We start from the raw sequence: 144179 nt of genomic DNA on the forward strand, positions 1-144179 counted from the left end.
TAGCACTGCTGCCTCACAGCGCCAGGACCTGGGTTCGATTCCACCCTCAGGTAACTGTCTGTGTGGAGTTTGCACATTCTCTCTTTATAAGTGTGGGTTTCCTTTGGGTGCTCTGGTTTCCTCCCACATCTAAAGATCTGCAGCCTAGGTGGATTGGCCGTGCTAAATTGTTCATAATGTGCAGGCTGGGGAGAGGGGTGGGATGCTCTTCAGAGAGTTGGTGTAGACTTGATGGGCTGAATGGCCTGCTTCCACACTGCAGGGATTCTATTCTATGCATAACCCATTCTGGACAGAGTAAGTCTGTGCCACCAATCCTCCCTTGTGTGTACTAAGTCTAAAGTCTATTTAATTATCAGTGACAGACCACTGATGAGTCTAAACTTGAAGAGCCTCTTGTCTTACATAAATAGATAGTTTATAGAATGACGACAATAGATATAGTTTACATTAACTTATTAAGCAGAGTTACTTAGAATTCTCGGGAGCTGTACAAAATACATCAGCTCCCTTTGGGAACTCATGCAGAACCCAGCTATCTCCACCCAAAACCTGTGTGCCATCTTCAGAATGTGTGGAGCTCAATGTGACATGAACTTTAACTCCTTCAGAACCATTAACCAATACAATAGTTGTGCTGAACTATAGACTAATATCTGTATCTGCCGACATTATGTCAGCAGCTCTTTTGAAACCCAGCATGACCTGCTGGAAATAATGTAGAGATGAGTCTTGAAAAGCTCAAGTGATGAAGCTGTGGTTATTTCCATTGGGCACTTGTTCTATTCGGAGATTGTTCTTGGGTTGAGAAAAGATTATTAATACAGTATTTTGGAAACAATTAGTCTTTGTAGTTTATAAGAATGACTACTTCATGTTTGTCATTGCCAGAGGGCATGCAGTACATGTTTCTGTTAATTCCCACAGCCCATATTTTCTGAAATGTGGATAGTCTATTTATTCTCCCAACTGTGCTATAGCAATTTCCATTCCAAATCTAGATCAAGGATGTGGCATTCCTCACACTGATTTGTGTGGAATTGTCTTTGGATCATTTCAATTTTAAGTCTCTCACTGTATAAGGGTCCCATGTACAATTTGCATAGACCAGGGTTGGACAAACAAATGTTTGGGATGATGTAACGTGGGCATTTTTGTTGATTCCTCAACAGAAATGGAAGAATCCTGTATGACAATTAATCATACTCAGTCACACTTAATCAATGCCAAACTTGCTTAAATTAATGCAAGCTCACTGGATAACTACATGTGGCCACACCTGATTGCTAAGTGACTGGGTCCCTGTTAGCCCACACTCAGAAGATGTAGCAGACACTGCTACCCAGCACTGCTGCCTCACAGCGCCAGGGTCCTGGATTTGATTCTAGCCTCGGGTGACTGTCAGTGTGGAGTTTGCACATTCTCCTCGTGTCTGTGTGGGTTCCCTCAGAGTGCTCCAGTTTCCTCCCATAGTTCAAAGATGTGCAGGTTAGCTGAATTGTCCGTGCTAAATTGCCCATAGCGTTCAGGGAAGTGTAGTTAGGTGTAGTTAGGGGTAAATATAGAGTAATAAAGTAGGGGAATGGGTCTGGGTGGGATACTCTTCGGAGGGTCGGTGTGGACCTGTTTCCACGCTGTAGGGATTCTATGATTCAGATGAGCAAGAGGGAAGTTAGTGAAATCAAATGAAAAACAATTCAACCTGCTCCAAGACTTTGCCTCCATTATCCAATCCAGCCGGAATTCCGTTCCGTGTGTTGATTGCTCTTTGTTGTGAAGAGCTTCCTGGCATCAATTGTAAATGAGCCTTTCACTGGCTTGAACCCGTGTCTAGAAAGCCGGAACTCCTTGGCTGAGTATTTCAGCAGGATGCTGATGAAACGAAACATACCCTGTCTATTTCCCAGTTGTTCACTGTGCAGCATAGCCACAGGGGGACACTTTCACATTAATTACCATTACAGCTGTTGCAGTTTGTTATAATGACTTTGTACCTCATTATAGATGGTAGTGTTTGAGCTTTCAATCTGTTTGTTGCATCTTCTCTCTGTAATTGTGGTTCTGTAATATATTAAAAAACAGAACTCTGATTCTGACCTGCTTAAGAACATTCAAGCCCTATAGTGCAAACATCATGTTCTATGCTCTAAAGCAGTTACGCATACACAAGGTGGAATTGAATACCTGGCACACTGTTCTCAATAGCAGAACTGGAAGAGTTGCCACATCCACTTTAGTGTCGTACCTGGTATCCTTTAGAGTCACAAAGTGGGGAGTGGTGGGCATGCGAAACGCATGCAATAAAGTGATGGTGTGTGGCATCTCATTGGAGGAGTCTAAGGAATCTGCGAGTTCCATTAAGATAAACAAGTCATGAGAGCTCCCTGAGATATGAGTAGACGGAGCAGGTTCAATTCCTGGTCTTTGCTGATCTGTTCAACCAGGATGGCCTTACAGTTGGTCACAGTACTCCTTATGCAAGGAAGGAGCAAAAAGCTCAGCCAGATCTCCCACTGCTAGGTGCTTGTAATTGTTAGAATCAGTTATTATCATAGAACCCCGTCAGTGTGGGAGCAGGGCATTCGGCCCATCGAGTTCACACTGACTTTCTGATGAGCAGCATCGCTGTGCACCTTCCCTCTGTAACCCTTGAATCTTCTCTCATAACTCTGGATGCTTACATTGTAAATAGACATACCAACTCTCCCACCAAGCACACTGTAATTATTGCTCTGATCCAAATCCCTTCACATTTCATCCCTTAGTGTCTTTCCTGTGACCCTATCACCAAAAGAATCGGGGAACAGGCTGTTCTCCCTGATTCCTGATGAAGGGCTTATGTCCAAAACGTCAACTCTCCTGCACCTCGGATGCTGCCTGACCTGCTGTGCTTTTCCAGCGCCACACTGTTTGACTCTGTTCTCCCTTTAAGTCTGATATCCCACTCAATAAGACCATGGTTGACTTGATTGTGATCAAAGCTCCACTTTCCTGCCCGGCTTCTATAGTCCTCAGATGGGAATTAAAACTATCTACGATTAACCACAATTTATCTTTGCACTTGAGTATTCTTCATGGTTCAAGAAAAGAGACAAGGTGGCTGCAACCATTGACAGAACAGTGACACCCTGGAATGAGCAAGAGTTTAATATCAAGACTAACTCATCATACAGGTCTTCCCTCCACCACATGCACTGAGCTGTCAGAGCACTCGATAAAGTAATAATAGAGTATTGATTATGCACTGGCAATGTAAGTAAAGAAGATTTGCTGAAGTTCTTGTCATCAATACCTTATTTTCTAACCAAACTCACAACAGAAAGAATCTATTATTTTCTTTGTCCTCTATTTTTAACAAAAACACTACCTTTGATTGATCCTTTTTTGGTCATTTTGACAGAGTGTCTTCTCAAAAAGGATTTTCGATCTTGAAGACACAATCTCTCCTCCTGCAATCACCTACTTGGTGATGCAGCTCAATTCCGCTCCTTTGGAAATTGGTCACCTGGGAATTCTGTTTGTTCACGGGTAGCACCAGCGTAAGGTCAATGTGGTCTGCAAGGGAAAGCTGTGATGAGTTGAAATTTCATGTCAGTCTGCGGTTTGGCCTGCAGGGTTTCTATCATCAGACCAGATCAAGGTGTGATGTTTTCTGTCAAAGTGAATCCTGGAGGTGTCATTGTGCATAAATGCAGCAAGACATATGCAGGGAGCACAGGTGAAGAAATAGGTAATGGACCTGCATGCCCAAATCTGTCTGTCTATTAATGTTCCTAAGGATTCTGCCATTGACTGGTTGATTTTATTTTTGTTATCGTGCTCACCAGGGGCTGCCTAACCTGATTAAAGTTTGGTTTTAGAAAGAGTAGAGGGGAGGCTTGCCATGTTGGAGCTGAAGTGTGTCATCACCCTGATAACAATATTTTGATCTGTTATTAATAAGTTTTCACCGACCTTTTGACTTTTTGTTACAGTGTCCTGCCAGTGACTGTCTAAACTGGTCTTGATCATTTAATACAGAAGAAAAGAGGAATGGTGGCAAATTACCCCAACTACAAACTACCAGTGGCTGGTAACCAGAGCTCAACAAACCAAATTCCCAATCTCATGTCCAGGCAGCTGAAGGCATTGTTACCAATACCAAAGCGATGAAACTTGGGAAATGAAAGGGGCTGGAATTGGAATCAGAATAAGGAGTATTATAGGCTACAGAGATACGGAGAGCTTAAGGCCATGGAGGCATCTGAAAACAAGGAACTCTGTGGAGCATCGGAGGCTGAGGAGTGACTTTATAGATGTTTATAAAATCATGACGGGCATGGAGAGGATAAATAGACAAGGTCTTTTCCCTGGGGTGGGAGAGTCCAGAACTAGAAGGCATAGGTTTAGGGTGAGAGGAGAAAGATATAGAAGAAACCTAAGGGCAACTTCTTCACACAGAGGGTGGTCCGTGGATGGAATGAACTGCCAGAGGAAGTGGTGGAGACTGGTACAAATGCAACATTTAAAAAGCATCTGGATGGGTATATGAATAGGAAGGGTTTGGAGGGATATGGGCCAAGTGCTGGTAAATGGGATTAGATTAGGTTAGAATATCTGGTTGGCATGGACGAGTTAGACCAAAGGGTCTGTTTCCGTGCTGTACTTCTCTAATGACTATGGCTCTATAACTGAAATTGTAACTGTAATGAAAGCGGTCAGTTATATATAGGGACAGTCTGTCCTGTCTGCATGAGCCATTAATTTCAGCCTTTATTTCTCTCACTGTTTTTTTACTGCCCAAGTGATTACTTTCCATTTTAAGTCCGGATGCCACAATTGAAAAGATCAAAATCTTTTTGGGTGTACCTTACCAATCAGAACAGATATTCAGTCTGGTCCCTTAAAGACCCAAACCTGAGCTTATTTTTAGTTTTGTTTTCTTTCCAATAAAATACTGCAGGAAGTTTTGCAAACCGCAAACAATTTTGTGAAACAGCGAATCGCATGATAAAAATTTAAGATCCAGAATTAGAATCTAAAATAATCTGGTTTGCAACTCCAAAAAATCACACTGAAAACAAAAAACGCTGGAAATCACAGTGGGTCAGGCAGCATCCATGGAGAGACAGCAAGCTAAAGTTTTGAGTCTGATGGCTCTTCATCACAGCATCTTCTCCATGAATGCTGCCTGACCTGTGATTTCCAGGATTTTTGTTTTCAGTACAGATTCCAGCATCTGCAGAAATTTGCTCCTCCAAAGAATCGCTGATTGGGGGTGACCATCTCAGGATGAAGGATTGATTCTTTTGGACTAAGGTGAAATTCCTTCACTTAAAGGATTGTGGATTTCTGAGCTTCTTTACCCCCCAGGGGGTTGGATGTTATTTTTAAGAGATTGAGTTACCTTTGGCTACTAAAGGATTCTGGGGAGATTGAAACTGACTGGCAGATCAGCCATGACCACAATGAGTGGCAGAATAGGTTAAATGGGCACTGCCCTCATAGCTTGCTCCTTTCTCTTCTGTTCTGAAATCATTTCACTCTTACTGTGACTGAATATGCAACTTAGACACTGGTATAGCGGGGAACATTCACTGGACATGTTCTGGCAGAACAGATTATGTGTTATCTCCTCTTGCAATGTCTGATCATGTGATATCTGATCACATGGATCCATGCAATTTTACAATTAACACTATGAAGATTGCATGGCTGTGCTACGGTTGTGTCTTCGCTCATCATTTGATGTCAATGTGAGATATTCTCAGAACTAGATGTCTGTCCACATTACATGCAAAAGTAACCAAAGGAAAACTCCAAGTGTGCAGGCTTTGAGCAACGAGGTCCTGCAAAAGAATTATGTCAAATATAAAACATGGAAACAAGGCTTCAAGCAGGAAGAAGAGTATATAGATCTATTTGGAATTCATAAAGACCATGACAGCATCAAAGCAGACACATGACAGGATGGAAATTAGGAGAACAGAGGTAAAATGGAAATCTTTACTCAGATCCAATCCAGGAATGTTAGACATATTAGCATTAGCAGCTGAAGGGAAGAGAATTGTAGAATCATAGCATTTTGTAGGTTTGTAAGGAGAGGGCCAGTGTTATTAATGGAGAAGTGATATTGATGTGCAGGTGATAGTTAATGATTTTTGCGTTATTTGAAGCTTATGCCGTGAGCAAGGGGGTGACAATAGAGATAGGGATATTAAATTATCGGCTGCCAATAGTGCAAAACAGGCCTGAGAAAATAAGGTTCACCTCTGTGTAAAACCAATTCCCATCAATGACATTCCTTTATCCTCAGTAGTTTTGACTATGTTTCAAACCACATCCATGAACACCCCATCACTGTGGCTAACGATTATCAAAATCAATGAGGCTGCAATGGTGGTGTCACATACCCACAATACCCTGGGTTGCTGAAACTGGTCTACTGTGTGAACGGAATGAACATGCTGTGGGAATGGCTGCACCAACTGATCAAGAACTATATGAAGGCTCTTGTGGCACAATGATACCATTCCTCCCTTTAATCCAGGAGGCTTGGGTTCAAGTCTCATCTATTCCAATGCCTCTGAGCTGGTTGATTTGAAAACATAGAGAACTATTTTGGGTGGCACAGTGGTTAGCATTGCTGCCTTACAGCGCCAGAGACCTGGGTTCAGTTCCTGCCTCAGGCGACTCTCTGTGTGGAGCTTGCACATTCTCCCTGTGTCTGCGTGGGTTTCCTCTGGGTGCTCCGGTTTCCTCCCACAATCCAAAAATGTGCAGGTTAGGTGAATTGGCCATGCTAAATTGCCCATAGTGTTAAGTGAAGGGGCAAATGTAGGGGAATGGGTCTTGGTGGGTTGCACTTCGACGGGTCGGTGTGGACTTGTTGGGCCAAAGGGCCTGTTTCCACACTGTAAGTAATCTAATCTAATCTATCTATGCTGTTTCCCACTAATCAGTGACCATCATCACATTAGTTTGTAAGTCCTCTCCTGAGAACAGCTCGAGGAGATTAATTCTCAGTTCCAGAAATCCCTTGAATAATTAAATGGCAGAGTAGTTAGCACTCCTGCCTCACAGTGCCTGAGATCTAGGTTCGATTCCAGCCTCGGGTGACTGTCTGTGTGGAGTTTGCACATTCGCCCCGTGTCCGTATGGGTTTCCTCCTGGTGCCCCAGTATCTTCCAACAGTCGAAAGATGTGCAGGTTAGGTGGCCATGGAAAATTGCCCTGCAGTGTCTATTGATGTGCAGGCTAGGTGGATTAGCCATGGTGAAGGTGGGAGTGGGTGGGATACTCTTTGGAGGCTTGATGGGCCAAATGGCCTCTTTCTGCACTGTAGAGATTTCATGATTCTAATCAGGAAGGGCTGGAAACACAACAGTCAACTTCAAATTAAGTGAAAAGAAAAGGAAACCCAATAATAGCAAGGGAATAAAGAAAGCAGATTTGCATTTATGTAGTCCTGATGAAGGGCTTTTGCCCGAAATGTCAATTTTCCTGCTCCTCGGATGCTGCCTGACCTGCTGTGCTTTTCCAGCACCACTGTAATCTGATCTCCAGCATCTGCAGTACCCCCTTCTGCCATGCATTTATGTAATGCCTTCCATAACTCCAGGATGTTCCATACCATATGACAGGAGGTACAGGGGAAACCCCTATATCTGCGGGTCCGGTTTCCACGGTTTCAGTTACCTTAGGTTTACCACGGCCCGAACATGTTATAGGGAACGTTCCAGAACCAGGGACCAGGAGGCTGCTGGGAAGGTATGTTTCCCATTTAAATGAATGGGTTCACTCCTATCCGCGGTTTCGGGCTTCCGTGATAGATTTTGGAACGTATCCACCACGGGTACGAGGGGGACTACAGTAAAGCTTGGGAAAACACATTGGTCAGAATTTCTTTATGGAGCACTTGAAGTAACAGCAAGTTTTCAATACCCTGACTGTGTATTTTGGACTAGTACCAGCCGTTTTGAAAGCAAGAAAATATGAAACAAAAAATTCTGGGTGTTGACAGGCAAGTAAAGTTGAAGCCACAAACAGATCAGCCATGACCATACCAAATAGCAGAGCAGGCTTGAGGGGCTGAATGGCCTGAATGGGGTGGAGCACAGGGTCTAATGGAGACTCGAAGGGCTCTAATTTGTATGTTTGCAAGACACAGTCAGTGATAACACAATTCTAGCTATCTTTCTGTTCAAAACACAAAAAGGATTCAGAAAAACGGAGGAAATCAGGTACCTGGCTCCCAATCTAAGCAGAGAGTGACTCAGACTAGGGCGCAGCAGTGAGTTATTACAGCTCTTGGAATCCAACCAGGAACAGAAATAGCTTTAACGCAAGCACTTCGTACCTGCAGTAAACACAATATCAGTTACAACTGGAGAGCTTTATTGTAACTATATATAAGTTACTGGGAGAGTGACAGGGAACTGGGTTCCCTCCAGACGTGCAGTTGTAACTCTGCATATATTCGCCACATATTTGGAACAGGACTTTGCCTGTCTTTGTTTAAACAGCCACCCACCGAACAGCTGATAGTTTCACAATAGGTTGCTGTGCATGGATAATCACAATGTATTTTCCTCCACTCTTCTCTCTTCTTTGCTTTATATTGTGTTCAGAGCTCATACTGTCACTTGCACATTGAGATAACCATCTGAAGTATCTCAGGCTGTGGGGGTTTGCACATGCATTGTCCCTGAGGCTGCTTGTTCCCTATCTCTAAGTAAGGCACTTCAACTTCTATGTACCGTAACGCTGCTTTACATCTATACATAGTAGGTTATCAAGTACTGCTCTCCTGTTAGTGTTTGACCCCCCTGTCTTCACATGCCCATTCTAGACTGGTGTCTTTGTCTTACTAACATCAGGATCACATAGTCATTTACTTTATCATGATTTATATGAATCACATTATAGCACACCTGCACCCCCCGCATCCTAATTTCTCTCTGCTTAATCTACATTAACCTAATAATTTACATTTAATTACTTCTACTGTTTTTGTAAGAATTGTTGTAATAATTAACATCAATGTTCCCACTATCGCTGTTTTCAGCATTATTCCTACCTCACTGTCACCTCATGGGCTGAATCTCACAGGTTGAGATGGTTTAATCTGGATGTTCTAATCTGGTTCATTCAATGCTATGGCGATGGTGTCTCTGAAGTAGTTATATATACACACAAATTGTGATAATCACACTTGGTCTCATTTCTTGGTTCATGTCAAATCAAAGTCTATCTCTTCTTCCTGAATGCTCCTTCAGGCATTCTGACAATATCTCTGTTGATCTGTTTCTCTGATGACTGTAGCTTCAAACATACTTTCCCTTAATCAGAACTTTAAGATTGACAGAGGTTTTTATTCTGTGTCTAGAGTTGTATCATCTCTGTTGCTTTTTGCTGTGGCTTTTCTCTAATTGCCTTGCAGTTTAATGATCCAGGGAGGTTTGACTTGATATTATGTTTTAAACCTGGTACAACTGTTTCTATCCTCCTCCTCATGAACAGTGGCGAGTACTCATTTTTCAACGGTGTTGCTCTGTACCTGAGTACAGCTCATTCCCAGTCTGAACTCTTTGCATTTGTGACTTTACAGTTTTGATTGCTCTTTCTGCCTCTCCATTTGATTGACAATGGAGTAGGCAATCTGTCATCTGGTTTATGCCTGCCTCTAAAGTGATATTCCTGAAATCTGTGTTCACAAATTGCGGTTTATTGCCCAATATTGTTACTTGCAGGAAACTTTGTATTGAAAAGATCCTTCTCAGTGCATTGATCACTGACTCTGCTGGGGTTGAACAAAGTCATTTTACTTCAACCCATCTTGAATAGTAGTCAGCTAAGACTAACTATATTTTCCATTTAAAATTGAGCAAATCCATTGGTAGTCTTTCCAATGGAAATCCTGCTAAGATCATTGGCTCTGTAAGCTCTCAGATATGTTGCACAACAACATGTGATCTTGTTTGACTCTTAAAATGCCTGACCACCACACTGACTCTTGTTCCCTTCCTCTGCAGTCTGAGATACCAAGATAGTGTGCCAGGAGCTTCTGTCGAATCTTTCTTCGCATTGACTTTGACATAACCGTTCTACGGTGGTACATCAATAAATATTCCACTATCGACTAGTGTTGCTTTTGCTTGACGTATCTTTTCAGTAGTTACTCTGCTAGATTATATTTCAGCCACCCTTGCAGACAGAGTTCTCTGACCTTTGTGCACTCCTTGTCAGATTTTTGAGCTGCATGAATTTGTCTGCATTGCCAGTAAAATTACTCCAGAATAAAACTTTAATTCCTCTACAAAACTAAGATCCTGTTTTTTTCTGTTCAATCTAATGCTTCTGTTGAGAATGTATCTGGTATAACTTGCGCCCTTCCTGCAATGCAGACTATACTATGATCAGATCTCATCAGCCTAAACCTGAATCTCTGAATGTGTAGAGATCTATCAAAGAATTCCTATGATCCAAATAATTTACCAAAGGCCTGCGGTCCATCTCAACCTGCAATGTCCATCCCATGATGTCGTCTGTGAACCTTTCATACCCCCTAGAAACCACAAAAGTTTCCTTCTCCATGATTAAATACCTCTGTTCAGTTTCTGTCAAAGCTCCCAATACTGAACAGACTGGATTGCATGTTCCGTCAGTTTTCAGTTGAATAAGGCCTGTTATTCATTCTGTGGGTGATGCATCTGTAGTTACAATAGTGAATAAGCCTGAATTGTAATGATCCAAAGCATCAGTAGAAGGTAGCTTTAATCCTTCCACAAACTGCAGTCTGCAATGCCATGGTGGCCATTATGGAGGGGCTCTTATGAATTGAGTAGGACTGGCTATGTTGGGGATAAACTTTGCCAAATGATTCATCATACCAAAGAAGCACTGGACATTATTTGTGCATTTCAGTGCCAGAAATTCTCTGATGGCTCTTGTGTTCCTTAGATCCACTGTAACACCTTGTTGTCAGATAACATGTCCTAGGAATGTAATTCAATTTGTAGATTTGGTGTTCTTTATTCAGTGTAACTCCTGCATCAAGAGTGCTTTTGACATATCCTTGACTCTCTGATCATGTTCCTCCTTTGTGTACCATGCATTAGGATGTCCTTCAGGTGTCAAATGGCTTCCAAGATGCTGGACATTACCCTTTGGAAAATCTTTGGTGCAGAGGTGATCACACATGGGCTAAATTGTTGAAGCAATATTGCCAGGTTGTAGGAATAAATGTAGTCAGCAACTTTGACTCTTGTCTAAGGCTATCTGTCAGAACCAACTGCTTGCATCTATCTTTGTGAGGAAGCTGTTGGCCAATTTTGCTCAATTATCATCGACAGACAAAATGGCGGTGAAATTCTATCTGTTCTTTACTTTACTGAGTGAACTTCACACAGTATCTTGGTTGTCCATTAGGCTTGGGAGTAGTTACTAGCTCTGAGTGCCATTGCATTGGTTCTCTCACTGGTGTTATGACCCCACTTTGAATCGTGTTCTTTTTATTCATTTGTGGGACTTGGGCTGATCTCTGATTGAGCCAGCATTTATTGCTCATCCCTAGTTGCTCTTGGAAAGGTAGAGGGGAGTTGCCATCTTGAACCACTGCAGTCCATATGCTGCAGGTAGACCCACAAGGGTCTTTTGAGATAGAATTCCAGGATTTTGACTTAGCGACAGTGAAGGAATGGCAAGTCAGCTTGGAGAGATTTTTTTTTATTCACTCAAAGGGTGTGGGTGTCACTGACTGGCATGCATCTTGATGGGAAGCTTGCTTGCTGTTGAGCTGAGATTCTGCTTCACCCATCAGATAATTTTTAAAAATCCATCCAGTTCCCTTTCAGGGAATAAAAAAAATTTGCCCACATATGACACCAGACCATTTGCCCTCAGAAATAGCCTCTAAAATCGCTTAATTGTATCTAACTTCTGCAAAGATCACTTAAAGATGGCTAAGAAGTGCTGACTCAGCAAGTAATGCCCCGATCCTGTAAATGAATTAAAGAAGAAAGGCCAAAGTCTGATCCATCATCTTAGTGAATGGTGGAATGGTCTTGAGGGGCCAAATAGCTTACTCCTGCTCCAACATCTCATGATGTTATGAATAGGTTTGGGGAGGAACATCTAGCGCTTAGATCCTTGGGAGCTGAAGGTGGAGTGATTAAAATAGGGATGATCAGAGGTCAGAAATAGGTGTCATATACAGAAGAGAAACAGAATATTTTATGCACCAAAGCTGTCATCTTTTTTCCACTTGAGCTCACTTCTTTATTCCTTCTGCTAGCTCATTCAGCAGAACCCCCTGTTCCTTTTCTCCCTCCTATTCTCAGCCAGATCTCCCTTCAATTCATTTCTACAGTCACCTCACCTACTCCCTGCAGTCACTAGATTATTGGGGTAAATCTGAGCTCATAAAAGAGGAACAGCATTTAGTGAAAAAATATTTTAATAAGATACAAAATGAAGAACAAACTATATTTGATCATGTGTACACAATCTCAATCGTCAGCACCCATCCTTTCCGTTTCACTCGTTTACTAAGCTGACCTGAATATCCAGAATTTTCTGTTTTAATTTCAGAAAAGTAATCAAATCAGTGGGCAATGTTCTCAAGATGTCTTCATAAGTCCTGACAAGAGCAAATAGTATTTGGAAAAGGGAAAAGTCATGAGTATCCAATTAATCCCCCGACGAGGGCATCTACCCCATCTTCCTGTCATAACCAGTCCCTTCTCTCTCTCCAGAAACACATCCCATTCCTCCAAAAATATATTTTATTCATAAAAATCCATGAAAGTAATAACCTAAGTTGACATTTCATACGGCACAACAAAATCAGTTTCTTCCAATACTATACATGAATCATCACAGTTACAATTACAGTTAGAATTTATCATAGTTATTAAAAGTTGAACATACTCAGAGGGTTTTTTTCTCACAATCTTCACTATGGGTACACTTTAGCTGAAGGGCATTAGACAATGGCATGTTTTCCCATTCTGCCTTTACATCACAATCACCTTATGAAGGAGCGGTGCTCTGAAAGCTAGTGTGCTTCCAATTAAACCTGTTGGACTATAACCTGGTGTTGTGTGATTTTTTAACCTTCACAGAGGCTGTCTCAAGTTTTTGTGTGTGCTTCAGCATGTGGTCCTGGACCTTGGGATATTTGTCAGGCCATAACACTGGGTTTTAAAGCAACCAAAGCAAGAGTGATCTTTGAAAAATCTTCTTCACACAGCGGGTAGTCAGGGTATGGAAGGCACTGCCTGGAAATGTGATGGAGGCAAGTTGAATTGAGACATTCCGGAGGGTGTTGGATGGCTACTTGAATAGAAATCGTGTGCTGGAGTATGGGGAAATGGCAGGGGGTCAGCTCCAGTGCAGGCTCGATGGGCCGAACGATGCCCTTCTCTATTGTAACGGTTCTGTGATTTTGTGGACGACTCTTTGTACTGGAACATGAGCATGTTTCAGGCTTGCTGAAGTGTTACACCAAGTTAATGGTCTCGCCGTAGTTGGCATGTGTGCCATGCTTTGTTGAGTAAAGACATATTCAGGAAAGATTATGCAGTACAAATGCACAGAAGAATTTGCAAATAGTTAAAACTCCACAATGATATTTAATTGTTCCTTAAGTCCAGTTACACAGCCTGCTTCCCAGTCCTGAGCAATTTGCCTTAATCGACCTTCTGACTCCTGTCTGCAACCCTATGGAATTGTGCTGCTTGACATTAGTCAAATGTAAGTCTTTCCATCTGCTATGGCATTAAAGGGGTTAACCAGTTCCAAAACTGGTTTTTCAATGTATCTCTTATTGTTATCACACAGTGTGATTTCACCCTTCCTGTTTAAAGAAATACAAAACAAATTTTTTTTGAGAGATTGGATCATAAATAAGGTGCTTGACTTCTATTGAAAGATCTGTTTCCTGGACTGCTGCTGATTGAATTCTTGATTTGACAGGGTGACTTTTACTCTATGTGTACTGCTAAACAGAAATTCTTTTAACGAAACACCCATTACAACCCTAAGTTCGATCTTTATAAAGTTGCCAAATGCAAGAGTTTCATAGAAGGCAATGTTTAGATAAGAATCTCTCCACTGTGAGATGTCAGGACCTGATTAATGAGTAAGCTGATGATTTATGAGATATATCTGAGATTTGTGCTGTAGGTGATAACAGACGATGTGTACATTTGCTTTTCTTGTCAGCTGATCTTATTACAATCCCAGTCCTCTGGATTAATGTTGTGGAGTCACCAATTTTTCTTGTCACGTGTCTTTAAAATGGTTATCAGGTTTTAATGAAGTACGTTTTGTATGCCTTAGCATCAGTGCAGTCATTGTCCTAATGTATAAAAAAATCCTTTACAAAATATTTTAAAACAGAATCTAAGTTGAGAGGGATCTTTATACCGACACCATTATTTGCCTTGGTGACATGTTTCTAATTTCTCTCACATTGTAAACACAAAATTCACTTGAACGATGAAATAAGCATTTTCACCAAACATGATTATCATCAACAACCTCATTCTCTAGGATAAATTGCATCCCCAACATAAAAATCTAAAAGTTACAAGATCTGGTGTGCACTTACATCAGGAATGGTGATTTGAACATTAAATAAGAGGTAACAGTGGCTTGTAAAGATTGTATTAATTTGTTTTTTATTTTATGTCTATTACATTGATTTTCACAGAACAATGCTAAGAAAGTTGCAGTATTAGTTAAGGTATATTGTTAGTATTATTTGCAGTTCTGATCACCTAATCATTGTACCTCCTGAGACTGGACAAAACTGAAAGACAGAAGAGTAAGAATTTCAAATCGTAAGGTCTCTGGGTCGGTCTTCTTTATCTCCAAGGTAATGTAATTGGTGTTTTCACCACTGAAAATAAAATAGAAAAAGTGAACTAGGCAAATTGCACATAATTATCAGAAGCTAAAATCCCAGGAGATGCATTAAAAATGAGAAGAAGAGCAGTAGGAATGGAAGCCGTGGGAGGTTTTCAATTAAAAGAGAGTGAAATTATGAATGAGCTACCAAACAAAGTCATTGAAGCAGACAGCACAAATGGGATCAAGAGACTATTCAACACATTTTCTGGAAACAGAAAGGATTATTGTGAGAAATGAAGTGGAGGTGAGTTTGATCCATCAAAATGTGTCAGGTTCATTGCGTCTGTTGGCTTTTTTCCTATTCCTATAAGGTTTATTTTTTTAACAATGTAGATGGCTCATGTGGTAAAACAGTGAGTAACTGAGGCCTGCAGTCCTGAGGGGACTTAGTCTGTGGCTGGTTCTGTGCTAGCTGATCTTAACTGGGGCGCCAACAGACATACTACAAAGCTTCACAATAGGCTAAAAAGCTAGTTTGACCATTAGCTGAACGTGACAGGATCAGTCTATTATTTGATATTCCTATGAGATGAATAGCTTGCCTACACTCACTGTTAGATGTAATGAATGGACGCTTTAAAATGAAGTTAGTGAATTGTGCTTGTTTTAAACCAAGTTTCAAGAGAGGTGAAAAGGGACTGGAGATTTAAAAAGCTGGCGGATGGAGGAGGCTGGAAATAAATAGAAAGAATCTAAACCGCCAGCAAATGAAACAATACCAGTCAAGGCAAAGAAACAGATTAATGGAGGCATAAGAATAGTTGAGACACCCGACTGAGTCAAAGAAACTTACTTACAGCAAACCTGAACAGGGAAATTGATTAATCACCAAAATGAGCTAAGCAAGCTGTTTGAGAACAGAATGAACTGTATGAAGAACACCCAGCTGAGACACTGAATCCAACACCATTAGAATGATATCAAGCAAATATCAAACGCCACATTAAATAACCAGATTGTATGATGTGAGCTTGATAATACAAATGCTTCACAACTTGCATAAATTGGAAATATATGACTATTATTCTTAAACATTCTTAACTTTCTCCAAATGACATTCTAAAATGATACAATGACGTTGCGAACTCCTCTGGAATGGGGGAACCTTGTGCCACGTCTGTGGGCATATGGCACTCATTAAAGGATGTTCAACTTCTCTCCACTCCTCTTCTGAGGAGTCAGCTACATCAGAACATGTTGCCCTGGGTACTAACTGCGTTCTAGTAACTTTGCCTGTGGATATATTTTTTGCATGCCTTCCAATGGGGGCTATTACGGTCGAGCATGCCCCTGTCCCCACCTGACACATGCTTTGCACTTAATAACACTCAGAAATGGGGGTGATTCTCCTCTCAACTCCTCCTCAACTGTCGTATCCTCATCTCCTGCTTTGATTGAGATGTGTAAGCTCAGTCTAAATTGAGACTCAAAACTGGGTTCTTGTCATGGTCTGCTGCTCTGAGTTGAGATAATGCTGCACCTTTATTTTGCTTGTCAGTGAGAGAATCAGGAAATATGACCTTGAGTAATTGTGCTGCATGCATTGTTAACTTGAGCTTATCCAGAGCTCTGATTCCTGTGATCCCAGTCACTCCTTGTTATGTTCACAATGCCTCAATTTTAAAATTCTTATCCTTGCTTTCAAATCCCTCCATTGATTCACTCCTCCCTATCTTGATAAACTCTTCCTGTCCTATCACCCTCTGAATTTTCTGTGTCCCTTTTATTCTTGCTTCTTGGTTCATCTCTGAGATTTATTGGGGCACCACTGGCGCCACGCTTTCAGCTGCTAAGGTGCTAGGTTCTGTAGTTCCCTCATTGAATCAATTCACTTTACTTTCTCCCCTGCCAGAGTTTCCTTAAAACTTATTTCATTGACCATGTCTTTGGATGCTTGTTCTAATCATTCATGTATGTTTGTTTCAGATTTTAGGGTTCTTACATAGGGACTTTCCAGGTAAAGGCACTGTGTAAATGCAATTTAAAAAAAAAAATTCATTCATGGGATCTGGGTGTCATTTACAAGTGCAGCATTTGTCGCCCAACCCTAATTACCCTGAATTGAGCAGTTTGCTGGGCCATTTCAGAGGACAGTTAAGAATCAACCACACTGACATACATCTGGAGTCACGCGTAGGCCAAAGCAGATTGGAGTCAAGAGTGTGGTGCTGGAAAAGCACAGCAGGTCAGTCAGCATTCGTGGAGCAGGAAAATCGACATTTCAGGCAAAAGCCCTTCATCAGGAGGGGCTAATCCCGGAATGTTGATTCTCCTGCTCCTTGGATGCTGCCTGACCTGCTGTGTTTTTCCAGCACCTTACTCTTGACTCTGATCTCTAGCATCTGCAGTCCTCACTTTCTCCAAAGCAGGTTGGGGCAGCAGATTTCCTTCCCAATTGAATTTTTACAACAATAACACTTTCGAGGCCACCATTACTGGCATGAATGCTCAATTCCAGATGTTATTAATTGAATGCAAATTCCACCAAGGCAGAAGGATAAAAAAACAATAAAACTTGCAAATGACACATAATGTGTCCAACTCATCTTGCATAATTCAAAGCAGAGTTCCAGTGTGCACAGTGCATTCATTTCCAACTCCTTTACATTTTTGATTACCTCCCCGACCCGTCCCCACCCACACCCTGTCTGGGGTGGTGGGATCTCAGCCTACATCCCAGAGTATTTTAACCAGTCTAGTGACATTACTAAGCCATCTTTTCCCCTAAGTGTGCAACATGCTATAGCCCAGTTTACATCTTCCCTAACATTTACTTTCACTGTCACTGGGAGAGCTGTGAAACAGAGCTGCACAAAGTCATGGTGTAAACCTTTCTTTGGTGAAGTGAGTACGCACTAGATGGATACAATTTACTGCAGCTGACCAAAGGGCTGTAATATGTAAATCCGACGTTGTAAGGCATATATGGTTTCCTGCCCAGCTGCCAGACTATTCAGACCCTATTTGCAGATCAAAACAAAGCTTGTGGCTGAATTATACATTGAGCTGGCCCCAATTATGGACAATGGTATTGCAGAAATTTATTCAATCATCCCTCAAGGCATCTCTGTGTGACATGCATTGATCTGTTTTGATATCAACACACTTTATTAGTGTAAATCTAATTTATTATCTCCTGAATTTTAATTTCAGAATTTGAGAGCAAACTTGTTTTAAGGAACATCAAATACAAGGTTTATCTTGGGATAGAAATCATTTGCAGTTCTTTACATAGCAGAGCATTCCCAGCCTATCAACGATTTGTAGCTGGGAAAAAGTTGAAAGTCATTCTTTCAAAGTGTCTCACAGCCATTCTGTTTAATCAACATATCTCTACTACATCACTTAGCAACGACAGCTCGATGTTTAGAATTGTTCTGAAAGGCCACTTTTCTTAAAAAGAGACAAAAATATCCTCCAAAAAAAAATCGCTTTAGTTCAGTTCTCCCCTCATGCCTAGTATTCAGATAAAGTTCCTCTGAACACTTTGCACAAGAAAAGCCTCAGGAGTGCACCTGCATCAGGGCAGGCTCACAATGTGAGGCCAGTGAACAAAGAGCCACTAAACACTCCATTGAGTCAAGACTGTCAGCTGAGGCAGGGAGGATACAATGGAGCGGAGGGAACAATTTCCTTACACAGTTCAAAGTAACAGTGCCAACCAAACAACATAAAAAGCTCTTCTATAAGCAAGGAGCTTTCTTGTCTCTAGTTCCCATGCTACTTGTCTACAAACCTCGATCCAATGGTCTATTCAATTCAAAAGGATCTTGGAAAACAATTTTGCTGTAAACTTTCTTCTTGTCAATTATCTGAAAGCCCGACACACTGAAAGAATCTACATCCATTAAAATAATTTGTTTCTATTCCAATTATAATAAAAGTGACAGTAAGAATGTTTGTCCTGAGGCGTCTGTTTAAACCGTCAGCTTCATTTTTTCCAATTGTTTCTTGAATGGCAATATTCCCCACTTTCCTCTCAGCATGCCATTTAATCCCTTCCTGCTCATGTATTTTATAAACTAACGAGACCTTGTTAATGCACACACATGAAAAAAAAGTATATGGCCACATTTCATTGCAGAAAGAAAGATCTTTTATTATTATCACAAATGATTTTAACTTGGCTCATTGCTCACAACATGCATTGTGATTGACTTATACATGCATAGGAAGCTCAATTCACAGGAGATCATTCAGCCCATCATTTCAATGATGATGCTTGGTCTGCATCAAACCAACTGAATGTGATCCCTCTGTCCTGGTCTTTCTATGTACATAGGTCTATCTGCAAGTATCTACTTCTATCAGGGGATCTGCTGTCACAACATGTCATGCTCACTGTCTTGCCATCCACTGAAGCTCATCTGCAACTGCTCTGTGACAGCCATCTCCCACCAGGACTAGATTGACTACTCATTCACTCTTTGCCCTCTGACTTCTGTAAGTGGGATTTTCAGCATATATCTTAGCAACCACCTTTCAAACTTCATTATTTTCTCCTGCAGATCTTTATTTGTTGTTCATTTAAGATGTTTCTTCTTTAAAATGGCCACGTTAATTCACCTGGAGGTTTTCACAGCAGATTCAACACAGTTGCTTTGGTGGTGGCTGAAGTGAGAACCAGAGTAATGTGTGACCCCCACTGGATCTTACCTGGCGTTTAGATAGTAGACTGGTCTCACTGCAGTTTCAGTGAAATGATGGTTCAAAAATGGTGAGTTCTAAAGCCATCTTTATCGACCCATCAGGAGCACTTTCAAGCTTCTGAATGTAAGTCAGGGCTTCTCCAGTTCTGGGGCTCCCATCCCTTCGCACCTCCTGGGCCCCCTCTGTGTCTTAACCTGAGTATTGGGAGGTGCTTCCATGTACCATGAACAGAGATGAACCACACCAGTGCACCACCTGACACTATCAGTGTTATCCACTTGCTCTTCTCGCCTCGTGGGACCTCTAGATGCACTCTTCCTGTTGTGTTTATGTTTCAGCACAGCTCATCCTCAGAGAACATTGTCTTGCATTTATATAACACCTTTGCCAATGTCACAACTTCCCTTACAGCAAATGCAAATCTAGAAAATCTGGCAGGCAATTGGTGCAGAGCAAGCTCCCTAAAAAACAGCAAAGAGATAATTGGAGGTGTAGTGGACAGCGAAGAAGGTTACCTCAGATTACAACAGGATCTTGGTCTGATGGGCTGAGAAGTGGCAAATGGAGTTTAATTTAGATAAATGTGAGGTGCTGCGTTTTGGGAAATCAAATCTTAGCAGGACTTATACACTTATTGATTAGATTAGATTACTTACAATGTGGAAACAGGCCCTTCGGCCCAACAAGTCCACACCGACCTGCCAAAGCGGACCCATCCAGACCCATTCCCCTACATTTACCCCTGCACCTAACACTACAGGCAATTTAGCGTGGCCAATTCACCTAACCTGCACATTTTTTGGAGTGTGGGAGGAAACAGGAGCACCCGGAGGAAACCCACGCAGACACGGGGAGAATGTGCAAACTCCACACAGTCGGTCACCTGAGGCGGGAATTGAACCCGGGTCTCTGGCGCTGTGAGGCAGCAGTGCTAACCACTGTGCCACCGTGCCGCCCACCTGATAAGATCCTAGGGAGTGCTGCTGAACAAGGAGACTTTGGAGTGCAGGTTAATAGCTCCTTGAAAGTGGAGTCGCAGGTAGATAGGATAGTGAAGAAGACGTTTGGTATGCTTTCTTTTATTGGTCAGAGTATTGTGTACAGGAGTTGGGAAGTCATGTTTGGACTGTTCAGGACATTGGCTAGGCCACTGTTGGAATATTGCATGCAATTCTGGTCTCCTTCCTATCGGAAAGATGTTGTGAAACTTGAAAGGGTTCAGAAAAGATTTACAAGGATGTTGCCAGTGTTGGAGGATTTGAGCTGTAGGGAGAGGCTGAACAGGCTGGGGCTGTTTTCCCTGGAGTATCGGATGTTGAGGGGTGACCTTGTAGGGGTTTACAAAATCATGAGGGGCATGGATAAGGTAAATAGACAAAGTCTTTTCGCTGTGGTCGGGGAGCCCAGAACTAGAGGGCATAGGTTTAGGGTGAGAGGGGAAAGATATAAAAGAGACCTAAGGGGCAACGTTTTCACGCAGATGGTGGTACGTGTATGGAATGAGCTGCCAGAGGATGTGGTGGAGGCTGGTACAATTGGAACATTTAAAAGGCATTTGGATGGGTATATGAATAGAAAAGGTTTTGGATGGATATGGGCCGGGTGCTGGCAGGTGGGATTAGATTGGGTCGGGATATCTGGTCGGCATTGACGGGTTGAACCGAAGGGTCTGTTTCCATACTGTACATCTCTATGACTCTATGTGCATGCAATCTGTTTTTCTGATGTTGATTGAGAGATAAATAACAGCCCGGACATTTCACAGAACTCCCTGGTTTTCTTTGAAAAGATTCCTATGGGAATGTTTACATCCACTGAGAGGGCAGACTGGGCCATCCGCCTTCATTTACTGGTTGCCAGCTGGTTGCTGTTTTATGTGTGTTTTGGGCTGAGAGTCTGGCTGGTGGCGTGTGACTGAGATCCATGAGTTAATGTCACACTGATACTTCATGGAGACTACCCAGCTCAGATGTGGCAGTTAACCATCACCACAGGCAATTGGCTTACGATCAATAAGCACTTGCAGCAATGCATTCTTCACTCTAATAATCTTTATCACTATTAATTTCCTTCTATCTTATTTCTTTAAGCTTCTTGTGTTAATCCTAAATTACAATCTCTTGGTTAGGAGTCCATTGAGACATATAAATAGTCTTTCATGAATTATCGCTTTAGTTTGCTCAAATATCTGGGACGTTTCTCTCTCTCAACACTTCACGGAAGATGGCTCAACGCCCCCCCCTCCCTTCTCCAGGGGGCAATTTGGAAATTGCAACTAGGGGCAATCTCCAGTTTGCGAATGGGTTCCATTCCTGAGTCTACTTGCAAGTTGATTTATCCACAAATCAGAAAACAGGGAATACAAGACAATCTAAAGGAGCTGTTCATATATTCAGGCAACTTCAGTATGTTAGGACTTTATTGGATTGTGTTTATAATTATGAGCATTTGTTAAGTCAGATATTTGCAAATTAGGGGAACCGCCTGTATTGCTGGTCTTGCCAGTGACGTTGATATCCTGTGAATGAATATGAAAAGATATCAAATCACCTCCAATCATCAAGGGCTGATAAAATTATTCAAAAGGTAGTTTACTCGTACATTGAGAGATTAAACCGATATTTACAATCTTGGTTTCTGATGTGCAGGTCACCAAACTGTTCCAACTACTGGCTTTAGCAATGATGGCAAGTTTCCACTGGAGTTACCGTCGTGTACACAGAGGTTTGCCAGGATTTATCTGGGCTCCTCAAACTTTGAAGATTAACATGCAAGACACTGCAGCAAGCTGGAATAAGTAGCTTGAGGCAAGACATTATAACATGTTTAAAACATTTTCTTTGGCCCTTTTTGTTCGCTAGTGAGGACAGAAATCAGACAGGGAGAAGAAGGTAGGCTCATGACTGAAAATTAAAAAGCAACCAATAGGACAATACAATCTGCTCACTCTCTGCTTAGTGGGAATTATGTGAATGGGCATATCGAGCAAGTAATTATAAGAGAGGGATACTGGAGTCATTGTCATGTGATGAAACCTCCAAGAACCACTTCTAACAACTTCTGAGGGCAATATGAATGTATGTTAGTATAGCCACTGTGAGATATTGATTATGAACTGAGGCTCTCACTGAGAGACCTGGTATGATACTGCAGGCAGCAGCTTAGATCAGTTTTCTTTTAAACAAGGCCACGAGGAAGTGTGACAGTGAGTCTGAAATATCAGTGTCAGCGTTAATGGGGATCAAATCACTCCATGCACCTGCTTTGAGGGCAGGAACACAGATATCTCAACAAGAATTCAGAATCTGAGAACATTTCCCCAGTTTGAAAGAATTTTTTTCAGTTTTCCAAAGCTTCCATTATTCCTTAAATGAATAATTGGACCTGATGAGATATATCTCTATCAGGTGTCGATTGTTACAAAAAGATGCTGTCACTCCAATTCAGAAACTGGGAGTGTCTGGAAAGCAGTCAAATGTCTGGCAACAGCTGCTAACTCTACCTTTGCAACAAATCTCCTTCTCTCTCCATCTCTTCATCTTCCTATCAGCATGTCCTGCTTTTTCTACCCTCTACAAAACTCACTGTTTGTTCCTCATTTGTAATTTTTTTTCCTGCATTTTGCACCTGGCACTTTCAGGTAACAATGCTTGTGGGCACCCTCCTATCATTTATCTTTCACATTCGCAGAGTGCAGCAACCAAAAATGATCATCTTCTATCTGATCGTTAGTGTCAACTACTTCCTAGTTAATCATTGTTTTAATAGTGAAACATTGTCACATATGGTATGTGTTATAGTTGTGTTCACTGGAAACACCTGAGACCACGAGGGTAGATTTGCTACCAGTAATCACTCTTATTGATATTTATTACTGACATCAAGTGGGGGATGATGCCTTCACAAGTCTTCAGCAGAAACTAACCTCAATCTTAATGAACAGAGTTGTTTTCTGGTGAGACTATCAGACTCAACCAAATAGGCTTTTCCAACAATGGATTCATGGTCAATGATAGACTCTTAATTCCAGATTTAGTTGTAGTGAATTCAAATTCCACCATCTGCCATGGTGAGATTCAGACATTACCTGGGTCTCTGGATTAACAGTCCAGTGATAATGCCACTCGGCCTCCTCCTAGAACTTGCAATTTAGAACAACTGGCACACATACCTAACCTTGTTAGCTCCAATGAGGGTTAAACTTTTATATCCCAATTACCAGTAGTTTCCAGAATTATGGGAATGTGGTGAGTAAAAGTCATTGAAGTGTTTGATCAGTCACAATTGTATTGAATGGAAGAACAGCCTCAATAGGCTGAATGGCCCACCCCCTGTTCGAATAGGTGGAGCTCCTCTCTTCAAGTGACTACTGGACAAGTCAGATCCAAGAATTAGATCTGTCTTGATAGATCAAAGTTATCTTTATTTAATATGGTGGTCATCCATTGAAACATAGGCATACAAAGCTGCAGATTTTCTTTAACAATAAAACAGAAGTTTACCACATTAAAGGAAAAGAATTAAACAAAATAAGTTATATAAATTTGAACACAATTTGAAAGAACTTAAAATACTCAATAAAACTAGTGTCTCATCTATTCCTCAACATGATCACTTCACAGTGTTTCAAATCCAGAGACATTATCCTTCTATATCAATTTTTTGGGTTTGACTTAACTGCTTCTCCCCAGGTCTTTCCTGTGAAATGTGAAGTTTCCTTCCAGGCATACTCACAAAATTCAAGGCAATTACTTCTTAATTCCCTGATAACCTGCATCTTAGTGGACAGTGAAGAAGATGATCTGAGTACAATGGGACCTTGATCAGATGAGCCAATGGGCTGAGGAGTGGCAGATGGAAGTTAATTTAGATAAACGTGAGGTGTTGCATTCTGGTAAGGCAAATCAGAGCCGGAGACTTATACAGTTAATGGTAGGGACGATAGTGAGAACCATGGACGGTGCCAAACAATTAGACTTAGAGGTGCAGGAACATACTTTTTTGAAAGTGGAGCCTTAGGTTGACAGGTTGGTGAAGAAGGCATTTGGCATATTTGCATCATTGATGGAAATGTGTTGCTGGAAAAGCGCAGCAGGTCAGGCAGCATCTAGGGAACAGGAGAATCGACGTTTCGGGCATTAGCCCTTCTTCAGGAAATCCTGAAGAAGGGCTAATGCCCGAAACGTCGATTCTCCTGTTCCCTAGATGCTGCCTGACCTGCTGCGCTTTTCCAGCAACACATTTCCATCTCTGATCTCCAGCATCTGCAGACCTCACTTTCTCCTCATATTTGCATCATTGGTCAGTGCAGGATTTGAGAGGTCATGTTGTGGCTGTACAGGCCATTAGTGAGACTACTTTTGGAAGACTGTACAATTCTGGTCATCCTTCTATAGAAAGGATATTGTTAAACTTGATAAGGTGCAGAAAAGATTTACAAGGATATTACTGGGACTGGAGCTGTAGGGGGAGCTATAGGGGGAGGCTGAATTGGCAGGGGCTATTTTCCCTGGAGTGTCAGAGACTGAGGGGTAACCTTATAAAGGTTTATAAAATCATGAGGGGGTATGGATAGGGTATATAGCTGAGGTCGGTTTCTGGGGAGAGGGAGTCCAAAACTTAGAGTGCATAGGTTTAAGTGAGAGGCGAAAGATTTAAAAGGGACTTGAGAGACAATCTTTTTATATAGCCGGTGGTGCATGTATGGAACAAGCTGCCAAAGGAAGTCATAGAGTCATAGAGAGGTACAACATGGGAACAGACCCATCGGTTCAACTCGTCCATTCCGACCAGATATCCTAACCTAATCTAGTCCAATTTGTCAGCTCTTGGCCCAGATCCCTCTGAACCCTACCTATTCATATACCCATCCAGATGCCTTTTAAATGCTGTAATTGTACCAGTCTCCACCACTTCCTCTGGCAGTTTATTCTATACACGCACCGAAAAAGTTGCCCCTTGGGTCCCCTTTATTCTCCCCTCACCCTAAACCTATGGACTTTCACAGTCCAGGGAAAACACCTTGTCTATTTATCTTATCCATGCCCCTCATGATTTTATAAACCTCGAGAAGGTCACCCCTCAGCCTCTGACACTCCAGGGAAAACAGCCCCAGCCTATTCAGCCTCTCCCTATAGCAGGTGGGTAAAATTACAACATTTAAAGGTATCTGGGTGTGTGTATATGGACAGGAAGGATTTAGTGGGAAATGGGCCAAATGCTGGCAAATGGGACTAGGTCAGTCTGAGATGTCTGGTCAGCATGAATGAGTTAGAGTGAAGGGTCTGTTTCCATGCTTGTATGACTTTATCACTATGACTCTAAGCACTTCTGGTGTGGAAGTTTTACAAGTTAAAGTAACAGTTCCTTCCTTGAACTGTCTTAGATTACTCTGTCAGAGAGAAACTATATTTGTTTCTGACCAGAGTCAGATTTCCTCCAGAGCTGTGCTAAAAGCTTTCCAAACTCTGGATGTTTCAGAGCTAAAAACAACCCTTGCTTATTCTAAACCAAAAAGCAAGCTAATACTTTTACGATTTACACTCCCTGTTGTAAAACTCAGCAAGCTTCCATTAACACACCAGAGGTTTGCAGTCACCTGCTCTCTGAGAAATAGTGGGTTAGGTCATGGCTTTGCAAAAGAACCTCTGATCTGGATATTTTAAACCCTTCATAGAAATAATCAGAATCCACATGAAATCCAAATTCTGAAAGTTGTGTAAATATCATGTAAAGTGCACATCTTTCATCACAATATCAGTTAACCCTTTCAAGTGGAGTGGCACTGTAGCTCAGTGGGCAGCACTCCTGCCTCTTGGTGCTTGAGACCGGGATTTGATTCCCACTTCGGGCGACTGTCTGTGTGGAGTTTGCACGTTCTCCTCGTGTTTGTATGGGTTCCCTCAGGATGCTCTGATTTCCTCCCACAGATTTGCAGGTTAGGTAGATTTGGCCATGCTAGATTGTCCACAGTGTCTTGGGATGTGTAGGTTGGGTGGATTAGCCGTGGGAAATGCAGGGTTACAGGGATGGGCTGGATCTGGGCGGGATAGTCTTTGGAGGGTTGGTGTGGACTTGATGGGCCAAATGGCCTGCTTCCACACTGTAGGAATTCTATAAGTGATAGCTATTTATGTGACTTTTTCTTTAACTGCCACCTCTGCTACCAAACAGTAGCCCTTTGAGTGCAGGAAAAATTCTTTTGAATAACAGCACCACATCCAAGCGTAAAAATATAATCCAAATACATACCTTCTGGCAGAGTCTCTGTTCATGCATTTTCTTCACTGGAGGCTGAAAGGCTGGTATTTGAAATCTCATTTTGCTCACTACGTGTTAAAGCACTATGTGCTGAAATGGAAGGTCCTAAATCCTCACAGCTAGATTCTACGATCTCATCAGTACTCACACCAATGTTTGGGTTGTATTGCAGTTGTAATTGAGATGAAATATTTTAATTCAGTTGACTAAGGACCTGGCACCATACACGCCCACAATCTCTGAACGTCAAGACACAGTTCTGACATCTTGTGATCATATTTCTGGGAATTTAAGAGATTGCACTATGTCGGTAGAATTTTAGTGTAGGAAGCAGAGAGAGGGCGATAAAAGTGTGACAGAAAGAAGCTCACGTATAGCATAAATGCCAGCATTGACTAGCTGTGCTGAATAGCTTGTTCTTGTACTATAAATTCCATGTAATTTTACATAATTGGTGTGATTATGTGTAGTTTAAATGGAGATAAACAAAAGTCTCTTAATAATGTTTAGCAACACTAACAGCACAGACTCAGTGTGGGGCTGACAATTGACAGCTTCCAAGTTGCCACCCACTCAATTAGTCAATTAATTCATTCTTACCTATAATTTTAGTCAATTAATTATACAATTCATGAAGATGAGTTTTGAGGCCATGCCAATCTTTCAGTAGAAGTATTTTTGAATGGTTGCCAGCAGTTGTTGTCCAGATTATGCCTATAAGTGAGACTGCGGCTTTTATCTCCCTCAACTGACATGGTATTTATTTGGGAAAGTGCCCCAGGCTTTCCCACTCAGGTCCCTCATGATTCAGTGCTGAGAATCCATTTAGCTTATCTGCCAGTACCATCTTTGGTTACCAGATCCAAAGTATCATTGGGGAGGATTTCTATGCATTTTCGTTTCGGAGCAGGAAGTGAGCTGAATGGTTGGCGTGAACAGAAGAACATAAGAAGTAGGAGCAGGAGTAGGCCATCTGGCCTGTTGAGACTGCTATGCCATTCAATAAGATCATGGCTGATCTTTTCATGACCTCAGCTCCACTGACCAATCGGCTCACCGTCAACCCTTAATTCCTTTACTGTTAAAAACCTATCTATCTTTGCCTTAAAAACATTCAGTGTTGTAGCCTCAACTGTTCCACTGGGCAGAGAATTCCACAGATTCACAACCTTTCGGGTGAAGACGTTCCTCCTCAACTCAGTCCTACATCTGTTCCTCCTTATTTTGACGCTATGTCCCTAGTTCTAGTTTCATCTGCTAGTGGAAATAACCTCCCTGCTTCTAATTATGAAGGAGGCCAAATTGCAGCTTCCTGATTGTCAGATGAAGCTGTGATATGAAGTGTTTGGGTGTTTGACAGTGGTTTGAGCTTCCTGACAAGAAGCTCATGTGTCTACATTTGCATTTCTTGTACGCTCCTTCAAAAGCCATCTCACCAGGATTAACTGCCCCTCTCCCATCACGTTACCTATGAATAAGAGATTCATGTCATCAAATTTGCAATTGCTTGTACATGGTAATGCAGCAGCCATGGTAGCATGTTTGTTGGGGTTGGAGTGATTATGGACTGCTTTTCCCTCATTGGAGTGCCTTGTTCAACAAGTAGAGGAAATGTATAGCTGGTCAGGCAGTATTCTAGGAGCAGAAGAATTGATGTTTCGGGTATATAGCTGAGGTCGCTGGGAGGCGAGACCCAGACTGGAGGCCATCACGGGGATGCAAGTCCTGGACCAGAGTCAGAGTGGATAAAGAGTGGAGCTGGAAAAAAAGCACAGCATGTCAGGCAGCACCAGAGGAGCAGGGGAGTTGCCTTTTCAGTTTGGAACCTTCCATTAGGTCCTGATGAAAGGTTCCGACCTGAAACGTTGACTTCTCTTCTCCTCTGATGCTGCTTAACCTGTGTTTTTTCTAGCTCCACTCTTTATCCACTCTGACTCTTCAGCATCTGCAGTTCTGACTCCCTCCAGACTGGAGCCAATTGCAGATAGGAAGGCCCTATGTGGACTGGAGGCCTTGGGTTTTGAAGCCTGCTGTAGTCTGGAGACTTGGCCTGGTGCAGTCTGGAATCTAGGTGCTGCCACATATTCGAGTGGATGGACAATAAATTGAGTCCTTTTTAAAATTTTTCCTTTATATTTATCATTTATTTTCTATTTTATACAAAATACGTAAGTATCTCGATATCTTGTACCTAAGATGGCACTGTAAGTGGTGACATTGCAAACTTTTCACTGCACTCAGTTGGGTGCACGTGACAACAAAGCTAAAGCTAATTCAATTCAAACTCCCTTATCTCAGGGAGCAATTTAGTGAATGTTTGCTGCTTCCAGTGCAAGAATATCCTCCTGTAATGTTGGAGACCAGACTACACGCAGTACTCCAGATGTGGTCTCACCAAAACTCTGTGCCTTTCATACCACTGGGTATAAAATGTCTTTGAGATGCCAATAAGCTTACTCACACTTGAAATAAAAGATTTGCTGTTTGCACACAAGACAGAAACTATCGAGTTGTTTCACTTAGTAGCATGTGAATGTATGATCCGGCCATTTAGGTTCTTCCTAATATTGTAGTTAACTGATATTCTCTTCAATGAATAGTGGTTAATCCAAGAAACATCTGTGATTATAGTACAGTGCTGAATCTCAACTGAAATGTACTGCAATACCTCACTTGTAGCAGGTTCAGGTTCAATTACAATCAGGATGAGTTTTATTGAATCCTATAAAGCCAGCATCTTTCAGTAGCTTTGCCCCAGACAGTTGCATTCACCAGATGGGATGAAATTACAGTCTGACACATGCTCCCAGGTGTACTGGCCAGCATAGAGCTTAGTTATATTCTAATTTTATTTATACTGAAGGAATATGAATGTCTCCTGTTCAGGTCTCTCCACTGACAAACGATAGCAATGTTCCAGGAATGGCAACGTGGAGCAATAAGTGGCAGAAAATCAAGAATATGCCGAGTGAAATTATTTCCCAGCCTCCACCCTTATTTCACCTGAAGACTATTCTTGGTCTTTAATACTGAGGTAAAATAGCATGGATAACAAACCAGGATATAAAACAGATGGTGCCTATTGTTCACATTGTTTCCAGTGATTTTCCTGCACTTTGCATCAGCTGGCCATTGTACTTACTGAAGGAATGGAGACTTAGAAGGGAGTAGGGGATGATGTGCTTAATATTAAAGCTTAGACATCACAAAGAGAAGGTGAAGAGACAGATTTTCATTGTTAATGCATGAATGGTAATTTGACTGAGTCAATCACCATCCCTTTGCCAATAACAACTGATGCAAAAAATATCTAGTGCATCTTATGAAGGGCTGCTGATCCACTCTGCCTTGTAACCACCCAGGACGTGAATATAAAGAATGACCTGAGAATCAGATGTGATAAAATAGTGAAGAGAACTAGGGTTCATCGATACAATCTGATGAAGTGGGTGCAGTTAGGACTGGATGTCCAAAAATCACACTTTTCTTCGAGTGATTAACATGTGGAAGATTTTTATGAAATTTGAAAGGGTTCAGAAAAGATTTACAAGGATGTTGCCAGGGTTGGAGGATTTGAGCTATAGGGAGAGGCTGAACAAGCTGGGGCTGTTTTCCCTGGAGTGTCAGAGGCTGAGGGGTGACCTTTATAGAGGTTTATAAAATCATGAGGGACATGATTGTCCGTTGTCCAATCAACAAAGTCTTCCCCCCGGTGTGGGGAGTCCAGAACTAGAGGGCATAGGTTAGGGTGAGAGGGGAAAGATATAAAAAAGACCTAAGGGGCAACTTTTTCACTCAGAGGGTGGTACGTGTATGGAATGAGCTGCCAGAAGAGGAACATTTAAAAGGCATCTGGATGGGTATATGAATAGGAAGAGTTTGGAGGGATATGGGCTGGGTGCTGGCAAGTGGGACTGGATTAGCTTGGGATATCTGATTGGCATGTAAGAGTTGGACCGAAGGATCAGTTTCCGTGCTGAACATCTCTATGACTCTAGAATGGGGAGGGTGCAGATTTATTAGTCAATCAAGAAAACATTCTTGAGAAACAGGGTCATCACATACATCCATATTATCACAGGATAAAGGTTCACAGGGCTATTCTAGTTGTCTTTCAGAGATATCAGAGGAATATTTCTACAGAGACTTCTCAATTGATTATAAGTCTTCTTTCTTTTGTTGCATATACTATGAAGTATTAGAGTACAGTTACCTGTACAGGGGGGCTGCACATCCCAGCATTGGATGTCAAGGTATTTGTTAAAGTATTTACAAAGGACAGTGCCAGCCCTCACTACCTCCCCCCTCACCATCAACCTCTGTGGGGAATTGTAGATTGGAGGGATATGGGCCAGGAGTGGGTCTAGTTTAGTTTGAGATTATGTTTGGCATGGACTGGTTGGACCGAAGGGTCTGTTTCCATGCTGTATGATTCTATGACTCCATTATTGCATACCTGAACAGGGAATTGTTCTCATCACGAGAAATTCTATTTTGTGATGATGTTCAATATACAAACCTCATTTAACAGCATTGGAAATAAATGAAAAGAAGAAATATTTGTAAATTATTATTTGCAATTATTGTTCAAGAGTACGACACTGTTTTAAAGGGAGAGTGCAATTTCTCTCAGAGAACATGATGTCCTTTGTGTGTGGGAGAGCTGCTACATCCCTTTCCCCCTTCTCCCATGTTAATCCCTCGTTTGGGCTGAGCTGAGGTCTCCAGGGGTACAGGGAGTGGTTCGGATTACCATACAGGGTGAAGAAAACTCCATGAAACTGCCTCCTATTAGCAAAGCTAATTGGGCAGAGAGTCAAAAATAATTAGTGCCAAAGCGGTGTTGCCATGGTGACTGTTCCAGAAAACAGCCGTGCTGATTAGATTGGCCGTCGGTGTTGATTTGATCTTGCGAAGGTTTCATAGCTGTGCAGAAAGGGAGCTGTGACCTCACTATCCATGCCTTCCACACATCCCACTGCTGTCACCTGAGGATTTTGATTGACAGCAATTTGCAGCAGCTGCCATTTGACCCAAAGGCCCTCTGACACTTGAGGGAAGAGGACATTCCTCGGTGGATGATATCACTAATATTATGGTATGATTGTTGACCTGAGGCACAGATGGGGTCTCTTGTCTGATGTGTGGAACTACTGTAAATACCTTAAGCTGTTCTGGGGAAGCAAATACAGAACCACAGTACAATACTGCAAACACAAAAGTGATAATTGGACTGTGGCTAGACACTTAGCCTTTTCTCCAAGGCAAACAACTCCTTCCAATTAAATCCAAAACTGGACGTTGTTGAGAATGTTTTTCCAGTTTTGGATGGATTCATTGTCTCTTTTCTTCTTGAAGACAATGTCTCACACTAACATCCAGTGCGACAAGTTCTGGCCTTGAATTGCCAAAGGCCCTTGTTACATGTTAAGGTTATGCTGAATGCAGCCATTAAACTAAAATAATGAGTGTTCAGGGAGTTTGTGATGGTTTGAGACAACAATAACTATGCTTTAAAGATGCTTCATTGATTGAAATGTGTTTTGAAACATTCAGTGTTTGTGAAAAGCGTGGAATAAATGCAAAAGTTTTCATGTTTTAACTAGATTGCCTCTCCTGCCATTTTGTATTCACTTTCCAAAGGGCTGGAGTCTTCAGCATAAAATCTGGCAAGATTTTCTTGCTCTTAAGTGGGACTAAATTTGTAATGTCTCACTGCCTCTTAGTGTTGCACAGTGACCTGTCTGATCCAATTTGCATGATGCCTTTACTCCCTGAGACACTGTTGTGGGTCCATCAAGGAGAAGGTTAAAACTTCCATTGATTATGCATTGTGCTGCACCTATAATGTCCATTTTGCTTCACATTGAATCCACAGAAATAACACAAATATGGTATAAATCTGAATCAGGTCAAGAGAGCACCTACAGACTCCATCGAACTTGAAAGGCAAATTGGGCCTAAACTCTCAATTTTTTTTAGGACCATATTGGGAGGATGAACTGATTCCTTTCCTTGTCTTACTCCTCCATGGGTCAAAACAAAGAATTTATAAGGAGAGGTGAGATTGCCAGTGATCAGACTGAACGTAACTCTCTATCAGAAATAAGTCTGCCAGGTTCCTTTGATAACACATATAGAACTAGATTACTCCAAACAAAACTTTTTCAAATCAAGATGTCAAAATCATTAGCTAGGTTTAATGGCGTTGAGTTTTTCAGAAGTCTGGAAAACCCATAAAATCTTGTTGCTGTGTTATTTTCCAAGTATTTTGGTCAAGTAACAGTTAATTTCAGAAAACAAAATTGTTCATTGATAGTCCAAATATTGGTGTATGGCTGGAGTCACATTGTAGTCGAGAGTGTGTTGCTGGAAAAGCACAGCAGGTCAGGCATAAGTCCTTCATCAGAAACGTCGATTCTCCTGCTCCTCGGGTGCTGCCTGACTGGCTGTGCTTTTCCAGCACCACAATCTCGACTCTGATCTCCAGCATCGGCAGACCTCACTTTCTCCTGGAGTCACAATATACACAAACTTTAGGCATGGGGTGTATTCCTGGGTGAAGTTGATTTTTTGGAGACAGTGGTATTGATTTTGAATTCTCCTTTTGACCTTTCATTTGTGGTGATGAGATCTTTCAGTTGGTTTTCAACATTCACATTTTCAGGGATTCAGGATCAAGCCAGAGGGAAAAAGATATTGCCTCAGGCATGTTATTGCTCTGAACATAGTATTGAAAGTCAATAGCTTTACTGCACTTACAAACTGGGTCATATTATCTCTCTCTGAAAGTATTCTAAATTCAGCTACTCCAGTGAGTTTTGAGAGGATTTGTAGCCCAGGTTGTGGTTCTGGATGTAGGTTTGCTCGCTGAGCTGGAAGGTTCATTTTCAGACGTTTTGTCACCATACTAAGTAACATCTTCAGTGAGTCTCCGGACGAAGAATTGTTGATGATTCCTGCTTTCTATTTATATGTTTGGGTTTTTTGGGGTTGGTTGTACCATTTTGTATGGTGACGTCATTTCCTATGGTGATGTCATTTCCTGTTCTTTTTTCTCAGCGGATGATCCAAGTCAATGTATTTGCTGATAGAGTTCCTGTTGGAATGTTATGCTTCTCGGAATTCTCGTGCATGTCTGTTTGGCTTGTCCTAGGATGGATGAGTTGTCCCAGGTGATGTGGTGTCCTTCCTCATCTATATGTAAGGATACCAGTGAGAGAGGGTCATGTCGTTTTGTGGCTAGTTGATGTTCATGTATCCTGGTGGCTAGTTTTCTGCCTGTTTGTCCAATGTAGTGTTTGTTACAGTCCTTGCATGGTATTTTGTAAATGGCATTAGTTTTGCTTGTTGTCTGTATAGGGTCTTTCAAGTTCATTAGCTGCTGTTTTAGTGTGTTGGTGTGTTTGTGGGCTACCATGATGCCAAGAGGTCTGAGTAGTCTGGCAGTCATTTCTGAGATGTCTTTGATGTAGGGGAGAGGGACTAGGGTTTCTGGATGTGTTTTGTCTGCTTATTTGGGTTTGTTGCTGAGAAATGTGCGGACTGTGTTCATTGGGTACTCGTTCTTTTTGAATACACTATAGCTGATTTTCCTCTGCTCTGCATAGTTCCTCTGTGCTGCAGTGTGTGGTGGCTTGTTGGAATAATGCTCTGATGCAGCTTTGTTTGTGGATGTTGGGATGATTGCTTCTGTAGTTCAATATTTGGTCCGCATGTGTTGTTTTCCTGTAGACGCTAGTTTGAAGTTGCCCATTGGCTGTTCGCTCTACTGTGACATCTAGGAATGGCAGATTGTTGTTGTTTTCCTTCTCTTTCATGAATTTTATGTCAATAAGGGTATTATTGATGGCCTTGAAGGTTTCCTCTAATTTATTTCATTTTGTGATGACAAAGGTGTCATTCACGTAGCGGACCCAGAGTTTGGGTTAGATGGTTGGAAAAGCTATTTGTTCGAGTCTCTGCATTACTGTCTCTGCTAAGACCCCTGATATTGGAGATCCCATGGGTGTTCCATTGGTTTGTCTGTAGGTTTTGTTGTTGAAGGTGAAGTTGGTGGTAAAGCATAGGTCCACTAACTTGACGATACTGTCCTTGCTAACGAAATTGGTGGTGTTTGGTGTATGTGTCTTTGGGTTTTCTAATAGTGTAATCAGTGTTTCCTTGGCCAGGTTGGTGTTGATTGACGTGTACAGGACTGTTCTATCTTAGTGTCATTGATGGTCTTCAGGAATTCTTCGGTGGAGTGGATGGAGTGGTGTGAGCCTTCTACACTAAGTGTTTTAGTCTTTGGTGTAGCTCCTTGGCCAGTCTGTAAATTGGTGTTCCAGGTAGCGAGACTATGGGTCTGAGGGGGGCTCCTGGTTTGTGAATTTAGGGTTATCCATAGGAGCATAGTGTGTTGGATCTATCTGGTTTCATTTTTTGGAAGTCGGTCTTATTTATTTCTCCAGATTTCTGAAGTTTATTGAGTAGGGCTGTGATTCAGTTCTCTAGTTGTGGGGTCAGATCTATTGCCAATTGTTGGTAAGTGTTGGTATCTGTTAGGAGTGCGTTCACTTTTTCAATGTAGTCGCTTTGGTTTAAAATGACTGTCATCAGATCTTCAGGTAGGATAACAATGTTTTTATCTTTTCTTTCTTGTGTATTGAGTGTGATTCCTTCCTTTTTTCTGCTTATTGTTGGTGCGACTACCTGGCTGATAATTTACTGGGTTTCTTCTGTGAGCTGGTTGCCTTTCAATGTTGTTTCTAATGCTGCTCAGAAATCTTTCTTGTCTGCATCCTGGAAGTTGTAATTTAATCCTCTTACTAAGATGGCTTTTTTATCCATGCTTCTGTGTTGTCAGTGTTGTTACTTTGTGTAAGTTTGTCCAGTTTTTTTTGCAGGTCTAGTTTTTTTCGTTTTCTGTGTTTGTCGCTGTCTAATATTTATGGCTTGTTGTACTGTGTCTGTCCATTCTTAGTCTGTTGCATGAGTGAGTAAAGATTTTTGGTGCAAAATTTCAACTACTCCAGTTGAACTATTGCAAATTCAATACTTGTTCCTGCTGCAGCTGGTCACCTTTGCATTGCAAAATGCTCTTTCCAAGAAGTCAAAGATATAGATGTGGGTCCAGTCAATGGTGTTCTAAGCTAACATTTCTGATAACACATCTTCATCACAACTTACATAACTTAGCATCAGTACAGACTAGGAGCCACACTATACCAAATTTAAACTTGCAGTGGAACAGCATTATGAATGATGTTTGGTGGGTTAGGAAGAACATTGTCTTGAGTGTGGTGCTGGAAAAGCACAGTGGGTCAGGCAGCATCCGAGGAGCAGGAGAATCAACATTTTGGGCATAAGCCCTACATCAGGAATCCTTCTGCTCCTCAGATGCTGCCTGACCTGATGTGCTTTCCCAGCAACACACTCTTGACTCTGATCTCCAGCATCTGCACTCCACGCTTTCTCCTAGGAAGAACATTCTGTTGATAATAGCATTCTAGTTACAGAATAGAATTTGGTCGGAGTCTTCCAGTTCCAACTTGCCAACATTTCTTTGCTTGTTCATTCAAATAGTGAGAAAACTGGGAGTAAGCAAAGCAGAAATGGAAGATCCAGTGTCCTGTGTATGGCAAAGCTGTAGTACATCTTTGTGGTATCAATCTCAGTAACCCATTCCTGCTTTCTCTCCAGACCCCTTGATCCCTTTAGCGGCAAAGGCCATTTCCAGCTCCCTCTTGAATATATCTAACAGAAAGGCCCCAACAGCTTCCTGTGGGAGAGAATTCCACAGGTTCACAGCTCTCTGAGTGAAGACATTCTTCCTCATCTCAGTCCCTCACTCTTAGTCTGTGACCCCTAGTTCTGGACTTACCCAATATTTTTCCCCACCACCACCCCCTAACTTATTTCTCAACCTCTTCCCCCTCCCCCACATTCCTGATGAATGGCTTATGCTCGAAACGTCGACTCTCCTGTTCCTTAGATGCCGTCTGACCTGCTGTGCTTTTCCAGCGCCACACTTTTCGACACCCATGTCTAGCCTGTCCAGGCCCATCAGGATTTTATATGTTTTTATGAGAACCCCCTGAATTCCTCAAAATTCCAGTAAATACAAGCCCAGTTGATCCAGACATAATTAATTATGGGGCAGTGATGCTTAGCCTTCTGAATACTAAGTCTTAATGCTTTTCATAGTAACATGGAGCCACGGGGCTAGACATCTAACTTTTCAATTAACCAATTCCAGTTGAATCCATGAATTTTGCCATTTGTTACTTGCTAACAATGGCATTTTTGGGAAATGGATCATTCAAAAAAGATATATATATATATCCGCCACTATTCACTTGGATGTCTTATGAAACATTGGGCAGTGTCGCTGCCTCTAAACCAGAAGTTCCATGTTCAAAACTCGATGAGGCAGATGTGTTCATAACTTGGCCAAACAGGTTTAATATCAAGGAGAGACTCCTGGTCAGCCACATGGTGGAAAGAACATTGGAGCCTCGGCCATCATTGTGCATAGCTCCAGCTGCAACATGTGGGTTAAAGGTATGGGTTACCCAGCATCTCAGAGCCCCTGAGTGAACTGTACTATGTGATAAGTGCTCTTCATCCTCTGGGTTCTTATGCACCCTTGTGTTCTGTATGACCAGCAGGCCATTCAGAGACATGATCCTTGATATGATGTTGTACAGCATTTGGTGGTGAGTAGTATTATTTTCCTCCCACTGATCTCCTCACACCTCTGTTCACCACAAAAGGAACATCTAAAATCCCCTTGACTGTCCCTCGAAGTGGCGTGACTGTAGCCAGCAACTCATTTTAATAGCAAGCATAGTTGTGTATGGGGAGGGCTTGATGGAAAGGGTAATTGAAATTAGGGGATATCTGAACATACTACACGCCTATCAGTTTGCTCAACATCAACCTAATCAGAGGTTAATTTTGAAGCCATTGTGTACATTCCTGCATGAAAGACAAATTGATTCGTCTATGCTCCCACATGCACTGACTTTGTGCTGGAGTACAAGTGCCAAGGTTCTTCAATAGCTCATCCAATCTTTACATGCGAGTGATGACAGCTAAGATTCTTTGATATAAATTTAGTCAGTCAAGATCTGAAGCAATGGAAGGGATGGGTTTAAGACAGAAGCAGAGCTGGCAAAGAGATTCTCCTTTGAAAGAATCATTTGTTGTTGTTGAATTGTAATTTTTTAAATATATCCCAATGTTAAACTTTGGCATTGAAAGAAAACATGACCGAGGAAAATACGTATAGGAAAGATAAATTTAGTTAGGTTGAAATCATGGTGGATCATACTGAGAGAGATTAATGAGATAATCAGGATAAAGTTTTTGGTTCGGTGCTATCACACCATTTAAACAGTTTTTTTGGGGAGTCATTTTATTCAAGATTGGTACAAAAATATAGTTGACATCAGTAAAACTGACTGTTAAGCTGTTGGATTGTTAAGACTCTGGAATTCTTGACCCCGAGAGTGTTACAAACACACAAACAAGAAGCAGGAGAAGGCCACTCAGCCCTTTGAGCCTGCTCCACCTTTTCTGAAGATCATGGCTGATTTTACTTGACTTTCCTGCATATCGTGATAATCTTGTAGTTGTGGATACTCACTGTTGCTTATATTAAAGAGTGAAATCAATGGATTTTTGTTACCTCAAAGAGTAACGAAATGGAGGGAGTGGGAAGGAAAGTGGAATTAAGGCAAACAGTTAGCCATGATAATATTGAACACTGAGCATATTCAAGATGTTATATGTTTCCTTCTGTTTCTATTTCATAGGTTGTAGAAGATCAGTTGGTTTGTTGAGGTCCTTGAGGGAAGGAATTACTTACGTTTACACAGTCTGGTCTTTGTGAGATTCAGCTTCCATTATCAATGTGGTTGAGACTCCCCGCCCTGTGAAATGGCCAGCAAAACCACCAAGCCATCCACTTCCACATTCACTTGGCCATTTGGGATGAACAATAGCTTTGGCAGCAACACCCACAAGCTGTGTATAAATATAAAAAAAATGCTTTAGCTCTGACTCCAAAATAAAGTCCTACACTAAGCAACAGATGTTCTCTGTCACCCGGATGCAGCCTAAGTGAGAGAGGGAAATCCATTTGCAAGACCTGGGTCAACACTGTGACCAATAGAAGCTATAGCAGAGGGATAGTTATATGGCTAATTTTGCTTTTCCTTTGAGGTTGACCTGCTATTTGGTGATGCGGAAACCAATGAAGTGAACTGTCTATCATGATTGTAAACCTGATCTGTGAAAGAAACAGTGCTTTAAAAATTCCTTCATGGGATGTGACCTTCACTAGCAGAGCCAGCATTTGTTCCCCATCCCTAGTGGGCCTTGAGAAGGTGGATTTGAGTCATCCTTCTGAACCACTGCAGCCCATGTGGTACAATGCAGTAGACATACAGTGCTCTTGGGAAGGGAATGCCAGGATTTTGCCCTGTGACAGGGAAAGTATAATGATAACCCCAAGACAAGACAGCATGTGGCTTATTACACACTTCTGCTATTTCTCAATTTCCTGCACTGTCTCATTTCCTCCCTTTCTCTCTTGAGAGTTCTGACTCTTCCATTCTGAATCCATCAGTCACAGCCACTATCTGTCAGCCACAGATGCACAGTGACATTAGGCAAAAAGAGGAGGCTATTCAGTCCCTCGAACCTATTTCACGATTTAACCAGATCACAGCTCATCTTAACTCCATTTTCCTGCCTTTGCCTAATATCTCTCAATGTCCATATTTAAAAATCTATCTATCTCTGTCTTGGATAATGCAATTGCATATTCCTTTCACGTCTTGCAGGGAAGAACGTTCCAGATTTTTACGAGCCTGGATATGAAAACCTGCTTCCTGATTTTCCACCTGAGAGGTCCAGCAAATTTTAAAGATTAATTACCCTTGTTTGATTCCCCTACCTGAGGGTAGAATTACTCTGGCAGGATTGTCCATTTTTTTTCTAAGGTTGGTGGTGGACTTCAAAGCATGTGGGCCACACCACCTGCACCTCCCCAACAGCCTGATTGGGAATGCCCATTGCATCCAACTAGTCCCCTAGAACATAGAACATTACAGCACAGTACAGGCCCTTCGACCCTCGATATTGCACCGACCTGTGGAACCAATCTAACCTACATGATTCCATTCTCGTCCATATGCCTATCCAATGACCATTTAATGTTCTGAAAGTTGGGAAGTCTACTACTGATGCAAGCAGGGCATTCCATGCCCCTACTACTGTCTGAGTAAAGAAACTACCTCTGACGTCTGTCCTATATCTAACACCCCACAATTTAAAGCTATTTCCCCTCATGCTAGCCATTGCCATCCAAAAACACTCTCACTACGCAACCTATCTAACCCTCTGATTATTTTACATGTCTCTATTAAGTCACCTCTCAACATTCTTCTCTCTAATGAAAACAACCTCAGTTCCCTCAGCCTTTCCTCATAAGGCCTTCCCTCCATACCAGGCAATATCCTCTAAAACTCTCCTGTGAACTCTTTCCAAAGCTTCCACATCCTTCCTATAATGCAGTGACCAAAACTGTTTGCAATACTCCAATTGCGACCGCACCAGAGTTTTGTACAGCTGCAGCATCATTTTATAATTCCAAAACTCAATGCTTCTACCAATAAAAGTTAAAACACTGTATGCCTTCTTAACAACCCTATCAACCTGGGTGGCAACTTTCAGGGATCAATGTACCTGGACACCGAGATCTCTCTGCTCATCTACACTACCAAGAATCTTACCATTAGCCCAGTACTCTGCATTCCTGTTACTCCTTCCAAAGTGAATCACCTCACACTTTTCCGCATTAATCTCCATTTGCCACCTCAGCCCAGCTCTGCAGCTTATCTGTGTCCCTTTGTAATCTACAACAGCCTTCAGTACTGTCCATAACCCTACCAATCTCAGTGTAATCCGCAAATTTTCTAACCCATCCTTCTGTGCCCTCATCCAGGTCATTTATAAAAGTGACAAACAGCAGTGGACTCAAAACAGATCCTGGCAGCACCCCACTAGTAACTGAACTCCAGGATGAATATTTCCCATCAACTACCACTCTGATGAGCTGTCCTGAGACAGTGTTATCCATTTGATGCTGCTGGCCAGCAAGAAGCTAAGGCTGCTGGTGGCCCAGGCATTGCCCAAGTGAAGGAGCAGCAAGCAAGGGAAGCTACTTATAGTTATAGAGTCATAGAGATGTACAGCACGGAATCAGACCCTTCAGTCCAACCCGTCCATGCTGACCAGATATCCCAACCCAATCTAGTCCCACCTGCCGCACCTGGCCCACATCCCTCCAAACCCTTCCTATCCATATGCCCATCCAGATGCCTTTTAAATGTTGCAATTGTACTAGCCTCCACCACTTCCTCTGGCAGCTCATTCTATACACGTACCACCCTTTTTGTGAAAAAGTTGCCCCTTAAGTCTCTTTCATATCTTTCCCCTCTCACCCTAAACCTACGCCCTCTGGCTCTGGACTCCCCCACCCCAGGGGAAAAGATCTTGTCTATTTACCCTATCCATGCCCCTCATGATTTTATAAACCTCTATAAGGTCATCCCTCAGCCCCAAAGCTCCAGGGATCTTGAAGAGTATGTAATCAGGGGTACGGGTAGAGAGATGGGAGGGTGTGTTGTGGGGAGAGAGTGGGGGAGGGGTCAGAGGTGCAAAAGCAAGGATTGTCTCTCAGTGGACACCACACTCCCACCCATCCTTGACTCCCGATCATTCCCGGATTGGAGCATTTCATTGCCCATCTCCAGCCACCCCAAACCCAGCGGTATGCCACCCTGCTTTTTCAGTTGGGTATAGTGTCAGTGTCTCACATGCCAGGGACAGAGTAAGTGTCAATCACGGTGGTTGCATGAAGATGCTCTTGGGGGTCATTACTTGACTGCCTCAGGGTCTCATGGGACAGGAAGGCTATCTGCCCAGATCTTAAATCTTGTGATGGTGTCACGCCAACTTGTCCCATTCCACCAGCTTCTCCACCACCCTCTGGAGGGGGGAGTTCTGCCCTCTGTATCTATCCTATCAAATCCATTTAACATTTTAAATACTTCAATGTGACCATCTTGCGATCTCTTTGCTGAAGTCATGTCTTATACTCAAGAAGACCACTGTTTATATACTAAGTTAGATCCTGAATGTCATGTTATCACATCAAGAATGATTTCCCTTTAAAAAACTCAACGTGTCAATGAGTAAAGTTACCCCAATGTTGTCAAATGACCACAGGCTCCCCACAGTGCGTTACTCAAGGTTTAGGGTTAGGATTAGGATTAGGAGATTAATCTACACTCTGTACGTTAGTTTAGCTGGAAACAAATCCACCAAAAGAGGAATCCTTGTATGTCATTTGTGTTATGATCTGTGTTCTATATGCACTTAGATATGGTTGGCGGAGTTGGTTGGACAGCTGGCTTGTGGTTAAATAAGAAACCAATAGGGTGGGTTCAATTCCTGCCCTGGCTGAGGTCACTATGAAAGACCTTCTTCCTTGCCTGAGGTGTGAACTATTGCAAATTCAATACTTGTTCCTGCTGCAGCTGGTCACCTTTGCATTGCAAAATGCTCTTTCCAAGAAGTCAAAGATATCGATGTGGGTTCAGTCAATGGTGTTCTAAACTGGCATTTCTGATAACACATCTTCATCACAATTTATATAACTTAGCATCAGTACAGACCAGGAGCCACACTATACCAAATTTAAACTTGCAGTGGAACAGCATTATGAATGATGTTTGGTGGGTTAGGAAGAACATTGTCTTGAGTGTGGAGCTAGAAAAGCACAGTGGGTCAGGCAACATCTGAGGAGCAGGAAAATCAACAGTTTGGGCATAAGCCCTTTATCAGGATTCCTCTAACTCTGACACCTTTACCTGTTCAGGTCTAAAGGCACTGACGCCAGCCACAAAATCTGAATTGCTGCATTGGATTAATTTAGTCAACTCAACACAATCCTGATTTGGAACCAGGGACCTTCAGTTTCAATTGCGCACTGGTCATTTTAAATTGTTCTGAGAACCTAATGCTAAAAAAGGTCCCAGTCTAAGACAAGGTTTGGGAACTGGAACAAATCAGCTGCAGTCTTGAATCACAGCTACTGCCAATAACAAAGAAACATTTCCTGCTTCACATTGTCTCAGCAGGTTTCTGTGAAGCCTTTCCCCCCGCTCAGTCAGTTTTACTACCTTCAGTACTTTGTCACTGAACCACAGGAGACCTTTTTTTTAAACATGTGTACATCATACTGACGTTCTGTAATCACCAGCCCAATTTGCCAAGTTAATTGATGACCCTGCACAGATTTACACCACTACCTGAATGGCAGAGACAAAGAAATGTGAATGGGAAATCTCCACGCAGAGAATGACATCAGGTGAGGGAGGTTAGTGGTTTAGTGAGCACTGACAAGTGCCAAATGGAAATTGAAAAGGACAAAACAAGCAGAAATATTAGGGGCGTACATGTGACTAAGTTGATGATGAGACATATTGGACTGATTGTCACTGGAGTAGGAATGGGAAAAAAACAACCAATATTTCTGCTCCCCACTGGCATCCAGGGATCACTGGAAAATACCTTCATGTATTAAATTGGGAAGAGTCAGCTGGATTAACATAGAGACAGAAAGTGCAAGTAGCACTATAGACATTTCTTACTCCAGCTTGACCATTGTGCCTGCACTCAATATTACCCATTGGTGTGAGGTTTACAGGTAAAGGCAATGTCCCCATAGTCTTACCAGTCTACATACCTGTTCTACCACTTGAGAGAAGGGACAGAACTAGCAGCATTTTACCTGAGGATCTCCATGCTTCCAGTGAGGAGAAATCATCATAGAATCCCTACAGAGTGGAAACAGGCCATTTGGCCCAATAAGTACACACTGAACCTCCAAAGAGTAACCCACCCAAACCCATTCCCCTAGGCTATTACTCTACAGTTACCCCTGACTAATACACCCAACCTTCATTGGCTGAACTCTATGGGCAATTCAGCATGGCCAATTCACCTAACCTGCACATCTTTGGATTATGGGAGGAAACTGGAGCACGCAGAGGAAACCCATGTAGACACGGGGAAAATGTGCAAACTCCACACAGACAGTCGCCCGAGACTGGAATCAAACCCGGATCCCTGATGCTGTGATGCTGCTAACCAAAAAAGACACATTCAACTATTGTTACGATTATATAAATTATAGTGACAGAACAATAAATTTTAAATCAAATTACATCATTTTTTAAACAATAAAGGACTTTCCAAATACTTTTCCTGCAATATTTTTTTAAAAAGCTTCTGCAGCTCTGGATGTAGAATCATAAAATTCCTGCAGTGTGGAAGCAGGCTATTCAGCCCATCATGTCCACACCAACCCTGCAAGGAGCAACCCACCTCCCTACTGTGTCCCTGCATTTCCTAAAGCTAACACACTTATCCTGCTCATTTTTGGACTGTGAGAGGAAACCCACACAGACACAGGGAAGAATGTGCAAACTCCACACAGACCATTGCTAGAGGGTGGAATTGAACCTGGGTCCCTGGCGCTGTGTGGCAGCAGTGCTAACCACTGAGTCACTATGCCACCCTCATACACACAGTACCCCCTACAAGGAGGGGCATACTGAAAGACAACTTGATCATTACAACCATAGTATATGTGTGTTTAAAACATACACTCAATGTACCATGATCCATGCCACTTCTCACCCGAGAAAATATATATTCAAATCAATCTGGTGTGACTGGGTACTGTTACTGTTTATGCAACAGTGTCTTTGGGTGGTCCAAAATCTGTCCTTAGTGATGGTTTGTTTGACACTTACCTTGGCTGGTACAGTGAGAGGGAATATACATTTGTTTTGAGAGAACACTTCACATTGGTCAACATCATCAACTGGATTTGGGGAAGGGGCTGTCAATTTGCTCTTGGTTTATTGTAAGCGGATCAAACATTGTGCTAGGAATTGAGGCTTCCATACTGTAATTGCCTAAAAAAGATGCAACTTTGTGTTTTAGTTGATCTTTAAAATGCTTACAAAATAAAAGTTTTTATTGCAAAGATCCACTGTTAACTTTCAGATTAAACAGGTTGGGATTCACTGGAGTTTAGCAGAATGAGAGGTGATCTCATTGAACATAAAGGATACTTCAGGGACTTGACAAGGTAAATGTGGAGGATGTTTCCTTCAGGGAGAGTCTAGGACTGGGAGTATGGTCTCAGAATAAAGGGATGCCAATTTAAGACTGAGATGAGGAGGAATTTCTTCTCTCTGAGAGCCTTTGGAACTCCTTGCCACAATGAGCTGTAGGGACAGTATCCTTGTGTATTTTTAAGGCTGAGAGTGATAGATTCTTGAGCAGTCAGTGAACCAAGGGTCATGGGGAAAGGGCAGGAAAGTGCATGTGAGGAATGTCAGATCAGGATGATCCTATTGGAGTGACAAATGGCCTACTCCTGTTCCTATTTCTTATGGTAACTTCTCCTTCTCAATTCAAAATAAAAACATGCAAGTGCTTTCTTATTGACTCATTCTGCAAAATGTTCCATCAGCAGGCTTTTTCAAAAGGAGGTGATGCCAGGCTCTCATTGGCTTGCCAGTCCAATGGGTGACACCCACCTTGCCTGGATTAATTTCAGTTTTCCAGCATTCTCAGTCTATTATGTGCCAGGTTGAACCTTGTTTGTCTCTATTGACAGATTTACTGCTCTTCCACCCCCACCACCCCACCTTTCTCTCTCTCTGATACAACAGCAATTTAACCCATGTCAATGTGTAACTGGGCAGAGTGTGTTCCAGCTGTGTCCAATGGAAGAACAATCAATTGTGGCCTGCTATGATACCAAATGGGGAAGGATGCCCACATTTGGAAAAAGATAGGTTAGTCTTGTTGAACAGAATAGTACTTAATACTAGTTATATTTCATCTGAGTTACATGAAGGTCTCTTGTGAGACCTCAGATTAAATGTAAAAGTAAACATATATTACTGTTGAGCATCAAGGAACTTAGCATTTAGATAACCAACAAGTGAGCCAATAACTAGTTCACTCCTCCCAGGAGCAGTTCTTTATATCCTGATGTATTGAGCTTATCTTGTGATGTCTGCTAACTCTTTCAGATTTTCAACAGCCTTTTATACAACAAACTGAGGATGTTATGGAAACTTATCCCAACATTAATGGGAGCACAGCAGGTCAGGCAGCATCTGAGGAGCAAGAAAATCGACGTTTCGGGCAAAACGTTGATTTTCCTGCTACTCAGATGCTGCCTGACCTGTTGTGTTTTTCCAGCACCACTCTAGTCAATAAATGTAGGTTTACCAGCACCAACCAATTAGAGTTGTGGAGTGATGTAGCACAGGAGGAGATCATTCAGTCAGTGCCTTATGTCAGCATCCATGGGACAAAGGAAAATAAAGTATGTACTGCATTATAGGCTTTTGTGTAGGCTTCTCAATACACGTTGATATTTCTTTCACATTTGCACATATACAGCAATGACTAGAATCTGTTTTTCCTGTACACTGCCTTCTTTGACGGAATGTAACTGGTTGTGGATTAACAAAAACCTTATTAGCATTTTAATTTGCTACATCAGGTAGCAACACAGCTGGAGGCCAGAATAACAATGCAGTCTTTCACATCCACTGGTTTGTCAATGATTCAGCTCAGATCTGTGATTGACCTAATAATGCTTCACAATATTAGTCACAAAGACATTATCATTTCCTAAATTGGATTAGAAAAACTGGAAAACTTTAGCCTCAAAGGAAGAAAAATGTGATGGAAATATGCAAAGATGTTCTGGATTGAAAACTGTGCGGAAAAGATCAAACTAAAGTAAGACTTCAAGTTAAACCAGAATGGTGCCATCTCAAAGGACAAGGGCAGCAGGTAGATAGGAATACCACCACTCTCTAAACCACACAACATCCTGACTGAGAAATGGTTCAGGATTTTGGTACTTCCTTATTAATATTGCTGTGGGGTGTCCCTACAGCAAAAGGAGTGCTGCTGTTTTAGAAGGGAGCTCAGTACCGACTTCTCTTGAGTAATTAGATTGGGGTAATAAATACTGGCCCAGCCAGTGATACCTACATTCCTGGAATTTATAAAAGCATAGGTTCAAGATGGTGAAAGTAAAAATATCACTGAATAGGTGAAGAGATCAGAAATCGGAAAGTCCAAATGCTTCAACAGGACGTGAAATTATTTTAATGAGAAAAGGAATACATCTCCCAGTTCCCCTCAACCAAAATCGCAAAAATGTTTTATCTGATCATTTACTTCACTGCCATTTTCTGAAAACTTGCTGTGTCCAAAGTGACCATTGCAGTTCCTTACGTGGCAACAGTGATTACACTTCTAAGTACTTTTTTTGCTGTGATATACTTTGGATTATCTTAACTGAAAGATCTTAGAATTTCTACAATGTGGAAGCAGGCCATTCAGCCCATTGAGTCCACACTGACCCTCCGAAGAGCATCCCACCCAGACCCACTCTTCCCTGTAGTCCTGCGTTTCCCATGGCTAACCCACCTGCGAATCTCTGGACACTATGGGCACAGCCAATCCACTTAATCTGCACAGCTTTGGACTGTGGGAGAAAACCAGAGCTCCTGGAAGAAAGCCAGGCAGTCACAGGGAGAACGTGCAATCTCCATACAGTCAACTGATGGTAGAATTGAACTCAGGTCCCTGTGAGGCAGCACCGCTGAGCCACTATGCTGCCAGCCATTTGTTCATCTTTTCCATATTGTCTTATCGTGTTACAAGATAAAACCAGACCCACTTGAGTATTATGATCCAGTGTTAGATGCACTATGAAATGTGTGTTAGCTCAACAGATTAACCATATCCCAGATTCAGGGCCTGATTTGAGTGTTGAGTTAGCTAATCTCAGCTGGCAGAGCCTTGGTAATGATCCAACAATTGGCCTCAGTATCTTCTAGTGAGAAAGAAAAAATATGGCGAGCAAAAATATGGCCACAGGCTGTTTGATGGTCTGTATAGTTAGCTGCAATTGACTCTAGTTCCTGCTTGACTGTGATCTGGTGAGGCCCACCCATGCTGTCAACTGGGCGAGGAATGGGATCGCACTGTGGCAGGAGCTTGTTGTTTCACCAGAGGAGGAGAGAAAGCTGAATAAATAGATATGTTTGACAGTCATTCTCCTCCCTGCCCTCATGTTGTGCCATAATTTTCAAAGGCTGCTCAGCAGCAGTTCATGAACTCTGTTGAGCATTGAACTCACTTGCAAGGAGTTGAAAGACAACATCACTCATTGGTTTCAAGTTCTCATCCTGTTACAAAATATTGTTTCTGTTTGCGCAGGTGATGGGGAATTCAGTCTTCAGAAGAATGTCTGTGCTACCGTGCTTTCACCAGAGGGTGTTTGCATATATCACAGCACAAAGAGCTGTCAATCCAACAACTATATCGTCATTTCACCTGAGATCATAGGGACAGAGACAAATAGAATTCTACTCCATCACTTCAGCACTCCAGGACAACAGGCACTACTCTTGAGTGGATATGTGAAGAGTATAATCACCTGGACAAAGTATAAATATTCAAGTGGTGACTCAGGGTTGACCTCACGGTAAGGTGAGCCCATATGGAATTTGTGTGCTGTATGGTGCAATGTTCACCTATACTTATAAGCTGCCTTTATGTTTTACTTCCCATCTCTCTGTTTTTCCAAATTTCAGCCTCTTTATTTGTTCCTGTCCAATTCTCATAATTGATGGCTGTGCCTTCAGCTATCGCAGTTCTAAACTCTGGAATTCTCTCTCAAACATTCTCTGCTTCTCTAACCCCTGGCCTGTTTAACTGAGCTTTCAGTCAGCTGTCTTTTTGGGATTTGATGGCAGCTATTAGTTTCATGACTCTCCTATGAGAAGGTTTTACTCCATTAAAGACACTACCTAAATGCAGATCAATGTCGGAAACCGACTAACTGCAGGACCAGAGTTTTGGAGCAATGGCTGAAACCAATCATGAAGTCCAATTGGGAATTTCCAGCAGGATATAGCTTTTTAGCTCCTTTCATGTAAGGATTGGAGCTTGTATGGTGCAACAGGCTTGTTTATACCAATAAAGGTTTGGACCCTTCAATCACTAGGATCAAAGAACCCCTAGAGCATGGAAGCAGGCCATTCAGCCTATCGAGTCCACATTGACCTTCTGAACTGCATCCCACCCTATCCCAGTGCATTTCCCATGACTGATCCACGTAACTTGCAAGTCTTTGGACCAGGGGGGGAAACCGGAGCACCTGGAGGAAACCCAGGCAAACACGGAGAGAATGTCCAAACTCCACACAGACAGTTGCCCGAGGGTGGAATCGAACCCGGGTCCCTGATGCTGTGAGGCAGCAGTGCTAACCACTTAAGAGTCAACTACCTAATTATCCGGGAAATAAATTGTGTTCATTTCTTTGAGATTTGACTTGGAAAATTTAGCAAGTCAGAGATCTGATTCCAATCTGGCCAGTGCTTGAGACTCATTTGAATTATAGGTGACACAATTCGGACCTCAGCACATTACATGGGCTGGATGGAGGAATATCTTTCTGAAGTACATACTACAGCGGGAATTCGGAGAACTAGGAAGAAGGCTGAAAAGCAGGACGTCCAGGGTGGTTATCTCCAGTTTGCTTCCAGTTCCTCGGGCTGGTGAGGCCAGAAACAGGGAGATAATGGACTTGAACATGTGGCTGAGGAACTGGTGCAGGAATCAAGGATTTAAATTCTTGGATCACTGGGGTATGTTTTGTGGTAAGCATAAATTATGCACCTTAATAGGTTGGGGACCAGCATTCTGGCAGGCAGGTTTGCTACTGCAACACAGCTACGTTTAAACTAAGTAGCGGGGGGGAGGGGACAAACTGGGTGTTTAAGAAGGAAATTGAAGGGAAAGTTAGAACAAGGGAAGTCAAGAAAGACAACTGTATCAATGAAACAGAAAACTCAAAAAGGGATAATGCTGTAAGGTTGACTGAAATAGGAGTTGATGGGAAGGGTGAGGGCAGTAACAAATTAAAAATACTATATATGAATGCACAAAGCATTAGAAATAAGATGGATGAGCTTGAGGCTCTTTTGGAAATTGGCAGACACGATATTGTGGGGATAACTGAGACGTGGCTTCAAGTGGACCGAGTCTGGGAAATGAATATTCAAGGCTACACGTGCTATCGTAAGGACAGACTGACGGGCAGAGGGGGTGGGGTGGCCATGTTGGTAAGGGATGATATTCAGTCCCTTGCGCGGGAGTACCTAGAATCAGGGGATGTAGAGTCAGTATGGATAGAGCTGAGAAATTCTAAGGGTAAAAAGACCCTCTTGGGAGTTATCTACAGGCCCCCAAACAGTAGTCTGGATGTGGGATTTAAGTGGAATCAGGAGCTGAAATTGGCCTGTCGCAAAGGTGTTACTACAGTTGTTATGGGGGATTTCAACATGCAGGTAGACTGGGAGAATCAGGATGATATTGGACCTCAAGAAAGAGACTGTGGAGTGCCTCCGAGATGGATTCTTAGAACAGCTGGTGCTGGAGCCTACCAGGGAGAAGGCAATTCTGGATCTGGTATTGTGCAACGAACCAAAATTGATCAGGGACCTCGAAGTGAAGGAGCCATTGGGAATTAGTGACCATAATACAATAAGCTTCAATCTGCAATTTGAGAGGAAGAGGGTACAATCGGAAGTGACAATATTTCAGTTGAATAAAGGGAACTATGGAGCTATGAGGGAGGAGTTGACCAAAGTTCAATGGTGCAATACCTTAGCAGGGATGACAGTGGAGGAACAATGGCAGATATTTCTGTGTATAATGCAGAAGATGCAGGATCAGTTCATTCCAAAAAGGAAGAAAGATCCTAGGAGGAGGCATGGGTGGCCGTGGCTGATGAGGGAAGTTAAGAAACATGTAAAGTTAAAAGAGAAAAAGTATAAATAGCAAAGATAAGTGGGAAAATGGAGGACTGGGAAGCTTTTAAAGAACAACAGAGGATTACTAAGAAGGAAATACGCAGAGGAAAAATGAGGTACAAAGGTAAACTGGCCAAAAGGAGGATAGTAAAAGCTTTTTTAGGTATGTGAAAGGCAAAAAAATAGTTAAGACTAAAATTGGGCCCTTGAAGACAGAAACAGGGGAATATATTACGGGGAACAAAGAAATGGCAGAAGAATTGAATTGGTACTTCAGATCTGTGTTCACTGGGGAAGACACAAGCTATCTCCCTGAGGTAACAGTGGCTAAAGGACCTGAACTGAAGGGAATTTATATTTGCCAGGATTTGGTGTTGGAGGGACTCTTCGGTCTGAAGGTTGATAAGTCCCCAGGGCCTGATGGTCTACATCCCAGGGTACTGAAGGAGGTGGCTCGAGAAATCGTGGATGCGTTGGTGATTATTTTCCAGAGTTCGATAGATTTGGGATCAGTTCCTGCGGATTGGAGGGTGGCTAATGTTGTACCACTTTTTAAGAAAGGTGGGAGAGAGAAAGCAGGAAATTATAGACCAGTTAGTTTGACTTCAGTGGTGGGAAAGATGCTGGAGTCTATTATAAAGGATGAAATTACGACACATGTGGATAGTAGTAACAGGATAGGTCAGAGTCAGCATGGATTTATGAAGGGGAAATCATGCTTGACTAATCTTCTGGAATTTTTTGAGGATGTAACTCTGAAGATGGACGAGAGAGCTCCAGTAGATGTAGTGTACCTGGACTTTCAGAAAGCTTTTGTTAAAGTCCCACATAGGAGGTTAGTGAGCAAAATTAGGGCGCATGGTATTGGGGGCAAAGTATTAACTTGGATTGAAAGTTGGTTGGCTAACAGGAAACAAAGAGTAGTGATAAACGGCTCCATTTCGGAATGGCAGGCAGTGACCAGTGGGGTACCGCAGGGATCAGTGCTGGGACTGCAGCTTTTTACAATATATATTAATGATATAGAAGATGGTATTAGTAATAACATTAGCAAATTTGCTGATGATACTACGCTGGGTGGCAGGGTGAAATGTGAGGAGGATGTTAGGAGATTACAGGGTGACCTGGACAGGTTAGGTGAGTGGGCAGATGCATGGCAGATGCAGTTTAATGTGGATAAATGTATGGTTATCCACTTTGGTGGCATGAACAGCAAGGCAGATTACTACCTAAATGGAATCAATTTAGGTAAAGGGGCAGTACAAAGAGATCTGGGTGTTCTTGTACACCAGTCAATGAAGGTAAGCATGCAGATACAGCAGGTAGTGAAGAAGGCTAATAGCATGCTGGCCTTCATAACAAGAGGGATTGAGTATAGAAGCAAAGAGGTTATTCTGCAGCTGTACAGGGCCCTGGTGAGACCACACCTGGAGTATTGTGTGCAGTTCTGGTCTCCAAATTTGAGGAAAGACATTCTGGCTATTGAGGGAGTGCAGCGTAGGTTCACGAGGTCAATTCCTGGAATGGCAGGACTACCTTACACTGAAAGACTGGAGCGACTGGGCTTGTATACCCTTGGGTTTAGAAGACTGAGAGGGGATCTGATTGAGACATATAAGATTATTAAAGGATTGGACACTCTGGAGGCAGGAAACATGTTTCCGCTGATGGGTGAGTGCCGAACCAGAGGACACAGCTTAAAAATACAGGGTAGACCATTTAGGACAGAGATGAGGAGAAACTTCTTCACCCAGAGAGTGGTGGCTGTGTGGAATGCTCTGCCCCAGAGGGCAGTGGAGGCCCAGTCTCTGGATTCATTTAAGAAAGAGTTGGATAGAGTTCTCAAGGATAGTGGAATCAAGGGTTATGGAGATAAGGCAGGAACAGGATACTGATTAAGGATGATCAACCATGATCATATTGAATGGTGGTGCAGGCTTGAAGGGCAGAATGGCCTACTCCTGCACCTATTGTCTATTGTGAATTGATGCTCCCTATTAAAAGGGGCATGTGGCTTAGTGGTTAGCACTACTGCTTCACAATGCCAGGCACCCAGGTATGATGCAAGCCTTGGGTGACTGTGTGGAGTTTGCACATTCGCTGTGTGTCTGTGTGGATTTTCTCCCACAATCCAAAGATGTGCAGGTTAGGTGAATTGGCCATGCTAAATTGTCCATACTGTCCAGGTATGTGAGTCAGGGAAAATGTAGAGTAATAGGGTGGGGGTTATTGGTCTGGATAGGATACTCTTCAAAGGGTCAGAGTGGACTTGTTGGACTAAATGGCCTGTTTCCACACTGTAGGGATTCTATGATTGTACAACCTCTAAGATCCTCTCACTGTTGAACTGAGTGTGACTTGCACTTGAATTACTAGTCTCCTCTTCCACTATCTAATCAGGAATAAAATGGATATTCACTAAGAACCACTAGAGAGCACTGAGCTAGCTTGGTATGTGAGACACATAATTTAGATTTGGCATGGGACAGAAAACACAATGTATTTTTCCAATTCTCTACAGTCCTAAGTTCAAATGTGGATTCGCACATTTCTCTCTCCCAGAATTAGAGCAACTGAATCTTGCTTCAAGCCTGATCATAACCTCTGACTCTATGGATTTCCAATTGTAGAGTGCACCACATCAGGGTGGAATAGGGTGGTTACTGATCATGGGATCCTTCTCATAATCTGGGTTCAAAGAATTTCCAAGGTGACATTATTCATGGATCTATCAGGGTTTACCAATTATAAAATCCATAGTTGCCTGCAGTGCAATACCCTGCATTCAATGTAAAAACTGATGTCCCAGTGCTAAAGGGATCCAGAATAAAAAAGACCAGCAACTTGCATCTAACAATAATTATGACATTCTGCAACTTGACAAATATTGTGTTACGCAGAAAAGCCTCATACACATTGGACATCCAGAATTTCTCATGCTCTTTGCATCTTAACAAGTTATAGTCCCATAATAATTTATTTATTGTCTCCTGCTCCTCCCCAAATTTCCCCACTGTGCCCTGGTCTTCTTTTCCCAACTCTATCCAAGTGGACATCTGATTTTGGTGATCAGTGGACATGAGGTGGTGGCATGGGGTTGGATGTGACATTAACCATTCTGTTCTCATAGTAAAACTGACAGCTTCTCCTGTGCAAAGCACAAGTGACAGCTATAACAAAACCCAAGTACTACAGATGCTGGAAATCTGAAACAAACACAGAGGATGCTGGAGAAACTCAGCAGGGTTTGGTTGCATCTGTGGAGAGAGTCCAGTACATCTCTTCTTCAGTTCTTCCACAGATGCTGCCAGACTCATTGAGTTCTCCAGCATTCTCTGTGTTGGTTGCAGCTCTAACAAAGTCTGAGGGACCTTGTTATTCCAGTGACTGAGACACTTGACCCACACTGCAAGTGTGCCACTGAGGGCAGTGCTGTACCATTGAGGATTGGGACTTTTCAATGAGATTTTGAACCAAGCATTCACTGGGCCTCACACGGGTACGTCAATAGCATGATTCAAAGGAGAGCAGGTCAATATTCATTCCTCAACTAATTACAGAGCACTGATGACATACCCAGCAAGACTCAGTGCCTTTGGATAGAAATGTATTAACCACTCTTTGTCACTCAGAGAAGGTATGGAATTTCTCCTTGAGCTATTGCAGCCCTTCTATTGATGCTACTCCCAGAATGGTGTCAGCTAGGGGATTTTGAGATGTTTCCATAGTGACAGAGCTCAATGAGGGTCCAAGTTATAATGGCATATGATTTGGCGGGCAACTTAGAAGTGGAAGTGTTCATCTGACATTACTGCACTCTTTCTCCTTAGCTGTCAAAGTGCAGGTCAGGAAGCTTATAACTGTGTGATCAGACAATGTAGAGAGATGGACTGGACAGTGCATTAGGAAAGAGCTGTCATTTAGGGCAGCATGTGGTTAGCACTTCTGCCTCACAGTGTCAGGGCCCTGGATTTGATTCCAGCCTCGGTTGACTGTCTGTGTGGAGTTGACATACTATCACCGTGTCTACTTGGGTTTGCTCTGGGTGTTCTGGTTTCCAGTCCAAAGATCTGCAGTTCAGGTGAATTGGCCATGCTAAGTTGCCCATAGTGCTAGGTTCTTTAGCCAGGGGTAAATATAAGGTAGGAGAATGGGTCTGGGTGGGTTACTCTTTGGAGGGTTGGTGTGGACTTGTTGGGCCAAAGGGCATGTTTCCATACTGTAGGGAATCTAATCATTGACTGCAGGGCTCTTCTATCAGGATTTGCAGCTGAATATAGCGGAACATAGATCCTCTTGTGAACAGAAGAACCTAAATGTGATTGACTTGGCAGGAGGGCTGGTAAAAATTCCAGTCCAAAGCAATGTCAGCTTTACTGCTGTGGAACAGGTGGCCTGAATTTCATCAGCTCTCACTGCAGTTAAACAGATGTAGACAGACTTTGCTGTGTAGGCGGGGTTTGACCTCCTCTGCGGCAGCCTGTGTTCAAACAACTCGTCTTAAAACAGAACAGACTTTGCGTAGTTACAACACAATCCAACTTCACAATCATCTATCAAACTTAGCCAGAGACATAGGAAGGACAAATGCTGTTTTTCGATGCAATGTCTTTTGCTTTAGTATTACAGAGAGGCCCTAGTGCATGGCCAAGTGCTTGGGTTGTGAAATAGAGGTACAAAGAGTAGGAGTGATAAGACAAATCTGGATGTTCAGGGAAAGCAGAGGGAGGAGGCTGGTGGTGACGTCAACTTTGGGTTTATAAAACCTTGTAGTTTGCTGAGATTATTAATAAACTAAGGGAGGTCACGAGGTTATTTTTTCATGAGGGACCAAAACTGAGTCCAATCCTCCCTGTCTGGCATTCACATACGTGCAATTGCCAACTGTGGTCAAGAAAAGGGAGCTTCCCTTATCAGGTTTCCTCCAGCCAACCTGCCTAGGATCACCCAAACATGCTTACAGAGTCACTCTGGCATGGCATCAACTTTAGCGACGCTTACTCTTGCGTTCCTCTTCACCAAGGGATATATCAGGAGCTTGTTCACGCAACATCCTGCTAATTGTGATATAAGTAACAAAAGCAACCTTGCAACGAAAACTGGTTCAACTATAGTTAACAAGAGAAATTAAAATATAATGTTAGATTAAGGGATGAGGTGTATAATCTTCCCAGAAGGGGCACTAAGCATGAGGATTTAGAATTTAGTTGATCAAATTGATAATTGAAGGAAGACAAGAACTTGATGGTAAAGTAGCAAGGGACATAAGAACACACTGTGAAAGCTTCCAAAGTTATGTAACGATGAACAGATGAGCAAAAGTAACCATGGAGCCCTTACAGGCAGAGCCATGGGAAATTATAACTGGAAAGAGGAAATAACAGGGACCTTGAACTAATGCTTTGTATCCATCTTTATAAGATACAAAAATCTGGAAATAGGAGGGAGCCAGGAGTCTGATGAGAATGAGCAACTTGAAATAAATCATTGGCAAAGAAAAAGAAGCAGAGGAATTAGTTTGACCAAAAGCAGACAAATTCCCTCAACCTGATCGTTTATATCCGAGATAAATGAGACAGCAACAAGGATGGTGGACTTTTTTTTAATTATTCATTTGTGGGATGTAGGTGTCACTGGCTGGGCCAGCATTTATTGCCCAATCCTGGTTGAGAAGGTGGTGGTGAGCTGCCTTCCTGAACCACTGCAGTCCACCTCCTGTGGGTTGACCCACAATGCCATGAGGGAGGGGATTCCAAGATTTTGATTCAGCGACAGTAAAGGAATGGTGATGTATTTCCAAGTCGGGGTGATGAGAGGCCTGGAGGGGAACATGAAGGTGGTGGTATTCCCACATAATCTGCTGCCCTTATCCTCCTAGGTGGAAGTGATTGTGGGTTTGGAAGATGTTGTCTGAGGATCTTTGGTGAATTGTTGCAGTGCACCTTGTAGGTTTTGACCCTCCAGAGTTATCTAGAATCGAGAATGGTCTCTGCAGATTGGAAAATGTAATTTAAGAAATTGAAGAATAAAAGAATGAATACAGACCTGGTATCAACATTCAGGAAAATACTACATAGCAATTTATCATTTTGTATATGTTCTTGAGTCACTTATAAAATCAAACTACAATTGAATTTAAGAAAAGAAAATCATGTTTGTCAAATCTTTTAGAGTTTTTTTTGTTGTAACTAACAGGGTAGATAAGGGGAAGTCAGTGGATGTAATGTATTTTGATTTCAAACATTTATTTGAAGTGTTGTACTAGCTACCTGATGAAGGAGCAGCACTCCGAAAGCTTATACTTCCAAATAAACCTGTTGGCCCATAACTTGATGTTGTGTGATTTCTAACTTTGTCCACCCCAGTCCAACACTGGCACCTCCACATCAAGATTTTATTATGAAATATTTGGAGTCTTAGGATTGAGCTATTATATCAGCTTTGATCAAGGAATATTAATTGATTTCCTTGACTTTGTAGGCTAGAACAAATGGTCACAATTTCACAGTACAGACACCAACCATTTAAAACTAAAATGAAGAGGAATTTCTTCCTTCAAAGGATTGTGAATTTTTGGTATTTTCTGAAACAGACTGCTTTGGATGTCCAGCCGTTGAATGCATTCAAGTAGAAATGCAGGAACCATAGATTGTGGGGTAAACTGGTCAAGTGAAATTTAAGTAAAATTATAGCCATGATCGTCTGGAGTAGCAGGGATGGCTGAAAGAACAGCAAATGCAATAAGGGGGGAGAAAATGACATAAAAGGGTAAGCAAGAGGGTAGTAATATAAAAGAAGATTACAAGAATGTTTTTAATTATAAAGAAGGTAAGAGAGAGGCAAAAATAGACATTGGGCCACTGAAAAATGAGGCTGGAGGAGTAGAAACTGGGTGCAAAGAAATGGCAGAGGAACTGACTAGGTACTTTGCATCAGTCTTCACTGGTGGAAGATACTGGAACTTCAAAAGAGTCAGGAGGCAAAGTTGAGTTGTTATGGCTATCAGAAGGTTCTGGGAAGCTGAAAGGTCTGAAGGTGAATAAAACATCCTGACTAGATGGACTAAACCAGCTTTCTGAAGGAGGCAGCTAAGGGGATGGTGGAGGCATTTGTGATGATGTTTCAGTAATCACTGGAGTCAGGGAGTGTGCCAGAGGAATGGAAAATGGTTAATGGAACACCCCTGTTTAAGAAAGCAGGGAGGCAGAAGACAGGAAACCAAAGGATGGTGAGTCTATAGGATTGTCGTTTTTAAGATCTTAGAGTTCATTATTAAGGATGGGATTGCAGAGTACTCGGAAGTGCATGGTAAAATAGGCCTGAGTCGGCATGGCCTTGTCAAGGGGAAGTCATGTCAGACAAATCTGTTAGCATATTTGAGGAGATAATAAGCAAGTTAGACAGTGGATGTAGTCTACTTGGATTTCCAGAAGGTCTTTGACAAGATAGTGCCTGGGAGGCTGCTAAATAAGATAAGAGCCCATGGTATTAGGGGCAAGGTACTGGCATGGATAGAAGATTGGCTGACTGGCGAAAGGCAGAGAGTGGGGATAAAGGGATACTTTTCAGGATGGCTGTTGATGACTCAGTGGAGTTCTGCAGGATCCGTATTGGAACCACAACTATTCACATTATACATTAACAAACTGGACAAAGGAACTGAGGGCATTGTTGCTAAGTTTTCGGAAGTCATAAAGATAGGTGGAGGGGGCAGATAGTGTTGAGGAGGGAGAGAGGCTGCAGAAGGACTTGGATAGGCTAGAAGAGTGAGCAAAGAAGTGGCAGATGGCATACAATGTGGGCAAGCGTGAAATTATTCACTTTGGTAGGAAGAATAGAGACCTTTTCTAAATGGAGAAAGGCTTTGGAAATCTGAAAGGGACTGAGCAGATGCAATATTAGCATTCATTTCAAATAGTCTAGAATACAAGAGCTGGGATGTACTGCTGAGTCTGTATAAAGCTCTAGTCAGACCACATTTAGAATATTGTGAGCAGTTTTGGGTTCCGTATCTTAGGAAGGATGTGTGGCATTGGAGGTGGTCCAGATGAGGTTCATAAGAATGATCCTGGGGATGAAAGGCTTGTCATATGAGGAGCAGTTGAGGACACTGGGTTTGTACTTGATGAAGTTTAGAAGGATGCAGGGGAATCAGATTGAACATTACAGAAGACTGAGAAGCCTCGATAGAGTAGACATGAGAAGATGTTTCCACTAGTAGGAGAGACTAGGACCCGAGGGCACAGCCTCAGTGTGAAGGGATGACCCTTTAGAACTGAGATGAAAAGGAGTTTCTTCAGCCAGAGGGTGGTGAATCCATGGAACTTAGGGCTGTGGAGGCCAAGTCATTGATTGTGTTCAAGACAGACTTGGATTGTTTTGTTGCAGAGGGCTGTGGAGGCCAAGTCATTGATTGTGTTCAAGACAGACTTGGATTGTTTTGTAATCAGTAAGGAGATCAAGGGTTAATGGGAAGAAGAAAGGAGAATGGGGTGGAGAAACACATTGAATGGTGGAGCAGACTGGATGGGTTGAATGACCTAATCCTGTTCCTAAATCTTATTGCCTTATGGTCTGATAGCCTACTTTTGCTCCCGCCTCTAATGCTCCTCACAACAGGCTGGGTGACAAATAGTTAAGTATCTTTTTCATTCATGAGGCAGGGTTTATTGAGGTAAGCAAAGACCTGTAAGCTCGAGACCATTCCAAACTTGCTTCGTTTAGTTTCTTCACAGCCAGCAGAGAAAGGAAATCGATCTACAACCTGTCTGGGCTGGATTCTGTTGACCCCAAATCACTATCACAACTGAATTCTTTCACGTAAACCCTGCAGAAAATCTTCTCAGTAAACTCACACTGCAAACCTAACAGAGAATGTCAGCTCAATGGATTCACTTTAAAAAAATGTGTGGCTTTGCCAAACTCCTGTCACCTTCATCTGTGATAAATAAAAGTTTGAGGACTGAGTCAACCTGAGGTACTGTGTTGGGAGACAGTGCCAATAAAGTCCACGCAGATTGATTGGAGTTGCGCTATTCTGCTTTGTAAACAGGATTCAATTACTGTACAAACTTTATGGACACAGGTGTGATGGTTTTACTTTAGGTAAACCAAATTCTATTCAGTAATACAAAATTCCAAAACTAACAGTGTTGGGACAAGTCCCGTTGCCCTGAATCGCTGATTTTGGTGGATTTTAAAAAAAAGGGCAAGACACACCCAAGTTACAGTTGTGCTCTAACACGTGATTAACAGCTTGGGCCAAAAACATCTCAGATTTTAATGGCATGCTGTTTATCATGGAGCGGTGTGACCTGTTTCCCTTCAAATTGTCTACATTAGCTTTTCTAAAACAGGGCATATTTCAGATTATAACGCAAACACAGACCTTCTCAGTAAGACAAATGGCAGACACCGTGCAGTAGCTGTCAGGTGCTATACCCAGTTCAATGTGCAGTGCTACCTTTTGAGGCGGGGGGGGGGGTAGTTTAGTTGGAGGAGTATTGAACTGTGACAATAATACTGTATATTCATGTGAAATAGCCCCCTCCCTCAAAGCAGCACTGTATGAACTTTGAGCTGGTGTCTCAGTACACATTTAGTCACACAGTACTGTACCACTGCAATTCAGGTCACTTAGGCTCAGGAAGAGGCCATTCAACCCCTTGACCCTGTCAAACTAGATAATGATTGATCTTTATCTTAATTCCACCTACTTATTCTGTAACCCTTAAAACCCTTAGATAATGGAAATATAGTAATATCAATTATTGACTTTCTCAATTGACCTTCAGATGTAGCAGTGCATTGGAAGAGAAATGCTTTGGTTTTTACAATCCCCCTTGTATGGAGAAATGCTTTCTGACAATACCCTGAAATGTCTTGTTCTCATTCTGAGCCGATTTCTTGTGATTCTAGACTGTCCCACCATAAGAAATAGATTCTTTCCATCTGCCCTATCCACTCCTATAACCACCTTGAACATCTCAATTGGATTATCCTGTAATTTACTAAATTCATGGGAATTCATGCCTAGGCAACTCAACCTGGCCTCACTTGTAGGCTTTTTAGCTTTGGTATTATTCTGTGCTTTGCACTCTTCTGAAGATCTTACATCTTTCCTGAAATGTGATATCGTGAGCTGAATATTGTGTTACAACCTCCAACACGCTGTCAAAGAGTCATAGAGATGTACAGCATGAAAACAAACCGTTTGGTCCAACCCGTCCATGCCGACCAGATATCCCAACCCAATCTAGTCCCAACTGCTAGCACCCAGCCCATATCCCTCCAAACCCTTCCTATTCATATACCCATCCAAATGCCTCTTCAATGGTGCAATTGTACCAGCCTCCACCACATCCTCTGGCAGCTCATTCCATACACGTACCACCCTCTGCATGAAAAAGTTGCCCCTTAGGTCTCTCTTATATGTTTCCCCTCTCACCCTAAACCTATGTCCTCTAGTTCTGGACTCTCCGACCACAGGGAAAAATCTTTGCCTATTTACCCTATCCATGCCCCTCATAATTTTGTAAACCTCTATAAGGTCACCCCTCAGCCTCCAACGCTCCAGGGAAAACAGCCTCAGCCTGTTCAGCCTCTCCCTATAGCTCAAAACCTCCAACCCTGGCAACATCCTTGTAAATCTTTTCTGAACCCTTTCAAGTCCTGTATAGCTGCAACATGAGTTCCCAACTCCTGCACTCAATATTCTGATCAATAAAGGAAAGCATACCAAACGCCTTATTCACTATCCTATCTACCCGTGACTCCACTTTCAAGGAGCTATCCACCTGCACTCCAAGGTCTCTTTGTTCAGCAACACACCCTAGGACCTTACCATTAAGTGTATAAGTCCTGCTAAGATTTGCTTTCCAAAAATGCAGCACTTCACATTTATCTGAATTAAACTCCATCTGCCACTTCTCAGCCCATTGGCCCATCTGGTCCAGATCCTGTTGTAATCTGAAGTAACCCTCTTCGCTGTCCACTACACCTCCAATTTTGGTGTCATCTGCAAACTTACTAACTGTACCTCTTATGCTCGCATCCAAATCATTTATGTAAATGACAAAAAGTAGAGGGCCCAGCACCAATTGTTGTGGCACTCCACTGGTCACAGGCCTCCATTCTGAAAAACAACACTCCACCATCACCCTCTGTCTTCTACCTTTGAGCCAGTTCTGTATCCAAATGACTAGTTCTCCCTGTATTCCATGAGATCTAACCTTGCTAATCAGTCTTCCATGGGTAACCTTGTCGAACGCCTTACTGAAGTCCGTATAGATCACATCTACTGCTCTGCCCTCATCAATCCACTTTGTTACTTCTTCAAAAAACTCGATCAAGTTTGTGAGACATGATTTCCCATGCACAAAGCCATGTTGACTATCCCTAATCAGTCCTTGCCTTTCCAAATATATATACATCCTGTCCCTCAGGATTCCCTCCAACAACTTGCCCACCACTGACGTCAGGCTCACTGGTCTACAGTTCCCTGGCTTGTCCTTACCACCTTTCTTAAACAGTGGCACCACGTTTGCCAACCTCCAGTCTTCTGGCACCTCACCTGTGACTATCGATGATACAAATATCTCAGCAAGAGGCCCAGCAATCACTTCTCTTGCTTCCCAGAGTTCTAGGATACACCTGATCAGGTCCTGGGGATTTATCCATCTTTACCCGTTTCAAGACATCCAGCACTTCCTCCTCTGTAATATGGACATTTTGCAAGGTGTCACCATTTATTTCCCTACAGTCTATATATCTTCCATATCCTTTTCCACAGTAAATACTGATGCAAAATACTCATTTAGTATCTCCCCCATTTTCAGCAGCTCCACACAAAGGCCACCTTGCTGATCTTTGAGGGGTTCTATTCTCTCCCTAGTTACCTGTTTATCCTTAATATATTTGTAAAAACCCTTTGGATTCTCCTTAATTCTATTTGCCAAAGCTATCTCATGTCCCCTTTTTGCACTCCTGATTTCCCTCTTAAGTATACTCCTACTTCCTTTCTAAGGATTTACTCGATCTATCCTGTCTGTACCTGACATATGCTTCCTTCTTTTTCTTAACCAAACCCTCAATTTCTTTAGTCATCCAGCATTCCCTGTACCTACCAGCCTTTCCTTTCACCCTGACAGGAATATAGTTTCTCTGGATTCTTGTTATCTAATTTCTGAAGGCTTCCTATTTTCCAGCCATCCCTTTACCTGCGATCTGCCTCCAATCAGCTTTCGAAAGTTCTTGCCTAATACCACCAAAAGTCTTTCAGAACATTTGAGATAGAGGCCCACTGTCCAAAGGTTTTTGAAAATTAACTTTGTACCTCTCCGCTGGATTATATTGGTTTCTGTACTCAGACATCTATATCTCTCTGCTCAGTCATAGATCTGGGATTCTCACTGATTGGCATCTGGAGCCAAATCTCATAGGTCCATGCCCCTACATATAATTTAATCGGTTACTGTTTTACATTGGGCTATAGCCACCACAGTGTGCATCACTTGGTATTGGAGGAGTTCTGCTCCCCATGGAAACAAGCCACAATATCACTCAGCATTATCTGGAGATGAAAGAACAAGAGGGAAGAAGGTTGGTTTAAACTGTGCATTGTGCACATTACTGGATGTGTATATGGGAGGGTGGTCATTAAAATGAAGTATGCTGGTGTTGAAACAATTTCCATCTTAGGCAAAAGCATTCAGCATTAGCTATGTTAGCAAACGTTTTGTTCTTTTGGAAGTTACATGGGCCTAGCGCTGGATTTTGATGTTAGTCAATAGACAAAGCAGATGACATAGAGTCCGCTGTCTGCTTTCATCTCTCCCAATGACTTTAATGGAAGCAAAATCAGAGAGATGAGCTGTTGTCAAGTGTTGCAGCGTCTTAATGTCAGGGGCCTAATAATCCAGCGATCCAGGAAAATGCTTTCTGGGCATGGGTTCAAATCTTACCATGTACAGCTGGTGGAATTCAATTCAATTTAAAAAAAATTCGAGTTTAAAACTAGTCCGTGACTATGAAAGTATCATCAACTGGTGTATTGTAGGGCAGGAATTACACTGTTGTTATTGGATCTGACTGACATGTAATCTGACTGACATGACTGACAGGTAATATAGTTGATTCTGAAATGGCCATGCAAACTGTTCAGGTAAATGGACAATTAAGGATGGGTAACAAATGCTGACTGAGCCAGTAAAACCTAGACCCCATGAAATGGGAAAAGAATGCATGTTGTTCTGCACCATCATAACTTGTCAAGACCTACCCCACTAAATGTTTGCTGCTTAGTCAACCACACACAGCAGAAGCAAGCATTTGAGATAAAATCATTAAACTGAGAACGCAAAGGGACGAAGCTGGGAGTGTCCTGTTCTTTTCAGATCATTGGGCAGTAAACTTTACTGACTAATCCCTGAGGGGAAACAGCAACCAGTTTGACATTGAACTGAAAATGTTAGTAACTGGCTTAAAGATAAATCATAACAAATTGACCTAACCTCGTTGGACAAATAAACTGCCCTGTCCCACAACAAAATACAATCCACAGGAAATTGCCTTCAAAGGATGAGAATTATTCAACAGTACAGGTGCTTAAACAATGAACTTTCGTCAGTTTTATGCATTTATACAGTGTAGTCTCTCACCAAAGAAATTTATTTTAACCACTTTTCTCCCAGCTACAGGGGACATTGGGTTCCTGAGAAAAAGAAATTTAAAGATACAAAGAAATATGTTTATTTTCAGTTTTCAATCTTGTTTTCAATCAAGTTCAGGAGAGAGCCCTTTATCGACGTGTAAAGCATTTCACAATAGACCATTCTTGAAAATAATGTCGTGATGTCAGGAGGTTGAACTATACACGACTACAAGACCATAATAAAGAGGAAAGTAGACTTATCTAGCCCTCAAGCCTGCTTCTCCATTCATGGCTGATCCGAAATTCCTCACATTCACTTTCCTGCCCTTTCCCCATAACCCTTGATTTCCTCACTGATCAAGAATCTATCTCAGCCCTAAATATACACAAGAACTCTGTCCCACAGCAAAGCGTTCCAAAGACAAAGTTCAAGTACTCGCTTAAGGTATCAATAATGCACTAAATAAAATGTCCAACATCTACATTTTCCATGGACATGTCAAAATCCTGAGGAAATACATCTGACTGGGATTGGAGTGAAGAAACTGAGGTCTATGCAATATCAGTAAAGGAATGTCAAGTGCACCTACAATCCAGTCCCACTGCACTTCCATTGCCGTTACTTGCTATCATTTAATGGTCTTAAATTCAGCTGTGTTTCAGTTACTGGATTTGGGAAGCTGTTAGACAGCGTTTTGTGACCTTCCCGCTTACATTGAAGGATTCCACCATTACTTTTGATTTGGAGATGCCGGTGTTGGACTGAAATGTACAAAGTGAAAAATCACACAACACCAGCTTATAGTCCAACAGGTTTAATTGGAAGAACTAGCTTTCAGAGCATGACTCCTACATCAGGTAGTTGTGCAGCCACCTGATGAAGGAGCAGTTCTCCGAAAGCTAGTGCTTCCAATTAAACCTGTTGGACTATAGCCTTGTGTTGTGTGATTTTTAACCATTACTTTTGACTCCTTGTTAGCTGACTGCCTGGTTTGCTCCTTTCAAAGTGTCCTTCACTTTAAGCTCTCTCCCCAATGCTGAATGCATCTATTTTCAATGTACCCTCAGATTTGGTATCAGTTGCTTCTGCTCCTCAATGGAAAATGTAAAAGATGTGCCTTCCCATCTACCATGGGGTGTTATACCACGTTAAAGGTGCTACGTAATTTCAAGTTGTTTTTTGTTGTTATTACACACCTGAAAGAGTTGTGGAAATGTAAGATGCTGTTGACAGGTTCAAGATTCCCTTCTTCGACACAGAGAAACTCTAACATTCAGGGAATTGAAACAAGTGCTCCTGCTGTATATGTGGAGATGTGAAGGCATCATTTCATTACCTTTACACAATCATAGAATCCCTATAGTTGGGAAGCAGGCCATTTGGCCTATCGAGTACAAACCAACCATCAGAAGAATATCCCACCCAGACTCATCACCCCCATTCTATCCCTGTAACCCGGCCTTTCCTATGGCTAATCCACTTAGCCTACACATCCCTGGACACTATGGGCAATTTAGCATGGCCAATCCATCTTTTCTACACATCTTTGGACTGTCAGTGGAAAACAGGGCACCCGAAGGAAGCCCACATGGACATGGGGAGAATGTGTAATTTCCACACAGGCAGTCATCTGAGGGTGGAATCAAACCCAGGTCCCCAGTGCTGAGAGTCAGCAGTGCTAACCACTGAGTCACCGTGTAACATAAACAATGCACAGTGGCAATTTAAAACTAACCTAGTCATAGAGTCACAGAGTTGCACAGCACAGAAACAGACCTTTCAGTCCAATTCCTCCAAGCTGACTCCATATTCTAAATTAATTTTGCCCCATTTGCCAACATTTGGCCCATTTCCATCGAAACATTTCCTATTCATATATCCATCCAGATGCCTTTTAAATGTTGTCGTACCAGCCTCCACCACTTTCTCTGGCAGCTCGTTCCATACAGTCACCCCCCTCTGCATGAAAAAGTCGCCCCTGAGGTCCATTTTAAAACTTTCTCCTCTCACCATAACCCTAAGCCCTCAAGTTTTTGACTCCCCTACCCCTGGGAAAAGACTTTGATTATTCAGCTTATCCATGCCCCTCATGATTTTATAAATCTCTATGAGGTCACCCCTCAGCCTCTGACACTTCAGGGGTATAGCCCCAGTGTACTCAGCCTCTCCCCTCTAGCTAGTCTTTGAGATATTGCTAGGGTCAGGTACAGGTTTAGTTCTATCTTACCCCCTCACTGCACTCTTCCCACCCAAAGGCACTCCCGCTCCCAAATCTCATTCTACGCTGAATTGGATGAATTTTAATATTGGTTGATCTGTAGGATCAACATATCATCTTCTCTTGGAGGATGCTGTGCAAATTAATTTTTACAAATGAGTCTCTATCAATATATTGTCCAGTGACTGAGGAGTGTGAGGGAAAGGGAAATACATTGATCTTGCCCAACAGACACTGGAAAAAGGTAAAATGACTCAGCGTAAGAGTTGGTGCATTGGAGTCTTTGATTTCAAGCAGTATCATGGCTTTTGTGGGGTAAGTCCTTTCCTGACTGTCCATACTCCTGACATCTGTGTCAGTTATTCTTATATCCAGAAGTGCTCTTACACACAACCTTACCCCATCACCAAACCACCTGTGGTATCTTTTCATTTATTAACCACCACTGTCAATAAACCACCTGTGTTTTCCAATTGATTAATTTGTATGCAAATATGCAGGACCTCAGAAGTAAGGGAGAGATGGGGAGAGGGCAAATGTCTGTGTTAGTATCTAATTCAGTTCATTCCATGCCAAATATCTCAGAGTTAAAAGAAATAAGTTCCACAGCTGCTGTGAACTAATTAGCTAATTGCATTGAGATGCATATGGTGCCGGGTTAGTGTCTCTAGTCCTGGTCTGAGAGATCCATGTTCAAGACCCACCTGCTCCAGAGGAGCGCAACAACATTGCTGAACAAATTGATTGGAAAAATAAGTACTAGTTCTTCATTATTTGGGTCAAATTTAAGACTTTTGCTTAGGGACCATATAAAACGAGCCAACTGTGTATGACTTAGCACTCGAGTGCAGCTTACAATAGGAATAGGTGTTTTAAGGAGTTAGGGAGTACAACTCACAATGAAGTTCTGGAGTCCTCACTCGGGCACTCTGCAGCCTTCTAGAATCAATATTGAGTTAGAGCCTGAGCACCTTCTCCCAAGTCCTTATTCCAAATCCCACACACCTGACCTTGACATCACATGGACTGCTGCCACAAACAGCCCATTGTCAGCCAAGAAATGGTTCCTACTCTGCTGCATATTTGGACAATATTTGGTAAGTGACTAGGATTTACTCTATTCCTAAGGTTCAACACAGTATTGCAATTAGTGGTAAAACTAATAAATTATATTAAGATGCATGGAGGGCTTTTGTGGTTGTGTCCCTACCTCTGGACCAAGAGACCTGGATCAAGTCTCACCTGCTCCAGAGTTGTGCAATAACATCACTGAGCATGCTGATTAGAAAAATAGATTATTAAGATGCATATAGAGATCTTATGGTGCAGTGGTAATGTCCCTACCTCTGAACCAAGAGGCCTGCATTCAAGTTCCAAATGCTCCAGAGCGTGTTATAACATTGAACAGGTTGATTGATGTAGCTAAAGAGGAAGAGTCAGCCAGAAGGCTGGGGGGCTTGTGTTGTATAGTTAGGTGAAATAAAACTCTCACGAGAAAATGTATGCCAGTACTGTCAGAAAGCAGCTCACTTTGAGTGAACAACAATCTGAAGCCTGAGGCAACATTGAATGTCACTTGGACCACACAGATACTGTGAAACCAGCCCTTCTTCAACACATTTACCTTTCCTGTTGTCATCAGCCTTACAAAGGCGCAAGGACCGAGACTGTAATTTGGAGCAGCTTTGACAGAACAACTTGCACTTATCTAGCACCTTTCACAAGTTCAGGGCATCCCAATGTATATTGTAGTGACTTACATCTGAAAGGTGGTCACTGTGGTGATGTAGGAAAGGTGGGAGCAGCTGGTTGATACACAGTAAGACGCATGTGATAAATGACCAGATTGCCACTTCTGATGGTGCTGATTGTGGAATTATTATTGACCAGCGCACCAGGGATAGCTCCTTCCATTCTTCAAAATACTGCCACAGGATCTTTTACACCCACCTGAAAGTCTCGGTTTAACATCGCAATAGCACCTCTGACTGTGCGGAGAAACAAGGGAGGCCATTCAGCCCCCCTTGAGCCTGCTCTGCCATTCAATGAGACGGTGGTTGGTACGTCTGCTTTTTTTGCACAAAATCACTTGTTAACTTTGTTTCCGAATGATTTATCAATCTTGCACCTAAAATTTTAAAAAGTACAAAGTTAGCCAAGCATTGTTTGTCATTGATGATAGAGATTAAAATTTCTACAACTCTTTTTGTGTGGAAATGTTTCCCAACTTCATCCCCTCAGTCATATCCCACACTGGGAGTATTAGCCTAGACTTTGTGATGAAGATTTTGGCAAAGGATTATAAACCCACAACTTTGCCACACACCCTCCCCCCCACCCCCAACCTCTGACCCACAATGGACACCTACAGGTGAGAGGAGATGCAGATTTCTGTGAAATTGGACACATTATGCTGAAGCATGACGGTGAGCATAAAGCTTCATTCTAATTTGTGATCTTAGCATGGGAAAATTATTCATGAGGAGCTGGCGCTCAATGAGCATTTGTTTTTAAACTGGTGCTGTTTTATTTTTTTTTCTGGGAAAAGAAAACGTCAGAGGCCTGGGGTGCCTGGGAAGCAAATGTATTGCATCTGGTCCTCATTGAGAGGGCACTCAGTGTACGAGTTCACTTTCTCACCGATACTCATAGAATCAGCTCAATGAAAGGGCGAAGTGTGAAAGCATTTCTGCACAAAAAGCTTTAAAAGGCTTGGCTGCTTTTTTTTCCCCCTCCCTCTCTATTCAAGTTTGTTCGTGTATCCCTGCCTCCCCCAACACCCCCCCTCACTCTCCACTCCCCCCACCACCCCCCCTCCACTCCCACCTTCCCACCACTCCTTTCCAAACACTCCAGTCAGGCAAAGGCTACAACAGTTGCTTGAGGCTGAAAGAGCTTCCTGATGGGAAGAGGATGGCCTTTTGACCTGCAGGACCCAACTAATTTTCTTCCCCCTCTGCTTGCGTTGAGAAATGGCTTCCAAGAAATAAGTCACTCACCTTCTCTTCTTTTGTTTTTGTGAACAGAGAGGACTCTGAGATCCACTGAACTTACAGAGTCTGAAAGACAGAGAGAGAGAGAGAGAGAGAGACAGAAGTGAAAGAAGACCAGGCACAGAGTGCTGAGGCTTTCAGGACCTGCTGCCAGAATGCTAATTTGCCAGCACCTGTCAATAAGAGGTGGCTGTGACACACACACAAGAGGAAATGAGCACTCCCTAAGGCAAGGACAGTGTGGGCTGGGGGAGGTGAGCATTTGAAGGTGTGGAGGATATTCTTCCTGCCTGCTTCCAAGGTGTTGACAGTCCTTCGAGAGGCCACACATACCTGCAGCATGCATTAGCTCTCAGCCAACAAAAAAAACAAGCAACATACACGCAGGAAGGTCAGCACAAATCCTGCCCGGCCTCTTAGATGTGGAGGTGCTGGTGTTGGACTGGGGTGGACGACGTTAAAAATCACACAACACCAGGCTATATAGTCCAACTGGACTGTAACCTGGCGTAGTGTGATTTTTAACTTTGTCGGCCTCTTAGAGGCATTTTCCCCCTGTCTCATCTCAAACTGCAGTCCGTGGATTACTTTTTGAAAGGTTAAAAATCACATTACACTAGGTTACAGTCCAATGGGTTTATTTGGAAGCACTAGCTTTCAGAGCACTGCTCCTTCGTCAGGTAACTAATGGGACAGGATCATAAGACTCAGAATTTATCGCAAAAGATGCAATTAAAGTGATATGTTGAACAAACCTAGATTGCTGTTAAGTCTTTCATCTTTTAGAATGGGTTGCAGGTTTCGGTTCATTAATATGTAAATCCCAGAACTTCTTTTAAGTCACATTCTCAAGACAACATAATGTTTTATGAAAGGCGGTCACTGTTGCAGGGTAATGCACCAATTTGTGTTCAGCAAGCTTCCGCAAGAAGCAAAGCGAGATTGACAGGACAGTCCATTTTGTCAGTTTGGTTGTGGGAAAATCAAGCCATTAGAATCAGAATTGGTCATACAGCACAGAATCAGACCCTTTGGTCCAACCAGCCTATGCCCAACGTAATGCCAAATTAAACTAGTCTCACTGCCTACACTTGACTCATTTTCTTCCAAACCTTTCCTATTCATGAATTTATCTAAATGTCTTTTAAACATTGTATCCACATCCGACCAATTCCTCTGAAAGCTCATTCCACACATGAACAATTCTGTGTAAAAGTATTGTCCCTTGTCTTTAAACCTTTCTCCCCTCAGCTTAAAAATAATGCCCCTACTCTTGAAATTTCCCCATCCTAGGGAAAAGACACCTGCCATTCACCTTATCTACTCTCGATCATCAGCAAAGTGATGGGCAGAGGTCATCAACACTGCTATCAATCAGCATCTGCTCAGCAGTAATCTGTTCAGTGGCGCCCAGTTTGGGTTCTGCCAGGGCCACTCAGCTCCTGGCCTCATTACAGCCTTGGTCGGACTAAAAAGGTTACAGTGCAGGAAAGGGCCATTCAGCCCATTGTGTCTGCACAGGCCTATTTGAATTCTATTTTCCAGCATCTGGTCCATAGCCTTGCAGGTTTTCAGGTGCAGATCAGGTCTGTGTGTGGAATGAACCACCAGGGATGTGGTGGATGCAGGTGCAGTTACAACATTTAAAAGGCAAGTGGATAAGTACATGGATAGGAAGTATTTAGAGGGATATGGACCAAGCGCAGGCAGGTAAGACTAGTTTAGCTTTGGATTAAGGACAGCATGGACTGGTTAGACTGAATGGTCTGTTTCCACACTGTATGAGTCTATGACTCCACATCAGATTAATCTCTCTGTCTCCTAATGGGTGAACGCAGAATCTTTTGGCCCTGAGTGGGCAGCTGTGTTTAACCTTTCATCTGATGGACTGCATTCCCTTGGGACTGCACTGGGGAGTGTGAGCTCAGATCTAGAGGCTCTAGAAAGGGACCTGAGAACAGTAAGTGCTGACTCAGCAACATCATAGCCTGGTTGAGCATGGGATTAGATTAGATTACTTACAGTGTGGAAACAAGCCCTTCGGCCCAACAAGTCCACCCCACCCAGACCCATTCCCCTACACTTACCTCTTCACCTAACACTATGGGCAATTTAGCATGGCCAATTCACCTGACCTGCACATTTTTGGATTGTGGGAGGAAACCGGAGCACCCGGAGGAAACCCATGCAGACAAAGTTAAAAATCACACTACGCCAGATTACAGTCCAGTTGGACTATATAGCCTGAGATCCACTGAACTTACAGAGTCTGAGAGACAGACAGACAGAGAGAGAGAGAGAGACAGAAGTGGGTTCAAGGTTCTTCATCCACATAATCATTCCTCATGTGACTGTCAGCATGGAAATTATGGATGGACCATCACAATATTGCCCGTGCAAGAGAGGAGGAGCTGTCTCCAGCAGCTTTGTCTTTGATTATATCCTCCCTAGTCCTGTGGACATTATGGTCATCTGTCTTCACCTGCACGTCCTCCCACCCCATATTGTTACCCTGACTCACAATTAGTCAGGCATAAAACCTTTGAATTTCCTGCTGTGTATCACAGTGGACAGTTCAAGCCATATGATTGCTAATTCTGAACACAGTCTATGTTCCTGTGTTGCCGGGAAGTGAGTGTCTATCAATAGTTGTGAACATGTACATGGACATAAAGGGACGAGAGTGGCAGACTTAGTGGTGATGCCTCACGCAGTGGAGTTGCCTGTTACTTGAAGCTGTACTCTATGGGAGCAGGTTCCTTTAGGAATGATTGTAATGAGGTCAGCCAAATGGACCTCATAGAATGTGAGGTCCCTGATTGAGGCTGTTAGTCTGGTCCAATCAGGGATCCCTGGCTGATAGATAAAAAGGGTAACATTCTGGTACCTGACTCTGTATGAGTCAGTGCTATAGTCAAGGACTGTTCATGTGTAAGTAAAGGGGGACTTGGTGACGGGATACTGACCTCTGGGGAGTTACTTCAACATTGTCATCGTATTTTAAATTGTTGGGGTAAAATTAAAATAAATTTAAAGGGTTACATTGGGATTGAGCTGTAGTCTACATAGGCATCAGTCTTCATGGTGGAGTTGGTAATGTAAAACTGGAGGGTGAAAACTCAACAAACACAGGCTACAATGAACTACCTTAGCCAGTATGGGAATTGAACCCATGCTGTTAGGTTTATTCGACAGCATTCTGTAGTGAACTGGACCCACATAAAATAACAGGGTAGGATCAGGGAAATAGGACTAATTGGAAAGGATCAACCAAAGAACTAACACAGGTAAGATCAATAGCATGGCCTCCTTCTGTGGTGGCATATTCTGTTACTATGAAATGTTTTGGTGAACCTATTTCCTTTTCTCAAATATTGTGTTGGCATGGTGGCTCAGTGGTTAACACCAGGGAACCGGGTTTGATTCCAGTCTTCGGCGACTGTCAGTACACAGTTTGCATGTTCTCCCCATGTCTTTGTGGGTTTCCTCCCACAGTCCTAAGATGTGCAGGTTAGGTGAATTGATCATGCCATATTGCCCATAGTCTCCAGGGATTTGCACTTCAGATGGGTTAGCCATGGAAAATGCAGCGTCACAGGGATGGTGTAAGTCTGGGTGGGATGCTATTCGGAGGGTCAGTGTGGACTCAATGGGCCGAGTAGACTGCTTCCACACTGTAAGGATTCAATGATCGTGTTAAAGAAAATAAACACCCAATGTAATCTCTGAGCCACCTTGATTATGTAAGGTATGGGTTAGGTGCAGAGTCAACCTTTCTCTCCAATGTCCCATTTAATACTCAGAGCAGATAGGGGCAGGAGTAGATCAAGATTAGAGTGGTGCTGGAAAAGCATAGCAGGTCAGGCAACATCCGAGGAGCAGGAAAATCAATGTTTTGGGCAAAAGCCCCAGAAACGTTGATTTGCCTGCTCCTCGGATGCTGCCTGACCTGCTGTGCTTTTCCAGCACCAATCTAATCTTGACTCTATTCTCAAGTGCAGTACCCACTTCCGCAGGAGTAAATCAGTCAATCATTCTCAGCCTGTTCTACCATTCAGAAAGATCATGGCTCAACTTTATCTTAACTCAATCACCCAACTTGGTTTTGTAGTTCTGAATACTCTTGCCCTATTCCTGGTGAAGGGCTTTTGCCCGAAATGTCGATTTTCCTGCTTCTCGGATGCTGCCTCACCTGCTGTGCTTTTCCAGCTCACCACTCTGATCTAAACTCTGGTTTCCAGCATCTGCAGTCCTCACTTTTGCCTAATGGAAGCCTGTCAGTCTTGAATAAAAGTTTTAATTAACCTAGTCTCAACAGCCTGTTGGAGTGTAGATTCTATATTAGGTATATTTCTCTGTGAAGAAGTATTTTCTGACATTGCTTCTGAATGGTTTAGCTTCAGTTTCAAGGTTATTTCTCTATGTGCTGGTCTCCCTGGTTAATTACAGCATAACTCCCTTTGCTTCACATTTTAAAAGAACACAGGAGGAAGAATTCTCACTTTGACCCACAAAACAAGCTCAGGAAAGATATGGCAGGGGTAGACAAAGAGTACAGCTCCCTCTAAACTGGCCCGTCAAAAATCAGATGGATAGAAAATTCACACACAAAGGAAGTTTAAAAAGACTTATTCTAATTGATCTTCGCTGAATTAACATGATACTTTGTAGTGCTCCACAAGAATATTGTGAAGCCTGTTCAAAAATCGATATATGAACTTTATATCATTAGTCATAAAAATGTCTAAGGATATCTATAATTTACTGTGTTTGTGTTATGCTCACAGAGAATACTATATTAGGAGCTCAGGCTTTAATCCAACCATTTAATCATTCAGCAATGTTTTATAAACACTCTGAACTATGTTTAGCACATGGTTGATTCTTCTCGGGCAGGTCTGAGTATAGGTGTCACTTGTTATTCACAGCAGTGCCTGCAGCCCAAGACAAAAACAAGTACATTATGGAACGAATGAAGGACAGCTGGAGTCCATCAGTCAATGCTGCATCACCCAGCCTTCTGCTCTTTGTAAAGAGCACAAAGCTGACTTGTAGTTGGAGTCCAGCAGATGTTCGCTGGACCAGGGAGAAGAAACCTTGCTCTGGCTTGCACTCTTGATCATTATTCAATGAAACCTGTTTGGAAAATCCATTTGTACGGTTTTGGAAAAAAAACATTATGGGCTTTGCTGTTATGGTTAGAAGCAATCACGAGAGAGTTCCTTTAGGTACTCTGGACAATATTCCGGTATCATGCTCTCCAAATGAGGACCTCCCCCCACTCCTCCCAGTCTGTCATCCAGTATCACCAGAGCTGTGTGAGCTTACCTCAGTCAGAATAAGACCAGGACACTGCAACAAGGCCTGGTGCCCCATAGTGGGGAGGAAAAAAATTGTCAGCCAGGCTCGAGCTCCTGATTACTGTGCACAGATGGGACAGGATAGGTGTGAGCTAGCAGTAAGATTTAGTTTAGTTCAACGGAAACATCCCCGAGAGTTGAATTCATCCTCCCCACCATCACCGCACAGGCAGACACATGAAAGTTGGTGTAATAGTAGACTTGCCAGAACATTAATCACATGGAATCACATCTTAGAGATAGAATTAGGGAAGGGGTCAGAATCCCTGCAGTGCAGCAGCAGGCCATTTGACCCTGTAACACTACATTTCCCATGGCTAATCCCCCAAGCCTGAACATCCCTGGAGGATGTGGGCAGCTTAGCCTGTCCAATCCACAATCAGCAGATCTCTTGGCTATGGGAGGAAATCGGAGCACCCAGAGGAAACCCGCACAGACGTGAGGAAAATCCACACAGTCACCCAGGGCTGGAATTGAACCCAGGCCCCTGGCACTGTGAGGCAGCAGTGCTGACCACTAAGCCACCACCCCACACTTATGGAAAGGAGGAGAAATGGCTCCTCATTTTTCTGTGCATTGGGTGTTTGTAATTCACTGCCATTATAATGTGAGGTTTGTGGAGCAGTCTTTGGAAGCTGTCAAGTCCAGACTGATCAACGATGCATAGACAACATGTAAACAGGCTGGAAAATACATTTATCCCATTCTGCCACCTGCTGAAACTAAAGGCACCTTGAAAATCATTAATTACCAACTTTGTCTAAATAAGGAGCAATGAAGACAGACAGAACAGCAATCTAAAATCTTTGCTTCCTCTCCCCATCAGATTCACTTGTCTGTCTTTGGCTGCTACTCTCTTTTTCTCCCATCACCACCAACAACTTGGATTTATATAGCTCCTTTTACACAATAGAAGGCAGAGCATAATGAAGCAAATCTTTGACCAGTCCTGTCCTGCGTATAACTACTCCTGCCAGGAGATCTGCTGTCGTGCTCATCTGTCTTGCATCTAGATACTCATCATAGCTTATTTTCAGCCGTCTACAATAGCCCTCATCCGCCTATTGCTGGGCTGGCCACTCTCTTTACTGCCCTTGACTTTGCCCCTTATAGATGTCTATAGCTTCTCAGCTTTGATTGAGAGGCAAAAATACCGACAATTTATTTTATGAATGCCATTGATGGGAGTTCTTTTTGCTCTCAAACATGTTCTCTTCTTGTCCTTAAAAACCTCCTCATTTGTCTTCTGAGCTGTAACTAGAATTATGAACATAAGTCTTAGCATCCACAATTCAAAACCTCGATTTTTTTTCCACAGGTGTTTGCTTATTGTTTACAAAATGTGATATTAGGGCAGCATACCAAAAGCTGAATGAAACAGTAGCCTTTCAGAAGCTCAAAAAGGGATCAAGGTAAAGAGGTAAAATGGCTTAGCATGGAAACAGACCCTTCGGTCCAACTAGTCCATGCCGACCAGATATCCTAACCTAATCTTGTCCCATTTGCCAGCACTTGGCCCATATCCCTCTAAACTCTTCCTATTCATATACCCATCCTGATGCCTTTTAAATTTTGTAACTGTACCAACTTTCATCACTTCCTCTGGAAGCTCATTCCATACACACACCACCTCTGCATGAAAAAGTTGCCCCTTAGATCACTTTTAAATCTTTCCCCTCTTACCCTAAACCCTCTAGTTCTGGACTCCCCAACCACGGGGAAAAAACCTTGCCTATTTACCATATCCATACCTCGCATGATGTTATAAACCTCTATAAGGTCACCCCTCAGCCTCCAACGCTCTAAGGAAAGCAGCCCCAGTCTGTTCAGCCCCTCCCTAGAGCTCAAATCCTCCAATGCTGACAACATCCTTGTAAATCTTTTCTGAACCCTTTCAAATTTCACTGCATCCTGCCTATAGGAGGGAGACCAAACTTGCACACAATATTCCAAAAGTGGCCTAAACAAAGTCCTGTACAGCCACAACATGAGCTCTCAACTCCTATATTTGATACTCTGACCAATAAAGAAAAGCATGCCAAATGCCACCTTCACTATCCTATCTTCCTGCAACTCCACTTTCAAGGAACTATGTATCTGCACTTCAAGGTCTCTTAGTTCTGCAACACTCCCCAGGTCCTTGCCATTAAGTGTATAAGTCCTGCTCTGATTTGCTTTCCCAAAATGCAGCACCTCACATATATCCAAATTAAACTCCATCTGCCAATCCTCGGCCCATTGGCCTATGGCAAAGTCTACACAGAAAACTTAGATTCTTTGAATGCTGTTTGACAACTGCGGATCAGATTGGTGCCAACAGCATTAGGTTTGATATCCATTCTGGCTGGGAGTGTATTCAAGACTTACTCCTTTGCCTAGTCATGGTTGAGACTGTGCTACTGTGGGTCAGATCTGTCTTCAGGAAGAGAATTGAGGAAGTTGTACATGAATTTATTTCCTAAATCTTGGCACTCATGCTGCAGTATCCTACCCTGAGATTGTGTGGCATGGTGATCTTCTAATTAATGGTGGAGCTTAATGGCTGCTTGTATCTATGGCGACAGCTGATACTGACATTCCCAGCTGTTTGCAACGAGCTGTGAGCCTTCACAATTGCCAGGCTGCTTCTGGCAATCCCACATATGGAGCAATTAGCACATTTGCCTGATCGAACAGTGAGGTGGGCTCATTTAGAAACACATATACATTTCTACTTCCAGAGCCAGCTGTTTTCTAGCTTTCAGAAGGTGGTTACGAGGGAAGCCGGTGAACGTTAATGACAAAATGTTAGAAAAACAGAAAAACAAAAATTCTTAGCTAGCAAAGTGATCGCACTCTTGCGATTAGCAGAAGTACTTTCTAGCCTCCCCTGACCCTGTCCACTTCCATTCCCCTTCGCATTTCTCTCACTTCACCAAGTTTGCAGAGCATGCAACTAAATCCCAAACCTGAGATTTCCGACCTAAATCCCTTCATCTTGCAAAATCCATCCTGTCGTCTGTGCTCTCTATAACATCCATTAATTCTCCATGCACCTTTAGGCATTACATATAGCAGAATGAAATTCTTGAGGAAGTGGTGGATGCAGGTACAGTTACAACATTTAAAAGATCATACATACATGAATAAGAAATGTTTGGAGGGATATGGGCCAAGTGCAGGCAGATGGGACTAGTTTACTTGGGGATTATGGTCGGCATGGACAGATTGGATTGAAGGGTCTGTTTCAATGCTGTATGACTCTGACTGTACATACAACCAATTTATGGTGGACATGTTTTGACTCCCCAAAGCTTGACCATCATCTGAAAGGGACACGTCAGGTCTCTGGTGGAATGCTTGCTCTCTGTCCCCCTGGATGCATGTGGCTTCAACAACCTTCAAGAAGCAGGATGCCATTCATGACAAGGCAGATCTTTCAAATGGCACCCCATCCACCAGTTTACCATCCACCTCCTCCTGTGGTAACTATGCACACAATCTGTAGGATACTTGGCAGCAACTTGACAATCCTCCATCTACAGCACCTTCCAACTCCACTTCAAAAATAGTTAATTGGTTGTAATGTGCTCTGAGAGATAAATGATCATGAATACAGATCTCTTTCTTTTCCATATTCAGTGTTTCTTTTTGTGCTTTCTCTTATTACTCTTTACTTTCCCTATTGTGAGTTGACATTTCCATTAGGCTCTTTATTCTGAGCTATTTTCTCCTAATTTTGACTGTCAAAATAGCAAACTCTGCATTTTCCAACACTCCGCCACAGTCATCCTATCACCTTCACCAATTGTTGTCATTGAAATCAAAAGAAAAACATTATTGCATTTATTTCTGCCTTTCAAGAATCCTAACCCTAAACCCAAACTATTGTCGACAGAGAATCTAGTCACTCCCAACATTTTTAATCCTCTGTGAAACCTTGTTTAAAGTTTACTACAGTGAAAGAGCTATATAAATTGCTGTTGTTGTTGTGACAAAAGCTTACCAACCAGTACCTGATTCTATGATTATTAATTAGTCAACAAGTTTTCTGTTGCACTGGAGAATTGGATCAAAGGTGGAACTATTGAATGCTGCTTAATGTTGTTTCCAAACTGAACACGTATCTTTTATTTTAATCTTGAATTACTAAAAACCCTAAAAGAGGATCAAAAAAAGAATTGTAATCACCCCTTTGCTCAGTCGTGGGCACTCTGACATGGCATTATGAAGTCACAAATTCTGATTGAATGTTTTCTCACAGGATTACCTGCCTCTAACCATTCTTCCCCCATCCACAGCTGGTCAGCTATCCAGCCTTTCAGAACAACATCATCCCTGACATTGAGAAAGCAAACGGGTCCTTATTTATCCAATGCGATGTCAGCCAAACTACCTCGCTAGCTTCCAAACGTTTTATTACTACTTGAAACAAAACATTAAAAGAAAAATTATAAGCTTTTAAAAAATGTCCCTTTCATGTTTCTCTGGGTTATTTGTTGCAGTGTGCTGAAGAGTAATCTTTACTAACTAGAGACACTATCAGAATCAGAAGTAACCTTCCTCTGGCAGTGAGAAGACCAGAGCTGGGCTTCTGGTCTGTGCTGTGTTAGCCAGTCTCCGCTAGTTTGGTAATAGTCACAATACATTTGTTGTTGCAGTTGTAATTACCACACATGTTCACTTTGGTCACTTTTTTTTATTATCTAATGTATTCTCGCCTCAAGTGATGTTGTTTTAGCCTTATTATTACTCATCATCTTGGCTTTGAAACATATCTCCATGCTTTCAGTGTTGATGGATCAAAATCTTGGAATTCCCTCACTTACAACATTGTGGGTCTACCTACAGCACATGGATTGTAGCAGTTCAAGGAGGCAGTTCATTACTAATTTCTCAAATGCAGCTAGCAATGAGCAATAAAATGCTGGCCCATGTGAGTGACACCCATGGCCCACAAGTGAATTAAAAAAATGTAAAAGACACCATCAAGCTGGTATTTTTGTTCTTGCAGAATCCATGAGCTAGGGGGAGTAGAAATCAGATAATGATCCCCCATTCTACCTCCAATGATCACTATCCAATGGAGTTGGTTGGAAGCAAATGTGAATGTGTGTAGACAAATATGCTCAACTGTGATTCCTCCACAGAGGAATAGTCCCTACTCACTATTTCAGATTGACAGCAATAATCACACAACTAACTAGCAGTGGGGTAGTATTTTTAAAACATCTCAAGGAACATCGCAGGTGCACCATCTATGAGAACTGGGCAATAAGCCCAACAAGGAGATTGAGTTCTAAAGATGACGCACACCAGATTCAAAACGTTAGCTCTGTTTCCTTGCTACAGATGCAGCCAGACTGGCTGAGTTTGTCCACGACTTTCTGTTTTTGTGAGCAGATATTAGGACTGGTGACCAAGGAGATGGAACATAGAATGTATCGAACGAAACAGCACAGGAACAGACCCTTCGGCCTGGATGTTGTGCCGAAATGACGCCAAGGCAAACTGATCCCTTCTGCCTGCCCATGGTCTATATTCATACTCATTCACATGCTTACTGAAAATGTCCTGATAGTTTTTGCCTCCATCACCATACCTGACAAAGCACTCAAGGCACCTATCACTCCCTGTGTAAAACACTTGTCCCTGATATTTCCCTTGAACTTTCCCCTCTAGCATGCCCCCTGATTAGACATTTCAACTCTGGGGAAAAGATGCTGACTGCCAACCCTATTCATGCATCTCATAATTTTATCGACTTCCATCGGGTCTCTCCTCAGCCTCTGCCGCTTCAGAGAAAACTACCTGAGTTTGTCCAGCCTCTCCTTATAGTTCATACCCTCTAATCCAGGCAGCATCCCGGTAAACTTCTTCCGCACCCTCTCCAAAGCCTCCACATCCATCCTGTAATGTGGCGACCAGAATGGGCTGGAAGAGGTCTGTTAAAGGAAGGGAGGGAGAGGTAGAGAGAAGGAGAAGTTGAGGGAGGGAACTCCGGCACTCACAAGCTAAGCAGCTGAAAGCACAGGTGCCAACAGCAGGGTGATTAAAATCAGGGTCTGCATAAGAGACCAGAATTAGAGGATCAAAGAGTTCTCAGAGAGTTGAAAGGATACAGTAAGCTACAAAATTAAGGTGGGAATGCCAGGAAATAAATAAGACAGAGAAATAATTAAAATGAGAAAAATGCGTGCAGCTATTGATGATAGTTTCATGCTATTAGCCTTCTGCAAGAAGAATTTTAATTATCTAAGTTTTAATTATGAAAAGAGATTGAATTGCGCTATATGAATTACTCACTGAATGAGTAACTCTAGGCTGATAGTCAGCTCAAGGGAAACTGATTCACAATAATATTGCAAACTAGCAATTACAGTTTCAGCAACATTAGGTGGTAACATTTTCATAAAACCATATGCCAATTTTGAATCTTCTCCTTTAGCAGAGGTGTTGATTTAGTTAATGGGTAAGGTCAATACTTGATACTATAGTAGAGGACAAAGGTATCTGAACAATCTGAACATGTAAAGTATCTGCTCACTGGTATCACTCACAGTAATTTCAAAGCTCACTGTGTGCTGAAAGGGCAATCTCTCTTTCATCTCTGACCTCCAACATCTTTCTCTGTATTCTATTTGTGCATATTTCTCAATAGTTGAGTGATGCAGGCTTTTTTTTTAATTCACTGATGTGATGTGGAGTCACTGGCTGAGCCAGCATTTATTTCCCATCCCTAGTTGCCCTTGAGAGGGTTGTGGTGAGCTTGAAGCTCTGTTTCGCCAATGCTATAAGGGACACAGTTCCAGGATTTTGATCCAGCAACACTGTACCTTTGATCGCTTAACTCAAACGATCCATCAATCCTAATTGAATTGTGTTAAAAATACTGACCATGTTGTTTTATTTAACTTGATTAATTTGATGTATCATTTTTTAGATCATTCAAATTTTTATTCTGAAATGAGAGGATCAGGAGAGTTGTGCCCAACGTCCGAGTAAACATTTATCTCACAATCAACATCACTAAACCCAATGATCTGGTTATTATCAAATTGCTGTTTTTGGAAGTTTGTAGTGTGCAAATTGTCTGCAGTATTTCCTGTATTACCACAATAAAGTGTATTTCATTGGCTGTCAGACTCTATAGGGCACGCCAACGTTGTGAAAGGTGCTACTGAAATGCAAGTGTCTTCTCCTTGCAGTCCTTTTTTCATCATGTGTCTTCAATCTTCACCTGGTCTTTTCATTCCTATAAGCTACACCGAGCATGCTGAAGTGGAGGAGATCAGTCCCTATACAGCTCTTTGCTGTTTAAAGCGGATTTGAGTCCCTGTGAATTGCTGGGAGAGCTGGAGGGTGTGATTGAAATGTAGGTTCGGAGATTAGCTATATTATTGCTTGTTTCTGAGTCTGTATTGTTCACACTGAGATCTCATTTGTGTTCAGTGTGTTATTGATCGTTGAATGAGTTGCAGAGTGGAGTACTGGGACAGCTCATGGGAAATAAAAATCAATTGGGAAGTCACGCCATGTGCAACTAATAAAGCTTGTGCTGAGGTGTTACCTGACCAGTTGTGTAGTAGCTATTTTAAACCCGAATAAGTGCAGACAGACAATGAAAATCAGACAGCTAGAATGATAGAGATAAATAAATGATATAGGTAAATACAGGAAAACACAGAGAGAAATCAAACCAATGAGAGTGAGACTAGGGATTAGAAAGCTAATTCTCCACCTCGTGTACAGCAATGTGTCAAATGCTTTTAACTGTTTAAATATTCAGATTATGTTCCTTTGCTCTGAACCTTTCTCATTATAGGGGAGCAGCATTTCACACTATCCCCAACAAAGTCCTTCATTATTTTAAATATCTCTTCACACCTCTTTTTTATATAAGGTAGAGTTGTAAACAGATTCTGATCACAGTAAATAAGACCAAGTGATGCGGAGCACAATTAGGATTCACTAAAGAATGCGCTATGCAGAAACTGGGAGATGTAGCTAAGCCTCTGGGACAGATGGAATACATCTGAAAATCCTCGTGGAATTAAACGTGGAAACGATATTCTTGCTTTGGCTGATATTTTTCAAAGCAGTATAAGCAGCAGGATGGAGGTAGGCAAATAGAGCTCCAGCAAATCGAAAGGCATCATCTTGGCACTCACAGGCCTTTTAGGCTGGTCTCTATCCAGGGATAAATGCTTGAGGGTTTCCATGGGAAATGAGCCTTTAAAGAGCACAGGAATCGTGTGGATTTAGCAGTAAGAGGCACACTTGGATTCAATGGAAAACTATTTGCCAGTGGACGAAAATAATCTACCAGATCGGGTTAACTTGGATTTTCAAACAGATGTTTCCCATGAGGCTAGTGAAGAGAATTAAGGCTTGAGGGATTGACAAATTGTTCTGTTGGGTTGAGAACTAGATTGGAAAGGGAAAGCAGACGATATTAGTAAGTGGCTCATGTTCTGCCTGAGGAGAAACAGCAGGCAGTGAGAGTTCCCTAAGGAACACTGATGTCCCACACATGGAGGAGGTACACATCAGCTTTGGTAGGGGCAAAAATGGACAGTAGTGAATCATTTGTAGGAAAGAGGTTGGGCAGGGGTGATTGCTGCTCCTGCTGAACTGAAACTTAACCGTGATGGATACCACACTATGGCTAAATATTCTGATGGCACAAAGCTCCCAGGCTTGACGATGATTGGAGAGACATCGGACACTTAGACTAATGAGGTAGAAGACTGCGGTTGTGTCAGGGGATTTTTTAAACCTGCGTTAATGTTGGCTGATCCACGTAAGTGTAATGAAAGAAAGCGACATCTGCTAATTTCATTGGCAGAAATAAAGGAAGAAAATTTGTGTGTGATCGGTCATCATAGCCCCAAACCTCTGGTCACTGTAAAACAGTCATCAGTAAATCAGTAAAGTCACCGTGGTCTTCAAGTGAAAGGAGAAGGAAAATCCTTCATGGTAACCTTAGCCAGTGCAGAACTGAACCTACACTATTGGCATCACCATGTGTTGAAAACTAGCCATCTATCCATCTGTGCTAATCAATACCCTCAAGAATGCGTAGAGGAATTGGGCTATAATTAGAACAAGCTACACGAACATTCACCAATTAATGGTGAAATCTATACTAGAGAATGGTCACCATACCTTAAAAAGGAGTTGATTCACTCTCAGGCATCTTCCGAATGAGAGCGTGCAAACTTATACATAAGGAGCAGGATAAGATCACTTTGCTCCTGTAGCCTCCTCTGCTATTCTATAAGATCATGGTGGTTTTGTTTACTCCACATTCCCAGCCACACCGATCATTATTCAACTCCTTGCTGATCAAGAATCAATCCACCTTGATATTAAAAATATTCAAAGACTCCTTCTCCACCACCTTTTGAGAAAGAGAGTTCTAAATACTCATGAGAGAACAATTTCTCCTTATTTCTGTCTTAAGTAGGGGCATCCACCTATTTTAAACAGTAACCCTCAGTTTCTGGGTTCTCTCAGAAAAGAAAACATCCTTTCCATATCCATCCTGTCAAGAGCCCTCAATATCTTATGCTTCAATGAAATTATCTCTTACACGTCTATACTTCAGCGGATACAAGTCCAACCTGTTCAATTGTTCCACATTAGACCAGCCGCCCATTAGTCTGGTAAACCTGCTCTTGACTGTTCCAACCTGTTTACATCCTTCCGTAGGTAAGGAGACCAGTACCATACACAGAACTCCAGATGTGGTCCCACCAGGGGTGATGGGAGCATGGGACTTGGTACAAGTAAGACATATGCAACAAATTTTGTAAGTGACTGCTCTGCATTTAACATCAACTCGTGTGAGCTATTTAAATTCTGTCAAAGCCTTCCTGAAATCTGATAATATCTTTATTATTATTTCCCACTCTTTCAAGTTCATTTATGCCATATATTCCCAAGTGCAGCACTTTAATACACATTGGAAACAGCAGTGAACAGAAAGGAACAGTAGCACCAACTACAAGTGATCACCACCAGCTACATAGCTAGGTACTTCCAGCATGTCTGAAAGATCACAATTTGCTGGTACTTTGCTGGTTTTTCTGCTTTTTCAAAAAATGTGCATACACAGATAAGTTATTGTTGTCTATAACTTGCACACTGGTCATTCAGCTATGATATGTTAGGCTCATGCAGGAGACGGAGATCGAGGTAAAACGATTGGTCTGCAAAGGAAAACAGATCATATTCCTGGACTTAATTCAACAAACTGCTCAAACCTCAATGATAGAACAATTAGCTTATATATCTGAGCATTTTTCATACTCTCATACCTAAAGAAAAATGACTTTTGTCCAATCATGCAAACATTTGGCAAAATAAATACTAAGAGCTTGAGTTGGTGTTTGGGAATTATGTGATGGATTTATCAGATCCGTCTATAATTTTATGTCTTGTCATACAGAGTTAGAATCTGAACAAAGATGCTAGAACAGTCCGATAGATGGTTAATGGTATGTTAATTATATAATTGAGGAATACAGGAGATGGTCATTGTTAACCTCAGCACTTAGAGCACTTGTAAAGAGAGACTGCTGGAACACTGGATTGGTGGTTGGGAAGTAGACATTTGGAATCATAGAGTCATAGAGATGTACAGCATGGAAACAGACCCTTCGGACTAACTCATCTATGCTAATCTAGTCCCACTTGCCAGCAACTAGCCCATATCCCTTGAAACTCTTCCTATTCATATACCCATCCAGATGCCTTTTAAATGCTGTAATTGTACCAGTCTCCACCACTTCCTGTGGCAGCTCATTTCATACACGCACCACACTCTGCATGAAAAAGTTGCCCCTTAGGTCCCTTTTAAATTTTTCCCCTCTCACCTTAACCCTATGCTCTTATGAGTGGATTCCACCACTCCAGGGAAAAGACTTTGTCTATTTACCCTATCGACACCGTCATGATTTTATAAACCTCTATAAGGTCACCCCTCAGCATCCAATGCTCCAGGGAAGAGAGCTCCAGCCTATTCAGCCTCTCCCTATAGCTCAAATCCTCCAACCCTGGCAACATCCTTGTAAATCTTTTCTGAACCCTTTCAAGTTTCACAACATCCTTCCAATAGGAGGGAGACCAGAATTGCACGCAATATTCCAAAAGTGGCCAAAACAATGTCCTGTACAGCCGCAATATGACCTCCCAACTCCTATACTCAATGCGCTGACAAATAAAGGAAAACATACCAAACACCTTCTTCACTATCCTATCTACCTGCGATGCTACTATCAAGGAACTATGAACCTGAACTCCAAGGTCTCTTTCTTCAGCAACCCTCTCCAGGACCTTACCGTTAAGTGTATAAGTCCTGTTCTGATTTGCTTTCCCAAAATGTAGCAGCTTACATTTCTTTAAATTAAATTCCATCTGCCACTCCTCAGCCCATCTATTGTAACCTGAGGTAACCTTCTTCGCTGTCCACTAAACCTCCAATTCTGGTGTCATCTGCAAACTTACTAACTACACCTCTTATGTTCACATCCAAATCATTTATATAAATGACGAAAAGTACTGGATCCAGCATGGATCCTTGTGGCACACTGCTAGTCACAGGTCTTCCGTCTGAAAAGCAACCCTCCACTACCACCTTCTGTCTTCTACCTTTGAGCCAGATTTGTATCCAAATGGCTAGTTCTCCTTGTATTGCATGAGACCTAACCTTGCTAAGCAGTCTCCCACGAGGAACCTTGTTGAACGCCTTACTTGTGATGCTGCTTTTTTTAATAACCTATTTTCCAGAAAAAAGGATTTTTGTCTCATTTCATATTTCACCATCTGGATTATAGAAAACAATGAAGCTCGCAAGAGTCAAACTTACTGCTCTTAACGCACATTCCAGCTACATCCCCCTCCAGCATGAATTAAAAGTGAATTGAAGAATGGAGGAAACACAAACTTGGCTGAGTCAAGGGGGACAAGGCAAGAGAGTTGGGGATATTGAAGTTGTAATCATTCTCTGATATTATAATTTGCTAATGTCTCACTTAATATTTTATCTAAATATGTTAAGATGTTCATTACTCATACGATAAGGCAGAATTTCAACCTCCTTATTATCACTCTGGAATTTAATGAAAGACTCATATATGGCTAATAAAGTGAAATATGGATTCATCTTGGTTTATGTCTTGGGAAATGATTTATGGGACTACAAATCCTCTTCCCTACAATGAACAATAACTGCCAGGTTGAAATAGAATTGGACAGTAAGTGGAAAAATGACTTTATTATTTCTAATGCTGGGAAAGCCAAACCAATAAATGTCACAAAATATTGACTGGATCATTGTTTATTTATCCCTACTATATCAGGGTTCAAATCCCTTCTGTTCCAAAAATGAACTGCTTTCTCCGGTAATCACAATTGATTTACAATGAAACATATGAAGACAGTGGAAAGAATTGGTGTAAGACCCAGCATTCTCAACAAAGCTAGCACAACATGTCACCACCAGGATCAAATTCAACAACAATAGCAGTCATGATTTGGAGATGCCGGTGTTGGACTGGGGTGTACAAAGTTAAAAATCACACAACACCAGGTTATAGTCCAACAGGTTTAATTGGAAGCACTAGCTTTCGGAGCACTGCTCCTTCTTCACAACCACCTGATGAAGGAGCAACGCTCCGAAAGCTAGTGCTTCCAATTAAACCTGTTGGACTATAACCTGGTGTTGTGTGATTTTTAACAATAACAGTGACAGCCTGCAGTTATATTGCATCTTTAACATGGTAAAACATTTCCACCGCATTACCAGTTATCAAACAAAATTTGACCCTGAGTCACATGAGGATTGGCCAATGAGGTCGCTTTGAAGGTGTACCTTAAAGGAAGAGAAAGAGTGCGAGATGGTGAAGAGTTTTAGGTTGGGAACTCCTGAGCTGAAATCCTTTAAAAGTGAAGGCACAGTCACCAAGGGAGGTGGGATTAAAATCAGCGGCACAAAAAGGCTAGAATTGATAGAGTACAGGTGACTTCAGAGAGTTGAAGGGCTGTGGGAGACTTCAGATGTAGGAAGGGCTGAGGGCATGGAGATATTTGGAAACAAGGGTACATATTTTTAAAGCAAGGCGTTGCTGCACTGGGAGTCAATGCAGTAAAATGTATGAGATGAAACATACATGCAGACAAGTTGTAGCCCAAATTGTCAACTGCATAAGAAAACCTTTAGGGTAGAACTTTGATCTTTACTATGGCCATTCTATTTTCAGTTATATTGTTCTCCACATTGACACAACTTGCTGACAAAAGCCTTGTTGCTTGGTACTAACTAGTGATACCGTCAGCTGGGAGGTGGATATTGGATGAGAACAGAACCCAAGCTTGGGCAGTTATTGCTAAATGCTTGCTACAACTATACACTGGTCAGACCACACCAAGAATACTGTGAACACGTTTCATCCCTTTATCTAAAGACATACTGGTATCAGAGGCAGTCCAGAGAAGCCTCACTAGGTTGATCGTAGGTAAGGATGGATTTTCATATGAGGAGAGGTTGAGTAGTTTGTGCCTATAATCGTTGGAGTTCAGGAGGATGAGAAGTGACCTTATTGAAACATATAAGATTCTTACAGGACTTAGCAGGATAGATGCAGAGATGTTGTTTCCCTTTGTGGCAGTGTCAAGGACCAAAGGGCGTGACCTCAGAGTAAAGGGTTGACCAGTGAGGATAGAAATGAGGATTTTCTTTTGTCTGACGTAGGTTGTCTGTGGAATTCTTTGTCACAGAGGGTTGTCGAGGCTGGACTACGAAGGCTCAGATAGACAGAGTTTTAATCAATAAGGGAATGAAGCATTATGTGGAAAAGGCAGTAAAGTGCAGTTGAGGAATGTCAGATCAGCCATGATCTTATTGAATGGCGGAATAGGCTTGATAGGCTGGATGAACTGCTCCTGCATCCTGTGGGTTTACTGTTTTAATTCATTTCTAGTCAACCTATTAAGCAGTGTTACCACGCACCACTAGAGCAGGTGGGATTTGAGCTCTGGCCTCCCAGTTAAGAGTAGGGGCATTACCACTGCACCACAAGTGCCTGCCATGCAGTCCGACAACCTGCACTTGCTGCCCCCAGGAGAGTTACCGTTCAGTGAGGAATGTTGTCTGTGTCAGCAAAATCGCAGAGATGCGCCGGCTTCAGGACAGGGCTGGAGTAGAAATAAAGTGTAAGAGGAGAGAATGTGTGAGGAAAAAGATGTGTGAAGAAAAAAGCTATCACCTTTAACCCGAGTTCAGTGCAAACTGGAACAAAGAGCTGCTCAGTAAATGGGACTTCAGTGCTGCATAATACTGGCTGATTTTAATGAGCTCTCTGGCAGTATGGTGCCCTGATCATGACGAACATGTCTGAGAAAGACAATTCTGTAGGGTCCGAGCTTCCTGGAGAAGAAAATAAAAGGACAAAGCATTGAAATGAAAGGCAAAAGGTAGCAGGCAGATGGGGAGAGTAAACGGGCTTCATTTCCTCCATGGATGTGTAATGGCACCAATTATTTCAGCAGTAGAAGTTTTTTTAAAACTAACAATTGCTTCGTAGGAGCTTCCTCAGAAAGCTGAACAAATGTGGCCGTCTTTTAAAAAAAAATCACACACAAGGAAAAGCAATTTCCAAGACACAAAAGCGCATGAATATGTATTTTTTTCTTCTATAAATGAGGCCCCTGTCAGTCCATTGCTTTTCCTCTGCTTTCAATTATGAGCGGGCTAATTGCACTACTGAGATGCCATTCACTACTAAAGGAAGACCACCCCTCAGGTTATTGTCAGGGAATAGGACTGCAGCATTCAGGAGCTCCAAAGATGCTCTTTGTGAGGTAAAAGAACATTGAAAGATGTAGCTTTCCATCTCAGAAGTGGACAATTTTGAGTCAACAAACCAAATCGTTCACATTCTTCCAAATGTGTTTCATGGCTCCCACTTGATTTAATGCAAAAGAATGCCACTGATTGATTTTCCCTTGTCTACACTTGAAAACTTCCCTTGTCTACATTTACACAATAATTCATACATTTACAAGGGAGGCAATGGCCTTGTGATACTATCGGTGGACTGTTCTGGAAACCCGGGTTCGAATCCTGCCATGGCAGATGGAAGAATTTGGATTCAATAAATACCTGGAATTAAAGAGTCTAATGATGGTCATGAATCCATTGTTGGGGATAAAACCCCATCTGGTTCACCAATGTTCCTTAGGGAAAGAAACTGCCATCCTTGTCTGATCGACATGTGACTCCAGGCCCATAGCAATGTGGTTGACTCATAACTGCCCTCTGGGCAATTAGGGATAAGCGATAAATGCTGCATAGCCAGTAACCCCCTCATCATGTGAATGAATAAATTAAAAATTAAGATTTGGAAAGGATCTTACACAGGGTGAGTTTTAACTGATCACAGGAAACCCACAGGATTGGGTGGATTGCTGAATCTGCAACACAGTCCCATTTTATTTTCCTTGACTTCAACAGAGAATTGAATGGGGTGGACATGTTATACCATTACTGAATCCAATCTCTTCTGTTTGATGCCAGTTGGGTTGGGCTAAATTGTCTTCTGAGCCTGAGATCTCACTTCTTTTAGCCCTACACTGGATCCTTCCAAGGTCTGAAGGAGTAAGCAGTCTCATTTTATAGTCTTCTCACCCTTCACAAAAGGGAAACTTGATAACTAATCAAGATATTTCCACAAACATCTTTGACTCTGGCGAAATGGCTTGGATATTCTCCTCTCAATGCCCTACCATGATACATACTATCAAGAAATCCATAGGCAAAGTAAGCTTAGGCAGAAGGTTAACTATGTTGAAAGGTTCAAATTGCAGATCTGGAAGTTTACAACTGAGGACATTTGGAAGACCCAAAGGGTGTCAGTGGAGATTTACCACTTAATGGCTGTCAATAGGTTACCAACAAAGACCAATGAAGTGGTCGCTATCAACGGTTGAGGAGAGAATTGCATGTGTTTTTGGAGTGAGAAAGGGTTGAAAGAGATGCAGCGGTTAGCACTGCTGCCTCACAGGGACCGGGGTTCGATTCCACCCTTGTGCAACTGTCTGTGTGGAGTTTGCACATTCTCCCCATGTCTGCGTGGGTTTCCTCCGGGTGCTCCGGTTTCCTCCCACAATCCAAAGATGAGCACGTTAGGTGGATTAGCTATGGGAGATGAAGGATTATGGGGATAGAGTGAGGAGGTGGGGGTGGAGGAGGCTCTTCAGTGGGTATGTGCAGGATCGATGGGCTGAACGGCCAATACTGCACTGTAGTGATTCTATGATTGTTTTCTATGATTTTATATGGTGTTAAAAGAGATAGAAGGAATTGAAATCCAGATGGCATTTCACGACAGAGTCCTTTTTTCTAAAAAATCTTATTTGTAGATCAAGTGCCTGAGGTGCTCCAGGTGTTTTGATGAACTGAGCTATTGCTGCACAGACAGCATTACATCTAAAACACAGGGCAGCAATATTACGCTGGTACCATACATCATTCAACAAAAGATGTCATGCCAAAAGATTCACAAAATGAAAAGAATCCTTTCACACCAGATGTAAAATGCCTCCGCTCGGTAACCTCTGGGCAGAAGCAGAGTCTCACATAATTCATATTCCAACCACATGAACGATGATGTAAGTCATCATCTTTGCCCATGATCTCATTCATCATATAGTGACTGTTTCATCCTGTGTTATACTTTGTGACCCAATTATCCAAAACTTTGGTATTGCACGCTAAGAAATCATGAAAAGGGGACAATAGGAAGTTTCAGGATTAAGATGGGTCTTTGTATGCAATGAGACGAAGGGATAGGGTAGGTGAATGTGTTTGAGATGCAGGTTGACTATGATTGAATTAAATTAGTTTGGATTCTGAATGGCCTCCCACACTCTGACTTCATTTGTTTCAATTGTTATCAATTTTTGCTCCCTGTTGAAGTACATTCAGGGCGGCACAGTGGCACAGTGGTTAGCACTGCTGTCTCACAGCACCAGAGTCCCAGGTTCGATTCCAGTCTTGGACGACTGTCTCTGTGGAGTTTGCACAATCTCGCAGTGTCTGCATGGGTTTCCTCCGGGTGCTCTGGTTTCCTCCCACAGTCCAAAGATGTGCAGGCCAGGTGAATTGGCCATTCTAAATTGTCCATAGTGTTGAGTGCATTAGTCAGAGGGAAATGGGTCTGGGTGGTTTACTCTTCAGAGGGTCGGTGTGGACTTGTTGGGCCGAAGGGCCTGTTTCCACACTGTAGGGAATCTAATCTAATCTAATCTAATAAACTGCTGGCAGCACCCTTCAATACCTTGCCCAACTAGTTGTTGTTCTGAGAATCTAGGATGTGAGTGACTGCAAGCAAAATGTAACGTGAGATAGAGGATAAGGAATGGGAATCCTTGTTAGATTTCCCTGAGACCTGTAGACCAGCAGCTACATACAGAGATTGGGAGCAGGGACCCTGAGGGTTGGAGGGACTGAGGATCACAGCAGACAATGTACTTATCCACTGAACCATCAAAAACCAACTAAAGTACTTCGTAAACTTTGAAAGACCAAATCTCTTTAACTTAACAGAGAAAAAAAATGCATCTCTCGGCCTGGCTACCGTATTTGAATGTGACTGGCTGTGATTTTCTTTAAATCATAAAGTGCTTTACAAACCATTAAAATAAATTGGCCGTGAGCTCCATGTAGCTGTGTAAAGTTTGCCGTCGTTGTTTACCTTTGGAACTGTTACTGAGCATAAAAGATCTAACTGGCTTCAGCACTGACAGCCATCTGGAGGCCTAGTCACACCCATAGCATCACCTTGACAACTGCAAGAGTAAACAAATACCTTCATGTTAGCCTAGCTAGGCTGCTAGACAAAGTTAAACAGTGTTTCAGTTCCTTTCGGCCAAAACAGGATAGTTAAGGGAACAATGCTTTCAGTGTAAAGTATGATGTGATATACCGCTATATAAACACAAGTATTTCCATATACAATGTTCAACTAACTCTGGCAGTCCTAAGTATTTTGAGTCTCTCCTCCTTGCACAAAACAGTATTGCAATGGCATAAAATAAGAGCATCAGACAGAAGCAGGTCATTCAGCCCATCAACTCTCCTCTGCCCTTCAATGAGATTATAGCTGATTATAGATCATTCTCAACTTCACTTTCCTGCTTTTCTCCCATAACCCTTAATTACTTTACTAATTAAAAATCTTATCTATCTCAGCCTTGGAAACACTGAACGACCCAGTCCTGATTGCTCTCTGCGGTAAAGAATTCCATGGATTTACAATCCTCTGAGAGAAGAAATTATTCCTCACCTGTGTCTCAAATGGACGACCCCTTATTCTGAGATTCAAGCATATGTCTCCAAAGCACTCATCCTGTAACAGAAATATTGCCAGGTTCACAATGTTGGAACTTCCATCAAAATGAACGAAGCTCTGCTGGAAGTGATGTTTGGGGTCAAATGTGATGCTTTCACCTTTGGCTGGGAAGCTCAGCAGGTTTGGGAAAGGAATGGAGAAGGGAGGGAGATCAAGAATAAACTGTAATAATCACAAAATCATCCACATATCAGTTTCCTAAGGCATCTTGGAGGAGGAGGAGGAGAGTCACAGCTTTAGGTGGTATTGAGATACACTTTAAGTTAATTTGCAATAAGTTTTACTGTGTTTAAATCTGAAGCCATCCAAAAGACTGAATCATCCAAAGTTTCTTTTTGAAATTGACATTGTTCCCATCTCTGCGCTACCGGGGCCTTGTCACATACTTTCACATATAGAAGGCAAGAACCTGGAAACAAAGTGATTGACAATTTATATTGAAGAAGGCAGTGCAAATCCATCCAAACAAAGAGATTGTGGTTGTTCTCAATGTCAGGCTCTTGTCCTCGGATGCTGCCTGAACTGCTGTGCTTTTCCAGCACCACTCTAATCGAGACTCTTGTTTTCTATGGAACACCCTGCCTCAGCTACCTAATTTTCTCACTCCCCTCCTGAGGTATTCAATCTTGCCTAGGTCACTGTCAGACTATTTGGCATCACTTTCCCCACCAATCCACCCCAATTCAATTAAAACACACTTATTAGAATATGGAGAAACTGTTTCCCCATGAGTATGCTATGGGCAACATAATTCTCTTTGCATTCAAACTGACTCAAAATTCCACTTAGTTCCTTAGTGGTCTCACATGAGGGTGGCATAGTGGCTCAGCAGTTAGCACTGCTGCCTCACAGTGCCAGGGACCTGGGCAGTTTGAGCTATAGAGGGAGGCTCTTAGGCTGGTGTTATTTTCACTGGAATGTTGGAGGCCACGGGTGACCTTATAGAAGTTTATAAGATCATGAGGGTCAAGGTCTTTCTCCCAAGGTGAGGGAGTCCAAAACTAGAGGGCATAGGTTTAAGGTGAGAGTGGAAAGATCTAAAAAGGGATCCAAGGGGCAACATTCCACGCAGAGAATGGTACATGCACTGAATGAGCTGCCAGAGGAAGTGGTGGAGGCTGGTACAATGACAACATTTAAAAGGCATTTGGATGAGTATATGAATTGCAAGGGTTTAGAGGGATATGGGCCAAATTCTGTCATATTGAATTAGATTTATCTGGGGTATCTGGTTGGTGTGGACAAGTTAGACCAAAGGGTCTGTTTCCATGTGCTATGAGTCTGAAACAATATAATCATCTCCCTTGTAATTCAATGAATGCCCCACTATCGACATTCTGGGGGTTATCATTGACCAGAAACTCAACTGGACTCATCACATAAACATAGTGGCTACAAGAGCAGGTTAGAAGCTGGGAATACTGTGGTGAGTAACTCACCTCCTGACTGTCCAAAGTTGTCCACCATCTACAAGGCCCAAGTCAGGAGTATGATGCAATACTGCCCACTTGCCTGGATGAGTGCAGTCCCAACAACACTCAAGAAGCTTGATACCATCCAGGACAAAGCAGCCCACTTGATTGGCACCTCATCCACAAACACACACTCTCTCCACCCCCAATGCACAGTAGCAGCACTGTGTATTATCAACAAGACACACTGCAGAAATTCCCCAAAGATCCTCAGACAGCACCTTCCATATGCATGACCACTTCTAGGGGGAGCAGGTAGATGGGAACACCACCACTTTCAAGTTCCTCTCCAATCCACTCACCATCCCGACTTGGAAATATATTGTCATTCCTTCACTGTCGTTGGGTCAAAATCCTGGACTTCCCTCCCTAAAGGCATTGTGGGTCAACTTACAGCAGGTGGACTGCAGCAGTTCAAGAAGGCAGCTCACCCCTCCCTTCTCAAGGGGAACTGGGGAATGAGCGATAAATGCTGGCCCAGCCAGCAACACCCACACCTCACAATGAATACATTATAAAAAACGGTTTCTTACTAGAAAAGCAAAATGTTGCAGTTTGAAAAATTTCATTCATGGGAGGTAGGCATCACTAGCTGGGCCAACATTTGTTGACCTTGAGGAGGTGGCGGTGAGCTATATTCTTGAACTACTAGAGCCCATTTTTTGTAGCTAAACCCACAATGCCATTGGGGAGGGAATTCCAGCATTTTGATTGAGGAACACTGAAGGAATGGCGATATATTTCTAAGTCAAGATGGTGAGTGACCTGCAAGGGAAATTGAGGTGGTGGTGTTTCGATGTATCTGCTGCCGTCGTCCTTCTTGATGGTAGTGGTTCTGGGTTTGGAAGGTGCTATCTGACAATGTTTGATGAATTTCTACAACGCATCTTGTAAAAGGTATACACTGTTGCTACTAAGTGCTGGAAATCTGAAATAAAAAAGCAGAAAATGCTCAAGATTCTCAACAGGTCAAGCAAAATTTAATGTTTCAGGCTGGTGACCTGTTATATAATTGGGACGGTGAGAGATATGACAGGTTTCGAATAAGGGTTGAGTGGAAAAGTGCAATAGAGGAAAGACAGAAGACGTAGGAGTTATCCTTCAGGATCAAAGGGATTGGTGATGGGACAAGAGACAAAGCAGAAATACAAAATATGTGCCGAGAGCAGCTGTACAACTGTCTGAAAGCAACAGTAAGAGAAAAACTAAAACATACAAAGGAAAGGAAATAAAATTATGTCTAAGTATTGAAGTTGTTGAGCCCAAAAGGTAGTTGCAGTTTACACTGTTTATCTAGGTTGTTGAACAATTAAAGGGTAGGGTGTGAAAATCAGTGACACTTTAAGGTGCTAAAAGGTTAGAACACCAACTATACGTCCATTGCCATCAATTACCAATGATGGATGCCTCATAAATCGTCATTGGCTCTTTGCACTCAATGATCATTTACTGGTAGTAAAAAGTGACAATAAAATGGGCTTGTCATCATTCCTGGTTGAGCAGTTTTGGTATCTCTGGAGCTCCACAGCTGTCCCTTTATAGCTTTACACAGCAGCCTTATGACGGTCAGCTTAAACTAGATAGTTCAGGTCAAATGTTTCTATAATCCTTCCTTGCAACTATCAAATGCATCATTTAGTACAAGTCCTTATGCACCTGTCAGCAAAAGTAGCAAAGCAAGTATGCAATTATAATGAGATATTAATTAATGTTAGCAATGCCATAAAATTCACATTTGATATCGCATTTAATATGTGATCCTCCACTCATTGCTATCCTTATGCTTTATCATCACAACCGTTCCTTTTTTGCTCAATTTATTAGATAACTGTATTTGATTCTGCTCTTAAAATGGCATCCCTTGCTTCTTCTGTTCTTCCTTCTACCCATACCTTCACTGTATTAAACACAAAACTCACCATCATTGTCTCACACCTTTTCCCAGGATTCAAAACGTTTAATACTGTCTTCTTTGACATTCTTTATACTTACTTGAGAACTTACGCTTACTGCTAACTCCTCACTATGGCTGATTAAATACCATTGCTTTGTTTGGCATTGGGGTCCCTGGTCCCTCATTGATTGAATGAGATTAAACCCAAGAAAACCCACAGTGAAGTACTTTAGAGCTGTCACATTCCAGGCATTTTATTGTTGAAGATTTTGTTTAAATGCTTTAATTCATAATTTTCACCCAATTTCTTCTTTGTAGTATAGAGGAGGCCTATCGTTTGGTGGAGGCTTTGTTGAAATTTCAGACTATCTGGGATTCCCAGACTGGGCCTCAGGCTACATGAACAGGCCTGTAGTCTATATAGACTATGCCAGGTCTAAGCTGTATGGAAGGCTTAGGCCAAGTTTCTGGCTAAGTGGGAGACTCACACCAAGTTTTGGGCATATTGAACTAAGATTCTAATTTATATACTCAGGGTGGCAAATAAATCCTTCTAAGAAGTGCCTTAGTCATCCAATTATTGCACTTTACATGAAAGTAGTCTTTAATGAGTGAAAATATCTTCAAATACATTCATGAATATTGGTACTTCGACAGTTAAGTTATGGTATGGACATCAGGTTCCAATCAATATTACAAAAGATTAACAAAATTAACATAACCCGGTCCTGATAGATGAATGGAAGACAAAAATCATGAAATTGCTACCATTCATGTCAATGCCAAGGATAAGAATTTCTTGAGGTGCCCAGTACTAAGGACAGGCAATGAAGAAGTACAAATCTCTTCCAATTGGACTCCAGGAAATGCTGAAGAAATTTCTTCCACAGCCTTTCAATCTGATGTTATCAAATGAGAATTAATTAATAATCAAAGAGAAAAAAATGCAACAGGAGAGGACAGAATAAGATACAGAGAGAGAAAGAAAGAGAGAGAGAATGAGACAAAATGTGCATTTATATAACATCTTTTGATTACCTCAGTTGACCCAAAGCACTTCGCAGCCAAGGTAATATGTATGAACTGGATTTATGTTACTCTTTATGAAATACAGCAGTCAATTAGTGCACAGACAGATTTTACTTCCCCAATTCAGTCTAAAGATGGTGAATGATTGGATTTGATATGTGTTTTTTGTTGGAAGAATCCATAGTTTGAATTGTGAAAAGGAGTCCTCAGACTTTTTTATGTCCACCTAAGTAGGTAGATGGGTGAACTTACTGCATAGAGGCTAGTATCCTGTCACCAAGTCACCTTTGTTTACATATGCACAGCACACTGGCTGTGACTAATTAGCTCAGAGCCAGTCCCTAGTGTGTCAGCCAGGGCTCCGTGATTGGCCCAGGTTAACAATGAGATCAGCTGGCCCGAGTTCCAATCACTACAGTGGGCCTTGAGTTTGGTGCCTTTTGTAGGAAAGAGCATTATAAACAGCCATTATTAAGCTATGTATACCTCCGACCAGAGGGGGTGCTAGAGGGCAGTATAACAAAATGTTCAGACCTGGTAATATACTATTGTGCTTGGTGTGGAACCAAACACTAGCAGCTCATTGTTCGGACTGAGTGCTGCTGCCAGTCATCCTTCCTGGTCTTTATACAATAGACAATAACAGTTTAGGAATGGCTGGTGGGGCAATTACAGAAAAAGATCAGAAGGTCAATGGGAACCAACAAAGGAAATCTTCTTTTCTACACTTTAGAAAAAAAACTTTAAAAAGCTTAAACCACCCTTGGTCGACCATTGTAATTAAAAAAAATGAAAAGATCAATAGAAACTAATCAAAATTAAACTATAGTGTCGTTACCAGGAGAGATGCTGCACCCCAGTATAAAGTTTCTGTAAAATGTCAAAACGGGGATCTTTCTCTTATGAAGCTTTCAGCAAAAAGTTTGCTTTTCAAAGTATTTTTAATGAATCTATTCAGATGTGTTACAATGCAACTCTGGACCTTCTGGCCAACAATGGACTCTACCACTGCATCACAAGAACACTCCACCTTTCAATACTGAGTTTGTGTCTATTTGGACAGCATTGGTCACAGATGAAACATTGGTGAGTCTTAACAGGAAGTGGCAAGCTGTTGTTAACTGCATGATAACAATAGTGTAAGTTTACGTGAGTTAGTTCACTGGAACTGTCAGAAAACACTAATGACACATTTTCAATGGCAAATATCTCTTTTTCTCAGCAAAGGTTGTATGATACCTTTGGATTCAATGGAGGGCCATGGTTTCTCCAAGATTCATTCTACAACAAAATGCTGCCATAATCCAGTTCTACCATCCAACCCACTCATCCACCTTGCACTCTAACCTCCTCACCCACCAGCAATCTTCAACCTTCCTGCCTACCACACTCTAATCTAGACTCTGGTTTACAGCATCAGCAGTCCTTGTTTTTACCCTTCCCTCCTACCCATCCACATGTCACCCTATTCCTTCACACTTAGCTTACTTACACACCTTTCCTCAGTAGCTGTGAGAGTGGCTACAGCAGATTGAAACTATAGAAATGGCACACTTAACGCTGAGTGATGTTTGCACGCAGATGCCCTCCGCTTCTGGCTGTGAGCATTCCCGCATTGACCTCCACTGTAACAGGAGGCTCCCAGAGAGCAGATTTGAGGGTGCGATGGATCAAAATGTAAGTTTTTTGATCGATCAGAGCTAAAAGTCCTGTCTCTGATTGGAAAGTCTGTGCCTAATACATTCACAATGAAATGCGAAGGAGACAGTCCTAACTTCAATTCATTAAGGGCTAGTGTACAATGGTCAGAAAGTATTGCAAGGCCTTGGGTGGTAATGAGACAGGGCAGGAGAGCAAAGTTGACGTAGAAATTCAACCCTGAGTTTAGTGGATATTGGAACCACCTCAAAGTACCTTATAGCTGAATCATATTATTTGATTTCATTTACTCTATCATGCAGACATCACCATCTAGCACAGATTTAATGCCCACATGCAAGTGCGTAATAACCAAGGTTCCTTAATACCTTCTAGCAGTGATGGCTCCAACTGAATGTACTTCCCCACCTAGTGTAAAGAGCACGAGGGCAATTGGAGTGCCTTCGTACAAAAGTAACATACTGAGGATTAAGGGCTTTTGCCCGAAACGTCGGCTCTCCTGCTCCTTGGATGCTGCCTGACCTGCTGTGCTTTTCCAGCACCACACTCTTGACTCTAACCTCCAGCATCTGCATTACTTACTGCTGCCATAGTGAGGATGCAGATAACCTAAAATAAAAACATCAAGTGGAATCTTGAGTCATAGAGATGTACAGCACAGAAACAGACCTTTTTGTCCAACTCATCCATGCCGACCAGATATCTTAAACTGATCTAGTTCCATTTGCCAGCATTTGGCCCAAAATCCTCTAAACCTTTCCTATTCATATACCCTTCTATACCTTTAAATGTTGTAATTGTACCAGCTTCCACCTTTTCCTCTGGCAGCTCATTCCATACACACATCACATTCTGTGTGAAAAGGTTACCCCTTAGGTCCCTTTTAATTTTTTCCCCTCTCACCTTAAACCTATGCTATTTGGTTTTGGACTCCCTTACCTTGAGAAAAAGACCTTGACTATTCAGCCTTGTGATGATACTGTCACTTTAACAAGATTGTTTTGTCCTTTTTTTCTTGAAGACAGATTGTAAATTCAGAGGTGCCAAAGTTTCCAGGGAGTAACAGTTTAACATGGAAGGGTAGCGGCCAGTTCACTCAGTTCAGGGTTTTTTCTAGATTTTTTTGTAGCTGCAGCAGTCAAAAGATGTTTTGAGTACCAGAAGCATTGCAAGCTTCTGAAAAAAATTCCTGACTGACTTTCTCCGAAATCTCTGGATGTTGTTCCCTCCTGCTTGTATGAATCTGGGTTTGAATTTACCGTTTTGCCAAAGGATGTGTTTATGGGATGTTACTATATTGGAACAGTTAATAGTTACTATATTGGATTGGTTAAGTTTTGCAATAGAGTCATAGAGTCATAGAGATGTACAGCATGGAAACAGACCCTTCGGTCCAACCCGTCAATGCCGACCAGATATCCCAACCCAATCTAGTCCCACCTGCCAGCACCCGGCCCATATCCATCCAAACCCTTCCTATTCATATACCCATTCAGATGCCTTTTAAATGTTGCAAATGTACCAGCCTCCATCACTTCCTCTGGCAGTTCATTCCATACACGCACCACCCTCTGCATGAAAAAGTTGCCCCTTAGGTGCCTCTTATATTTTTTCTCTCTCACCCTAAACTTATGCCCTCTAGTTCTGGACTCCCTCACCCCAGGGAAAGGACTTTGTTTCTTTATCCTATCCATGCTCTTCATGCTTTTATAAACCTCTATAAGGTCACCCCTCAGCCTGTGATGCTCCAGGGAAAACAGCCCCAGCCTATTCAACCTCTCCCTACAGCTCAAATCTTCCAACACTGGCAACATCCTTGTAGATCTTTTCTGAACAAGTTTCCGATAGGAAGGAGACGAGAATTCATGCAATATTCCAATAGTGGCTTAACCAATGTCCTGTACGGTTGCAACATGACCTCTCAACTCCTGTACTCAATACTCTGACCAATAAAGGAAAGCACACCAAATGCCTTCTTCACTGTCGTATCTACCTGTGACGCCACTTTCAAAGAGCTATGAACAAGGTCTCTTTGTTCAGCAACACTCCCTAGGACCTTACCATTAAGTGTATAAGTCCTGCTAAGATTTGCTTTCCCAAAATGCAACACTTCGCATTTATCTAAATTAAACTCCATCTGCCACTCCTCAGCTCATTGGCTCATCTAATCAAGATTCTGGATTAGTGGTGCTGGAAGAGCACAGCAGTTCAAGCAGCATCCAAGGAGCAGCAAAATCGATGTTTCGGGCAAAAGCCCTTCATCAGGAATAAAGGCAGAGAGCTAAGCTCGAGGGGGGTGGGGAGAAAGTAGCATAGAGTACAATAGGTGAGTGGGGGAGGGGATGAAGGTGATAGGTCAGGGAGGAGAGGGTGGAGTGGATAGGTGGAAAAGAAGATAGGCAGGTAGGACAAGTCCGGACAAGTCATGGGGACAGTGCTGAGGTGGAAGTTTGGAACTAGGGTGAGGTGGGGGAAGGGGAAATGAGGAAACTGTTGAAGTCCACATTGATGCCCAGGGGTTGAAGTGTTCTGAGGCAGAAGATGAGACGTTCTTCCTCCAGGCGTCTGATGGTGAGGGAGCGGCGGTGAAGGAGGCCCAGGACCTCCATGTCCTCGGTAGAGTGGGAGGGGGAGTTGAAATGTTAGGCCACGGGGCAGTGTGGTTGATTGGTGCGGGTGTCCAGGAGATGTTCCCTAAAGCACTCTGCTAGGAGGCATTCAGTCTCCCCAGTGTAGGGTAGACCGCATCAGGAGCAACGGATACAATAAATGATATTGGTGGATGTACAGGTACAACTTTGATGGATGTGGAAGGCTCCTTTAGGGCCTTGGATGGAGGTGAGGGAGGAGGTGTGGGCGCAGGTTTTGCAATTCTTGCGGTGGCAGGGGAAAGTGCCAGGAGGGTGGGTTGTAGGGGGGTGTGGACCTGACCAGGTAGTCACGGAGGGAACGGTCTTTGCGGAAAGGGGTGGGGAGGGAAATATATCCCTGGTGGTGGGGTCTTTTTGGAGGTGGCGGAAATGTCGGCGGATGATTTGGTTTATGCGAAGGTTGGTAGGGTAGAAGGTGAGCACCAGGGGCGTTCTGTTCTTGTTACGGTTGGAGGGGTGGGGTCTGAGGGCGGAGATGTGGGATGTGGACGAGATGCGTTGGAGGGCATCTTTAACCACATGGGAAGGGAAATTGCGGTCTCTAAAGAAGGAGGCCATCTGGTGTGTTCTGTGGTGGAACTGGTCCTCCTGGGAGCAGATACGGCAGAGGCGGAGGAATTGGGAATATGGAATGGCATTTTTGCAAGAGGTAGGGTGGGAAAAAGTGTAATCCAGGTAGCTGTGGGAATCGGTGGGTTTGTAAAATAAGTCAGTGTCAAGTTGGTCGTCGTTAATGGAGATGGAGAGGTCCAGGAAGGGGAGGGAGGTGTCAGAGAAGGTCAAGGTAAATTTAAGGTCAGGGTGGAATATGTTGGTAAAGTTGATGAATTGCTCGACCTCCTCACGGGAGCACGAGGTGGCGCCAATGCAGTCATCAATGTAGCGGAGGAAAATGGTGGGGAGTGGTGCCGGTGTAATTACGGAAGATCAACTGTTCTACGTAGCCAACAAAGAGACAGGCATAGCTTGGGCCCATACGTATGCCCATGGCTACCCCTTTGGTCTGGAGGAAGTGGGAGGATTCGAAGGAGAAATTGTTAAGGGTGAGGACCAGTTCGGCGAGTGTCAGTGGAAGGGTACTGTTGGGAACGTCTGGAGAGGAAAAAACAGAGGGCTTGGAGGCCCTGGTCATGGCGGATGGAGGTGTAGAGGGATTGGATATCCATGGTGAAGATGAGGCGTTGGGGGCCGGGGAAACGGAAGTCTTGGAGGAGGTGGATGGCGTGGGTGGTGTCTCGAACGTATGTGGGGAGTTCCTGGACTAGGGGGGATAGGACAGTGTCGAGGTAGGTAGAGATGAGTTCCGTGGGGCAGGAGCATGCTGAGACAATGGGTCGGCCAGGGTGGTCAGGCTTGTGGATCTTGGGAAGGAGGTAGAACCGGGCAGTGCGGGGTTCCTAGACTATGAGGTTGGAAGCTGTGGGTGGGAGATCTACTGAGGTGATGAGGTTCTGTATGGTCTCGGAGATGATGGTTTGGTGATGGGGGGTGGGGTCATGGTCGAGGGGGCAGTAGGAAGAGGTGTCCTTGAGTTGGCGTTTGGCTTCAGCGGTGTAGATGTCAGTGCGCCAGACTACCACTGCGCCCTCTTTATCCGCTGGCTTGATGGTGAGGTTGGGATTGGAGCAGAGGGATTGGAGGGCTGCGCGTTGTGAGGGTGAGAGGTTGGAGTGGGGGAGGGAGGTAGACAGGTTGAGGCGGTTAAAGTCCCAGCGGCAGTTGGAAATGAAGAGGTTGAGGGCAGGTAATAGGCCAGCGCAGGGTGCCCAGGTGGTGCAGTGTGTTGGAGGTGGGCAAAGGGGTCCTCGGAAGGTGGGCGGGAGTCCTGATTGTGAAAGTAAGCTCGGAGGCGGAGGCGGTAGAAGAAGTGTTCGACGTCACAGCGTGTATTAAATTCATTGATGCGTGGATGGAGGGGGATGAAGGTGAGTCCTTTGCTGAGGACTGATCGTTTGCCCTCAGTGAGGGGGAGGTCTGGAGGGATGGTGAAAACTCGGCAGGGCTGGGAGCTGGGATCTGGTGTGGGTGTGGAGCTGGGAGTGGGGGCGGAACCTGTAACTGGAGTGGGTGTGATGGTGGAGGGAATGGGGATGGAGTCATGGGCAAGGGTAGTGTACCCCTCAGGGTTCTGGGGGGGTGGGGATAGTGACAGTGGGGTCTGTGGGGGGGGGCGTGTCAGCAGAATGCAGGTGAGTGGTGCTGGTGGGGGCAGAAGTAGTGGTGACCATGGCAGTAGGAGTGGCGGATGTCACTGAGCATGTGGCATCAGTGATGATGTGAGAGGCGGAAGTGATGTCACGTGTGATGCATGAGGAATTGTGAGGGGCGGAAGTGGTTATGGAAGTGTCCATGATGGGGGGGGAAGTGACATCATCAATCAGTGTGGGGATGGCAGCTGCATCAGCCGCATGGTTAATGGCGTTTGAGTAGTTTCTGAGGCCAGGGGAATCTTCTGGAATGTTTGAGGAACGCTGGTTATGGAGTTGGGTAGATAAACGTTTGTTGTACTTACAGTTTTTGATGTTTGAGATGGAATTGAAATACTGTTTGTTGAGAGTATGAATTCTCCTGAGGATGTAGTACAGAGTGGTTCCTTTGCAATTCTGAGAGAGTGTGGCCCTCAGCTGAGGCAGGGCTGACTGTAGAGAGGTTAGGTGCCGGCGCATTGCTGCAAGCGTGGAGCGGAGGATCTTGAAGGAGAACAGTTGCTGGTGTTTTTGAATCTGTAGTCTGTACTGTTTGGGTCCGAACTCTGCTGGTTTAAAGGTGGTCTGGAGTCCGTGTGGGATGAGTTGGTTACGGAGGCAGGCACTGAGGAAGCAAATGTAGCTGTAGTAGTGAGTCTGTTTCAGGACATGGTTGAAGAGCTTCAGGGCAGAGGAAATGATCTGGGAGTTGCAGTGGGAGAGGGAGTCCCTGAGATTATCTGGGAGTTGCAGTGGGAGAGGGATCAAGATGCTGTTGTAAGCTGAGGTAACCTTCTTCGCTGTCAACTACACCTCAGTTAAGTTATTCTAAATTCGAGTTTCCTTTATTTGTGTTTTAGCTGTAGTGTTTAAATAAATTGTGTTTTTCTCTAAGGCTGAATGGTTTGACCAGTTGCATCACACCTTGAACACCCACTTGACATCTGCCTTTAAAATAAGCAAAAGTTAGAGTCGAGGCAGCCTTCTTAAAATATTTTGAGGGGGGGATTCTGTCCTTGTCCGTAACACCTTGTCCATGTTCCTCATGATTTTATAAACCTCTATAAGGGCACCCCTCAGAAAGTACAGGTTTGGTAGCATCTGAAAAGAGAGAAAGTTTCTCTCTATTTCCTATCCCCAGAAGTTGCCAGAGTGGCTGCGTGTCTCCAGCACTTTCATTTTTTACTGTGGGACCTTTGAGATTGCATAGCTCATGTATCACTGCAACCCAGGAATCAAGCCTGTGACCAACTGGCCTGTTTACCTTAGGTCTGGTCAGGGTAGTGAATTGACAGACCGAGCTGTAGGGGTGAATTGCTTTATGTTTCAATTTTAAAGGTGTATTCTGAGTTACTAATCTCCGCCGAAAGGTAAGAATTAAAAGAAAGCAGGACACTGAGTTGGTCTGTCAAATCTACACTGACAGCTTCAAGAGTGAAACTGCGATGTCACCTGTGGTTTTGTGGGAATACTCTGGTCTCTGTGTCAAAGTTGTGTCTGTGTGTTCAGTTCTGAGACTTTACCACAAAATCTTGGCTGGCACTTTGGTGCCACACCTGTCGGAGGGTGTGTCTCTCAGAAGAGATATTCAACTGGGTCCCTGTCTGCCCTCTCAGATGGGCATGAATGATCCACTGGTAATGTTTAAAAAAACCACAGGAGAGTTTTTTTTTAAATAATTTAACCCCCACGCTACCACCTAAGTGCGGTAGTGCTTATTTTTTTCCCCAGCACCCATAGTGTGTGTGTGCAGGTGTGAGACACAGTGAAAGACACAAAGTGCACGAATCTTTATTCAAATTCCACCACCAGGAAGATAGCAAAACAACAGGAGAGTTTTTATTTTTTTAATTTTTTTTTATATAACCGCGGAAGAGGGGCAGGCAGTCGGCCCTAACGACCCCCTCCACGGCCCGCTGCCTGGACCTGTTGATGGCCAGTTTGGCCAGGCCCAGGAGCAGACCCACGAGGAGGTCTTCAGACCTGCCCTCCTTCCTCCGTACCGGGTGATCCCCTGTTTATTTATTTATTTTTTTCTTTTTTCTTTTAACCCCCACACTACCACCTAAGTGCGGTAGTGCTTATTTTATCCCCAGCACCCATGGTGTGTGTGTGCAGGTGGGAGACACAGTGAGAGACACAAAGTGCACGAATCTTTATTCAATTTCCACCACCAGGAAGATAGCAAAACAACAGGAGAGTTTTTACTGGTGTCCTGGCCACTTTTCACGCCTCCACCCACAACTGGAACTGATTATCTGGTCATTAACCTCATCACTGTTTGTGGGAACTTCGTTTTGTACTAATTGGCTGCTGCACTTCCTACATTGCTACAATGATTACATTTTGGAAAGTGTTTCATTGGCTGTAAAGTGCTTTGGGACATCCTGAGGTCATATAAGGTGCTACATAAACTGTTGCAACAGTGGTTAATATGGACAATCAAATTTTAACTCCATCATCTAATTTTAATCCACATGTTCTGCATGCCTGAAATGATCTTTAAAATGGAAGAACTATGGACCTAAAATAACTGCAGTAAACACCTGACCACAGACTGTTGCAAGTCCAGGAAATAAACATGTGGAATAAATGAAACCATATGCTCTGAATTTACTCATTTATCTTCACTTGTTGAGACTAGCAAACTCACGAAATTTGCATCTCCTGTTTAAATTCACACTTGTATAATAAGTTGCACATTTTGGAAATGAGCATTTGCTTTCAGCTCAAAAAGACTTGGGGCCAGACTTGGGAATGTATAAACAAACCACATTTCGGCAGCTGTTTGTTGGGCATCCAAACAGAGAGAAGGAATGACAGACTATTAATGTTAGAATCCCGAAGGCACTCTGTCTCTCTCCCCACAGTTTTCTCAAACTCTGCAGAAGCCAACCCCTATGAAAAAGAGAATGGTCAAAACAATTGTTCAAATGGAACTTAAAAATATCTACAAACTTTGTCACTGCCAAAGATAAAAATCAACAATTGTCAGGTGAATTGGCCATACTAAATTGCCCATAGTGTTAGGTGTATTAGAGGGAAATGGGTCTGGGTGGTTTACTCATCGGAGGGTCGGTGTGGACTTGTTGGGCCTAAAGCCCTGTTTCCATACTATAGGGAATCTAATCTAGTCTAAACAATTTTGCTGTCAGTTTAAAAATCTAGCACCTCAAGTACTCCAAGCACATTTAAATGTTGTAATGTTTATTCTTCCTGTCTGTATCAGACAATCACCCCTTTTTTCAACTTACTGCCATGTTTTATTTATTGTTTTCAGGATTAGCAGATAGTAAAATTCTTCTTTCTTTCACTCAAGAAAATCTTGTAATTGCCTCCTTAACTTTGACTACTATTATTTTTAATAGAATTATGATAGTTTCACACTAAAAGGAAATTTTTAAAAAGTCATTGCGACTGACCTGGGCTCAACCTCTCTTACCTCGGTTTTTAAAATTACACCCAAAGCCAGTTTACATAACATACAAATTGAGTTTAAGTGATACATCTCATTAGTTAGACATGAGTTATACCTTGAAGGCACATGAGTGTGGAATTTATTCCATTGTCAACACACATGTTTAAATACCCAAAGGAGTTAAGTTTGTCTTTGAGCTTCTTTAGCAAATAGCTGGTCAACATGAAAAAGAAAGATCCCAGGTTTGATCTCATGTCTGTGTAGAACCAGCTGATCCTAATTACAGCTGCATTGAGGAATGGTTTTGTTGACAAATCCAGTCCTGATTTAGAAGCAGTTCCTCGTCCAATGATTCCTTCAGGAAGCGTCCATGGAATCTTACAGCACAGAACAGGGCTTTTGGATCCATCATATCTTTTCAAAAGAACTGTCCAATTTAGGCTTGGACTCTAGCATGTTCCCCGTGATGTTCTAGGTTAAGAATTTCTTGCGTTGACTTTAGAAGATTGCTATAAAATCTGCTTCCACTGGTCTTTCAGCTGTCATGCTGGTAAGTGTGTGTGTGTTTGTGTGTGTGTGTGTGTGTGAACACCTCTTCTCATTTCCTCTCAAGCTCTCATCTCAATTATTTTAAACCTGTGACCCTCCCAGTTACCAGGACACGTGCCAGAGGAAACAGATCTTCGTGCCCTCCTCAGTGCCCAGTTCAGTAGCAGACTGGGTATTTAATCAAGCGGAAGTCTTGCTTGGTGAGTTTAGATTACTTTACAGTGTGGAAACAAGCCCTTCGGCCCAACAAGTCCACACCGACCCGCCGAAGCGCAACCCACCCATAACCCTACATTTACCCTTCACCTAACACTACGGACAATTTAGCATGGCCAATTCACCTGACCTGCACATCTTTGGACTGTGGGAGGAAACTGGAGCACCCAGAGGAAACCCACACAGACACGGGGAGAATGTGCAAACTCCACACAGTCAGTCGCCTGAGGCGGGAATTGAACCCGGGTCTCTGGCGCTGTGAGGCAGCAGTGCTAACCACTGTGCCACTGTGCCGCCCACAAATTGTTGCATTAGAATCTCGTGGATGGTACATGCTGCTGCCCTGTGGTGAAGGGAGTGAATATTGAAGGTAGTCAATCAAGTGCCAATCAATATTGCTGCCTTTCCATATGGGTTTCCTCCCAAGGTGCTTGTAGAACATAGAACATAGAAAAGTACAGCACAGAACAGGCCCTTTGGCCCGTGATGTTGTGCCAAGGATTAATCCTAATGTAAAATAAAATAATTTAACCTACGCACCCCTCAATTCACTGCTATCTATGTGCATGTCCAGCAGTCACTTAAATGTCCCTAATGACTCTGCTTCCACAACCACCGCTGGTAACGCATTCTATGCATTCACAACTCTCTGTGTAAAGGACCTTCCTCTGACATCTCCTCTACACCTTTCTCCTAATATCTTAAAACTATGACTCCTCGTGCCAGTCAACCCTGCCCTGGGGAAAAGTCTCTGGCTATTGACTCTATCCATGCCTCTCATTACCTTATACACCTTGATCAGGTCACCTCCCTTCCTCGTTCTCTCCAGAGAGAAAAGTCTGAGCTTAGTCAATCTCTTTTCATAAGGCAAACCCTCCAGTACAGGCAGCATCTTGGTAAACCTTCTTTGCACCCTCTCCAAAGCCTCTGTACCTTTCCTATAGTAGGGTGACCAGAACTGGACACAATATTCCAAGTGTGGTCTCACCAGGGATTTGTAGAGCTGTAGCAAAACCTCGTGGCTCTTAAACTCGATCCCCTGTTAATTAAAGCCAAAACACCATATGCTTTCTTCACAACCCTATCCACTTGGGTGGCAACTTTGAGGGATCTATGTACTTGTACACCAAGATCCCTCTGTTCCTCCACAATGCCAAGAATCCTGTCTTTAATCCTATATTCAACATTTGAGTTCAACCTTCCAAAATGCATGACTTCGCGTTTATCCAGGTTAACGCCATCTGCCATTTCTCAGCCCAGCTCTGCATCCTGTCTATGTCGCGCTGTAGCCTGCAATAGCCCTCTATACTATCAACGGCACCTCCAACCTTTATGTCATCTGAACATTTACTAATCCACCCCTCAACCTCCTCATCCAAGTCATTTATAAAAGCTACAAAGAGCAGAGGCCCAAGAACAGACCCCTGCAGGACACCACTCACCACTGACCTCCAGGCAGAATACTTTCCAACTACAACCACTCTCTGCCTTCTGTCAGCCAACCAATTCTGAATCCAGATAGCCAAATCTCCCTGAATCCCATACCTCCTGACTTTATGAATGAACCTAACATGGAGAACCTTATCAAATGCCTTGCTCAAGTCCATATACACCACGTCCACTGCTCGATCTTCGTCGACCTGTCTCTTTACCTCTTGTCTTCATACATCTTTGAGACAAATTGCATCTGCTAAATTCCTTCCTGTTCACTAACTTGCCAATGTCCTCACTGTTTACTATGCTGCCATGTATTGTGTCATCGCAAACTTCAAAATTGTACCCCTAAATGCCTCAAGGGGAGTGAATTACTTTGGCTGGGTTACAATACTTCTAACTCTCTGAGGAAGGCTAATTATTTCTGGAAGAAAAATCAGTCTGAGATCTTACAGTGAGAATGTGATAGATTGGGAAAAATTCAATAACCCACAACCCTAATAGTTTGAGTTTACTGAAGTCTGTAATTGCTGACCTTGTCAGCGTTTACCCTTTCCTGTCATTTACCTGCTAGCACAGAACTTGAATAATTCTTGCTGAAATAAAAGGCATTTTATCACAGATTTTTTTATCTTGCACTCCTCAGGATAAATGCAAGAACATCAAACAATCACAATAACTTGTACTAGGGGAGACACAGGGGCAGGTTGGTTGGCACGTTGACTCTGATTGACTGAAGCATTGCCAAAAAGAAGATAACAAGGCTCCCCAAGTTCTTTGTTAAATTAGAAAAAGACAGAAGGCCCAACATATCCTTTTTTTCTTGTGGAAAATGGAACCCTCTATTAGAATGTGTGCCAGTTCTAACTAGCGTAAATGATCTACATTGCACATTGAGATAAAACAAAGGACTGTGGATGCTGGACATCTGAATTGAAAACCAAAATGGCTGTTTGGAGCTAAGGCAGTGTCTTTCTTGTCTGCAGCTGTGTACCACATATTGCTCATATTACAGTCCATTTAACTATTCCTTCTGAGGATGTGGGCATCACTGGTGGAACCAGAATATGTTGTCCATCCTTAATTTTCATAGACTCACAGAGTTATACTGTCGGGAAACAGGCCCTTCAGCCCAACTCATCCATGCTGACCAAGTTTCCTAAACTGAACTAGTTCCATTTGCCTATATCTCTCTAAACCTTCCCGATCCATGTGTCCATCCAAATGTCTTTTAAATGTTACAATTGTACTTGCCTCTCCCACTTCCTCTGGCAGCTTGTTTCATACAGCCACCACCCTCTGTGTGACAAAATTACCCCTCAGGTCCCTTTTAAATCTTTCCCCTCTCACCATAAACCTACGTCCCCTAGTTTTGGATTCCCCTACCCTGGGGAAAAGACCTTGGTGATTCATCATGTCTATGCCCCTCGTGATTCTTCTTCACTATCCTGTCTACCTTTGATGCCACTTTCAAGGAATTACATATCTGCAACCCTAGGTCCCTCTGTTCAACAACAGACCCTAGGACCCTACTTTTAACTGTGTAAATCCTTGAGGAAGTGGTGGTGCCATTTAACTCTTGAACCGTTACAGTGCATCTGTTGCAGTACATTTACAGGTCTGTTCCGAGGGGAGTTCCAGCAGTTTGATCCCACCATTGAAAGAATGTTGACATAGTTCCTAGCCAGGACTGAACATGGCTTAGTGGAGGGCTTGGCAGTGGTGGTGTATAGAGCACTCACCTGGAACAAGTCATGGACTTTCCTGACACAACAGTGTTGGCCACAGCCAATTATATAAAGAATCTTTCTTGATTACATTCAGTTTTATCTCCATCTCGCTCCATTTGCTGAGATCATGAGTATTGACAACTTTGCCTGGATTTTCAATCACGTGAACGTCCCACCTTCGGCTGCGTCTCCTAGTTAGTTAACTTTGCTTTATTCATTTTTTAAAAAATAATAATCTAAAATGTTCAAACAAAGGAAAATGGGTGGTTTCTTTTTTTTTTAAAAAATCACTGTTTAATGTCTCCCTGAGTTGCTAGCTACAATGCCCAGGAAATGACCTTTGATGTAGAGACTGTAGGATAATCCTTGAGGCTTGGCAATGCCTACTTTTATTTTTGGCCAGAACATTATCATTGAATGCACAGAGGCCAGAATGTTTGATGTTAATCACAGACTAATTATACTGATAGTCCTGGTAACATATGGAATAGTGTCCTAACCATAGCAGGTGTCTGTATTAAGACATTGCACATGTCTGAGCAGCGGATTGAGCCAACAGATTTAATTGATGGAGAATAGGGCAAGTATACAACTCCCCATTAACCCATGTACTTGAACTGACCAACAGAAACCAGAAACCAGAATGCAACTGAACTTGCAAGTTGCATTCCTGCCGTTTTACAGTTCTTGCCCCAGCTGGGAGGTTGAAATGTTAGTGTTGCCCTCCGCCGCTGTAACGTAATGCTATGTGTGTGTGTTTTTCTGTGTGCTTCTCTGTGTGTCTGTCTGTATTTGTCTATACAATTGTTTTGTGTATATACATTTGTGTGCATGTGTCTGTGTATTTGTGTGGGCATGTGTATGTGTGTATGAGACTGTGTCGGTGTACATGTGTATATTTGTGCATGTGTGTATTTGTATGTGCATGTGTATGTGTCTGTGTGCATTTGTGTGTATATTTGTGTGTGTAGGTGGGTAGGCTGAAGGGAGAAACAAAGAGTGAAAGAAGAAATCTGCTTTCAGATATCAGACAGATGGATCTTTAGAAGTACATCCACACTGTTGAAGGCAAGGGTAATAGTGATGAGGTTGACTGTCAGAGTTAGTGAAGTATGGAGGTGTATCGTGTAGAATGCCCTCTCTGACTTGAACAGAGATTCAGATCTTTGATCCAATGGAGACTCTTCGTACTTGATTGATGCAAAGAGTGAAAACCGCTGCCAAGGGCCTGCCTTCCAAATGTGCAAGTGTGCAAAAGTCAGCAAAGCTTAGAAATCTTGTGACTTTTGCCTCTAGTAGAGGATTGTACCTGTTGCAGCAGTGCTTATGTTATCAGCTGTGACATAAGAAACTGGACATGGATATTGTGGAATTGAAGAATCCAAAAGACATTTAATACAAACGAAAACAGAAATTGAGCTTTTCCGACAATTTCCGTTTTTGTTCCTGCTTTTGCTTCTGATTTCCAGAATCCGCAAATAGTTTGGTTTTTATTTAGACATTAATTATAGTTGCTGAGTATTAAATGTAAATGTTACATGCACAGGCACATTGTGTCTGGACTAGAATTAAGCTGACAAATGATAATGGTGTTGTATTTCTGTTGGTCAACTGTGGTTTGTTTTGGTGTCTGGCTTGGCCTTTGGCACAGGATTTCCTGCACATGCATTCCCAATGTCCCTTCCAGATATTAAAAAAGAGCTTTATGATAGGAGTAATAAACTGCATTTGGCACAGATCCTGTTTGTTTGATGTGTTTTTGTGGACAGTAGCAATAGTGATGGCTGCTCCTAAAACAATTAATTGCTGTTAACCTGTCACGATAGCTTCACATTTGTATCCATCCTCAAGTAATCTGGGAATGATATGCTCTTTTATCCTTACTCAAAAGATCCTTCAAAAAGACTTTAATTGATGGTGACTAATTCAATGACCACTCTGAAAGTTCCTCTTCAGTAAAGTCACGTTTATACCATTTGTTGCAGAATTTTCCAACAAAATAGCCAGTAGACTTTCACTGTTCATATGATATAAGTTGGAGTCTGGTTATTCCTAAGTAATTGTTACCTTGTTCTGTCATGGGACATGGGCATTGCTGGCTGGTCAGCATTTATTGCCTGTCCCTAGTTGCCCTTGAGAAGGTGGTAATGAGCTGTGTTCTTTAACAGGTCTAATCCATGTGCTGTGGGTTGACCCTCAATGTCATTAGGGAGAGAATTCCAGGATTTTGACCCAGCAATATATTTCCAAGTCAAGATGGTGAGTGGCTTGGAGGAGAACATGAAGGGACTGGTGTTTCCATGTATCTGCTGTCCTTATCCTTCTAGATGGAAGTGGTCGTGGGTTTGGAAGTTTGGGTGAGGTTCTCCAGTGCATCACATAGAGAGTACATAATGCTGTTACTGAGCATTTGATGGTGGAGGGAGTGGATGCTTGTGGATATGGTGCCAATTAAATGGGGCTGCTTTGTCTTGAATGGTGTCAAGCTTGAGTGTTGTGGGAGCTGCACTCTATCAGGCAAGCATATTCTATCACACTCCTAAGTTGCGCCTTGTAGATGGTGGACAGATTGAGTTTGAAAAATTGAGACAAAGACATTCTAAAAAAAATTTACTGGATTTTGATGATAGTGTTTCCTTAAATCCTATTTGATTGAATATCCAATTGATTTTTTTAAAGGTGGATTAAACATTAAACATTTAAATAGTTATATTTATAAGGTAGAATATAACTAATCTACCTAATAAAGTTGATTATGTAAAGTTTATTTGTAACTACCTTTAACTGCTTGTATAGCTACCACACATTATTAAGTTATAAATCACACAACACCAGGTTATAGTCCAACAGGTTTATTTGGAAGCACTAGCTTTTGGGGCGCTGCTCCTTCATCAGGTGGTTGTGGAGCATACCTGATGAAGGAGCAGTGCTCTGAAAGCTAGTGCTTCCAAATAAACCTGATGTTGTGTGATTCTTAACTTTGTACAACATCGGTACCTCTAACACATTATTAAGGAATACAGCATTGAATACTTCTGTTTCTTGTAGCAATCATGTTGTGTATAAATGAAGTCCATGAGTTGAAGTTCCGAAGAGTGGTCATTGGACTGACAATGTTAACTTGGTTTGTCTCTCTACAGAGGCTGTCAGATCCGCTGAGTTTCTTCAGCATTTTCTGTTTTGTTCCAGATATCCAGCAGCCAAAGTTTTTCTGTTTTGCTTTGTGTAAAAGTGAAGGATTGTCTTTAACTATTATATATTCTCTGTGCAACATTCATTCCTATAAAGTAATTTAGAATTTGTTTCTTACAATAATTACTCATAAGCAATTATAAAAGATTATTGGACTATGATATTTATATCTTCATGACCCCATATCTGGATAACTGTATCCCAGAATTCTTAGAGGCTCAGATTCTAAATACTGATATTGATGAAAAAGGAACTATTGCTATGGTATACCTGTAGATATATTGGTGGTTTAAGACTCTCGGGGGTTGTCAGGGAGGTGGATGACATTTCATTCTAGGACCCAGTCTATAACTGGTAAAGGCAATTAAGTTCTTTTAATGGGGAAAGAGGATTCTGACGAAGGGTTTTTACCTGAAATGTTGACTTTCCTGTTCTCGGATGTTGTCTGACCTGCTGTGCTTTCCAGCTACACATTTGTTGACTCTAAGTTCCTTTAAAGATCTGAAATTTCTTTTCGTTGAGGTCTGAAGCTGACAATAAATTTGACTGGCTGGGTTTAGATGGTCGAACCACTGACGATGAAAGATCACAAACCTGAAACATTAAGCCCATTTCTCCCTCCACAGATACTGCCATACCTGCTGAGTGTTTCCAGTATTTTCCATTTTTATTTTAACTCTACTTTGGCATTGCTCATTTATGTAAAGTTGATTAAAACTATTGTCAATTACATACAGTGGTAGGAATGTGGGCAGAGTTGAGGCAGGGGGCAGTGGCACAAGCCATCATTACTATTGCAGTAGGGAGTCTGGATCGAAATGAGTCTAGAGTTACAGTGTGCCAAACCGAGGGAAAGCTGAGATGCACGGATGGGTTCGAATGACTCTCACGGCAGAGCAGCTGTCAAGGACAGCGATTGGCTTATCTTTCACACTCAGCACAGTGATGCAGGGTGCATTTTAAATTAGAAGCAATCAGGCTCCTGACAGCTTAACACCCTTGTCAGTCGATGGTAGCACAAACAGTCACTTTAAAAATATTGACTGCACTCTAACTGTGCTATAGAGGGAAAATAAGGCAGAGGCTGGAGGCACAGAATGTAACCCAGCAGCTAACATCATCCCATTTCCTACATTGGATCTCAGGGTCTGCGAAATGGCAACAGTCAATTCCGAAACACCCATCTCACCTTGGCATTTGACCTGTAATCAAATGCGTCAAGGAAACATTCTGTTTCCTGTATTTTTTTTCATTATTGCTGACCCTTTCTGGGAGGCAAGTCTTGCTTTCAGTCCCTGGTGGCATGAAAATGAACATAGCAGTCAGTCACGACACAAAAAAAAGAGTTTGAAAGTACGAGAGCGATCACTGCGATGGAATCTTAACAACCGATTCATTGTGACACATCGTTTCAGTGCAGCTATCTCATTGTATGAGGGACTGTGTGGGGTTCTTGTGGTGCAGTGGTAGTGTTCCTACCTCTGAGCTAGGAGGTGTGTAATAATATCTCTGAACAGTTTGAACAGAAAATATCAATCTGTGTGGTGCAGTGGGTCTTTTACCTGTGAGATTTGGAGGAAAGCCAATTCATGAATAGAATGAAAGTCTACTCCATACAGGCATGGAGTTGGCAAACAATTCTGCACAACGCTGGGGGTCCATTGCTCAACTGTCTGTTACCACAATATATAACTCCATTCTAAGCAGGATTGAAGTCTACTGTCATTGCTATATGGACAGTTGATCTGGCCAGTCACATTGCGAAAAACCTGGGGGAGAGGGGAGATCTCCTTCATTCTGGTGCAGGACAGTGCCTGGCTCAGGGGGACTTGCCTCCATTGCAGGTGCCATGAATCCATGCTTTGTACCAAAAATGAAATTTACTGGCTGCAAATCCCTTATTGAATTTTAAAAAAACACAACAGATGTCATATTCCAATGACTTGATGTCGCAGTCTCAAATACGAATGAATATTTGTATCACCTGACCTTCTGCAATCCAAATTCATTGAAATAGAGACAATCTGTCTGCAAAGCTTCATTTTCTCATTCTCTTCATCTCAGAAGTTACACTAGTGTCTTTCACAACTTCAAGGTGTCCCAAATTACTTCATAGCTGTGAAATGTGATCTTTGTTATCACAAGTCTCCCACATGGATGGATATGAGGACAAGGAATTTCTTCTGTTAGAGCTTTAATCTTTGGAACTCTCTACCACAGAAAGTAAGGGAGGCTGGGTCGATAATTGTATTCAAGGCTGAATTTGATAGATGTTTGATTGACACCAGAGTCAAGGATTATAGGAAGCCTGCAAGAAAATGGGGTTAAGGTCCCATCCAGATCAATCATAGTCTCATTGAGTGATGGTGAAGGTTCAATGTTTCTCCTTCTGTTTCTCACATTCGTTATGCAGTAGCCAGTTTGCACACAGTAAGGTCCCACAAATTTCAATGTGATAGTGATGAGATAATCTGTGTGAGTGATGTGACAGAAATGTTGGCCCATTTAGTGATAGCAACGCATTAGTACCTCACAAAACTGTTATTCCTTCTGAGTACTCTTGGCATTGGGCACTGTGAAATTATTCCTCCACGTGGGGTATTAACTAAATATCAAAAAAAAATCTGCTCAAGACACAGTGCGTAGAATGCCTGTTTCTAAATGTATCCTTCAATATTCAACTGCATTAAACAGAAAGATCCTGGTTCAGTTCCCAATGTTGATTAACTTGGTTGGAGCAGCAGTTAGGTTCTAGAATTGGCCTCAGAATCTCAGAACCAAGGAAGGCGTAAATAAATCAGCCATGGAATTCCTACCCCCTGAGCATGGTCACACTCAAAATGGAAAATGCATGTATGCAAAGGCTAGACAAAGTGAAGATCACAAAAGATCCGGACTAATTTTTAACACTTTTCATCAAGTGAATGGGGAAAAGAAGCAGCTCAAGTTCAACATTGGATCACTTACTTATCCAGGTAACTAGTGCAGCCATTATCTTTCCCGGTTGGATCCTGTAGCGTAAAGGGTTAAATAGACCTATACTCTAATCAAAAATATTGAGTGTGTGTGTAGGGGCTATGTCATTATGATGTCAGATCATATCGGACTGTAAACTGATGGAAGAAGGCAGTGGGGAAGCCTTTAGCACCATGCTTCTGTGTATAGCTTATAGGCATTAAATGGTAACAGGTTGCACTAGCCTTGTGTTCATCCTTAACACGTATCACATTTATAGTCCTAACCCATTCCTACATATCCTGAGATAGACAGGAGGAACATTGTGGTTCATTTGTGGCTTTGCATGTACATTTTTCCCAATTGTATTCAGAGCTGAACAACTTAACCCATTGGGTCTTTAGAGAGTCACTATGGACCACTCTTTAACCCAATGGGTCTTTAGAGATTCACTATGGACCACTCTATTTTGGTTCCTGGATCCTTTCTTTGCTGGGTACATGAAGAACAGGATTTATAAGAAGCTCTGTCCCCTTGTAAGTCCATCTGAGGATTCATCACCCTGGAATAATATGATGCCCCAGACACTCCTCTCCCCCAGATTCAATTGTCAGGCCCACTGCCAGGAGGTTACATTTGATGTCCTTCACTGTCACTCAATAATAAGGTTTTCAGCACCAAGTGCACTCTACACATTCACAACCTTCTCAACCCTCTGAAGTTAAAATCAGTTTGAACTTAAGCTTCACAAAGCATTTACAAACTCAATGCATAACACAGGCAGCCCAATTCATCCTCCAACCATTAATCGAATCGCTTCTACCTTGACAGCATTAGTAAATCTTCCAGTCACTGCAGGGCTGTTTTGCCACATCGGCATTCTGTACAATTGAAACTGGAACTCCTTTCCTTTATGTGCATGCTGTGTCCAGTCTTTCAGGAAACCTGCAAATGTTGCCTGTTTCGAAGGTACAAGACAGGAGACTTTTTTTTACAGGGAATCAATTTTAGCTCTCAAGCCAGTAAATGGGTTTTGAGTGAGTTAAAATCTCGTTGCAAAACCCATTTTTTTCTTAAAAAAAAGAAGCTTTCAAAACGAGGCCAGCTTATTTGCTGATCTGCATTCAGCTCAGGAGCGATGTGAAGGTGCCTCAAAGGTCACAAGTGAAATGAGTTTTTTGCAGTTTCAATTCCAATCTCTATGTTGCTGTGTGTAGAGAGAGAAAAAAGAAACTGAAATCAGTCCTGCATGTGCAGGAATCAGCCATTAATATTACAATTTCAATCCAAGGCGTTGTGGGTGCAGAATAAAAACATAACTGATTTTGTCTTTCTTTGGTGAGGAGAGGGGTTTGGGAAGAGAGTGCGGGAAAACAGAGTCGCCACACAGTGAGATACTGACCGAGTGAAATCAGGCAGTAAGTGTGCTGAAAAGGTTCATTAGAAATTGCTTTATAATTCATTGTAACAAATTACAGTCTAGCTATAGAGTCATAGAGATGTACAGCATGGAAGCAGACCCTTCGGTCCAACCTGTCTATGCCGACCAGATATCCCAACCCAATCTAGTCCCACCTGCCAGCACCCGGCCCATATCCCTCCAAACCCTTCCTATTGATATACCCATCCAAATGCCTTTTAAATGTTGCAATTGTACCAGCCTCCACCACTTTATTATACCAGCCTCCACCATTTAGTCTTCTCTGATTAAAAGTTACTGCAATATTCACAGATTCATAAAGCACAGAAGAGGCTATTCAGCCCATCGTATAGGGTCAGATCTTTGAATGAGCTATGAGCTAGTCCCAAAACTCTGTTCTTTCTCCAAAATCCTGCCGATTTTTCCAAGTCAGGTTTATGCTGTTTAGACCTGAGCCATGTTGTCCTTCTGGGTTGAAAGTATTGTGCCTTGTTGAGACAGAGCCACAAGGTTTATAGGTTAAGGTCTGGCTCAAGAGACTTGAACACAAAAGCCAGGCTGACCTTTCGGTGTAATGGGCTCCACTGCTGCAGGTGAGGTTTTTTTCCAATAGGTGGTTAAATAAAGTTAAAAATCACACCACACCAGGTTATAGTCCAACAGGTTTAATTGGAAGCACTAGCTTTCAGAGCGCGGCTCCTTCATCAGGTGGTGTCATGTGATTTATAACTTTGTACAGCCCAGTCCAACACCAGCATCTCCAAATCATGACGTCGTTAAATAAGGCAGTGTCTGACATCTCAGGCAAATATAGAAGATGCCATGACACTATTTTGAAGAGAGGAAGAGGATTTATCACCAGTGGACTGGTCGATATCCCGCAATCAAGATCGCAAAATAAACACAGATTCTTGACTCGTTGCTTCCTGTGGGTGTAAATTGGCTGAAAATTAGTCTCATTTTCTATTATACAACACCGATTACATTTTAAAACTATATATTTGGCAATGGTCTGCTTTCTAGGCAAAAGTGAGGACTGCAAATGCTGGAAACCAGAGTTTAGATCAGAGTGGTGCTGGAAAAGCACAGCAGGTCAGGCAGCATCCTGAAAGTAATCTGCTTTCTGGCATTCTTATGCTTTAAGTATTTGTTGCTTCTAATATCTCTGCTGAAATGTACCTTTTACAGGCCGTTCTGGTAAAGCGAGCGTTTCGTTAGCATGAATTCACCATAACCCGATTGACGAATTGGGGACACTATTTCTAAAGCGCAAAGTTTTAAAGCCTGGATTGGATATAACGCGATTCCAGTCCCATTAGTTTAAATGGGGCTGCTATCGCAGGATATTCTTAAAACACGGGATTGCACGAGAACAGAACGACCGCATTATAGCAGAACTGACTGGACTCTTGAATAACCCATTTAGTCATTTCTCACTGTTCATCCCACTATTACCTAGTTCGCACATTCTGAGGAACCATTTTTTGTATTTGTATTGTCAAACATTCTCCCCATCTTAATTAATATTACAAAGGGGACAAACAGCCTCCAAGACACAAGGCCTATTAGAATATATTACTTGACCTTCACGGTTTTCCAGGATATCAGTGACTTGTCTGAAAGGTTTACGATTGTCAAATTTTGACAAATCCGTTGTCAGCCATCCATCTATTATCTAGTAAGGTCGTGACAACTGTCTAACTCAGGGGGTATCAGGAGAACAAACACAAAGGAGACTCCTTTGCAGTGACTTGAGGAAAAAGACCCAGTCCTGATTCCCAGATCAGTACGGGAATGATGATAAATCTGATGGCAGAGAACCTCTGTCCTGTGGAGATAAACAAGCCGTACCGTCATTGCTCAGATCAAGAGGAGCTCTGCACTGTCCACATGCATGTCTGTCACATTACCCATTGTTTCTAGGAAGAGAAAGATCGTTAAATGTTTCCAACATATCTGCTGCTGGGCTGTCACTCAGCTGTTCGGTGTCACATTATTTCAACATTACAGCCCAACTTTCTGACACCACGATTCAGACACCAGTCAATGTCTTGCAGTCGAGAACCAGTCTAATTACTGTACTTGTTACGCTGTTCCATTGACTGGAATGGAAGTCGGAGTGACTGGGGGAAGTAGCTGTGATTGAACTGTTAGTAATTGCAAGCATGACATTTTATCATGTCACTCAAATTCAACATAAAACACCATAACACATTGGGCTGTAGGTTGGTAGATTGAACATCTGTGCCTCTGATTGTACGCACAGTAAACTGCCATTTCCTACATTACAGCAATGACTAAATTTCATTGGCTGAAAAGCAATGAGTTGATTTGTGATTGTGAAATGCAAATCTTTATCTGATATGGGGAGATGATGGGCTGGGCAATGCCACTGGGTTAATAATTCAGACGTGCAGGATTGAATCCCAGCATAATTGTTTGTGGAATTTGAATTCAGTTAGTAAATCTCAAACTGAAAACAGCCTCGATAATTGTGACCATGATGATTCTGTTATAGTACATCAGGTTAGTTGATGCTCTTTACAGAAGGGAATCTGTTGCCCTTACCTGGTCTGGCCTACTAGGCAAAAGTGAGGAATGCTGATGTTGAAACCAGAGTCTAGATTAGAGTGGTGCTGAAAAAGCACAGCAGGTCAGGTGGCATCCGAAGAGCAGGAAAATCGACGTTTCGGACAGAAGATCTTCATCAGGAAGGGCTTTTGCCTGAAACATCGATTTTCCTGCTCCTCGGATGCTGCCTGACTTGCTGTGCTTTTCCAGCACCACACTAATCTGGTTTGGCCTACATGTGACTTTCCTGAAGAAGGGCTTATGCCCGAAACGTCGATTCTCCTGCTCCTTGGATGCTGCCTGACCTGCTGCACTTTTCCAGCAACACATTTTTCAGCTCCAGACCCACAGCAATGATGTTGACTCTGAACAATCCTCTGCAATGCTCCAGCCAGCCACTCATTTCAAAGGTAATTGGGATGGGTAGCAATACTGACCTTGCCAACTGTGCCTCATTCATGAAATAATTTATTTATTTCTTAAAAATTTGTTCATGGGATGAGGGTCTTATTAGCTAGGCCAACATTTATTGGCCATTCTGAATAATCAAGAGGGCATTTAAGAAGCAACCATATTGCTATGGGTCAGGTGGCTGTGGCGCAGCAGGTCAGGCAGCATCCAGGGAACAGGAGAATCGACGTTTCGGGCATAAGCCCTTCTTCAGGAATGAGGAAAGTTTGTCCAGCAGGCTAAGATAAAAGGTAGGGAGGAGGGACTTGGGGGAGGGGCATCGGAAATGTGATAGGTGGAAAGAGGTCAAGGTGAGGGTGATAGGTCAGACTAGGGTGGGGGCGGAGAGGTCGGGAAGAAGATTGCAGGTTAGGAAGGCGGTGCTGAATTCAATGGATTTGACTGAGACAAGGTGGGGGGAGGGGAAATGAGGAAACTGGTGAAATCCGAGTTCATCCCTTGTGGTTGGAGGGTTCCTAGGCGGAAGATGAGGCGCTCTTCCTCCAACCGTCGTTTTGTTGTGAGAGAACACCTCTGGGACACCCGGACCAACCAACCCAACCACCCTGTGGCTCAACATTTCAATTCCCCCTCCCACTCCACCAAGGATATGCAGGTCTTTGGACTCCTCCATCACCAGACCACAACAAAACGACGCCCCTCCCCAAGTCCCTTCTCCCTACCTTTTATCTTAGCCTGCTGGACAAACTTTCCTCATTCCTGAAGAAGGGCTTATGCCCTTTAAGAAGAGGTGATACCAAGCAGAGGCCAGGCACTTCCCAAGAGAAAGAAATTAAATAGTGTGGTAGTGTGCAGCACACAGAGGACAGCATGATTTACCAATACTGAGCTGTCCCTGATTAAATAATCTGAGTTGGAACTCCTGTTTGTATCCAATTGAATTGTTATTGGATGCAAGAATCTCCACTCCATGAAATTAGCAGGGAATCTTTCCATTTGGAGAAGTCAATCCATCAGAAATTATAAAGAATATGAGAAATTATAAAGGGCAAGTCAAAATGTTATCAATTGAATCTATTTTCTTCAATACATCTTGAAGAATGTCCATATTATGGAGGGGATCCTTATGGCACTCCACTGGTCACAGGCTCCAAACTGAAAAACAACCCTCCACCACCACCCTCTGTCTTCTACCTTTAAGCCAGTTCTGTATCCAAATGGCTAGTTCTCTTTGTATTCCATGAGATCTAACCTTACTAACCATTCTCTCATTGGAATCCTTGTTGAATGCCTGACTGAAGTCCATATAGATCACGTCTACCGCTCTGCCCTCCTCAATCCTCTTTGTTGCTTCTTCAAGAGCCCAGTGCAGGATCTAAACTCTTCGCAATGGTTGGAGAGAACACCACAGTGGTTCAGTGGTTAGCGCTGCTGCATCACAGCACTGGGGACCCAGATCTGGTTCCATCTTCAGGCAACTGTGTGGGTTTCCTCTGTGTGCTCCAGTTTTGTCTCACAGTCCACAGATGAGCAGGTTAGGTAGATTGGCCAGACTAAATTGCCCCTAGTGTCCAGGGATGTGCAGGCTAGTTGGGTTAGCCATGGGAAATGCAGGGTTGTGGGGATAGGGTGGGGAGTGGTGCATCTAGTTGAGATGTTCTTCAGAGAATCAGTGTGGATTCAATGGGCCAAATGGTCCCCTTCCACAATGTAGGTATTCTATGATAAATCTCATGGCCTGCCAGGCCCCCAGAGGAGCACTCTGCTTTTCCAGCAGGCTTCCAACATCCATACCTCATTTACCTGAAGAGACCCCAAGATGATACAGGCAGAATACACAGCATATGGTGTCACCAGAAGAAAATACTGGAACAGCAAACAGCTACTGTAATTGTGGTGGTGATGTGTCAGCATTCACCCAAACAGTTCAAGTTACTGGGACAATGTACACTTATATCTGCATGCTGTAACCTGGAGCTAGTGATAACACAGATTCCAAGTTCTATCGATCACACAGCTCACCAGCAATCTCTCTGGCTTTTACTGCATGTCATTGGCAATGTTGGAATGACTTATGGGTTGATGCTCAATCTGTTTGACTGCTTTACGACTGCAACTTCCTAGAACATCAAGTCCTCTAGTGGGATTTGAACCTGGAACTGTGGGCACACTGGCATTGGCACCCCACTACAGTGCCACGGGAGGTTTAGTGGTGCCAAGGGGGAGAACTAAATTGATTTCACTTTCTGTTGGGATTATTGCCACATTTTCAGATCCATCCCAGTCTATCTTTTATGAACTGCTCCTAAGGATGGCAAACTGAGACAGTCAAGCAGTTGGAAGGCCATCACCTTGATGAAAAATCCTCTTTGGGCTTACTGGTTTTCCAATGCAAGGATCTGCCTGGACTCTACATGCTGAGGAGTGCACTGAAACTGGGGGCATGCCTCAAAGGCTAAATGGAGGATGTATCTGGTATTTACTGAATGCAATATTAAATGCAGGTTTAATCTGTACAGGAACTGCAGTAAATATCCTTAGTATGGTTTATATCCTTCTCCAGAAATCAGTAGTGAACTGATAAAATTGATGCCAAACCTTTCCCAATCTTAAAGCAGAGTTAGGCCCCACAGCATGCAACTCCTAACCCAACTATAACATTGTGACTATTTACAGTGCACAAGTGAACCTCTAGATAATTCTCATGAAACTATGCCCAAGTAATCAGCAAGTAGTGTAATTGTAGTGTCCCTATCTCTGAGCCAGATAGGCCTGGTTCAAGTCTCATCTGTTCTGTAATTGTGTAATAACATCACCAGCTGAAAATGTGTTGCTGGAAAAGCGCAGCAGGTCAGGCAGCATCCAAGGAACAGGAGAATCGACGTTTTGGGCATAAGCCCTTCTTCAGAAAAGCCCTCCAGCATCTGCAGTCCTCACTTTCTCCTCGAAGATTTTAATCTACTGCGAATCCTCTTACAAGGATGCCTTCCTTGAAGAAGCTCTCTTCCTCCCTCTCTCCAGCATCTGCAGTCCTCACTTTCTCCTCCTAATAACATCACCAAACAGGTTAATTAGAAATTGCAATATGTTTTGCACTTAACATAATTAATTAATGATGATTTATGTCCAATGCTACACTTGAATTGTATTGTAATGCACTATGACAAAATTTGTGAATATAATTTATTTTTCGAAAGAAACCTGATTTTTTAGAAGAACAGTTTCATTCGTGAAAAGAGGTGAAGGAAATCAACAGTCATTGAGGTTTGTGATGGAGAGTCTGAAGTAAATGGGCTGCTATATAGTGTTCCACTTACAGAGAAAACCATGGCTAATGTTCTGGGTAAAATAGCCAGGATAATTTGTGCACTGACTCACTATTCATTGTGAAATGAAATATTAATGCTTTGAAATGCAGGGGGAGGATCCTGTCAAATTGGGCAGGGATTCTGAAAAACCACAGATTGGCATCACGGACAGAAAGTGTTGGTCATGCCTGCTGCCTCTCTAACCCTTATCTGCAATGGTAGACTAACTGTACCTCAGATAACATCAACACTTGCACTTGGGTGGAATAAATGCTAACAGATTTTGTGGAGCAAAGAAACTGTGATAAGCAATTCTGCTATTTGAATGCTTTCTCTCTGATCCAAGATGAGTGCATTTGAATGAAGTATTCAACAGGTACAGAATGAGCTGGTCTTAGCTGGCATTCATATATGCCAATAACATCAGTTAGATTAAGAGGAAAATCAGGTGGACTTCCTTTTGGCGATTGTTATTCAGTAAGCCACGCATCTAATTCTGTGATGACACGTTTGGGTTTGCTATTGTGAATTGTGCATCCAACTGGTTTTCATCACCTATACACACAAATATGAACTGATCAATTCACTGAGGTAATTGTGGGACAGTGTTACATCTTCTCCCAGTGCTGCTATTTTAACCAGCATTACCGTCACTGCTGCTACTGCTACCATTCTCACCAGCATTACCACCCACAGTAATTAAGTAAAAAAGAACACATCTTATTAATACATTTGATGCAGAAAAACATCCCAAGGTGCTCCACAGAGAGGATTAGAGAACAAAAGAGGGGCACAAAAGATGAGACAATTAGAGAAAAACATTTGAAAAGTCCAAAATATCCAGAGCTAGTTCAGTTTATTTTATGAGGCATAACCTACCACAAATGTTTACACTCAGACTGTATTGGTTAATTTGTTGCCCAAGTAGCACATTTTTGCCAAAAGGGACCCAGACATTCCAACATCTTAGCAGAAATTCCCAATAACAAATTCGATGCCCTGGCTTTTTATGTCATCTGCTCACGTCCATTCTAAGAATTGGGATGGTGGTCATTACTTTACTGAGCAAACCCTCAATGGTCTCATATCAAAATCTCCTCTCAGTAACCTCAATGGAAGCGTTAACGTGTTCATTGAACTACTGAACATTAAAAAAGCAGAGGGAGAAATTTGATGGGAATGTATTAAGTGTCAATATAATAACAATACTGAGAAGCATTCACATGTAGTTGTGTGGGGTATTGTACATTTTCTGCACTTTGTATCTGACCAGATGGATTGGAGCATATTTTCAAGTCCTACACATTGTTACGTAATCTTTTTTTTGTGAAAGATTAAAAAAAGGTCATGAAACAAAGAGGTTTTAAATGTGCAGCAATTATCCACACTCTGACTAAAAGCACTAGAGAATAATGCATTAATGGCAAAGCATGGAGCTGAGAAGTAGTTAGCATACATCACCAACCTCTTTTCCCCAGATCTATAATGGAACAGCAGATATAATGCAGATAAAATCATGAGCCTGTATTGTGGTTTGGCAAAATAACGCTCATATTAACAGTAATGCAATTTCGGATCGCATAAAGATAAGTTCAGCAACTTAGTGCCTTATATTAATCTATTTTTATTTGGTACTCACAGCGTTGGAACATTTTGGATTATCAGGATGTGTTCAAGATTCCTAGATTAGATATCAGCACACAATCACTGAAGAAACCCTGACAGAAATTGTTAATATTGAGGCTGATTCCCTTGCTGTATAACTGACAGATTTACCAATGCTGCACCATGAAGCATTAAGGTGGAAAGATCCCTCTGTCTAAATGTGATATTCATGACTAGTCGGAGCTGAGGTTAAAGTTACTGCATTATGGTTCATTAGAATGTGATGACTGCATTGCCTGCTGTAGGACAAAACTATACAGATGCCACAAATTGCTGGAAAAGCTCAGTTCTGAGGAAGGGTCACTCGACCTGAAATGCTAACTCTGGTTTCTCTCCAAGAGGAACTGCCAGACCTGCTGAGTTTTTCCAGCAATTCTTGTTTTTGTTTCTGATTGATTGACAGCATGCGCTTGTCTTTTTATACATATGTTGGGTTCGATTCCTTGCACTGTCCTAAATTAACTGGTCTCAGCTTCAGCAGTGGTTGTGGCCATTTCATCTGGAGTGAAATTGGACATTCATAGAGGCATCAAATAGGTGGTATCAGTCGCCTGTTATAGTTCTGCTGTATTGATTTCAATAGGCAGATGGGTATATGATTAGGAAGGGTTTAGAAGCATATGGGCCAAGTGCTGGAAAATGGGACTAGATCAGTTTGGGATAGCTGGTCGGCATGGACAAGTTGGACCGAAGGGTCTGTTTCCGTGCTGTACATCTCTGACTCTATGATGCTATGACCTCAGTTTCAGGTGCGGCATGTAGTAGGCACTCAATGCATTCACCACTCAACTTGGCACTACCAACTAAAACTTCTGTCTGGATGTATGTCAGCATATATGTCAGAGATGGGGAACAATTTAACTCAGGCAGGGTCCCCTCTTCGGATCATTGTCTATTATCCCTGATGGAAAGTATGCAGGAGTAACTTTATATGTCAACAACTTTGGGTTCAGTTGTGTTAGCTCCACTGTTTTCCATTCAATGAATGAAATTTGGGATGAGACACTGTATGTGGTGCTGTCTGCCACTTTCAGCATGTTCCTCAGCAAGAAGTCTGCATTGTTTGGAGAGATGGTTAATAAATGTAAAGATTGTCTGAAGGCTGTCTTTAGAAAGACACTTGAATAAAAATACATGCTGGAAATCTGAAGCTGACTTCTGAAAAACAAGTCTTGAAACCTTCACTCTGTTTCTGTCTTCACAGAACTGGCAAACTGGCTGAGTTTATCCAGCATTTCATAGAACCCCTATAGTGCGGAAGCAGGCCATTTGGCCCATTGAGTCCACACCGACCTTCCGAAGAGCATCCCACCCAGACCCAGCTCCCTACCCTACCCCTGTAACCCTGCATTTCCAATGGCTAATCCACCTAGCCTGCACATCCCTGGACACAATGGGCAATTTCTCATGGCCAATCCACTAAACCAGCTCGTGTTTGGACTTTGGAAGGAAACTGAAGCACTTGGAGGAAACTTATGCAGACACAGAAAAAAATGTACAAACCCCACGTAGACAGAGAGGATAGGATCAAGCCTGGATCCCTGGTGCTGTGAGGCAGCAGTGCTAACCACTGAGCCACCATGCTGCCCTTGTGTTTGATACAGAAAGAAGCTTCTGCTCTGTTTTGGATGCTTTTTTTGATTCAGGCAGGAGAATGTTGACTCACTCGACACATCAAAAAAACCCACAATTCTATCAGATAGATTTTCTCCACCTAAGTCCCTGTTGTTGGTTTCCACTGGGTATAGTTCCCCAATTGCTGACAAATGTTATAAATTTGTCTTACAGTATCCAGATTTCAAACATCTGTGTAATAATCTCAGGATACAGATACACACATGCTTCAGTTGTAATACTGATCCACAGAATATCAGCTCATTTCCAATTCACCTTGCCTGTATTTAATAGCAGACTCAACCATATGGTAAATATTTGGAGTTTCTGCAGTGTCTCCCAAACTCTCTGCTTTTGCCATCTTTTGATCTACTGTCTAACTTACACTGCAAACTCGGGAAACTCAGCAGAAAGTCAAAAGATTCAATGGGCATTCATCCATTTATTTTATTTTCCACTTCACTGCTTGGGGATTTGTGTTCTTTGGACGGTTAGAAAGACAAATGAGTGGGTGAAATCAAGAATTGAAAGAGTTCCTGATGATACACATATTTGAAATGAAGATCTGACAGCCATATCTTGGTAATGGTTGAAGGAAAAATCAGAAATTAAAACTAAAGATGATAAAAATAAAAACAAAAGGATTAAGTAAAAGTGGGAGAAAACCCAAAGATATTTTTTAGAATCCCTACAGATGGAAACAGGCCCTTTGGCCCAACAAGTCCACACTGACCCTCCAAAGAGTAACCCACCCAGACACATTCACCTACCCTAAATTTACCCCTGACTAATGCATCTAACCTAGACATCGCTGAACAATATGACAATTTAGCACAGCCAATTCACCTAACCTGCACTTTTTTGGATTGTGGGAGGCAACCAACACAGATATAAGACCATAAGACATAGGAGCGGAAGTAAGGCCATTCGGCCCATCGAGTCCACTCTGCCATTCAATCATGGCTAATGGGCATTTCAACTCCACTTACCCGCATTCTCCCAATAGCCCTTAATTCCTTGTGACATCAAGAATTTATCAATCTCTTCCTTGAAGCCATTTAGCGTCCTGGCCTCCACTGCACTCTGCGGCAATGAATTCCACAGGCCCACCACTCTCTGGCTGAAGAAATGTCTCCGCATTTCTGTTCTGAATTTACCCCCTCTAATTCTAAGGCTGTGTCCACGGGTCCTAGTCTTCTCGCCTAACGGAAACAATTTCCTAGCATCCACCCTCTCCAAGCCATGTATTATCTTGTAAGTTTCTATTAGATCTCCCCTTAATCTTCTAAACTCCAATGAATACAATCCCAGGATCCTCAGCCGTTCCTCATATGTTAGACCTACCATTCCAGGGATCTCCGTGTGAATCTCCGCTGGACTCGCTCCAATGCCAGTATGTCCTTCCTGAGATGTGGGGACCAAAACTGGACACAGTACTCTAAATGGGGCCTAACCAGAGCTTTATAGTCTCAGTAGCACAATGGTGCTTTTATATTCCAATATTCTCTCTTGAGATAATTGACAACATTGCATTCGCTTTCTTAATCATGGACTCAACCTGCATGTTTATCTTTAGAGAATCCTCAACTAGCACTCCCAGATCCCATTTGCTTTATGAATTTTCTCACCATTTAGAAAGTAGTCCATGCTTGTATTCTTTTTTCCAACGTGCAAGACCTCGCATTTGCTCACATTGAATTCTATCAGCCATTTCCTGGACCACTCTTCCAAATTGTCTAGATCCTTCTGCAGCCTCCCCGCTTCCTCAGTATTACCTGCCTGTCCACCTAACTTTGTATCATTGGCAAACTTCGCTAGAATGCCCCCAGTCCCTTCATCCAGATCATTAATATATAATGTGAACTGCTGCAGCCCCAACACTGAATCCTGCGGGACACCACTTGTCACCGGCTGCCATTCCGAAAAAGAACCTTTTATCCCAACTCTTTGCCTTCTGTCAGACAACCAATCCTCAATCCATACCAGTAGCTCACCTTGAACACCATGTGCCCTCACCTTGCTCAGCAGCCTCCCATGTGGAACCTTATCAAAGGCCTTTTGGAAGTCTAGGTAGACCACATCCACTGGGTTTCCCTGGTCTAACCTACTTGTCACCTCTTCAAAGAACTCCAACAGGTTTGTCAGGCACGACCTCTCCTTACTAAATCCATGTTGACTTGTTCTAATCCGACCCTGCTCTTCCAAGAATTTAGAAACCTCAACCTTAATGATGGATTCTAGAATTTACCAACAACCGAGGTTAGGCTAATTGGCCTATAATTTTCCATCTTTTGTCTTGATACTTTCTTGAACAAGGGGGTTACAACAGCGATCTTCCAATCATCCGGGACTTTCCCTGACTCCAGTGACTTTTGAAAGATCTCAACCAACGCCTCCGCTATTTCCTCAGCCACCTCCCTCAGAACTCTAGGATGTAGCCCATCGGGGCCAGGAGATTTATCAATTTTAAGACCTTTTAGCTTTTCTAGCACTTTCTCTTTTATAATGGCAACCATACTCAACTCAGCCCCCTGACTCCCTTTAATTGTTGGGATATTACTCATGTCTTCCATTGTGAAGACTAACGCAAAGTACTTATTAAGTTCGCCTGCTATTTCCTTATCTCCCATCACTAGGCTTCCAGCATCAGTTTGAAGTGGCCCAGTGTCTACTCTTGCCTGTCGTTTGTTTCTTATGTATTGAAAGAAACTTTTACTATCATTTCTAATATTACTGGCTAGCCTACCTTCATATTTGATCTTCTCCTTCCTTATTTCTCTCATTGTTATCCTCTGTTTGTTTTTGTAGCCTTCCCAATCTTCTGATTTCCCAGTGCTCTTGGCCACTTTATAGGATCTCTCTTTTTCTTTGATAGATTTCCTGACTTCCTTTGTCAGCCATGGCTGTCTAATCCCTCCCCGGATAATCTTTCTTCTCTTGGGGATGAACCTCTGTACAGTGTCCTCAATTATATCCACAAACTCCTGCCATTTTTGCTCTACTGTCTTCCCCACTAGGCTCTGCTTCCAGTCTATTTTCGTCAGTTCCTCTCTCATGCCCTCATAATTACCTTTATTTAACTGTAACACCATTACATCTGATTTTGCCTTCTCTCTTTCAAACTGCAGACTGAACTCTACCATATTATGATCGCTGCTTCCTAAGTGTTCCCTTACTTTAAGATTTTTTATAAAGTCTGGTTCATTACATAGCACTAGGTCCAGAATAGCCTGCTCCCTTGTGGGCTCCATGACAAGCTGTTCCAAAAAGCCATCCTGTAAGCATTCCAAGAATTCCCTTTCTTTGGATCCACTGGCAACATTATTTACCCAGTCCACCTGCATATTGAAGTCTCCCACGATCACCGTGACCTTGCCTTTCTGACATGCCTTCTCTATTTCCCGGTACATGTTGCACCCCTGGTCCTGACCACTGTTAGGAGGTCTGTACATAGCTCCCACTATGGTTTTTTTGCCTTTGTGGTTCCTCAATTCCACCCACACAGACTCCACATCATGCGACGCTATGTCATTCATGCCTTAGATTTAATTTTGTTCTTAACTAACAAGGCAACCCCGCCCCCTCTGCCCACCTCCCTGTCTTTTCGATAAGTTGAAAACCTTGGATGTTTAACTGCCAGTCCTGACCCCGCTATGGGGAGAATGTACAAACTCCACACAGACAATCACATGAGGCTGGAATTGAACCCAGCTCCCTGGCTCTGTGAGGCAGCAGTGCTAACCACTGAGCCACCATGCCACCCCAGATGTTGAGGAAGGTCCCACTGAAGGCTATGGTGACAAGTGATGGACTAGCATATAATCTTGTGGTGCAGTGGTAGTGTCCCTACCTCTGGGATAGAGAATCTGGGATCAAGTCCTGCTCCAGAGGTGTGTAATAACATTGTTGAACAGGTTGATGAGAAAATATTGTTAATTAGCCAGGATATAATAGGAGAGACAAAGCTACAAATTTTCACCTTGATTAATGGTATAAAATGTAAAATGATTGCAAGGACTTTCTCTTGTAGCTCCTGACTCCGGACTATTGACACTGATTAAACGTTTCATGGTGCTGTGATTTTCAAAGTGGCTATTTTTAGTAACAATTTCAAGGAACACTGATCTAAGCATAATTCTGATTCAGGCTGAACACTAACACTGCATGGTTGTCCTGTTTTCTCGGGAGTCCACTAGAATATGTTCAAAGGGAATTCAGATCCATAAGGAATTCGTGCCGGAACGTTGTAAAAGCCAAATCCGTTCCTTTCAGGTACATTATGTGAAAATGTTTTTCTTGTATTGATCCTATATCCTTGGAAACAATACAATGGCCTGCATTTATATAACATCTTTAACACAGCAGAACATCTCATTCAGAACATAACATGACATTGAATTAAAGAATGGAATTTTTAGAATGGGTGACTGCTAGTTCTTTAACTGTAGCTAAAAAAGTGAGGGTGAAAAGATGGATTCAGTGAGTGAACTCCAGAGTTTAGGGTCCGCCTGTTTGAAGGAACGAAAGCCAATGTCAGGGTGACTGGGTTTCAGGATGCCCAAATGAGCAGTTTGGGGAATGCAGGAGTTTCCAAGAAGGCTGGGATTGGTGGCAGAGACAGGGAGTGCAAGATCATCAAGACATCAGAACACAATGTTGAAATTTTTAATGTCAAAGTGATGGTGGAGCAGCCGTCAATGCAGGCCAATAAAGACAGGACATGAGGTTGGTTAAGTTACTGGCAGCAGACATTTACACAGACTAGAAAACCAAACTGTTTGATGAACAATCCTTCATTCCTCTCAAAATGTTCTCTCCAATATAACCTTCCCTCACTTTATTATCTCCTCCTTATGACTTCTCAATCAGCAGATTGAAGTAAAACTCAAAATATTCCCGCTCTCTCATTAGAGAGAGATGATTGGTGGTGAGTTTACTCATCATGCCTCAGACAGGGGTAGGGTTTAGAGGGCAGAATTTTCTCAACAACTGGTGGTACATTAACTGGTCTGTCATCCTGTCTTATCTCAACCTCCACTCTACAGTAAATTCTCCAGAATCTATAGAATGTTGGAAAACAATCCAAACGTTTCCAGCATTTCCAGGGCCACATCCTTTAGTATTCTTGGATATAGATTAATGGGCTTTTGTGATTTGTCAGCCTTTACCCCCATTAATTTCCCCAGCACCATTTTTTCACTCATACTAATGCCTTCAATTTCAACCTTTCATCAGATTCTTGGTTCCCGAACATTTCTGGAAGATTATTTATGCTGTGTTTTGTGAAGACAGAATGGAAGTCTGTGTTCAATCCTTCTGCCATTTCTTTGTTCCCCATTTTAATCTCCCCAGCTTCTGACTGTAAGGGACCTACATTTGTCTTTACTAATCTTTTTTCTTGTCACATATTTATAGAACTTTAGTGGTCACTTGCTACATTCCTTGAAAATTATACTCTCATTTTATTTTCTCCCTCTTGATCAAACGTTTTGTTGTCTTTTGCTAAATTAGAATCATAGAAATGTACAGCATGGAAACAGACCCTTCGGTCCAACTCGTCCACATTGACCAGATATTCTAACCTAATCTAGTCCTATTTGCCAGCACCCAGCCCATATCCCTTTAAACCCTTCCTATTCATATACTTATCCAAAAGCCTTTTAAATGCTGTAATTGTACTAACCTCCACCATTTCCTCTTGTGGGTCATTCATATATGAACAACCCTCTGCATGAAGAAGTTGCCCCTTAGGTCCCTTTTATATCTTTCCCCTCTCACCCTAAACCTAAGCCTTCTAGTTCTGCACTCCCCCACCACAGGGAAAAAGACTTTGTCTATTTATCCTATCCATGATTTTGTAAACCTCTATAAGTTCACCCCTCAACCTTTGACACTCCAGGAAAAACATCCCCAACCTATTTAGCCTTTCCCTATAGCTCAAATACTCCAGTCCTGGCAACATCCTTGTAAATCTTTTCTGAACTCTTTCAAGTTTCATAACATCCTTCCTACAGCAGGGAGACCAGAACTGAATACAATATTCCAGAAGTGTCCTAACCAATGTCCTGTATAGCCACACATGACCTCCCAACTCCTGTACTCAAAGCTCTGTCCAATAAATAAACACCTTCTTCACTATCCAATCTACATATGACTCTGCATTCAAGGAACAATGAACCTGCACTCCAAGGTCTCTTTATTCTGCACCGTTTCCCAATCCTCAGGCTTGCTGCTTTTCCGAGCAATTTTATTTTTCTCCTCCTTCAATCTAATGCTATCCCTAATTTTTTTTTGTAAGCCATTGTTGAGCTCTTTATCCTGTGAGGTCTTTTATGATGCGTTATTTTGTTAAACATGATTGATTAAGCAAAGCGTTTTTTGATGTTGGTTGGGAGGCCATTTCACAAAGTTGTACTGTTTGCTGGAATATTGAGCAGAATGCTCATGATAGTCTTTTTACATCATGTTGTGCAATTGCATGTTTTCATAGAATATAATATCCAATTGGGAGGATGGGGAGAAGATTACTTGGGTAATGGTGCAGGATAAAGTGAGGACTGCAGATGCTGGAGATCAGAGCTGAAAATGTGTTGCTGGAAAAGCGCAGCAGGTCAGGCAGCATCCAAGGAGCAGGAGAATCGACGTTTCGGGCATGAGTCCTGAAGAAGGGCTCATGCCCGAAACGTCGATTCTCCTGCTCCTTGGATACTGCCTGACCTGCTGCGCTTTTCCAGCAACACATTTTCAGCTAATGGTGTAGGATAGGTTATTTTGCATCAATTGTCTATGTCTCTTCTGATTTTCCACATATTATTTTCATAAACAAGTGAATCCATGGAGAGGTACAACATGCAGCTATTTTAACAAAAAAAAACAAAGAATTGTGGGTCCTGGAAATCAGAAACAAAAACAGAAATTGCTAGAAAGCCTCTGCAGATCTGGCAGCACCTGTGGAGAGAAAGCAGAGTTAATGTTTTGGGTCCAGTGCCTTCTTGAGAACTGATTGTAGTTGGGAAAATGTTGATATATTTTTGCTAAGGAAGGGGTAAGGTGGAGATGGAGTCCAGAGAGTGAGAAAAGAAGGTTGAGCAGACAAAGGAGTGGGTTTCAGTCACAAACTGGGAGGATGGATGGCTGCTAAGGGGGACCTGGCATGTGGGGGTTGGGGTAAGGTCAAAGGAAAAGGTGCTGAAACCTTAAAATTGTTGAACTTGATATTGAGTTCAGAGGTCTGCAGGCTCCCTCAGCGGAACATGAAGTGCTGTTCTCCCAGCTTGAGCTGCGTTTCGCTGGAGCACTGCAGCAAGCCTGAGACAGAGATGTTGACCAGGGAACAGGGTGGCATGTTGACGTGGCAGGAAACTGAAAGCTCAGGGTCTTTTTTTTTGGATGGAAAGCAGGTGTTCTGCAAAGTGGTCACCCAGTCTACGTTTCTTCTTCCCAGTGTAGAGGAGACCAAATTGTGAGCAGTGAATACATTCAAGTGGATTGAATGAAGTGCAGGTAAATCGCATCTTTGCCTGGAAGTGTGTCTGGTGCCTGGGATATTGATGAGAGAGGAGATAAATGGGCAGATATTACACCTTCTGTGATTGCATGGGAAGGTGCTGTGGGGACAAGTGGGAGTGAATTTTAATCTGTTCTATTATGATGCTTTCCAAAGAAACAAAGAAAATTTACAGCCCAGAACAGGCCCTTCGGCCCTCCAAACCTGAGCCGATCCAAATGTACTGTCTAAACCTGTCGGTCAATTCCTAAGCATCTGTATCCCTCTGCTCTCCATCCACTCATGCATCTGTCCAGATGCATCTTAAATGAATCTACAGTGCCTGCCTCTCCCTCCTCTGCTGGCAACACGTTTCAAATGCCCACCACCGCATGTATCTCCCTTAAACTTTCCACCTCTCACCTTGAAAGCGTGACCTCTCATTATTGAATCCTTCACCCTGGGAAAAAGCTTGTCTCTAGCCACCCTGTCTATACCCTTCATGATTTTCTAAACCTCAATCAGGTTCCCCCTCAATCTCCTTTTTTCTAATGAAAATAAACCTAACCTACTCAACCTTTCTTCATAGCTAGCACCTTCCACGCCAGGCAACATCCTCGTAAACCTTCTCTGCACCTTCTCCAAAGCTTCCACATCCTTTTGGTAATGTGGTGACCAGGGCTGTACACAATATTCTAAATGCGGCCGAACCAATGTCTTGTACAATTTTAACATGACTTGCCAGCCCTTATACTCAATATCCCGTCCAATGAAGGTGAGTATACTATATGCCTTTTATACTATTTCCTTTTATACGATTCCAAAACATTAAAGTTGCTGTCCTTTCATGAATTAACTGATGTTGGACTTTGGGAACACAAACAACAGTTTCACATTTTCCCATTTTCAAAACCTTTTCAAATTGTTCTTTTCACTGCCCTTTGATAATGAAGTTTGGATCTGTCACTGTGAACATTCAATGCCCATGTCTGGAAAGCTCTCAAAAGCAAGAAACAAACTGCTTCAAAGTTTGTTTGCTTTTAAGGCTCCTCCCATATGTCGATTAGTGGAACCTCTAAAGTTAAATATTCCCTCACTAGTGTCACGAGGGCACGTTCATTTTAAGCATCTTCAGCTGTTCCACATTTGTAGCCCATTAGTTCTGCATGATTATGGAACACAGTTACTTCACACCAAAGCTGCCTAGGAGCTGTGTTTAATCACTCTCAGTCCCACAAAAAGCTGTGTATAATCCCAGAGGCCAGGTTTCCCACACTGTGTTCCCTTCAGCTGAACTCTCTCCCAGAGAGTGTCATCACCTGCAACTCTACTCTGGAATGCAGGCATTCCACAATTGTTCAACTATTTAGCAGTGTTCATGATGAGTAATCTTGTACTGTAAGTTCCAGAAGTTTCTCCTGTTCTCTAGAAACCACCAGGATGGAACTTGTGAAGCATTGTTATGGTCTGCCTAAGGAGCCAACAGAACAGGTGGTCACATAGCGGTAATATCAATGGGTTAGGAAATCCCAATCTCTGTGTTTCAAATCTCTCTCATAGTTGTTGTAGTTTAAGCTTATACAAATATTAAGCTGGTGACCACAGGGCTTTCATATTTTTATTGTAAAATCTGAATAACCCTATTATCCTGAAATGTACATTTGAGTATTTGTTTGAAATTTGGCATTCTTGCATCTTTCCTGATAAATGAAAGATGGAAAGCTTTGGCAGCATATCTCCTTTCTCATCAGTGAAAGGAATCATTGAGCCAGGTATAGGAGCATCAGAACAGGAGCAGGCCATTCAGCACCTCAAGTCTAATGGCCTACTCCTGTTCTGATGTTCCTATATCCAGTTCATTGATTCCTTTCATTAAAGAGCTGGCATTTAGAAAGGGAGGGGGTAAGGTCCAGAGGAGGTTTCCTGGGGTTAAAGGCTTTGTAATGTGAGGTGTGATTGAGGATTCTGGGTTTGTACTTGATTTGAGTTTGGAAGGATGAGGGAAGCAGAGAATCTCATAGGCTACTGAGAGGCCTAGATAGAGTGGATGTGGAGGAGTTGTTTCCACAGGAGGAGACACTAAGATCTGAGGGCACAGGCTCAGAATGAAGGAATGTCCCTTTAATCATAGAATCCCTACAGTGTGGAAGCAGGCCATTGGCCCATTGAGTCTGCACTGACTGTCCAAACGGCATCCATCCAGACTGACCCCATCCCTGCCTTTCCCACAGCAAATCCACCTGACTGCACATCCCAAGACACTATGTGCAATTTAGCATCGACAATACACTTAACTAGCACATCCTTGGACTGTGAGTAGAAACCTACACAAACACAGGGAGAATATGCAAACTCCACACAGACAGTCACCCAAGGATGGAATTGAACCTCGGTCCCTTGTGCTGTGAGGCAGCCATGCTAACCATTGTGCCACCGAGCTGCCCACTTTAGAACTGCGATGAGGAGGAATTTCTTCACCTAGAGGATGGTTAATCTGTGGAACTCCTTGCTGGAGAGGGCTGTGGAGGCCAATTCATTGTGTGTATTTAAGATAGAGATAGGTTCTTGATAAGTAAAGAGATTAAGGGTTATGGGGGAGAAGGCAGGAGAATGGGGCTGAGAAACATATCAGCCAAGATGGAATGGTAGAGCACACTTGATGGCTGAAAGGCCTAATTCTGCCCTCATATGGTCTTATCAAACAGTAGATGTTTGCTTTTGAGTTTTGAAAACATATGATTGAGACAATCGTTCTTTACATAATATGGACAACTGATAGCACTCTAGTAAGTAGCCAACTTTGGGGCATAAGGAGAGTATAATATCTAATGAAATCTTCTTATATCCACTTTGTAGTGTGCAATCTAGCAGTCTATACATATTATAACCTTCAGGGAACTGTCACTTCCAAATGTTTGCTGCATTTGACTGTTCCAAAATATGAGTTATATTAAATACTGCCTAGTTAAAAAGGGTGAGGCTTGTTGTAAGGTTTTCAACACAATACTCAAGAGCTCAAACATTACTAAGAACTATCACATAGTCAGTGGATGAAGGCAGTGAGAGGAGAAGATTGTTAGCTTTGCTCTCTTAGTCAGTCATGTACTTAAGAGCAGGGAGAAGTGGTTTCATCCTGAAAAAATGCTGTTGCAGCAGATTTTAAGCTTTCACAATTAAGGAGAAGCACATAGTGGAGGCAGTGCAAGTAAGGATTGGAGTTGGGGCTCGGGAACAGCCCTGGGAGCTTGGAACCCAAATGCCATTGATAGTTTAACATTGCTGAGAGTAAGTTGAAGGAAGTCCACAGGCAGTATTAGCCATGTACAGTTGAGCAAGATTGGAGTTCAGAGAAATACAGGGGTAGCACCAGCTTGGTGAAGCTAGCTGTCTGTGAAAAGTTCAAATTGTGCCTGTGAGTGGGTGCTGGAGTGCAGTTTCCAGAATTCAAGGAAGTGCAATCCCAATTGGAAAGTAAACAATGAGAACAGGAACCATCAATAAGGCAACTGCATGAAGCATATTTTGATGGATTTCCTGCTAGATCCTTGCTAGAGAATATGTTAGAATGCCTTGTAATGTTTAATGAGATTTGATGACACACAGACCTACTATTGACTTTGAGGGTCTGCTGAGAATGCCATGGGATCATTTGCCAACTGATTGGCTCTGTGGGGTGATCAACAGTTTGTCTGTTACCCATATTTACCTCTGATTAATCCTGGATGTTGGAAATAAGTTGGAAATACTTGTAGATGACATGGCTGTTTTAAATTCATGTAATTATTGTTCACTTATTGGAATCTTGAGATTTTATATTCTTAGTATCTGGGATCTCACACTTAATCTATTTTATAAATAAAAGTTCCTGGTTCCTTTAATAATATTTGTGTTGGTATTAAGGTATGTACTTAAGATGGCACCATGAGAGGCAGATATTATAAAAGGTTTTCACTGTATGTTCCTACAATGGGCTACATGTGACAATAAAGGATATTCAAATTCTAAATGTAGCACTCATGAAGCTTGTAGGTTCCATTTACTTGAAGATCTTTGGTAGGTTTATGTACAGCTAACTATTGCACACAATACAATGTAATTTTCCAGACACAACCTGAGCCACAGGTGCTACAGCGCACAATCTATAGGCTGTAGTCATGTGATAACATCAGGGTACCTGGCTCATCTACATATTAATCTCTTAAAGGGACATTCTTCCAAAAGTGACTTCACAACAATTCTTAGCCAGACTGTAACATAAACTTGTCAGTCTGGTCTGGGATCATAACAAATGAAAATACTCAAGAATCTTGTTATAAATGATCCCTTAATTCTTTTTGTTTGCGGCCTATTCATTCAAATGCGTCAGACTGACAATGTATTCTTTATGGATTAGTGGTTCTGGAAAAGCACAGCAGTTCAGGCAGCATCCGAGGAGCAGTAAAATCGACATTTCGGGCAAAAGCCCTTCATCAGGAATACAGGCAGAGTGCCTGAAGGGTGGAGCGATAAATGAGGGGTGGGTAGATAAAAGTTTGTTGTACTTACAGTTTTTGATGTTTGAGATGGAGTTGAAATACTGTTTGTTGAGAGTATGAATTCTCCTGAGGATGTAGTACAGAGTGGGTCCTTTGCCGTTCTGAGAGAGTGTGGCCCTCAGTGGAGGCAGGCCTGACTGTAGAGAGGTTAGGTGCTGGCGCATTGCCGCGAGTGTGGAGTGGAGGATCTTGAAGGAGAACTGTTGCTGGTGTTTTTGAATCTGTAGTCTGTACTGTTTGGATCCGAACTCTGCTGGTTTAAAGGTGGTCCGGAGTCCGTGTGGGATGAGTTGGTTACGGAGGCAGGCACTGAGGAAGCAAATGTGACTGTAGTAGTGAGTCTGTTTCAAGACATGGTTGAAGAGCTTCAGGGCAGAGGAAATGACCTGGGAGTTGCAGTGGGAGAGGGACTCCCTGAGATTCTTGTAGAGAGAGGAGGAAAACTTCTTCAAGGCAGGCATCCTTGCAAGAGGATTTGCAGTAGGGTTTTTACCTAATGTATTCTTTATGGCCATACAGAAATCTAAAAAGACTGAGTCATTCTCATCAAACTACATCAATGCAACTTTTCTCTGCAGTGGAGGCACCACAAATGGCTGCTGTACTGAGCTCAATCATTACACTTTATTGTTCCAAAGAGTTGTGATGAGGAGCTATATGAATGTGAGTCAATAGACAATAGGTGAAAGTGAGGACTGCAGATGCTGGAGATCAGAGCTGAAAATGTGTTGCTGGAAAAGCGCAGCAGGTCAGGCAGCATCCAAGGAACAGGAGAATCGACGTTTCGGGCATTCCTGAAAAAGGGCTCATGCCTGAAACGTCGATTCTCCTGCTCCTTGGATGCTGCCTGACCTGCTGCGCTTTTCCAATAGACAATAGGTGCAGGAGTAGGCCATTCTGCCCTTTGAGCCAGCACCACCATTCATTATGATCATGGCTGATCATCCTCAATCAGTATCCTGTTCCTGTCTTATCCCCATAACCCTTGATTCCACAAGGTCTTTCTATCCTTCCATACCAAAAACTATGATCTAAGTGATAATCATTTTTAAACCAGGTTCTCACTAGCATTTAGTTAAAATTAAACCCAGCTCTCATTCTAAACAAACTGCCAGCCTTAGTGTTGTTTTCTCCTCACCTTGTCTGATTTAACATTTATCGAGGTACTGCATTTATTGAATAAAGCCTTTCACTCTGAAAATGTGCTGTTTATAATTAAGCTGACTAATTTAATCCTTAAATTTAGCCACTTGATATTGCCTGGAGTATTTTTGAAACATGATTATACCTCCTGAAATGTGTCACATGAGAACTGAACTCCTTAAATTATAAACCATTTTAGCCTGCACCCCACCACCCCTCCTGCTGATAATTGTGCTGCTATTAAGTTGTATAGAAATGAAGATCCCAGGTGCTATCCATAGTGTATACTGAATGTAGATGGAGAGAAGCTCCTTGCAAATTCCCTCTGCTGATCATTATCCAGCTCCTGTGTTAGAATATTTGTGTGTTTGTGCATGCGTTCACATTTGTGTGTTGGTTGAGATCATTGATACTGAGTGAGGACTGAACTGGGCTGAGGCTGTGATCCTACAATGATACAGGTTGATATTGCTGTGATGCACACATTAGCTAATCCTGTAAGTAGTTTGAGACCCTATACGGTATCAGCTGTGACTCACCAGTAGCACACACACACCTCTGGATCAGAATGTTATAGCTTCTGATCTCACACCAGCAATTTGAGTACAAGATCCAGGCTAACATTTCAGAGCAGTACTATGGGAATGCAAGTGCTGAACCTGTCTTGAGGAACTGTAAATGGTTACAGGTATTTCTCAGAAAAAGACCTGTTGTCTTGCCCAATATTGACTCTTTGCATCAGTAAAAATAAAAACCTGGGCTTTATTATGTTGCTGTTTGGAGGAATTTGCAGATTTACTGCTGTATTTTTTGCTTACAACATTGACTACTCCCCATTTGGCAATGAAACCTGTGCTAAGATCAAGGAAGGTGCTTGTGTTCTTTGAGGACATGTGATAGGACTCCCAATGCCAGGATCTCAATTCATAGACTGCCATCCTGGGGGGAATTGAAACTGAAAGGATTGCAGAGGCTGTGAATCAGAAACAAAACCAGAAATTGCTGGAAAGGTTCAGGTCTGGCAGCATCTGTGGAGGGGAATCAGATTAACATTTCATCACCAGTCCTGAGGAAGGGTCACTCGACCTGAAACGTTAACTAGGATTTCTCTCCACAGATTCTGGACTAGTGGTGCTGGAAGAGCACAGCAGTTCAGGCAGCATCCAAGGAGCTTCGAAATCGATGTTTCGGCGAAATGTCGATTTCGAAGCTCCTTGGATGCTGCCTGATCTGCTGTGCTCTTCCAGCACCACTAATCCAGAATCTGGTTTCCAGCATCTGCAGTCATTGTTTTTACCTCGTTTTTTTCTCTCCACAGATGCTGCCTGACTTGCTGAGCTTTTCCAGCAATTTCTGATTTTGTTTCACGGAGGAAATTGCATGCTTTTGACAGAATTGTTTGCTGAACTGACTCCCTTTCTAATTATTTAAGCAGATTTAAGGGCTGCTCTCACCTTTTTAATTGTGAGAACCCTGTCCTCTCTATGGTTTGCTCACCTACATGTGGGCAAAATGTTTCCCTTTGTCTGCAGCTCTGTAGGCGTGTCACATTGTAAAATCTATTCCATTGCACCTAAACTTTGAAAACAATACTTCACCTCCACACATTTAATTGAGGTGGAATTGCTGCTGTTTATAAACTGTCAAATCTCAAGTCAAAGATATAATTAAGACTTGCAAGATTTAGGTTAAACAACGCTCCTGTTCATTATTAAGCTTAAATGGGTTAGAACTCTCTAAAGGAAATATAAATTGTCAACAGTGTTGTTAATGGAATTACCTCAATGCCTGTAACTAATGCCTAATAAATAATTTGCATTGATAGCAAAAACATTGGGACTAAATTTGTCATTATGTTAATGAAAACAAATTGGATTGCATCCTGTACCTCAGCTTGAAATTGTGAGATCAGACTGTGAAGGACAAAACAGTTCCTAAAAATGGCAGTCGGTGTTAATAGTGGACAAACTCTTAATATATTTAGAGACATTCCACAGTCAGCTATTTTAACTTGGTTAACAGCTTGGCTAAAATAGCAGACACACATGTTAAGTGTCCATCTCCACAGCAACAGTATTTTTTATGTCACTTTGACATGTCGATAAACCAACTTTTTTTCTAGTGGGGAGGGAGGGAGGGAGGGAGACAGAAAATTGATTATAAGAGGAATTGAACATCAAGGGAAGGACTAAAGCAAAATATTGCAGATGCTGAAAATTTGAAATAAAAGC

At 42.4% G+C, this 144179-nt stretch overlaps 1 long non-coding RNA gene across 1 annotated transcript; it reads right to left on the reverse strand.

Moving 5' to 3' along the window:
* Nucleotides 1-14652: 14652 nt before the first annotated feature.
* LOC122540816 (uncharacterized) lies at nt 14653-69788 on the reverse strand. The gene is made up of 4 exons (XR_015753807.1): nt 69662-69788; nt 68613-68790; nt 38660-38817; nt 14653-14884 (listed from the first exon to the last, which is right to left on the reverse strand). It is a non-coding gene; the product is annotated as an uncharacterized LOC122540816 (long non-coding RNA).
* Nucleotides 69789-144179: the final 74391 nt, after the last annotated feature.

The sequence above is a fragment of the Chiloscyllium plagiosum genome, unplaced genomic scaffold (assembly GCF_037043375.1).
Source record: "Chiloscyllium plagiosum isolate Xiang-an unplaced genomic scaffold, Cpla_swu_hap1 HiC_scaffold_39, whole genome shotgun sequence".
NCBI classification, from domain to species: Eukaryota; Metazoa; Chordata; class Chondrichthyes; order Orectolobiformes; family Hemiscylliidae; genus Chiloscyllium; species Chiloscyllium plagiosum.